Source organism: Anguilla anguilla, chromosome 5, assembly GCF_013347855.1.
Source record: "Anguilla anguilla isolate fAngAng1 chromosome 5, fAngAng1.pri, whole genome shotgun sequence".
Classification (NCBI taxonomy): Eukaryota; Metazoa; Chordata; class Actinopteri; order Anguilliformes; family Anguillidae; genus Anguilla; species Anguilla anguilla.
Window position 1 is genome coordinate 7843236 of NC_049205.1, and position 139032 is coordinate 7982267.

The window sequence follows — 139032 nt, forward strand, 5'->3', positions numbered from 1 at the left end:
TTCAGAGGGCTACAGCAGATACAGTGGATTATGTGCTAATGAACCAGATAGATTTACCTTTATGTCTTTGACATGTGTGGATAGTAGCAGAAACAGAGAGTGCACTAGAAGCAACTGACACAACGCCATGATGTGTTTTTGTCTCGTGTGTTCTCCCATCATATTTAAACATGGTGTGGAACAGAAGCAGAATTTCTTCACATTTCTTTAAGCTCACCTGATTGGGCCCTCAGAAACTGCACGCCCATGACCAAGCAAGCCTGTTTCTTTCTTCCTGTAGTTAAAAAAACCCCCAGAAACAACAAATGTTTTTCACCCGACAGTCAAATGGTAAGAAAATGTGTAGAGATGGATCTCGAGCAGTGTTGGGTGGGCTGGTCCTGTAGGCCAGTGTAGAGAGATGAATCCTGGACAGTGTTGGGTAGGGCGAGCATGTAGACCAGTTTGGGGAGATGAATCCTGGGCAGTGTTGGGTGGGCTGGGCGTGTAGGCCAGTGTGGGGAGATGAATCCTGGGCAGTGTTGGGTGGGCTGGATGTGTAGGCCAGTGTGTAGAGATGAATCCTGGGTAGTGTTGGGTTGGCCAGGTCAGTAGGCCAGTGTGGGGAGATGAATCCTGGGCAGTGTTGGGTAGGGCGAGCGTGAATGCCAGTGTGGAGAGATGAATCCTGGGTAGTGTTGGGTTGGCCAGGTCAGTAGGCCAGTGTAGAGAGATGAATGCTGGGCAGTGTTGGGCAGGGCGAGCGTGTAGGCCAGTGTGGGGAGATGAATCTTGGGTAGCGTTGGGTGGGCCAGGCCTCTAGGCCAGGCCGGATCTGTCCTGGGCCTCCCCATGGCGTTGCCTCATTACTGCTATGTCCTGCATTCTGACTCACGCACAGGGTTTGATAATGGACCAATTGAAACAAATGAATGTAGGGAAAGATAAATGAATGTGTCCTAGATTATGACATCGCTCACATTTGATTTATTGTCGCTCCGGACTCGAGGGTGGGGAGGGGGGGGAAAGGCAGGCCATTCTTTCTGATGTCACAGCACAAGATGCGCCACAGAGCTGACTTGTTGGAGTTTGGCTGCGTGCGCACTTTCGACCCCCACAGCACACGGGCCACTGGCAAGCAGGAAGTCTTTAGCTGACTCAGAAGAAAGCAGACATTAGACCACTGAGATGTGCCCTGGATTTTGTGTTGCGCACAACATAAATGAATCCATACAAGCTATTTGTGCAAGCAGTATTACAAACAAGGCCATGGAGTCACCCAAAAATACTATGGAATGTTATGTATTTTTTCTAATTCCAACCAAATGACAACTCATTTACAAATTTCTGTTGTTTTGCAATGTGTGCATCTGTAACACATTGCAAAAAAAAAAAAAAAAAACTCTTTAAAAACTGTAGAGTACAGGGGCAAATTCTCATGTACAGATGAAACGGGTAATAACCTATGCCAACGTGATGGACAAGAGGAAAGTGTGGATAAAAAAAGATGATCTCATGATCCAAAGCACCCCCCTCATCTGTGAAACATGGTGGAGGTAGTGCTATGGCTTGGGCATGTATGGCTGCCACAGGAACTGGCTCACTTGTCTTCATTGATGATGTGACTGCTGACAGGAGCATGATGAATTCTGAAGTGTACAGAAACATCTTATCTGCTCAGATCTGACCAAATGCCTCAAATCTCACTGGGTGGTGCTTGATTTTACAGCAGGACGATGACCCCAGACATACCGGTAAAGTAAACAAAGTGGAATGTTTTTTTGACTGGCTAAGTCAATCACCTGTCCTGAATCCAATTGTGCGTGAGTTTCACTTGCTGAAGACAAGACTGGCAAAATGCCCCAGAAATAAACAGGAACTGAATATGGCTTCAGTACAGGCCTGGCAGAGCACCACCAGGGAAGATCATCAAATGCAAAGGATTTGTGTCCAAGTAATAAACATGACAACTTCATTTCAGATTATGTTCATTTGTCAAATTACTTTTGTTCCACTAAAATGGGGGAACTCTGTATAAAAAACGTAGAAATTCCTACACGGATCACCCAATATGGATGCAAATACCCTCAAATACTTGAAAGTCTATATTTTATCTGCACATTGACAGTTTTTGTTTGATTATTTGTTTGTTTTTAATGCGATGTGCTGGAATATAGACCCAAAGCAACAAAAATTCTGTCACTCTCCCAATAGTTTTGCATTTAACTTTAGATAAACATAGAATATATTAAATATACCCTAATATATTCCAATTTTACATTTGGACTCAAGCATTATATTCAATAAAAGACCAATGAGTGCGAGCATGTATGATTATTTTAAAGATTATTTATTATTAAATCCTCATATTTCTTATTGATACGATGCTCCATAGTTTTTTGAACAACCATAATTGTTATGGAGGCAATTATTTGATCCTTCTTTCAAAAACGGTGCGTGGGTCCAGCTCACGCTCTTGACGCTCAAAGATGGCTATTAACATTAAAAATCGTTCAATCATTTCTGCCTCCGCTCCCTATGTCAAGATGGTCCTTAATCGCTTCATTCCGTTTAGAACCCACAAGTACACAAAAGCTGGTTTCATTTTAGTCATGCATGTGGCCGTCTCGCTCGCTCTCGACGTCCCGGAGTCCTAAATACAGGAAGATACAAGCCATCGTATCCCGCGGGACTTTATGGCTTCGGGCACTGTGCGTGTCAAAGCACTGAGGCGGAGTGGCTGGTTAATGACACTGACCCTGACTTCAGCTCGGCCGCAATAACAGCCCGGCAGCTGATATATGAGACCGCGGCTAATAATTGTCAATTAGGTACTGGTGCGAAGAATTAATCCGGAACGCTAAATAAAACCTGCCACCCCCTGACAGCAGTAACACCGCAAAACTGAGTTGCAAATGTAGGTATAAGAAAGTAGATTCATTCAGAATAGTAGCCAAGTAGTACAGTCAAGTCCTAGAATGGGCAATCATCGCCGGTAAACAAATACAAACCTTCTATATATACATGTACCCCCATCAAACTGACAAACTGTTTGAACAGAGGTTTCAATAGCATTACGCATCCCACCAATGGTTAGCCTGCTATAGCATCATCGATGCAGACCATAATAGAAGGTCAATGTTAAACTGTACAAGATGAAACGATGACAGGAGACTCCATTAAGAATTTAATTCTTTTTTATTTTGGACAATTTTGTGAATCAGATTCGCGAATACTGGCGAGAGATTTAATGATCGCAATTTTTAAAAATCTTATCCCAGACCGATCGATGGCATTTTTTCTGTTAATGTCGTCTTGGAGCTTGAAGTAATTTAGTAATTGACTCTAAGCAAGGCATTTTGCCAGTAGCAGGCCTGCTTTCTTCAGAGTAATATGTTTGCTAATTTTATCCTCAGGAATGGGATTATTATGTTAATCCTGCTCTCTGTGCCTAACCTCGACCACTTGGGAAGAGTTCGTGGAAAACGGTAACTACACAAACCTTAAAGAGTCCAGCATTCCTTCACTGGCAGGTGCGTTACGGAAGCAAATAGGCTAGCACGTGCCGTGCCGTGCATGGACTGCGTCCGAAGCATTCGTTTGTACGGGTTTGGCTACTTGCGGATATTAATCAACATTTCCTAATTAACTTGCATATATACTTCAATAAATCATCGCCATCACCAACTCCATTTCAGAAACGTTAGACTAGTGCTAGTAGCCTACGCTACTTATGACAAGCCACATAGGACACAAGTTGTATCAGAATCGAATTTTTTTTCTTTTAATTCAATTGAGGAGCAGAATCGGTTCACCGTCCCATTCATCATTAGGTTTTAGTTCAACAATATGCAGGCTAGAATAGGCTAGAATATCAATAATACATGTAATTAAAACGTGATTTTCATCATTAGCAGCTAGTAATAGTAGTCGCAGTAACAGCAGCATCAGCGGTAGTAATAGTAATGGTATTATTATTATTATTTATTAATAATAATAATAATAATAATAATAATAATAATAATCTGCTATATTTGATCTTGCTGTTTGCTGTTTGCTGTTTGCTGTTTATAAAACCAGTATAGTTTCATCATCGGGGTATGATATTATTTACTTGCTAGTTTCGTGCAGCTCTCGGATTTCACCAAGAATGGAAAGGGTTTAGACTAATTCAATTTACTTTCCCTCCTCATCCTCTTCTGGGCAGATGCCACTTCATATCTGCTCGTCTGCTCAAACGCCCTATTTCCAAACCTCGGGCAGATGCTTCCCCCCATAAGGAGCACTACAGGAAAGACCGCGACAACTTTTAAAAAATTAAGTTGCGTGGCAACATGTTGAGTTCCATCATTTCACGTGCATACAATATTGGCCTTAATGACTTACATCCTTAGTGTGTGTGGTAATCTGCCCCAACAAACGCAAATTTACTTAGAACTCTGCGATAAGATACGTGAAATAAAATACAGCACTGGATGGTTAATTTATCCATCTGAATAACCTATAATTTTGAATATTATTCCGCTGTGTTCCCTTCCTTTCTGGGTATACTTTCACACAAATAAATGGGGGTGCCTTCTAATTTATTTCTGCAGCACATTTCACGCAGAAGCTGCAACGCAATACGATTTTCTCCAGTTGAATTACTGCAAATGACTGCGTAATGAAAGAGCTGGAATTTCAACATGTATTGTCATCGGTTGGGTTTTACGCTGTCATTATCTCGCGCAGCTCATCACGTGACAAAGCTGATAACTTAATGACAAAAGCTTACATGTCTATTTCGCCTACAGTGATGGACGCGGTTAGGAATTCTAAACAGGTCATTCAGCGTGACATAACTAAGTTCAAAGCGGAAATATTTGGACATTCTCATTAACAAGGCAGTTCTCTACTTCTTTCACAGCGTGTGTTTATGGGCTGAATTTAATGGGGGACTGAAAATGTGAACACTAAATTGAGAAATCAACCAATAAACGCAAGAACGGGCCCCAAGGAATGTTTGATGGCTGATATTTTATTTATATATTCCCATGTCCTCTATGATTACACCCCCTCCCCATATTATTATTGTTTTGCCTCAGGAACATGTCCTCAGTCAAAGTAAGACATTATGTTTAACTTGACAGCAATTCCTTTCTTTGTCTCTCTTTCTGTACTCTATCGCATTGTGCGCTGATACGTCCACACAATGGCATTTTGTTTTTGTCTTTTTTCACTGCCCTGTCGCATTCTTCCCGTTAGTGGTGTTCACGCTTTCTAAAGCGATCGGTCCCTTTCGTCTTTATTTTTTTTTCCACTATTATTCACCTTGTAAACGGACATATTAGGTTTCGGAAGGCGTGTGTTTCTTGGCTTATTTGAACGAACCATTCTGATTTTATTTGTATTATTAAGTCTCGTTACAAATATCGGCAATGCAGTCAGTTGTTTTCTTAAAAAAAAATGTTAAAAAAAATTAAAACACATATCATTGATAAATGTGTGTATTTTCCATAAAACACTGGCATGCGTGTAATTGTACTAAAAATCTGTATGGAATTTAAAAATATTTTTGTTTGGCTATTTTTGTTTGGCACATACATTTTGCTATCGTACGTTTTGTCCATATTTGGGTGATAGCTGTGTTGAAATTAGCAGAATATTATATTCATGATATGCCATTCTCTGGGATTCTTTCCATTCAAAATGTATCATGTTCAACGTCCAAATGAAAAGATCTAAATTTTTCCAACACTTTGTTTTGCGCAACAGCTCCTTAAAACATTTTAAAACACAAAGAAAGATTTTGGATGTATAAAATGTAGGCGTTTCCATCGTTGGGTGGACTATAGACCTCGAGAAGCGCACAGCAGGGCCGTTTGAATGAGAATAAACGTAGGGGAAAGCTATAATTCTATTTGTCCTAGCAAAATATCAGAAGGGGTTTCTCCGTGCTTTGTGCATTTTATTAGATTAATTCTTAGCGATGGTTTCTTCTCCTTGCCAGACGCGTGTAGGGAAGTCCGTGAGGCAGTTGGTCTTTGGTTTCAATAATCAAATTAACCATTTGGTACAACTTTTAGCCGGGACTCGCGTGTAGAAAGAAAACATTAACATAAAAGGGGCTGTGGTGTGTCAAGAAAGAATAAACTTTTCTGTCAATTCATCTTTCTATCAAGACAGAGAAAAGAAACGCCATAGCAATGCGGAACACCAGCTAGCGTTTATTCAAATCAAGGCACTCATTTAAATAATTAATTTTATTTTTTAAAAAGCATTTCAGCGAGTGAAATATAGAATAATTCGTTGAAAATCTTGATCTGTTTCGGCTACACTGAATATACTTAATTCCACTTTCTCGCAAAATATAACAATAAATGTCTTAAATTATGGAAAAGGTTTTTGTGCAACGACAAATGCATTTAGTTAATTTGTTGGTTGATAATACGATTGCATTTTGTGTCTCTTCGACCAAAAGGCCAAGCAGGCAATTCACGTTCAGAACGTGCGTGGGCGCATTCACGTGCAGGACCAGCAACACAAATTTCCGCAGCTCCATTTTTATTTGTACCTGGAGACCAGGGAAACGAGTTGTTAAGTCGTGGCAATTTATTTTGTACTGTCACACGGTGAACATTTATTTTCATTGTTGCTATGAAAAAAAGCGTTACAAATAGGCCTGCTTGACATTTCTCTATCTGTCAAATCAGCTGTGTAAAACAGCAGAAGCAATAAAGCCAACGGGAAACACAAAATGATTTCAACCAAATGCCGGTATCAACAGAATTTTGTTCCTCGAGACAGCCGAAGGAGGACAGTACGATCTCCACTGCATTGCTTCTTGTAAGATAAATGTGACACGGGTGGATAAATAGTTTTATAGACTGAGTTCTTCCATTTGAAACGTGCTTCAAGTTATACAAGAGAAAGGGGGATGCCACGTGAAATAAGACAGATTCAAATAAATCTCTGTTTTTAATCACGAAGAAGTCTATTGATAGCGAGAATAACACAAACAAAAGATCGCTGTGTTACTATAACAAAATTAGCCACTTAACTCGACTAATACTCCGGGCCTAACCGCACAGTGATGACTTTACGAGTTTGTTACTTTAATTACAGAGTTGTTACTGGGCATATAACGGAATAATGAATGTAATAAAACGAATTACAGGCGAGTTGAAATCATATAAAATATTCCCAATTTGTTTATGGAACGCTCACTATGCAAATAAGATCTAATTCTTCGAAGAAACAAACACAACTTAAATGGAATAGTGCTGCGAAAGCGATTTATCCTCCATTGTCAAGTAGTTTATAAATAGTTTTACCAGCATAATCTTGCTTAACTGCAGTTAATAATGACCTGAACACTGACTAAATCAATAAGGGTAGGTCCATCGGAATTATTATTATTATTCATGTATATTTGTTTTTTGTTGCCAATTTTATTAATAATAGCATGAATTATAATAGTAGATTTAAATGCAAGAATGATTATTATTTTGTTATAGCCAACTAATTATTGTTGACATGTGGTTTATTATTATTATTATTATTATTATTATTATTATTATTATTAATGCTTATTTTTATTATTGTGTTGTTATTTTTATTAGAAATAACTTGAAAAATAATCATAATTTTAAATTAAAATATAACAATTTTGTTATAGCCTAAAAATCATTGTGGTTGTGGTTTATTATTATTATTATTATTATTATTATTATTATTATTATTATTATTATTATTACTGCCGCTACTACCAGGTGTTGCATAAAATAACACTATTGACTCCTTAGAGAGACTGAAAAGGAAGGAAACAGAGAAACACGTCCAGTACTATTGTGACTCATCCCGATCTCTTCACTGTCCCTGTCTTTCAGACGTTTTCACGCGCTTCGGGGGGCGGCTTGTTGTTAAATTGAGCGTGTAACGCTCTTACAAGCAAGCCGCGGAGGCACACCCGGGCCTCCCGAACTTCAAGCCAAGAAAGTAGCTACGGCAGGGGGGAAAAGGGAGAGGGAAAGAGGGGGGGAAATACCATCCAAACTTTGTGCCCAAGGTATATGATCAGTTAAAAGGCTTAAAAGCTCGGGGAAAATTGGATCAGGGAGAATCGTCACCCAACTTTCATTATTTCCAAGTGGTGTGATTGAATTAAAGGGCAAGGAGATGGTTAGAGGAGGGGATGGAGGGACCCGATGCGTAATGGTGTGGTATTAAATTCTAATTAGAGATGCAGGGAATCACTGATAGGGGAGGTTAGACAGCTTGGTCCCCCAGTGCCAGCCCAATAGCCTGATGAGTTATTGTCATGTAAAAAGCGCCAGCAATAAGACCAACCGCTTTGCTATTGTCCAAGTAGAAAGAGCCAAGTTTATTATGAGGACTCTATGCTCTAGAGACCTCGGGCTAGGCGGCTCATAGGAGGCTTTTCATAAAACAAGGCTGTGCTCCTATAAAGGAGGCCAGTTTTGAAGTAGGCTTTGAGCAGTGCACATCTACCCACAGTCAAGCCTCCTTCAAACCAAAAAAAAAAACAGAAAAAAGAAAAAAAATACAACCGCTATCTCTCCCCAACAATTTGAACATTAATTTAAATCCTGCTGTTTTTAAATCCACATCGAAATAGACATACGTATATATTTTGAAACTGCTTTTTTAATCCACCGAGCCTTTGCAAATGTATAAAATGGAATATTCTTACCTCAATTCCTCCGCCTACGAGTCATGTATGGCCGGGATGGACACCTCGAGCTTGGCATCAGCCTATGCGGACTTCAGCTCCTGCAGCCAAGCCAGTGGGTTTCAGTACAATCCGATCAGGACCACGTTTGGAGCCTCCTCCGGGTGTCCCTCCCTCACCCCGGGTTCCTGCAGTCTCGGGACACTGCGGGACCACCAGAGCAGCCCGTACGCCGCAGGTAAGGACAATCGGTTCTATTCCCCGCTCCAGAGCCTCTTCCCCGGTATATAGGAAGCCGTGATTGCATTTGAAAATGGAAATGTGTTTAGTATTTACCAAACGAAATTTGCTTACACAAATGAAAGAATTTATCACGTTAGAAGTGATTGCAGGCAAGCGGTAATTCAGTTACGGGGTTACACTATCCCTGTCACACCCGAACCGCCAACAAAATTATCTTAAGCTGCCAAAATGATAGGCATAATTTATTTACTTTGCGATGAGACGTAAAGCTTAGAAAATAATGAAATAACCACGGAATAAAGCTCATTACTGGAACTGCATTTGTTACCGTACAACGAACGAATAGGGTGACAACACTGCATTTTCAAAATTTTTACTTTTTATATATCACAATGTCTCATCATCATTACACATTATTAATAAATACAAGGTATTGACTTAGTAAATTTGTATTTTACAGTAATTCTGATCTGGTCTAAGTTATACAGTTGCAATATATTAATTCTGATACAGGACATGAATTATTTTCATTTGACAATTTCAACTACTTATTTTAAGATCTTAGAAGTACTGAATCATCAGCTCTAACACCAGCAAGAGATGAGTTTCTGACTGTAAAAATTCTTCATATTCTTCTTCTTCTTATTATTATTATTATTATGTATCCCTATTATTACTACTATTATTATCGACAACAACAACAACAACAACAACAACAACAACAATAATAATAATGATAATAATGCTACTACTACGACTAATAGTAACAACAACAGTAATAATAATAATCACAACAACAACAATGACAACTAAAATAACAACTTCATTTCTTTATGTTCTTCTTCCCTTTATCTTCAGTACCCTACAAATTGTTCACGGATCACGGTGGCTTGAACGAGAAGCGGAAACAGAGGCGCATTCGGACCACTTTCACAAGCGCACAGTTGAAGGAACTGGAGCGCGTTTTCGCAGAGACACACTATCCAGACATTTACACGCGCGAGGAGCTGGCGCTTAAAATAGATCTTACAGAAGCCCGCGTCCAGGTTGGTTTCCCTCAAGAAGTGAAATTTAAATGAAAATACATGTGGATTGAGCATTCTGCAAAACAATTGTGCCAAACTATTTCGCACATTTTGTGTAGTTTCACCCAGACTATCAATCTTCAACTTGACGTCGTATTGTATATACTATATGTATGTATGTGTATATACGGCTATATATGTATAAATGCCTATATGTGTGTGTGTGTGTGTGTGTGTGCGTGCGTATACAAGCAAACAAACACACACCCACACACACACATACGAATGTATAGGTGTATGCTGTCAATGGACATATAACTACGTAAAATTGTGAATGCTGCTGCAAAATTCAAACATCCTTCTGATTGATGATTACACCTTTACAACTACGGGGTGAACGTTACGTATCCAATTTTCCAAGTTCATTTGGTAATTTTTAGAGCAAAGAAATCTGGTGAGAATACAAATTTACAAAAAAACAATCTCCCCTGTGCATTAGGACTTAAATAGTGAACGCAGTATGTGCTTGAAGCCTGAATGTTTTTGTTCGTGTTCTAGGTGTGGTTCCAGAACAGGCGCGCAAAATTTCGCAAGCAGGAGCGCGCGGCAGCCGCTGCAGCCGCTGCTGCCAAGAACGGATCTTCAGGGAAGAAATCAGACGCTAGGGAGGATGAAAGCAAAGAACCGAAAGTTACCGACCCAGACAGTACGGGAGGTCCGGGTCCCAACCCAATTCCCAATCCTAGCTGTGGGGGACCAAGTCCGACAGGGGGACAGGGTAACACCGTAGCCAGCGGGCCAGTGGAACAAGTGAAAACGTCTACATCGGGTGGTCTGGTTGGCACCGCATCGAATCAGGGATGGGCCTCCGCCCCCGGCACCATCACTTCCATTCCGGACTCATTAGGTGGACCATTTGCGAGCGTACTGTCTTCACTACAGAGACAGAACGGAGCCAAAGCCACTTTAGTAAAGACCAGCATGTTCTGAACAGCGAGGAGAGACGCTCGAAAACATAAACGTAATTTAAAAAGCAAACGCTTAAAACTGGCGACTGTACTGCCCCGAGTAAAACGAGAGGGATTTTCCAAATACTGTACATTCACAAGGCCGGTCAAGACGGCGGAGGAGAGAACATTATTGGTCGCAACATCTTTGTGAACGTTCTGGATCCCTCTGACCACCCTTTGATGTTATTAGTTCTCCATCAAGGAACCGGGTAGCACAGTAAATCTCGGTTCTGAGTATTTGCTTGTTTCCACCCATCTGCCTTTTCATGATATATTACGGTGGTTTTGATCGGCACTTGCGTCATTCCATTAAGGAAATTATCTATCGCCGTGTAGGTTTGGCGACTGCCGCCAGATTTGCCTGCTCTTAAAAACTTAAACAGTATTAAAATCTAATACTGTATTCAAATTTTCTCTGACCGTACGTTAATTCATCGCTATTTTTGTTTGCCTAAAATGTATAAGCCCCATGGTCGATTGTCACAACACTAATCGCCATACACATATTTTTAATTGAAGGATTTTAGAACATTTACTTTTTATTTCTTTTAAAATTGTTGCGAGAATTTCAGTTCATATATATTTTTCACCAAAGGCACAAACTACAAATTTCAATGTTATCAAGAATAATTCAGATCTGTGTGTGTCTTTCTACGGCTGTGTTTGTGTGGCTCAATTGTATAGTGTTAATACAAGTGTAAAATTGTCATCTATAGTTGAGCATAGGATATGTTTACCCTTGTACTTTATGGAGTCTTTTTGACGTTTTACAAGGTCACCACGGGTTAATTTCTTTCAGTTACAGAGGAAAGTGTTCCGACATTGTATTTATTAAAATCTTATTTGCATGTTGTCCTTTTCAGTCCAATTTTATGATTATCCATTTCCCTTTTTGTGAGCATAATATGGCAGGTTTTGTTCAGGATTTGAAAGCTATTTATATGTAAGTATAACGGATGCTTATATTTAAGAGGGAAATATTTCTACATGTGCTTAGTTTTCCAGGAGTGTACCATTGACTTGGTTGTTAATAAAATGATGAGCAAAGTTACTCTGGAATTTATATTCCTTCAAAAGGCAACTGGTTGTGGCTGCATTTCACCAAGTGTTATTCAAAAAATTATCTAATTAAAATGAAATATGATCGGCATGCACATTTAATAGAAAGAAATATAGATTAGTTCGCAAGAGGGTGAATAGCCGACTCCGGTAAGGACCCTTGCAGAATCCATTATCACTGTACTGTGTTTTAATGCCCTCTAGCGGTACTTTTCAGAAAATCAAAGTTTCACCATTCTCGACATAAAATTATTCTGTTTTAAATAACTCTGAATACTGTCTATTAAAAAAGTTAAAGAAACACAAGCTGTGTATTAGTTCAGAGGCGGCGTGTCGTTTCGCTATGAAAGTCTGTCCATTGTCCGCTTTCACTGTGCAACACTGTCATTGGCTGATTACACAATTGTTTCAGGACCACGGACAGAGTCACGCAACTTCTCTGTAATGCTTTCTGTTATAGGATGAACGTGCAATAACCAAATGAGTCCATGCATGCATTTTCACGCAAAACGCTAAAACAATAATAAGACGTAAATACACGATACATTGTGAACATTTTATTTACAAACATACAATTGCTATAAAAGCCATTTCATTTCAACATTTATTTAATCTGTTATTTTAATAGCTTTCAAATGAAAATCGTAATAAATACAGAACTTAAACGCATGTGTTATCGTTGCCATTGCTTACATATGCCCCTCTCCCTTGCTCAGAGAAGGCCCCATTATTGCCTTTTTCATTGACCCTCCCCCTAATCAGGTCACAACTTGGATTTCATCAAAATTTTGTCATACGCAAGCAGAATTGAAACACTGACATAATACATATTTACGGAATACTAAAGTATCTAAATGGTCTTTCCACCGCAAACGTAATGAAAGGGGAATATGCTTAAGTTCGAGATCCCTTCCGTTCTAGAATTTCGGGGGATTTTCCAAAGGAAAGAGGAGGGGGCGGGGCGATTCCGCAGCCTCTTATCTCGGGCAACTGGCATATGCAACTACGTCATGAAATGGTTCTACAGGCCATGACGTGGAGGTTCGCTGGAGGTAGAACAGTGGTTCTGGTTCAATTAGAATGTTACCAAAAATAAGAAGAAATTGCCAGCAGCTTAATGTTGTAATATTTTCAACCCGATAGCACCAATGTCCAATCTACATTCAGATATGGGAAATCATAACTGTATTGGCTACACATGGAAAATAGGGTGCTGGTTTGAAAAAAAAGGTAATTTCGAGTGTATTTATCAGAATCTCAAAGCACTAAAGGCAAAGTTTCATTACACTTGGAAACATTTTTGATTTTAGATGTTCCGTGTGGGTAAGTAAAGTTAAAAGAAGCACAAGCAGGATCATTCAAACCCCCGACAACAGCCCTATTCTTCCTCTGGGTGTGACGTGCACATTAATCTCACACTAGAGTAAATTAACCATAAAATAACATAATCTTCGGATTGACTCTCCAGACCCGTCATCCCAGAATATGTGCAATCGTTTGCATTCCTAAGGCACAGGTTTAATATCATCTCGACGGCAACAGAAATAAGATTTAAAATGAAGGTGTCAAGGGAAAACCATCTCTGCAAAATCAACCATGCATTCTCTCTTAAAATAAGTTACAGCAATCATCGGTGATACCACCCAAAACCAAATTTGACATGTAAATAAACTAAAGATGCAACAACCACTCGTTAAATATATGAACCCAAAGCTTCTGACCTGCCTTCGTAAAACCCTTTAAGGCAGGCGGGTCATTGTTGAGCTGGGCTCCACATACAAGGTGTCGCCAGATGAAACGGACTCTACGCCGAGCTCTGGCATTCCAAAAATAAATAATTAAAAAGGTCAGTCAAAAAAAAAAAAAAACTCCTGGCCAAAAATGTTTTTTTTTTTTTAATCGGCCAGTCAAAAGACACACTCAGTGTTCTAAAGCCATTGAAAGCTCCGCATCCTCCATGCACGCTACTGCAGGCAGCCGAATCAGAGCTCTGACTGCAGTACTAGAGTCCAGTTAAAGAATCACAAATATCCGGCTGCTGTGCACACCCATCTCCCATTTTACAGGGAGAAGGATACGAGCGATACTTCGCCATTCACAACAAACAAACAAAAACAAATGACAGAGCCAGAATTATTTGATCCGTTTTGGCTTGGTGTCTCCAGTATATCGAAATACAGACAGATACTGTAAAATTTGGACAACACAACTTGCACTGGACGTCTGAGAGATCCCTACGAGTGTGTTACTTAAGTGCACACGTCTCTACAACATGAGAGAAATTGGCAATGTCATAGTGAATCTAAAAGTAAGGAGCAGTTCCAGTGCGATTGATATTTAAGTCCTTGCTGACCTACCCTAATGCCCACTGGATACAAAGGGAGAAAAAGAACCATTGTATCACACAGCGGGTCTTCATTTTGCGAACGAACGAGAAGCAAAAACCAGCCACTTAACAGAGCATGCACACTGAAAATAAGACAGTATTGTCATATGAGAAAATACATGCACTTCTTTTGCATAATATTTTGTTACAGAAACAAAATTATTGCATTAGCGGACTCCCATATTGCATCATTAATGTTTTATATAGAATTCCAAATGAAACAAGAAGGTACAATAGGATTCAGAGATCAGTTGGGTCGGTATACGGTACATCCAGTGAAGTCCAGTTCTTAGCTTATCAAACCATTTCCCTATTTTTGTGGCGAGACAAAGTTAAGGTCATTCTAACTTCAATTCTCGTGAGTTAGGAAAATGTCAGTGCTCCAACGCTTAAGTCCTGATTGGGGTCCCAGCGGCGATTGTCTCTCTCGAAAAAAAACAAGGTTTCGACAAACCGAAATGTTCTCTGTGCTTCAGCTGTGTGGAGATGAGGCCCAGACGGGTCACAAGGTGGTGGGCTGGCCCGCAGCTACAATCAGGACAGAGGAGAAGCATTGGCAACATGCTAAAGTTCCGTTTAGCTGCTTAGAAAAATCACCTGTGGTGCAGGTAAGAGGCAAAGCCAAAGCTTGCATCCATACCTCTGCTCTCAGGTATTCACAATGGCAGCAGTCAGTTCTAATGGTTGAGGTAAAAGGTGTGATTCTTATGTCCCCTCACAGAATACAAGAGATTCTCAGAGTAATGAGATGAATAACGCTAGTAGGCGGTTTGAAGCAGAACATTTTTTAAAATCCAAGTTGGATGAAAGAACATTAATAAACTGCTTGTATGTGTGTGTGTGTGTGTGTGTGTGTGTGTTGTTGTTGCTTTGTGCTTACCACGTGATCTTTGATAGCACTGCTGGCAGTTGAGGAGGCCATTGCGAATTCTGACATCAGTCCCTGTGCTGGTGTCCCCGATCTGACCTTTACAGACCCCACACTGGAACATAAGGTACATGCACAGTTTCATTCACAGATACATACACAGGTACATGGAAAGGTTACATACACAGGTGCATAAACAGGTACGCACACAGAATAATGCTTTTCTGGTACATAGATATGCCGTTTTATCAAATAAAAGTACAAATGATATCTGATAAATAGCTCTGCACTGACAGTGGTGAACAGTAGGAGGCGCTGTGGCTGTCTGCACTAACTGTGGTAAACAGTACGAAGCGATACGGTTCTATGGACCGACAGTGGTAAACAGTAGGAGGTGCTGTGGCTGTCTGCACTGACTATGGTAAACAGTAGGAGGCGCTGTGGTTCTCAGCACTGACTGTGGTAAACAGTAAGAGGCGCTGTGGTTGTCTGCACTGACCTTGAAACACTGTATGTGGAAGTAGAGACTGAGGCTCTCGATGATCATGGCAGCACCTTTACCCAGAGGGTGGGCACAGCTGGAGCACAGCTTCTTCCCACTCACTGACCTGCAGGGGGCGACATTTCAAAGACAACACTGTGATCTCCCTGCTGCAGACAAAGTGAGCGAGGCCTCACTGTGAGGGCAGGGCTCCACGCGTGGGGAGGGGGGAGGGAGTGGGTGCGGTGATGTGGGTGGGGCTGGGCGTGTGTGGGGGTTATGTGGGCGGGGCTGGGTGCGTGTGTGGGGGTGATGTGGGCGGGGCTGGGCATGTGCAGGAGATCCTACCTGTTTGGGGACTGAGGCTGAATGGAAGATGGGCATGCAGGTGATGAGTTTGCTGCTACACTGTCACAAGATCCAGACCTGTAGACAAGTCAGCGCAACATTGAACACGGAACTGTGCAGTCCTCAGGAGGAGAGTGTGCCCATCATCACAAACAACAACAAACACGCCCTGCATTTCACAAACATCAGAACTACAGCCATCACAAACAGCAACAAACACTCCCTGCATTTGTGTCTGTAGCAGTATGTCTGTAGCATTGGTCTGTGTTGTGTTTCTGGAACAGTGTCTGTCACAGTGAATCGGGAATAGTGTGTCTATAGCTGTGTGTCTGTAGCAGTCTATCTGTAGCAATGGTCTGTAGCAGTGTGTCTGTAGCAGTGGTCTAAATTCCAGTGAGTCTGTGGGGACAGTGTGTGACATGTGAAATATTCCTCTGATCAGCACTTACCACCAATATGAGGACACACAGCTGATGTGTACACAGACACACACACACACACACACACACACACAGACACACTCACACACACACACACACACCTCTTAGCTCCTCTAGGCTGTGTCTGCTCTGGGTTCAGGTTGCGATCCAAAGAGGCAGTCTTCTTCTGCACCCCCTCCACCTCCTGCTGTGGGCTCTGGGTCTGTATACTGCTCCAGGGTGTGTCTGCGGCAGGACCAAACACACACACACACACACACACACACACAACTCTACATTAATGATAGCAGTACCAGTGGCATTTCTACATGCTCAATATCTTTGAGAAACACAACAGCATTGTTCCTGGTATGCGGGGAGTACGACAGGGAAGTGTGTGTGGAGTGTGTACAGCGAGGTGTGTGTACAGTGTGTATAGTGGGGAGTGTGTGTAAAGTGAGGAGTGTGTACAGTGAGGAGTGTCTGCAGTGAGGTGTGTGTACAGTGTGTAAAGTGAGGTGTGTGTAAAGTGAGGAGTGTGTACAGTGAGGTGTGTGTACAGTGAGGAGTGTGTAAAGTGTACAGTGAGGTGTGTGTACAGTGAGGAGTGTGTACAGTGAGGTGTGTGTAAAGTGAGGAGTGTGTACAGTAAGGAGTGTGTAAAGTGAGGAGTGTGTACAGTGAGGAGTGTGTGTACAGTGAGGAGTGTGTGTACAGTGAGGAGTGTGTACAGTGAGGAGTGTGTGTAAAGTGAGGAGTGTGTACAGTGAGGAGTGTGTGTACAGTGAGGTCTGTGTACAGCGAGGAGTGTGTACAGTGAGGTGTGTGTACAGTGAGGAGTGTGTACAGTGAGGAGTGTGTACAGTGAGGTGTGTGTACAGTGAGGTGTGTGTACAGTGAGGAGTGTGTACAGTGAGGAGTGTGTACAGTGAGGTGTGTGTACAGTGAGGAGTGTGTACAGTGAGGAGTGTGTACAGTAAGGAGTGTGTGCAAAGTGAGGTCTGTGTACAGTGAGGAGTGTGTGTAAAGTGAGGTGTGTACAGTGAGGAGTGTGTGTACAGTGAGGTGTGTACAGTGAGGAGTGTGTGTACAGTGAGGTGTGTACAGTGAGGAGTGTGTACAGTGTGGAGTGTGTACAGTGAGGTGTGTGTACAGTGAGGAGTGTGTAAAGTGTGCACTGAGGAGTGTGTCTCACTCGGGCTGAAAGGCCGCTGGGGCGTTGTGGTTCCGGCAGGTTCCACAGGGAGGCTCTGGCCGTTCTGCTGAGGAGCTGCGTTCAGCTCCGTCTGGACTGGAGCCTGGAGGAGCGATCTTCTGGGGGCAGCAGGAGAGAGGAGCGGGGGCATGAAAGGGGGCAATAGTAGGAGAGGGGGCAAAAGAAGGGCACGGAGAGAGGCAGGAGAGGGGGCAGCAGCAGGGTGAGAGGGGTAGAGCTGTGTTAGCTTCTTGACAACACAGGTTGCTATAAACATGCATACAGAGTAATTCTGCCATCATCGATGACAGTGTGTGTTTCCTGCACAGTGCGTGTATTGCATAATGTTAGGATGGTTTGAGACAAAGCCCTGCAAACTGTAGAGTGAAACACTGTAAATCACAGATATTGATGACACCTGGTGGTGAAAACTGGAACAGACAGAAACAGCTCCCCTTGAAATGGAGGCGCCACCTAGTTTGTCTTTTTAAAAAAAATGTATTTAAAATATTGTAACCATATAAAAAAAATGTTCTCACAGACATTGAATGAGCAGCCCTGGCCTGATGCTCAAGTTTCCTTAAAATGAGTCAATAAATAAATTAGTCTTCAGTTTGTGCTGGTATTTTCTGCTGAAAATGGAGGCTGCACATACTGGCCGTGTGGGAGTACCTGTCTGTCCCCTGTACGCTGTGGTCCTTCTGTCCCATAACCACTTCCTCTGGGCGTGTCTGTGGGAGAAAGACACACCAGCATAAATGAGAACAGCGCAAAAGAAATTCAGGTGGGGCTGTGGATCTCCAAAGACATCACGCCTGGCACTCCAGTAGTCAGACCCCTCCCACCCCTGGAAGTCTAGCCCCTCCTACTCCAGTAGTCAGACCACTCCCACCCCTCGAAGTCTAGCCCCTCCTAATCCAGTAGTCAGGCCACTCCTACTCCTGGTAGTCTAGCCCCTTCTACTCCAGTAGTCAGGCCACTCCTACTCCTGGTAGTCTAGCCCCTTCTACTCCAGTAGTCAGGCCACTCCTACTCCTGGTAGTCTAGCCCCTCCTACTCCAGTAGTCAGGCCCCTCCCTCACCGCCTGCTTGTCCAGCAGCTCCTGCATTCGCTCCAGGTTGGCTGGCGATGGGAGGATGGCGTCCTGGGGTTTGCCAGGCGGTGGCACGTCCCCCCGGGTGGGTGAGGACATCCTGGAGGAGCGGGGTGTCAGGGGCGCCACCGTCTCTTCCAAAATCCTTCTCTCCTGCAGGGCCACAATAGCCCCCAAAAACATCACTCAATATATCTTTTTTCATTCATTTAAATTTAAGTTTGTCTTTAAATTTAAGAAATCTGTCTTTCCATGTGAAGGAAAAATTACAAATTAAGTCAGAACACTTTCTTCATGATTAACCCACAGTATCACACGAAAACTCTTTGCCCAGAGCAGATAGAGATCACATAAAATAGAACACACAACAGGGAAGCTAATAATTAAAATGCAGCTAATGCTAACGTCTGAAAACAGTGTCCACTAATGCTGCTTAACTGTGAAACCACCTCACTCACTCACCTCCTCGTGATACTTCCTCTCCTCCTCCGCCACCTCCTTCTGCGCCCTCTCCCACTCCCTCCGCAGCTTCTCCTGCTCCTCCTCATACTGCTCCTGTCCCCCCATCACATGACACAGGTCACATGGGCCAAACAGGGAAACAGGCCAATAAACACACACCTGGGCTGGAGGTTTTGAAAAGGGTGGGGTGGGGTAGAGAAGGGCGGGGTGGGGCACGGCAGGGTAGGTCAGGGCGAGGCAGGGCAGGTGAGAGCGGGGTGGGGCGGGGCATTTGAGGTAACGTACCTGAAGCAAGCGCTCCTGCTTCTGCTGCCATCTCTCTTGACGCTTCCGTTCCTCATCAGGGTCCCAAGACCAGTGATCCACCTGCTGAGCCAAATCCAACCCCACACACACACACACGCACACACAAACATACATGCACGCACACACACACACATACACACAGAGACACACACACACACACACACACACACACACAGGTAATTACATTAATATTATACTGAATTACCGTGATGGTTATGAATATAAATTGCATTATGAATATAAGGCCCATGCTTCCTTCATACAAAATACTTCATAAAAAACCAAATGGGAAAACAAGTTAATTGGTTTAAATTTTTTTCATAATTTCTGCACCATTTCATAATTGTGACGAGAGACAGAGGACTGAATGAAACAGATACTTACAGATGAGCTGTCTTTCTCCACGCCCTCTGTGAAAGACAAACAGCAGAACTAGCATTAATCACACTCTGGATTGTGTAAACTATTTTTCGAATCCATTTAAAGACGTCACACTTGAGCCCTCTTCGTACAAATACGTCACAAGGAAACTATTTATTTGAGGTGCTACTTTGACTGAAACAAATATCACCTATACGGTTGTAAGGGAAATCTGAAGAAGCGTTTAAAGTAAAGAACTATTCTGCAAAAAGTCTGTGAGAAGTGGCAGTTACCTGGCAACGGTGGAGACCAAGGCGAGGGGGCGTTTCCCTCTGTGGGCTCAAATACGCTCTTTTTCGGGGGACTGAGGACCGGTCCATCTCCACTCCGAGCCAGATCCAGGGACCTGTTACTCTGTGAGAGGCACAGGTCAGTGTCCAGCGGATCCCACATGATCCCAGATCCCCAAAGGAATCTTTCATTCTGTTGTGATTTCTTCACCAAGGAAGTAATGTTCCACAAGGTCAGCAACACATCACAGTGTGACACACTGTAAACTTTCAGAAACTGAGCAACAGCAGCATACAAGAGAGGAACAGGCAACACACAGGTGCAGCACAGGTGTGTGTGTGTTTCTGCGTATGTGTGTGAGTGCGTGTATGTGTGTGTGTGTCTGAGCTGTGTGTACGTGTGTATAATCTGCAGTCCTTACTGTGGGCAGGGTCCTGGGGTGTGTGGGCGGGGCTTCCTGCTCAGGGTGACTGGGAGGCGTGTCCTTCCTCTGGGCGGTAGGAGGCTGTACTGGGGAGAGAGACTCCGCCCTAACGCCCTGCACACTGGCCTCCACTCTGCTGCACGGCTCCCCCGTCTCTCCATTAACCCGCACCATCCCGTCAGCCTGCAAACACACACACATCCTGTCAGCATGTCACACACACACACACACACACACACACACACACACACACATCCCATTCAACCTGCAGGACGTACACACACACGCACACACACTCCTGCACACCCACACGCACAGACCACAGGTTGCATATTTTTTTTATTGCCCATTACCACACACTCGGGCTTCACCTTGACTGACTTTACGCTCATCTGTGCGCTTGTGGGCTGGACGTACGGTTTGGGACTCAGAAGAGGCACAGGCTTGCTGTGGGAGGCGCGGGTAGGGGCGTGGCTGGGGGCGTGCTCCAGGGAGTAGGCCTGTACTGCTGGGGCCTTAGTCTGAGTTTGGGGGCCCACTGTTACAGTCTCCAGTGTGGCGCAGAACTTGGGCGTCAGGGCAGTGGTCACGGTGCAGGAGTCTGTGGTCTGGGAAGGGGCGGGGCCAGAAGAGGGGGAGGGGCCAGGCGACGGGGCAAAGCCTGTAGAGGGGGAGGGGCCAGGCGACAGGGTGGGGCCTGGCGCGGGGGAGGGGCCAGTCGACGGGGCAAAGCCTGTAGAGGGGGAGGGGCCAGGCGACAGGGTGGGGCCTGTTGAGGGGGAGGGGCCAGGCGACGGGGCTGGGCCTGATGCGGGGGAGGGGCCAGGTGACGGGGTGGGGCCTGACGCAGGGGAGGGGCCAGTCAACGGGGCGGGGCCTGAAGGGCGGGAGGGGCCAGGTGATGGGGCGGGGCCTGTTGAGGGGGAGGGGCCAGGCGACGGGGCGGAGCCTGACACGGGGGAGGGGCCAGGCGACGGGGCGGGGCCAGTCCCAGCGGGGTCCGTGGCTTTGGGCAGCTGCAGCTTCTCCAGGACGGCCTCGCTGATGGTGTAGCGCAGGGCGTAGCGGTGCAGCACGGACGCGGCCTCCTCGGGGGTGCGAGCGCTACGGTACGCCTCACGCAGCTCCTGCTCTCTGCGCTCCCTGGGGAGAGGAATACGACCACAGTCAGACCACAGCCATGAGCAGACCCAGACTGCATTCACACAGAGACTGGGGTCTGACCGAGACTGCATTTAAACAGAGACTACAGGCCGAATGAGACTACATTTACATAGAGACTAAGGCCTGACTGAGACCGCATTCACACAGAGATTAGGGTCAAACACCCACACACACACACACACACACACACACAGTGAGAGGGGCACTATATGCCGTTTTCTCATACTTTTCCTCCACAATCTCCTTGTAGGTCTTGATGCTCTTTCTCCGCTGGGACGCGCTATCGTCCCCGCCCATCAGCTTCTCCATCTTTTTCCTCTCTTCCTCCTTCTTTATCAGGTCCTGAGCAGCAGTCCTCCTGCGGTTCTTCCAGCGTGCCAGGTCCTGCCATTCCAGAAACACGGACCCCGCCAGTCACACCTGAACATCTCACGTGCCTCTGCTTACACACCCTATCACAGTTAAAGGAACATCTCTCACATTCAATCTGGCATATCTTCTTAATTTCTGCACAGTAAGTCCTAACAGTTCTAATATATATATATATCTGCAAACAGAACATGTATTTGTTACACACTGAAAGTCTTTCAGACCCCACGTCTAATCCCATGTTGTGTGTGTTTCTCTAGGTTATAACACAGTGGCTTTTGGGGCGATGGCGCCCTCTTGTGGCGCACTCACGTCCTGCCACTGGTTCTCGTCCTCCCTGTGCTTGTTGTACTGGTTGTGCATGAGCTCCTGCCGTGTGTCGCCGAGCGGCTGGGCCTCGTCCTCGCAGCGCATGTCGGTCATGCTCACGCTCCTGGAAACAGGAAACGGGACACGGGAAACAGGAAACGGTCACATTCACATACACTCTGAGGTGGGGTGGGGGGCGGGGCACAGTCATCTGGGAAACCACCCATTTGTTGTTGAGAAATGACAATACAGAAATAATACTTAATTCATACATTTCTGCATTTTCAACGGCAGGCGATAGACCAGAATAAAAGAGGAAACCGATAAAATGGAAATGTTGAGCTTAGAGCACAGAGCTTAACAAGGAATAAGACGTTCCAGCCAGGGGCACCTCACTGTTCGTGGATGTTCAATGAATATTACTTAACAAATAAATTATTTTAATAAATGACATAAGTGCCCTCATTTATCTGCAAATGTAAAAATGTTATCTGCACCAAAGAACCAACCAGGAGCCTGAGGAGAATATGCATTTCTGAACTTTCACTGTAATATGAAACTCAGCAGAGCCCAGCCCAGCAAAGAAGTCCTGCCACTCACATAAAATATCTGCATTAGGATCACATTACACGAGTGGGTATTTACATCAGCATATATCCTGCAAAGAAGTCCTGCCACTCACATAAAATATCTGCATTAGGATCATTTTACACGTCCACCAGCATATATCCATAAGTGGACATCATTCATGGGAATTCTGGAGGAGCGGCTGATAAAGATGCTGTGGTATGGAGTAAGGTAGTGCAGCATGGGGGTTAAGGCACATATTACACAACAGAGACGCATGGATGCATTTCGCGCTCCGCAGCAGAGAGAGTAAATAAAGTGAGCGGTTTGTTTACAGGAGAGGTTAGATGCTGGCATAGCTGTGGATGAGACTGCGTGGGGAAGAGGACTCAAACACGGGGTTAAATCTGCAGAGGAGAACTCAGAGACACACAGGTCCTGGGGAAGAGGGTCCAGGTGTAGGGATGACACCTGGGCAGGAGAGCTGTTAGCCTGCTAGGGTAAAAGCTAATGGTCTTCCCAGCATAGATGCTTCCTACAGTAAGCATGGCACATTCAATATACATACAGGCAGATCCAGCAGTAAATAAGACCTAGGGTGAAACAATTCCTGAACAACACAGTGAGACTCACAGAATGAGACTCTCAGAATGAAACTCACAGAATCAGACTCAGAATGCGCTGTACCGTTATCGTTAGTAAGCAAAACACATGAAGTTATACTGCCATTAGACTGGGTTTAAAAGTTGTACAACTGGTCTGTTGCTCTGTATGCATCTAGTTCAACAGGACAAGGAGTCAAACAGTATAAAATAAGTGGGAATACTGATGCCATCCACAATCTATTCTCCAAAAACCAAAATAAGTAAACGCACATGCTGTATATAAATAAGCATTAATACGCAAATCAAGTGCATTTTTAGTATCCGTGCAGAATAAATGGGATGAAAAACTGATTCAGTTTGTTCATTTTTTCATTCTTTCATTCACAGTATGATCCTCCTAACTCCAGGCCTGCCTCACACTGCTGCGTAGAAAAAAAATTCTCTTTTTAGAAATCTAGTCCATATTCCATTACCAGCATAAGAACAAGGTCAGTGAAAGCCAGCTTGGGTGGAAGAGAGATATTAGCATGTAGCATTCGCTGCCTTTAAAAGACTTGGGTTCTGGGCGAGGCTTAAACACGTAGACGCTACCATAAACACCATAGAAATCACAGGGTCTTAGGATGGGGGGTCTCACATTGGGGGGAGGTCATCATCATCATCTAACCAGGAGGGTCTTCGGTACGGCTTGACCGGCTGCACCCCAGCCTGGCCCTGCTGGGTGCTGGAGGGGGGCAGGGGGGGTGCGGAGGTGGCGCCGGTGTGTTTTGGGGAGAGGGTGTGGGGCGCAAGTTTGGGGGTGACGGTGTCAGTGCCTCGGCAGGCCACCAGAGGGCGCTGCTCCCCCCCGGCATCGGGACTCTCCCCGGGCGCGCCGGCCGCAGGGATCGTCATGGTGACGGAGGCTGTCGTGGTAGCCGTTGTCCTGGCAGCAGCTGTGACGGGTGGGCGGTATAGTTCTGCCGAGAAGGTGCTTGAGCTACTGCCAAGAAAATGACTCAGTTACACATGGGTGGGTGGGGGGGGGGCAGTTGGGGGGTTGGGCGTTTGGTGGGAGGAGGGGGTTAGCTAGGGAAGTAGGCTGCACATTTAAGATATACGCAGGAAAAACAAGAAATTAAAAAAATATTCAAATAGCCAACTATAAGAAAACAGCGGATTGCACAAACAAAACAGTCATGTATGTTCATCCGTATGTCCCCCCATAAAAGAAAACAGAAAAAAAAATAATTGACAGAAAATTGAACTAAAATTGGCATTGGCAGCTATGGCATTGGCATTGGCAGCTATGGTTTCATTTGTGAGTGGACCTTCAATTCCACAAAAAATTTCAGGGAAGAGATTACAGCAAAAAAACAGCATTCATTCTTTTAGTTGAATCAGTGTTCAAGAAAACCTAAAGAGCCAATGAGACCTGCATCACAGAAACGACTTGCTTACATCAACAGTCCCATACACACCTCAACATGCACTGCCCCACAAACGAAAACACAGAATTTAAAGAGGAGCCATTTCCTCTGACCTGTGCGTGTCTTGCTCTGGCTTTGCGGGACTGATGGACGGAGACAAGGGGTTGGAGGCGGGCGTAGGTGTAGATTTGAATTTCACAGATCCGGGCACAGGTAAGAAAAGGTTAAAGGTTGACGTAACATTGCCGACTGGCGCTTTCTGGAACTTTCCGGTCCTGCGAGCATGCATGTCATCTTTCTCCAAATCTGGAAGGCCCTCTTCTTTATAATCAGCATCATCATCGCCACGGTCGTCAGGACTGTCCAGGCAGGCAGCGGTCACGTGGACCACCTCTGCTACTCCAGGAACAGGTGCGGCAGAGGCAACCACATATTTCGGGGGGTCCGGGTGATTGCGCTTGATTTTCTGGGTGTCTGAGTGATGATGCTCTGTTTTCCGGGGTCCTGGGAGATGCAGCATTACGTTCTGGGTTTCTGGGTGATGAAACGTTGACGTGGCAACACTATGGAACGACATACCAAGGACAGTGAGCCAAAGACTGGAACACGAGGCACGCCCATCACTCTTTTTCCACCATGCAAAAACACCCCAAAAAAAAAAGGCTTGACAGACCAGTCTCGGGTGTTTATCACGAGATAGTTTACGTTGGAAGTTTAGATCACTCTCACCTTAAGCAAATTCTTTGTATGAGAAGCTTGAAAATGATTACAGTATTATTAAGCAACGCACTTAAGATCACAGTCTAAATGATCAGCTGCTGGAGACCACACAAGGGCAAGGCCGAAATGTGACACCTTCAGCTCAGCGCCTTTATAAAACTCACAGGTTCATTTATGCGACGCACCAGTGACTCGCAACACTGCCGTCCTACCACTAAACTAGCCACATCGAAAAGAGATTCCTCATTTACCTGTACATCAACTGAACATGCTCTCCTCCACAAAGCCAGTCTGATTAATCACTGCACTCCACCACACGCGTTAATGACGAGCACGTGTATGAACGTCGTCTCATCCCACCTGAGCTCCTGTCTGGCTTTGGGTCTCCTGGTGTTCATCTTCCCCCAACTTTTAGAGCTATCCGTGAAAGGCTCTCTCTCTGAGTCATCTGGCAGGGCTTCTGTCCCGGCTTTGTGGGTGTCTGGCAGGGGCTCTGTCTTGGTTTTAGGGGTATCTGGCAGCGCCTCTGTCTTGGTTTTGCGAGTATCTAGTAGGGCCTCTGTCCTGGTTTTGCGAGTATCTAGTAGGGCCTCTGTCCTGGTTTTAGGGGTGCCTGACAGGGCCTCTGTCCTGGTTTTAGGGGTGTCTGACAGGGCCTCAGCCTTGGTTTTAGGGGTGTCTGACAGGGCCTCAGCCCTGGTATTGGGGGAAACTAGCAGGACCCCCCTGTGGGACACCGGCTGTGGAAGGAATCTGCTGAAGGAGGGGCCCCCACTCTGCTTCTGGAAAGCCCCAGTCCTTCGTGCCAGCATGTCATCTTTCTCCAGGTCAGGCTGCTTTCCCTCCCTCTCTCCAGCCTCTTCGTCCTCCTCCTCTTCCTCCTCACGCTCTCTGTAGTGGGCCAGCTTCTGGTCCAGAGCCTCGTTCTCCCGGTAGGCCAGCTCGTAGGGTGAGGTTAGGTCTGGTCCGCCTCCTGCAGCTTGCAGGTAGGCCAGCTCCCTGTCGCTCAGCCCAGCACTGCAGACCACCGTGGGCCACAGCCAGAGAGGGAACACGGACAAAGTGAGAGACTGACCATGCAGACAGACTGAGGGACGGACGTCTGCACACAGCCGTTCGGTCACCATCACAACAAGCATCACCTGCTGCCAACTCACAACGAGCATCACCTGCCACCAATTCATACGAAGCACCATCACAAATTCACTAACTTCAAAAGTAAATCAAGCGATGCAAAATGCAAAAGGCAGAAATAAAATGGTATTACAATGGTATTACCGATGCCAGTACAGTTTTGGTTTTGCATTTTTGGAGTGTGGGGACCAGTTGACCTCAGTGATAACACACATGACATGCTCAATCTAGAGAGAAACAGCACTGGATATGAGAGGGATCTATACGGCACAACAGTCAGGGAAGATGCTGCACATACAACAGAGCAGTCAGATAAGTTGCTGCATGTACAACAGAACAGTCAGGCAAGATGTTGCATGTACCGCAGAGCAGTCAGGTAAGATGCTGCATGTACCGCAGAACAGGCAGGTAAGATGCTGCATGTACCGCAGAAAAGGCAGGTAAGATGCTGCATGTCCAACAGAACAGTCAGGTAAGATGCTGCAATGACCGCAGAACAGGCAGGTAAGATGCTGCATGTACCGCATAACAGGCAGGTAAGATGCTGCATGTACCACAGAACAGGCAGGTAAGATGCCGCATGTACAAGAGAACAGTCAGGTAAGATGCTGCATGTACAGTGCATGTGCAGCAGAACAGTCAGGTAAGATGCTGCATTTACAGCAGAACAGGCAGGTAAGATGCAGCATGTACGGTCAAGTCAAGCACAGCCCATTCTGCCAGGATTGGTCAGTGCAACAGGGAACAGCACAGGCCTACAGAACATGACACAATTGTGCCAGAGAAAGAACGTGTCACAATGCAGAGGATTCACTGCAAATAGAGGACTCGGTTCCAGAGCGCGCACCTATGTGCCTGCGTGCATGTCTGTGTGCATGGATATGTGGGTCTATGTGCATGTGTGCATCATGCATATGAGACTGCATGCATGCATGCATGCATATGTGCATCTGTGTGCATGTATACAGGTGTGTGCATTCATCTACACCAGAGCAGTCAGGTAAGATGCTTTATGCACGTACACACAGTCACAGCTCAGTCTGCCAGGGTTGGTCAGTGCAACTGTTACCAGCACAGGACAGCAGAACATGACACAATTATGCCAATCATGCATTTGTGTATGCATACGTGTCTGTGTGCATGCATGGGTGTGCATGCATATTTGCATTTGTGTGTGCATAAGTGCACCGGTGTGCATGTATATTTGTGTGTGCATGCATGTGTGAATGCCTAAGTGTCTGTGCACGCATGTGTCTGTGTGCATACATACATACTGCTCTGTGTGCATGCATGTGTGCCCAATGGTGTTTGTGTGCATGTTTGCATGCCTGTGACGGTGTATACGTGCATACAGGTCTGTTTTCATGAGTGTGTGCACATCTATATCTATGTGTGTGCATGCATACATGCATGTCTGCATGCATATGTGAATGTGTATGTTTGTGTGCATACAGGTCTGTTTGCATATGCATGCGCACATGCACCATAGCCCAGCACAGCACATGTTGGCCGTACCTGGCCGGCCTCTCAGTCAGCTGGGAGCTCAGGCCAATAGTGGGCGTGGCCACAGCGGCTGAGGCGAGGAGGCGGCGGAGGGTCTGGGCCTCGCTCCCCGGCCCCGCCCACTCCTCCTCCTCCTCCTGCCCCGGCCGCGCAATGCTCAGCCTCTCCCAGCACTTCTGGTCCATCTCGGTCACGGGGCCGAAGTGCACGAAGCGCTGCCGGCCAGCGGGGGCGCTGCTGCGCTGGGCGCGGACCCGACGCGTCGCCAGGTCGTCCTGCTCCGCGGTCTCGGCCCGGATGGCGGGGGGCAGGGTGCCCTTTTCCAGGCAGGCCTGGCAAACAGGGGGCTCCTCGCTGCACCCCCACAGCAGCACAGGGGGAGGGGGGTGGGGCACAGGGCAGGCAAATTCAGCATTAATGCCCACCCAGTGCTTCACCCCGTCAACATAATTTACATTTGACTGAAAACCCTTACAAGGCAGGTTTACGAAATGCTTGGAACTTCCTATCAAAGACTTTCACAGGGTTTCATTTTCCAGCAAAACGCTGTGCAAGAGAAGCATTTTTGTGAAAAAATAAGAGCAATGACTGAATACTGCTGACGGATGGGGCGTCACGGCTGGCCCACTAATATCTCTGGTATGCGGCGCTAGCACATAGCCTTTTGGCCAACAACCAGAACTGCCGGAAACATTCATTCTGCCACATCGAGCAGCCATTGTTAACGGAGACACAGCACAGAAGCATGTCACCTTCCAGCGACATTGGAATCAGTGGTCTCCTTGGCAGCAGTCTCCCTGACAGTGGTCTCCTTGACAGCAGTCTCCTTGGCAGCCAAAGGCTGGGGAAAGGCTGCAGAAATCGCTCTCCGGAGACATCAAAGCCACGGCCGACCAATAATTACGCTTAGCCAAACAAAATCCCACTGCAACACCCAGACTCTGCTCTACTGCAAAATCCCACTGCAACACCCAGACACCGCTCTACTGCAAAATCCCACTGCAACACCCAGACCCTGCTCTACTGCAAAATCCCACTGCAACACCCAGACTCCACTCTACTGCAAAATCCCACTGCAACACCCAGACACTGCTCTACTGCAAAATCCCACTGCAACCCCCAGACTCCGCTCTACTGCAAAATCCCACTGCAACACCCAGACACCGCTCTACCTGCAAAATCCCACTGCAACCCCCAGACACCGCTCTACCTGCAAAATCCCACTGCAACCCCCAGACACTGCTCTACTGCAAAATCCCACTGCAACCCCCAGACTCCGCTCTACTGCAAAATCCCACTGCAACCCCCAGACACTGCTCTACTGCAAAATCCCACTGCAACACCCAGACACTGCTCTACTGCAAAATCCCACTGCAACCCCCAGACTCCGCTCTACTGCAAAATCCCACTGCAACACCCAGACACCGCTCTACTGCAAACTCCCACTGCAACACCCAGACTCCGCTCTACTGCAAAATCCCACTGCAACACCCAGACACCGCTCTACTGCAAACTCCCACTGCAACACCCAGACACTGCTCTACTGCAAAATCCCACTGCAACCCCCAGACACTGCTCTACTGCAAAATCCCACTGCAACCCCCAGACACTGCTCTACTGCAAACTCCCACTGCAACCCCCAGACTCCGCTCTACCTGCATCTGCTGTTTTACCTGTTCCTGCTGCTCTTCCTGTGTCTGCTGTTCTACCTGTGTCTGATGTTCTACCTGTGTCTGCTGCTCTACCTGTGTCTGCTGTTCTACCTGTGTCTGCTGCTCTACCAGTGCTCTACAGTAATTAGGCTGCACAGGCCTGTCTGGGAGTTCTGGGCTGTTGGCAGGGTCAGGGGATTTGGGGAGTTTGGGAGTATTGGCAGGTTTGGAAGTCCTGACGTGTTTTGGGGCACTGGGGGCTTTGGGAGTGCTGGGGGGTTTGGGGTGCTGGGGGGTTTGGGGGCACTAGGTGGTTTGGGGGCTCTGGGGGGTTTGGGGGCACTGGGGGGTTTGGGGTGCTGGGGGGTTTGGGGGCACTGGGGGGTTTGGGGCGCTGGGGGCTTTGGGGCACTGGGGGGTTTGGGGTGCTGGGGGGTTTGGGGGCACTGGGGGGTTTGGGGTGCTGGGGGGTTTGGGGGCACTGGGGGGTTTGGGGTGATGGGGGGTTTAGGGGCACTGGGGGGTTTGGGGCACTGGCGAGTTTGGGGGCATTGGGAGTTTTGGGGCGCTGGTGTGGCAGGGTGGGGTCGCACCTGGGCTCGGTGGTCATCTTGAGGCGCTGCCACTTCTCCAGGTCGGACGGGGTGATGGAGGCCTGCACAAAGGTCTGCAGGGGGTCTCTGAGGGGGAGGGGCCTGCTTTGGATTCTCCTGCGGGACAGATCGTCCTTCTCCACGTTGGGGAGGGCCTGGGGGGCGACCGCCTGCCCCACTTCCTCCTGCTCCTCCTTCTCTTTACGGGGGGCAGCGTGGGACGTCTCAGGGGGAGGGGTCTCACTACGGCACACGTGAGGGCAAACGAGTCCTTCTGCTTAAAACAGTGAGGGGTCACCGTGGCAACCATGCAGGCCACAAGCAAAGCCGATGGCATCAGGAAGCAATATTATATTAAATGATATAATATTTATTATGCTTCAAACAGGTCCTGGTAGCGATATTACAGGACACCGCTATAATATATAAATATATATATATATATATATATATATATAATACAGCCATATTATGCTTGACGCACATATAGAAAGTATATATGTTTCAGAAAAAAAATAAAAATTTACACGGTTCATCTCACCTCCCAGCACCTGGGAGAGAAAGGCAGATTTCTTTCAGGCCTCATCAAGGTGTTAATTGTAATGACTACCCATCGCCAAGGCGTTAAAGCTCAAAAATTTCACTCTCAGTAATCCCTACTTGTGTTGTTTGTGGTTTCTGAATCTAGGCCTTTTTTCCTTCTGTACATATTGTAAGTCACTTCGGAGGACAGCTTCGGCTAAATGCCTAAAACGTAAAATGCAAATGTGATTATGATCTAAAGCAGTGGTAACCGACCCGGTTACTGGAAATCTCCCATCCTCTAGGATTGAACTCTAGACATCTTGTTGAGCTGCTAATTAGTAGAATCAGGGGTGCCAAATTAGGGTTGAAATGAAAGCCTACAGGATGGTAGATCTTCAGAAACAGGGATGGTTATCACTGGTCTAAAGTATTTTGCCACACACCAATATGGGGGTTTTAACAAGCTGACCACTTGAGCAATGGGAGACACTTTCCACAGGAGTACAAGAGTCCAAATGCTGCAACTGCCACTGAGTAATGCATAAAGCACAGCAGGCCAAACCATTCCAGTGTGACCCCCAGAAACCAGGAGAGCTCAGACTCCCTGCAAATAATACAACCCAGTCTTCTCTGCCATACAACCAGATCGCTGGGCTTTCCAAGACATTTACCACGACGAGCCCAAACAGCACAGACGCACGGAAACGGGAAAGAACAAACACCGGCCATTTTAAACCAGAAAAACGCACCTCTTTTTTTTTTACAATTGTCTGGTGTTTCCATTTTCACAGAAGAAGAGGGAAATCTGAACACAGTGCTCCAAACAAAAAGTGATCATTTAACTTAAACAGGTTCTCAGCACGCGTCTTTAGTCTTCATTTCACAATACGACGCGCAGACACGGCACCTTAAGCCAGAAACTTGTTGGGAGTGCGTTTGTCCTCTCTTGCTGTTTTATCACAAGCGCAACACTGGAAAGTGCTCCCCGTGGGAAAGCGTGTGGGTGTGTGTTCACTAGAAGTGCATTATGGGATACAGTCACTGTGGAGCAAGGAGGCACCTGGGCTCGGTGGTCATCTTGAGGCGCTGCCACTTCTCCAGGTCGGACGGGGTGATGGAGGCCTGCACAAAGGTCTGCAGGGGGTCTCTGAGGGGGAGGGGCCTGCTTTGGACTCTCCTGCGGGACAGATCGTCCTTCTCCACGTTGGGGAGGGCCTGGGGGGCGACCCCCAGCCCCACTTCCTCCTGCTCCTCCTTCTCTTTACGGGGGGTGGTGGGGGCCTCACTTTCACTGGGGTGTAGAGCATGCACACACACACATATACACCCACGCATACACACACACACACGTACACACACACACATACATGCACACAAACACACGCGCACACACACACACACGTACGCACACACAAACACACACACACACACACACACATACACGTACACACAGCACAATGCAAGGCAAACAAAGACAGCGGTGGGGAAAACACAAAAGGAGAGAAAGAGCAAAGAAAAATAAAATGCATAAGAACAGACACAGCAGGAGGGAAGAGTTTAACAGGTGAAACAGGACGAAAGCAGTGAGAGCAGGGCGAAAGCAAGCAACGACCAATCAGGGAGTCCCTTCCACACGCGAGCACCGCCCACGAGCTGTCCATCACAGGCAAACCCAGGCCGCAGCTGGACCCCACCTCACAGAGCCACTGGTACAGAACGGGTGTGGTTCATTCGGTGTCCCCCAGGTTAAAGCACAGCACAGAAACCCTGGTGCAGTATGGGTGAGCTTCATTCACTGTCGTCCATGTTAAAGCACAGCACAGAAACCCTGGTGCAGTATGGGTGAGCTTCAATCACTGTCCTCCATGTTAAAGCACAGCAGAAATGCATCCAACACCTGAGTCAGGGCTGCAGGCTCGAGCAGACAGGAGGTCTCAGGGGTGTTTAGTGGTGTTTAGAGTCAGTTCCCGCACACGCCGTTCCGTTAGAAAACGCATGCCATGCGGTCCGCGCGCGTGAGAGAGCCGCCGCCCCCACGCCGCGCCGCGCCGGTGGCTGACCTGTGCGCCGCCTGCTGCCACGCCCGCCGGATCCCCTCCCACTCCTCCCGGTCCCGCCCGCTGCAGGCCGAGGGCAGGAAGTGTTGCACCCTGGGAGCGTTCCGGCTCGCCCTGGCCCTGCGGGAGGCCAGGTCGTCCTTCTGCACGTCCGGCAGCCGGCGCCCTTCCTCCCCCTCCTCTTCCTCGGAGTCCCAGGCGTGCTCCGGCTGCAGCTTCAGGAACTCGTTGTCCTTGCGCAGGACGATGCTGGGGACGGGGGGCGGGGCTTCCTCCCTTGGCTCCTCCCCCGCAACGTGTCTCAGGCTGGAGCGTTAAAACAAGCTGCTTTAACATCGCCATGACAACCGGCTCCAGAGAACGCGCCTCCAGCATTACTGCAACTCACATACAGTCTCTCTCACATCTCTCTCTCTCGCTCACACACACACAAACACACACACACATACAGAAATGGAGCATCGCTAGACAAGCCCTTTCTTAGAGATTACGAGAATCATTACTGCCCACATTCAAACCACAGTTATTACTATCCACATTGAAATCATACTCATTACTGCCCACATTCACACCACAATCGTTACTATCCACATTCAAGCTCAAATCATTACTACCCACATTCAAACCACAAATCATTACTGTCCACATTCAAACAGAGCAATAAGCACCTACACAATCTCTAATGTGATACTAAGCCAAGTCTGGATTAGAAAAGGCACCGCCTGAGATGCATCTTATAATGATGTGGTATTTTAGGCAGACATATTTATGTTAAACTACAGCACATGCACCTCAAGCACGTGAATATCCATCAACTCAGGGCTGAGCGATAAGCCATATCGATGATTATTGAGAGGTTTCCTAAGCATATTAACAATCATCGCCATTATTCAGTATATCAGCTTTCTATAGTCTTTTTCTCTTTAATTATACCTGATACGACAGTAAACATCCAAACTTCAGAGGCCACCTGAAAAGCTTCCAGGATAAAAACATCACCACTGATATCTATCAGATGTTGATAAGGAGCAGGTGGTACAGCCTCCATGTGATCACGTGATGTGTTTTTGTCACAAGCTGCAAGGCCTGTACCATTGCCAGTGTCACATGGCGCACTCAAACTCACGCTCAAGCAGAAAACACGCTTTTAGCAAGCTGGAGTAAAAGCTACACGTGACCTGCAGACACGGATGGCGTGAGGGGGGTTAAGGGGGTGTGGGTTTGGGGGGGTTCAGACGTGGGCTCTCGCGTGGGGTTAGCAAAGCCAGTTTAACTCCAGTGTCAGCTGACCTGCTGTAGCGGACGGTAGCAGGAAGTACGCGGATCCCCGCCTTCTCCAGCTTCTGCATCCTGCGCACTTCCTGCTCCTCTTGCCCCTCCCACGGGCCTGGCTCTGCCCGGCTCTCCCCGCCCCAGGTGACCGTTTTCTGCCGGACGTGTCCCGCCTCTATCTTTGGCCCCACCAGCCTCTTAAACGGGACCTGACCCTCCTTCAACACAGAACCCTCCTCCAGGATGGTCTCAGGGTGGCTGGGGAGGTCACATGATGCAGATCACATGGTGCACATGGTACACAGCAGAGACAGAGACAGGGCCTCCCTGACTAAAACAGCAGAGGGAGAGGCAGGGCCTCCATGACTAAAACAGCAGTGACAGCGACAGGGCCTCCCTGACTAAAACAGCAGAGACAGAGGCAGGGCCTCCCTGACTAAAACAGCAGAGACAGAGACAGGGCTTCCCTGACCAAAACAGCGGGGACAGAGACAGGGCCTCACTGACTAAAACAGTGGAGACAGAGATAGGGCCTCCTCGACTAAAACAGCAGAGACACAGAAAGGGCCTCCCTGACTAAAACTGCAGAGACAGAGACGGGGCCTCCTTGACTGAAACAGGTAGAGACAGCGACAGGGCCTCACTGACTAAAACAGCAGACACAGCAACAGGGCCTCACTGACTAAAACAGCAGAGACAGGGCCTCCCTGACTAAAACAGCAGAGACAAAGACAGGGTCTCCGTGACTAAAACAGCAGAGACAGAGACAGGGCCTCTCTGACTAAAACAGCAGAGGGAGAGACAGGGCCTCCCCGATTAAAACAGCAGGAGAGACAGGCACATAATGGCAACCTTGTTTATACCTCCAATATATTTACACAGCTAACACAGGCCACGTGAGTGCAGTACTTGCCACACAGCCATGATACCAGTGCCACACTGGCATATGAACACATCCCACCCCACCCCACCCCCCACCAGCGCCACACTGTGGTGTGATCACACACCCCACTCCCCGCCCCCCCAGCTTCACACTGGTGTATAATCACGTATAATCGCACCCGCCCCGACAATGCCTCACCATAACTCAATAGAGGAGACAGGTGGGGGAACAGCTGTGTGTACAGAGATGGGGTGTCTTGTTCCGCGTCTTTTTCCTTACAGACTTCACACACAACCTTTCCCAATTTCCAACAATCAAGGATGCAATTGGACAAATTAAACAGTTGGTTGACATGATAAGAAGTATTTTTGTATTTATTTAGTATGTGTGTTTGTAAGAAGCAAGAAGTCACCTGAAAGTGCATGGTTTGATCAAGATAAATGCAGATGAGCCTTCTGATTTAATCATTAACTTTTACAGCTGAGAAATATGAATACCAGCAAATCAGTGGCAATTGTGTGTGTGTGTGTGAGCGCAGGCATGTGTGCATGTACGTGTGTGTGTGTATGTGTGTCTGACTTTATGTGTGTATGTGCGGCCAGGGGGGGGGTTGTTACCTGAACGGTCTCTCTCCCCCAGTAGGGGAGGTGGCCGTGCTTCCTCCGGCCCGCCCCTCCTCCCGCTCCGCCCTCTTCTTGCGCAGGGGGGTGGGGATGTAGGCGCCGGGGTTGCTCTTATTGGGCAGGTACTGGTTGAAGGGCACGGTGGAGCGCGGCTCGTTGCTGGAGGTGCGGCGGGTGAGCATGTCGTCCTTCCGCACGTCCGGAAGCTTCCGGGGGGGCGCGTCGGACTCCGAGTCGCTGCCGCGGCCTGGGGGGGTTTGGGGGGGCGGGGCGGTGGGAGCAGGAGAGCGACACTGCCGATAAACATGTATCACATAACCCTGCATCTGCAAGCACTGCAACTTCCTGTTCTGCTTAGGCAGACACCGGTACAGGCACAGGGGCAAGCGTACAGTAAAAAAAACACTACACTCCAGCAGCACTCCATCCCAGGCCCTGGAAACACACGCCTTCCTGCCTTTATACCGTGGATGTTGGCAAGATTATTGGTGGCGAAAATAGCGCCAACAAACGGGCAATCGTCTCCTGAAAAATGACAGTGTGTTGTAGTTCCATGTTCATCCAGCAGAGGGCACACAGTGCACTGACAGAGGGACTTGGTGAGTGAAATGGGCCTCTTATCAAGGCTGTGCTACCTGTGTGTTTACGACACTGGTTCCCTTAAGAGAGATGGTGTTCTCACGCAAAGCATCAGTGTGCGTTTGAGAGGAAGAACTTTAAGGCCCTCAAGAATCTACAAAGTCTCAGACCCAGCGACCATACTGCTCTCAGGGGAGGGGGGTGTATGCATGTGAGTGAGAGAGTGCGTGTATAGGATACTCCTTAGGGGGCAGTACATACCATTGCTGAAGTATGCGTATGCATGTGCGTGCGCACGTGTGTATGTGTGCGTGTACATGTGTGCATGTGTGTGAGTGTGTGTGTGTGTGAGGATGCTCTCGAGGGGGCAGTACATACCATTACTGCAGTATGCGTATGCGTATGCATGTGTGTGAGAGAGTGTGCGCGTGTGTGTGTGCGCATGTTTGGGATGCTCCCTAGGGGGCAGTACATACCCTCGCTGCAGGCCCGGATCACCACGTCGGGGGAGGGGGTCTGCCGTGAGCGCGAGCCGAGCGAGTCCAGGCTGTCGAAGGAGTCGTCGCGCCCGTGGCGAGGGGGCGAGAGCGAATCACTGCGCTCCGCGTCACAACCGTCTATGTAACCGCTGTCCCCAATGTTCCTCTTCGGGTTCTCAGTGTCCTCAGACTCCTAACACACACACACACACACGCACGCACACGCACGCACGTGGACACACACATACACACACACACACACACACGCACACGCACGCACATGGACACACACACACACACACGCACACACACGCACGCACGTGGACACACACACATACACACACACACACACGCATGCACACAAATACACACGTACACAAATACACACACACACACGCACACACAAGCACACACACATACATACACGTGCGCACACAAATATGCATGTACACACACACACACAAACGCACACACGTGCACAGACACACACACACAATGGAGTATGGAACAGAAATATGCAGTCATCAGATCTCCTGCTTAATTCTGGAATCATTTTAGCTCACAGAAATCTCACGCTACATCCGACAGCCCAGGTACACACACACATACTCTCTCTCTCAGTCTCTCTCTCGAAACACAATCTACTACCTTTTTCATCTGGGACAGCAGCCCTTCGAACACCTTCAGGTCCAGTGTGGGCCCGCTGTACTCTGTGCTGTTCTGAGCCGCCTTCCCCAGCCAGTATATCGTGATTAAAACCTGCGTACCAGTAAACATCACTCAGTATTTCTATTTAGTGCTCTCCCCTCCAATGGGTCACTCACGTAAAACTACATTACAGAACTGATACAACAGCACGTCTAAAACCATGATACATGTGTGTCTGTGCCATTGAAAAAAAACTTCACTTTCTGCACCTTTCTTCAAAAGCTGAAATGGGGAAAACAGAAACATTCACATTTAAGGCTCCAGTAGCAGGGCACAATGATGTATTCTGATGAGAACACATCATGTTTCAGCTGTGTGCTCATGGACAACATACACTAGGAGGGAGGAAGGGAGAAAGCAGGAGGGAGTAAGAGAAGGAGGGAGAGAGAGAGAGAGCAGGAGGGAGTAAGAGGGAGGGAGGGAGGGAGTGAGAGAAAGCTGGAGGGAGTAAGAGAAGGAGGGAGGGAGTGAGAGAGAGAGGGAAAGGGAGAATTCACTTACATTCTTCAGCTTTCTGCTGCAGTCTGAGCCCCTAAGTAGGAGACAGAGAATGTGTTATCGGTTAGACAGACACAGAGCCTGCCAGAGGTAAACTACAAAAAACAACAGCACTAAGAGGTATATGAGATACATAAACACATCTGTCTGTCTGTCTGTAAAATACGGACAATAAACCAGAGAAAACAAAAGTCTCTGGAGCCTACTGACACAGAGCAGACTTCAGCAGCAGCCACTCTGCTCTGCTGACCCTGGCTGATCCAGAGGGGCAGATGTCTGTGTGGGCTGTTCCTGAGGGGCAGATCTTTGTGTGGCTGATTATGAGAGGCAGATATCTGTGTGGGCTGATCCTGCTGCTGTACTGTACGTTTATAGCCTACAGCAGGGGTGGATCACCTTGACCAAGGAGAGTCACAAGGTGACTTGTGGCTTTCAATCAGGCGAAAGCCACAGAACCAGAAGAGGTGAGTAAACAGAGCAGCTGCCTTAATGGACGATGAGGTGCTGAGTATCAATGGAACCAGCAGCCACTGTGGGTCTCCAGGACCAAGGCTGGCCACCCCTGGCCAAGAGGTGAAATCAGACAGACAGACAGACAGACACACAGACCGGCAGGCAGACAGATAGACAGACAGACAGACAGACGGATGGACAGACAGCAGACTTACAGACTGACCTGAGGTTGGCTCGCACGGACGTGTCCTGCAGGTCTCCAGGATCAAACAGCTGAGTGCCCTTCAGACCCAGGCTCTCACATCCCCGCAGAAACAGAGACAGGTTATCCTGCACCGAGGGGAACAGGCTTTACACAGCGACTCGCACACACACACGCATACATGAACACACACACGCGCACGCATACATGAACACACACGCTCGCTCGCTCGCTCGCTCGCTCGCTCGCTCGCTCGCTCGCTCACTCACTCACTCACTCACTCACTCACTCACTCACTCACTCACTCACTCACTCACTCACTCACTCACTCACTCACTCACTCACTCACTCACTCACTCACTCACTCACTCACTCACTCACTCACTCACTCACTCACTCACTCACTCACTCACTCACTCACTCACTCACTCACTCACTCACTCACTCACTCACTCACTCACTCACTCACTCACTCACTCACTCACTCACCAGTCCAGCGATGGGAGTGGGAAGCCGGTTTATCTTTTTCACCAGTCCTGGTTTAATAGAGCTGAGGAGCCTGTTGACAGAAAAGGAAGGTGTCTTTACCCCTGAATCCACTGGGTCCCTCCTACTCTGTACAAAGATGCAGCTCAGCACTAACCTCCACTGGGACCGCTCTGTACAGAGATGTAGCTCAGCGCTAACCTCCACTGGGACCGCTCTGTACAGAGATGCAGCTCAGCGCTAACCTCCACTGGGACCACTCTGTACAGAGATGTAGCTCAGCGCTAACCTCCACTGGGACCGCTCTACAGAGATGTAGCTCAGCGCTAACCTTCACTGGGACCGCTCTGTACAAAGATGCAGCTCAGCGCTAACCTCCACTGGGACCACTCTGTACAGAGATGCAGCTCAGCGCTAACCTCCACTGGGACCGCTCTGTACAGAGATGTAGCTCAGCGCTAACCTCCACTGGGACCGCTCTGTACAGAGATGTAGCTCAACGCTAACCTCCACTGGGACCACTCTGTACAGAGATGGAGCTCAGCACTAACCTACACTGGGACCACTCTGTACAGAGATGTAGCTCAGCGCTAACCTCCACTGGGACTGCTCTACACAGAGATGGAGCTCAGCGCTAACCTCCACTGGGACTGCTCTACACAGAGATGGAGCTCAGCGCTAACCTTCACTGGGACCGCTCTTTACAGAGATGTAGCTCAGCGCTAACCTCCACTGGATCAAGCTCAAGTACAATTGTTTCATCCCCAACACCCTCTACACTGGCCCCTGAAGCATAACATCACTAAAGTAATTAATAGAGGTTGCCAGAACACAACATTCAATCTGGACAAATTAGTTAGAGACATAAATGTGTCAAGCCGTGAGAATTTTATGTTTCCCTGAACAAGGTCAATCTTCTAAGGAAATCAATGAAAGACAATCAATCAAATGTGGTTTGACTGATTCGGCAGTAATGAGCAAGCTTCACACTCAAATTCACACAAAATTGATCCTGTAGCCAAAGAACACATGTGGTCACATCACCATTCTGAAAACAAAGGTTTCCTTTAGTATTTTACATTTCTTTCACAGTACACTTTAGCAGCCATAATGGAAAATTGCAAAAGTAATAATACAAGTCCTCGTGTTTTAAATACTCTCATATCGATGAGAAAAAATGAACTTCAGTGTTCATATCTCTAGAAGAATGTTCTACGTAGATCTTAAACGGGAGATGTAAATTTCATTAATACGATAATATGACTACGCAGTCAGGTCTGAGCAGCTCGCACTCACTCGCACAGCAGAATCCCGTTCTCCAGGCTGCTCCTAAAATCCCTTTCACCAAAGCACCGGCCGGTCACCCCCTGTAATTCAAACACAAAAACATCAGTTATAGCTTCTTATCGTTTCATTATTGAGAATCATGTTTTTTTTTTTAAATATATATTTATCAGAATGATGACACTAGGACAAGGAGCGCTATAAGTTTGGGACAGCAGAGACCAGTGGACCATGCGAGGTGCCACGAGATGGATTCTCTGCCAGTTCCTCTGGCGCAACTGCCATACTGAGTGAAATTAGATCGACTTTATTTTATAGTTTTCTGCATCTGTGGAACATACCAGGTGCAATTTGGGGTGCGTGACAGGTGAGGAATTAGGGCACTGTTGCGGCACACACTACTCTTTGACGTAAATAAGTGGAAGACATTGTGTAATAATTTAAAACAGAAGCAAAGTGAAGCACAAACATTCCTCAGGAAAGGTGTTAGTTTTAAAATGAATGATTCCTAAAACAGACTCCAAATGAATTTCAAAGAGAGGAAAAAAGGTGTTGAAGGTTGAATGTTCGATTCATCCAGAATCCTCACTCTTTCATGTGCTCAATGAAAGTGCATTTGAGAAAATTCAATACTGCATTTTTCCATAATCTAAAATATTTCGCAGATCAAACTTTCTGAGAAACAGTCTACGATATTTCATAACTTCTTCCGCAAGTCCAGCAGTGTGTCATTTCCAATGAGCATAGAGCCATGCATGAGCACACTGGACTATACCAACATCATTCTAAGCTGGACTGTACCAACACCATTCTAAACTGGACTGTACCACTATTATAAGCTGGACTGTACCAACACCACTCTAAGCTGCTATTAGGGAAAGGGGAAACTCAGGAGATCTAAGATAAGGAGTTGTGAAACACACAAGGGCATTTTACAAACCTGCAGGTGAGCCAATGGCGTATTTTATATCCACGAACATGAACGTATCTCTCGTGAACTATAACGCTTACTGTATGAAATACACACTAGGTTACTAGGGTATCTGACCGAAGATGGCATAAACGGGACGGCTCGTGTAAGGCTGCCTGGTTCAGTAACGTGTCCACTTCTACAGCGTAAGCCCATAATCCGGATCATTTACTTTGGTGGCCGCTGATCCTTTTCACATATGCTGTGAGCGGAGGCAGCGGGGGAGACGGGGGGAAGATGATCTGAGCGGGGAAGGGAGGGGGGGAGGGGGGGAGGGGGGGCCGCTAACAGAAACAAAAAATCATCATGCCACTAATTTCTTTTTTAATTGCTGTCCTTGTGTCTGCAAATGTGTGTGTGTGTGTGTGTGTGTGTGCGTGCATGTGCGTGCGTATGTGTGTGTGTTTGCGTGTACTTGTGAATGTGTGTGTGTGCCCATGTCTGAGAGGGTAACATGTCTCTCCTCAACTCATCCATCCAAGACACTGTATACACGTGTGTGCACAAGTGATCCCTCACACACACACACACACACACACTTACACATGGGTACACAACCCATGGACACATGGACACCCACCCAAAGTAAAAACATATGTATACACTTGCACACACACATTTTGCAGAAACACATGCATACCCACAACCAGCACACACACACACACACACACACTCCCAAAACACACACACACACGCACACACAGAAGCAGAAAGAAGCCCACATGTTTCAGTCCAGTCCCTGCTTGCAAGGATGCTGCAGAGAGACGAGAGGAGGCAAGGAATTTTCTGGAATGTTCCTTGGATGTTCTAGAACTGCCGTCTCAAAGATGCAAACAGGAGACATTCTAAAATTAAACAGTTTTCTGATAAAAATGTTACCTTTCTGTCTTGTCTCACTCTCGTTGCATCTTTGATCTGAACATAATAAATACAGCAGGCCTCATCCTACAGGGCAGAGAGCTAAAGGAAAACCATTTCTTGGCACAATTTCAGGGATCAGAGATTATCCCTCTACACGAATAGGGGGCTCAGAGGCTCAGACCCCACCCCCAACTGCTACTAGGCCTGCCTCACACAGATGTGGTACTAGGTAGGCCACATCACGTAGTTGTGGTACTAGGTAGACCTCACACAACTTTGGTACTAGGTAGATCTTCCTCACACAGCTGTGGTACTAGGTAGACCTCCTCACACAGCTACGGTACTAGGCCTGCTGTGGTACTAGGCCTGCCTCACACAGCTGTGGTACTAGGCCTGCCTCACACAGCTGCGGTACTAGGCCTGCCTCACACAGCTGTGGTACTAGGCCTGCCGCACTCAGCTACAGTATCAGGACATGCTGGGTCAGGCTGACAAATGATCACAGATGCCCGCTCCTCACGGGGGAGGGGAGCACTGGGAGACCAGGCCATGACAGAAGTGCCGCTCACTAAACACACTGGGCTTTCTGCCTCCAGAGCACACCGCCATCTCAGCAGAAGGTCAGACACGGGTGAGCTAAAAGGTCACATTCACACACCCAGCTACACACACGTGCGCACGCGTACACACACACACACACAGATACCCACATGCTTTTACACAAACACACAATGTTCCTCCAACACATTGTCACCCAGAATACCACCATCTCTCTCACACACCCCCCCCCCACACACACAAGCACACAATCTCACATAAACAGACACACAGTCTTACTCCCCACAAAATCTACCATCACCCCCCCTCACCTGCCAAGTGAAAATCGAACTGTGAATTCAATCTTTGATTTCAACATGAGAGCTTTACAATGTTGGGAATGGCATCAAAAACCACTGTAAAAATGACACACAAGTTGGAGATGTCAAATTTGAAACCCCTGTTGCAATTACTTGTTCCTTGGCAACCAGCTATAAATGGAACATTTCCTTTTGGCAGGCCCAAAGAGAGACCTCACACAAACCCACCTGAGTTTTCCAACACAAAAACAGGCTTTTCCACTTCACAAATATCACCAATATTGATTCTGAGAAGTCGATATATATATGTATTCATAACAAGCAGATTTTAACAAAATCACTGCCTGTCTGACTAGTCTTCCAGAAAAGTACTGATAGATGGCATCATATTCATGCGGCTGAAGGAATATAAACCAGGACAGAAAAAAAAGAGTACAGATCTCCCCTTTCCTCTCAAACCTGCCACTGTCTTTTACAGTTCATTTTAAATTATTTAACTCGATACTAAAGCACATGTTTTGTACAACTTTTTTGATATGTTTGAGGTCATTTGGAAAGTGTGTCCAAGAGCGGACCATGTGCGTGTGAGACAGGATGAGTAACACGAATACTTCACGGAACAGCCACATCCCCCCCCCCCCCCACCCCCCCTCTGATTTTAGCTATGCCTGGAACCTTACCCTTGCAAACCCACATTCCCCGCTCTCTCCCTACCCCCCACACTTCAACTCTGGCCACACTGGAACATTCTGGGTGCCTGGGCCCCAGCACTGAACCAAAAGCTTGCCCGTGAAGACTCTTTTAAGAGTCTTAAAAGAGCTTAAAAGATCCTTTGACTGTTGTCATAGCCATTTTCGGTGGGGCCACTGGTTGGCCTGTGAGGTCACCTGAGGACCTGAGTTTTGCACCTTATCGAACCCGTGTTTTGTAGCTGTTCCAATGACCTGCGGTATGCACTTATTGTACGTCGCTTTGGATAAAAGCGTCTGCCAAGTAAATGCAATGTAATGTAATGCTACCTAGGGATCCTTACCCCAGAAGGGTAGAAAAAAGACTGAATTTCACAGGCTGGCCAATCACACGACAGAAACTTGGCATGACAGCACACGGAGACACTGCTTTTTCAAAAACCGCTGTGGCAGAGATAAAATCCAACAGACACATCACTGCATCTGAGCATCAGCTCCAACGAGGGTGTCTCTCAGTGACGACCGTCGACAAATTAATCATTTTCCTCAACCAGGAAACCATTTTCTTTAGTGTTAGCATTGCATTTTAGCGTTTAGCCTTAGTATTAGTAATACATTATCATTTAACATTACTATTAGCAATGCATTGTTGTTTAGCATTAGCACTAGCATTGCACTTTTGTTCAGTGTCATTAGTGTCAGCAATGCACTGTAGTTCAGCATTGCTATTAGCAATGCATTGTTGTTTAGCATCAGTATTAGCATTGTGACCCAACTGGACTTCTGGGGGGGGGGGGGTGGGGGCGGGGGGACTTCAGCAGTGAAGGGGCTCTCACAGTCAGAAGCATGTAACCGTCCCACCCCCATCAAAGGGGCCTTTCAGGGTCCCGGGACAGCACCGTCATTCCACCACTGTGTGGATGACACCGTCAGGAGTTGCTAGAATCATCCGTTTCTCTTGTTTTTTGGGTGCGTGCCATCGTTGGTATGCCATTGAAACACACATTCCAGGCAGGCACAACGCCATCAGCACAAAAAGAACAGGTCTTTCACAGACAGCAGAGATAATTATTAATGAAAAACACAACATAAAAAACTAATCTAGAAAAAAACGACATATAAACCAACATAAAAACTAATCTAGAAACTAATCTAGAATCTAGAAACTAGTCATCAACACACAAATCCAATATAGAAACTGATCTAGAATCTAGAGACTAGTCATCAACATCTGTGTAGGCAGCTTCTGCTAAAGCCAGTACCCAGACTGCTGCTGTCAGTTTAAAAGTGGTAATAATAGTACAGACATGCCTGCAGTAAAATCGCCCTGCATGCTGTCATTGCCAAAAGGCTGAAGCCATGCAGGGCTGGGCTTGGTTAGATAAGAGACCGGCTGCAAGCGCTGCTGGGTAGAGGCAGCTCTTTAAACTGAACAAAGTAGGGACTAACGCCCCATCAGACTTTTGAGTAGACTGTGTAGCAGGACAACCATCCGTCCTGATACTGTCTTGATCTTGAACATTCACAAACTAAAATAAGCATTTTGTCTTTTTTTTTGTACAAGGAAAATAATAAAAGCACCAAACATAAATTTTAGGGAGAAAAAAAATGTCCAGTGAAAGTGTAAAAGCCCAAAGGGGCGTGTTCAAAACACTTTCCCGTAAAAAAATATCAAAACAATACAAACAAACATATCAACAAAAGAAAACTAACATAAATAAGAAAAAAAGAAAAGTACAAAAGGGGTGACATTAAAAAAGTGGATGAAATGAGGGAGAGAACTGATTAAAGTGAGAGGTTTGGAGGTTACTGTAAAAGGAAATGGATTTTGGCCAATTTTTTGAAGGTGACCCGTACAATTGACTTTTAAATAATTCATTTGTATAGGTTCTTTTATCAACTCCTTTGGTCTAATTTGCATGTCTTTTTAAAAATTTACTTAGGTTGTTTTTATTTGTTCTAATGTGTGCAACAGTTCTAGTAAATGTTTGATATAAATAAGCATAAGTAAAGTAAGTAAAATTGATAAATACTAAATACAACAGAGACCAACAGAGATTATTATTATTATTATTATTATAATAGTGGAGGCAGTTCTCACACCTTTACATTCAGGAAGAGGATTCAGTGTTTTTTTTTCTCTTTTCAGACGAGAAGCTGGGGTAAAGGGGCTTTCAGATGCCACTTGAGTGACAGGAGCGCTGTGCAAGCACACGGCCTGTGACTCACACCTGCTTCCCCGCTGCCAGGCAACCACTCCCTAAAGCCAGGGAGCGACGCGACGGCCCATTTCCCATTCAAATGTTTCTCAAACAGAGCCGCGCTGACGCTGGACGCGGGTTTGAATGCGAGTGAGCCCGCATGAGCGCACGCATGCAAGCGCAGGAGCTGTAACACTCTCCGGTGAGGTAAGAAGCAAATGCACCCACATCGCACCCCCTCGCTCATTATGCAGGCTCTGCTAAGAGCCAGGGAAGCAGGGAAACAGGAAACAGGAACTAGGAAACAGGAAGTGGAATGTCATTGCTATGAGGGTGGATCCCTCAGGTGCTGAATCTATAGAGACAGAGGCCTGGGTCCGCACAGCACCTTCCTGGGCTTAACATGCCCCCCCCCCCCCCCCTTGTACCAGACAGCACTCATTTTGACCCAGGGGTCTCAAACTCCAGTCCCAGAGGGCCGCAGTCTCTGCTGGTTTTCATGATTTCCTTTCAATCAGCAGCCAATCACGGCCTTGGGAACAAGGTGTGCAGACTCTTCAGCCAATCAATGGCTTAAACTAAGCGCTTAGGTGCAGGAACACATCAAAAACCAGCAGACACAGCAGCGGCCCTCCAGAATTTGAGTTTGAGATCCCTGTTTTGACCATTTAGAGAAGCTCTGGAGCGGTCGGAACCCCACCATAGCCCCGTTCTCTGCTACGGCCTATTCTCTATACGTTACCCTCGTTAGCTTTCTACCCATCTGAACAAAGCGAAAGTACGAAAAGTAGGCTGGACTGTCCCGCTGTCCTTAAAAGCAGGCCGTCAATGGCAGGCCCCGTGTAACCGAATATCGGCAAGAGACGCCATGTTAATGCTACACAGCCATTTCCCCGGACAGTTCACTGGGCTATATTTATGCTCAGCTATACTGGTGGGTATATTTACTGCAGTCAAACACAGGTGCACAGCCTTTATATACAGTATATATATAGTGTATATTTATACACTAAATTTCAGCTCAGACAAACAGCCAGTTCAAACACAGAGAACAGCGCATTTCCAGTCAAGCCCAGTAGAGGTCAGTGTACTCACTCTGAACAGGCGACATTTCTGATTGGATGCCAATCTGAACTCGTTAAACCCGCTCATGCATGAGAAAGGAATGAATTTTGCCACTGTAGTCAGGCTGTGCCCATAAACATTCTAACGAATAACTACACGCTTTGTTCCTGACAGGACATGATGGACAGGACACTGTCCATCAACTCAAATGGAAAAAGTAGAGCAGGAGTGGATGGACGGATGGACAGAACTACTATCAAATTTTTAAAACTCCTTAACTACCAAACTGCAACATACAGTCAAAACAAAATGTCACTTTTGTGCAGTTTCCTTTCGTGTTTCCGCTGTATGGCCTCTTTGTGATGCTTTACAGTGAAAAAGCCCTGTCGATGTCTCATTTGCACAGAATGGTGCAAATCAGTGTCCGTAGCGTGCAGATGTGGAAAACCCTGGATCAGAAAGTAAAAATCCTACCCAGCATTTTGTTCAAACCACCTGGATTTGCAAATTAGCACAATTCTCCAGCCAGGAGGTAGAACTGCTTAGTGAAATCAGTTGTTCATGGCTGGAAGAAACACATGAAAGGATTTTTACTTTCTGACCCCTGGACTTTACACCTCTGGTAGCCAGAATAGCCATCCAATCTAGAACGATCATCAAGCAACTTTCTGTGGATTTTAATTCATTGTTGTTTGTTTTTATATAGTGCTTGTAAAATAAAAAGTAGAGAATGTGTGAGAGAATTGTGAAACAGAAACTATGACCTATGTTTACCAATGTTATTTTCTTGATAAAGGGTATTGCTGTCCAGATCTACCCAAACCCCCTACCCTGCTCCTCTCTCATTACAACTGGGCTCACAGACAGGGACACAGAAAGGGAGACAGACGGGAACACAGAGAGGGACTACCCCTAAATCATTCCCATAATTTGCCAGTCCTTTTCTCTCCCATGGCCCTCTTGCATATTTACCTGGGGCAGTCTCGTCCAGTAAAGTTAAAGTAATGGTGATCACAATGTTCCAATGTCAGCCAAAACAGACTTCCATTTTGTCTCAAACTAAACGCAGTCAAGCGTGTGTATTAAATATGCCCTCAGGGATGACCTTTCACAGAACTGATTCTCAAAATGTACAGTGACTCTGAGAAAACTGGGGGGAAATGCTCCAACATTTCCCTCTGTAGGAAACTATTCAGGCTGCTCAAAACCCTAGAACATCAATATTTGTCCCCGACTTGTAAAACCAGACAAACTGCGATACTTTTTCCTGATGGGGGTCACCACCCATTTCAGGATTAGTAGCATGGTGAAAACTGAACACATTACAAACATACCTGTCATCCTAAGGTACTGGAAGCTCTGGCAGCCCAGCTTAAAGGACTCAGATGTTAAGCAGCTACAGATGTGGACACAATGAATGAGGGAACGTAAAGATGAATGAATGAACAAATGGGTGAATGAATGTAAGGAGAGGTGAATGAATCAACGTAAGTGTGGACAGATGAATTAATGCAAGGGAGAATGAATGTGAGGATGGATGACAGGGTTAAGGAGAATCTCTAAAAACACACAACCCACGTGATACGCAGATGTCTTGAGAAGCCACACCAGGCACAGATAACAGATAGTGAAAATTATAGCACGATACAAAGCAAGTGCCCTTATACACTGTGGCATTTCCGTTGGTATGCCAACGGAGGCCTGCATTCGAACCAAACAATATGTGACCCGGTAGCACGGCACTTGGCAGCACTCCTGCATGTCATTTCAGAGTGACCTCAACGCCTCCCTTCACACAGCAGGCAGTCATCAGTACAGGTTTCCATTTAAATTTATTCTAGTGTAATGCGAGAAAAAAGCAGATAATTCCTTACAGCCACTCGATTTATTGTACATTTTTAAAAATCATTTGACCATTCTAACTAGTGCATTCTAACTTGTTTTTAGTTGTATTGTTACACTCGTTACAATTTAGAAGCGAACTATGGGAGCCAAGCTGAATGGTTTAAAAAAACTAGTCAGGCAGAGGAAGGCATATTTACATTTTTGAAGGATCAAATTAGAAAATTGCGTTATGAAATATGAAATATGAAACACCAATATCACTTCAGTTTTTGGGGGGAGTTTATAATCAGTGGTGAATATTCTACACTGGCCTCGATGTGCCATTATACGAAATCTCTGCAGAACGCCATCAATTCTATGTCGCGACCATGGGTCACCCTTTAATGATATTAGGCTATTACTATAAGGCAATGATCATTAGTATTATTTGGGAGATAATATACCATTAGGTCAGTGGGCAGCGTTATGTCAATGGGGGACCCACGGCACATGCGTGATGTTTCAGTAATTTATAGCAATCATCCTTTCTAAAAAGAGAAAGCCTGCACTGGGAGAACAACAGACGCGGTTATCAATCAAATAATACGTCTTTTCGCAGGTCTGCTGCGCGGATCTAACCTCTCTCATCGCACCCCCTCTTCACAGTTCAAACGGGAATTGCGTGTCTTTTTCCAACACCAGGAGCGTGAAATACGGCTGGATTAAGAGAGTAACTATAGTAACCAGAATCGTCTCAATTTGCGGTGGGGGTGGGAGAGTGAAGTTCAACATTACCGACGAAGATGAAACATTTGTAATACCCTTGAAGTAGGCAAAGCCATTATTGCACAACGCCAAAGACAACACAACACAACTATTAGGTTCAAAAAAGGAAATGTGTTAAGAACGACGGGGTTGTTAAAAACACAACCATCTGAGTTTCTATTGGAGGTGTTGCTGGACTAATAAAATATCATTCAAATGACATTTGGCCAAAGTCAGTTGTACGACTATAATACTGGTCAACGAATGGCACATAATCGAACCCCCTCAAAACAACAAAACCTCGATTCTCCGATCATTGTTGTTGCCACGGTGCTACATAATGCATCCCATAACACCCTCATTGTTTTCGGCCAAGCGCGAATGTAACCCAATACTCGAAGCCAATGACAACTGTCACCCAACAGGTGACCGTGCAATATTTATAACCAGCGCCTCTCTGAATAGCCAGCAACATAGCCAACTTGCCTGGCTACTAAATCCGAAATACTTCTAGGGTGAGTTGATATTTCAAAGGAAGTACTGCGATTGTGTTTCTATCTTTCACGATATTTTGTAGCATAGCCTAGTCATTAAATGTTACATCGCTAAGTGATTATACACTGCACGGAAAATAATTCGAACTCACCTCGATCCATTTTTGCGCCTCTTGAAAAGCTGGTTCGGGAGCCGATTCAGACTGCTGATGCTGATGTTGTTGGTGTGAATTTCGCCCAATATCAAAACCGGGACTGGCCATTTGCAGAACCTTGCGAGTCGGCTATTGGGCGCAGTGTTGTTCAAACTTGAAATGTCCTGCGTCTCGGGGGGAAAGAGCTCCGCAAACAAAAGGGTTTGTTAAACCTCCGGATGATGTATTTTCGACTTCAGGTCCGGAGTCTCGCCGTAACGCATGAACGCCTTGTGTTGCTTGACGCAGACCTGCACTGGTTTGGTTTTTTCTCTCAGTATGTCACTGCTGGGACTGTGAGGGAGGCTTCTCGACTAGAGAACTGCAGTGTGAACCAATAGCTAAATATAACCGCAAAAACCGAGTCCGCCATCAGCCAATGCAAAGCAAGCAACCACCACCTCCAGCCAGTCGCTGTCACATGCCCACGTTTGACACAACAGGGGTACAGCCTCGCACAGACGCGTCGACAAGAATGTTTAGGGGGGCAACGGTGTGTTCCATTTGCGGGGAAAGGCTATACGGACCAGACCGATTCCTATTTTTTTTTTTTATTCCAACGAAGCGCACCCAGTGATGAGTTTACATCACGGTTATCGTTAATACGCGTTTTTTACTGGAGAAATCATTCCGTTATTTGACACTGGAGCAATGGTCCTTTTACGGTAGATTTTAAATGTTTGATATGTATAGCCATGGGTGGATTTGTTCATTCAAATCGATGTTATGGTTAGACTAAAATCATACTTGTGCATTTTTTTAAAAATAAGGGCAATACGAGAAGTTTTCAAACATTGCAATTCTGGATGAACTGGGTTTAAAAAAAAATATTTTACGTTTTGTTCGGTCATTAATTTTAATGGTGCTGCAGAACTATTTAGCATTTATAAAAGATCATACACCAGACAAAACCATGGCAGCGTCACACAATTTAAACTAGCATAGGTTGCAATTTGGCATATTCCAACTGTTGAGTATTATTATTTCAAAGTTTTAATGGTTAAAAAGCCAAGTAGTTTCCAAATGAATCCTTTGCAAGTGCTTCTATATTTTTACTGGCATTCTTAAGAGAGAATTTAAAGTGGAAGCTTAACTAGATTTTCCTGGTCTAGACTTCCATTTGTTTTAAAATGTGTGTAAAGTCTTTGATGAGCCAATAAAATAATGTTTTAAAAACACACCAAGGCCATCACTGCCACAGGTTGACATTTCTCAAAATTAAATAAACGGCTCAATTTGAGGGTGATTATCTCGTGGTGTGTTACCGAACTGGACAATGAACCATTAACCATTACAGCTGGAAAGTCAGATCCATTAACACTGTAAACCACAGAGAGGGAGAAGTGTGGAAGGAAAAAGGCATTTATTACATTTCCAAACAGCTGCATAGCACTAAACAGAAAACATGATCTTACACTGTGCAAAAGCTCTGACCAGCAGTGCACACTAAATTAGCTGCTAAATGCCATGGCCATGATTAGCTAACCACATTTTTTGGTATTCTTCCATTTTGATTGGGGGGGGGGGGGAGAATGACAGCACGGGAACTCCAGCTCACTTCAGTTAAACAACTGTCAAAAGGCAGGTTGTGACTCAAAGAGCTCAGTGCGCCTCTTCTGCCACACGGACATCACAACAGTGAAACGAAAGGAGAAAGAATATAACCTCGGAAAGGGTTCATCAACATTTTACTGCCAACACAAAAAAAGAACGCAACCTCACACACTCATGCACACGGTTCTAGGCTCTGTTCTATGAGTGGTGTATAGCGTGTGCCCGTTTGATGATGGTCCCCCGTTCTCCGGTGGAATTAGGTCTTGCACAAGGCCACAGCAGAGAACCGCACCTCGTCCTTCTCGCGGGCTGTAAACTGACGACAGATCTTTGCTGCATCCTGTAGAGAAAAATAAATAAAGGCATTTTTACAGTTCTGTGTTTTAACACCAGCATGCGCACCCATTTAACCATCTTAGAGCAACCCAAAACACCAATGTAACCATCCTGGAGCAAAAGGACACCAGTATCCTACCCATTTAATATAATTTTAGAGCAACTGATCCATTAGACATCAACCACCATTTTTGACACTGTGAGAAATGAAAGTAACCTCCTAAAATTGCCTTAAATACGATCGCTCAGATGATGTTGGACATTACCATTAAGAAGGTGTTCTCGTTCGTAGCACCATGTTTCACTGGGGACTTCACTCGTCCATCTATGGAGAAAACAGGCATGGGGACACAGAAGATTTAAATTTCACAGCCAGGTTAATGCAGCATAAAGCAAAAAATAAATGAATAAATGCATTATGTCTCACCCAGCTCGTACAGATGTCCGTCCATGTTCACAAAAGTGATGAAATGGAAGTTCACTTTGTCTGCCTCAACCTGAGGAAAGCAGCAGTGTGGTCAAACTAAATCGCACACAGCTATTTTTTTTTTTTTTTTGCATTTAATACACAATACATGCTAATGCCCAAAATGATTTGAAAAGCTGGTAGCACAAAAATCTGAAATGCAAAAGGATGGAGAAGAAAATAAATTTTTAAAAAGTAACTGTAGAAATTGCGAGTACCCGGCACTGCCCCTCAGCCGCGACCTCGTCATGGACGGAACGGATGTCCTGGGGAGAGAAGGGGGGGGGCGGGGGGTTCTGGTCACTAGGAGAAGCAGGCAAACAGAGAAACGCAGGCCCAAATTCACAAAGCGTCCGTGTAAAAGCACTAATCTAGGATCAGTTTAGCCTATTGGTTCAAAATGGATAAGGGACGTGCATGCGGCAAAGGGACAACTGATCCTAGATTAGCACTCCTACCCAGAGGCACAAGAGACAGTGCATTTCAACATCAGACCGGGAAAGTTAATTGAGCGCTGATTTTCTAGGCTTTGGCTCCCCCTAGTGGAATATGTGGGGTTCATTCAAGTCAACATTGAATTTCCAAAACTCAAAAGCACCTTAACAGCATAAAGTAGTAAAATATTAAACAGCATGCAAGTGAAAAAATGTACTTTGACTAATCCACACTTCACTATGTCTAAGCGATATAATTAATGAGGGACACACAGCATAAAGTTTTGTGAAATATTTGCTTTGCGAGTTCTTCCATAAGATATTACTTATTTGAAAACAGTGCAGGTTTGGCTCATTGCCATTTGTGGTGTCTTTGAAGTCTTAATTTTCTACATGTAGTTTCAGTGACAAAGCCACATGTCTAATCAGTATACACTTTAATAAATTACAATTTAAGAGTCACTTACCAGCTATTATCATTTAACAGCACACAATAGATACCAGAAGCAGTTAATCTAATATTAACCTCAAACACAATCTTCATGGCATGCATAGACATTTGACGCAATATGGCCTAAAGTTAATTCATCATCATTCATATTCATTGCACATAATTAGACAGCCGACAAGTTGTTATATAATTCTTAATTATGCTGGAATGAAATCTAAAACTCAGTAACCATGACAGAGGGAGAAACACCAAACAAAGAATTGATATGAAGTAAAAATGTAGTATCCATGCCAAAACAGAAATGTTTCAAAAACTTGCATTCCTTGATGCAAGAAACCGGCATGTAAGTTTTAAACTGACAAATAGGGATGGGTGCTTTACCATCAGTCAGGATACACCTGGGCAGGATGTGCTCCACACCTGTACGGCAACTGGGCGGGGCATAGCCAGTACCTGTACGGCAACTGGGCGGGGCATAGCCAGTACCTGTACGGCAACTGGGCGGGGCATGCCCAGTAACTGTATGGCAACTGGGCGGGGCATGCCCAGTAACTGCATGGCAGCTGGGCGGGGCACACCCCGTACCTGTACGGCAACTGGGTGAGCCATGCCTCGTACCTGTGCGGCAACTGAGCGGTGCAGGCCCCGTACCTGTACAGATATGACTACCCGCTTGTTATAGTTGAGGAACTGAAATTCTGGTTGGAGACCAGCATACATGGGGGTGAGGGGTATGCCACAATTGAGGCTGGGACCACCTCGTTTTCTGACTCATTAGAATCATTAAACATTTATTACAAAGTAATATTGAATCATTGGGGGAAACACTTTTTCCAGCACATGTCAATGCATTTGTTGATTTTCCTTTCAACAGCAATTAGTTACATAAGCTGCTTCACTTTTTCAGGCCAACTTTATGGTTTCACAAAACCAAACATGCACACAACTAGAGCTCACAGGAAGTCGATATCCTGAAACCAAATCTGCCATTAAAGAGTTTCCCTGCATTACTGAATTCTATTATTTAAAAGCCCATACGAGTTTCTTACTGTACCTCTCCGGCACATTTATCTTTGTTCTACATGCATTTTCCTTCAGTTTAACATGTTTTTGATTGCATTTTTGCCTATGTGCAAATCTGAATACCCAGAAAAATGCTGGAAGGAGCAGAAATGTGTCTACTGCTTGCATTCCATCCCGTATTTACAGTTACAATAACCAAACTGTAATAACAGGAGTTACTGGGAATTGCTTTCACCCCCCCTTCCTCACAAACTCTACCTTATTATTCTCCAGGCATTTGGCCCTCTCATCCGCCGCCATTTTGGCCGTTTTGTCCAGGAACTTCTTCAGTGCTGAGTCACTGTCTGCCATAACAGGAGAGCAACGTGAGAACAGACTGTCATCACCCAACCCTATGATCATCCACAGACGCGAAAAAGGACCCTACTTTTCACACCGTTTCATCTACTCACTGGATTTTTCTTTTAATACAAACCCCGTACAGCAGTCTATGGCATGGCCCATCCTTTTTGGATTTCATTCAGTCTAGTCCCACCCTGATAGCAGTTTAACAGAAGTTTGTGTACTACTCGGTTCCGGCACCCACGTCAGCTCACCAAACTCCATCTTGTCCTGGTTGTTGGCCACAGCATGCAGCAGGCCCACAGTGCCACAGGAGTTGACCACAGTCTGCTTAAGGAAGTACACCTTGGGGTCCTCCGAGCACCCCCCATCTGCCATCTGCTTCTTCCTGAACGCCTCGTGCTGACAGGAAATGGAACAATTACAGCAGCCGCGAATCACAAATCCTTCACTCTGCAGCCTCGTTCGCCATTTCCCCTACTCGCTGAAATCATGTCACATGGCCACAGTTTCTGCCTAGAGGTGGTAACGTCTGGGGCGAGAACAGACTTGCACACCTATTCATGCTGGAGATACTCTGTACAGGTTTCTCAAATTCAAAGCTGTGCACAATAAATTAATTGCCCCGCATGTCCCAAATTGTGCAATTTTATTCTCCCTACTCGTTTCATATTAAAGTTGTGTGCAACTATGGGAGATGCCATTTATAAACCTCTATCAGTCTCAACAGAATGCAGAGATGGGATATGGCACGGAAAATTAATAGTTGTATAAAGAGCTGTATTCATACAGAATGTTTATCATAAATTGATCCCCCATTAGTCAAATTATGCAGTCAATGCATCCAATTCACTACCTTCAACTCCAGAAAAACGATTTGGTGAACTTACACTTTCTAAATATAACCCATGCAACTTTAGAACCAGTGTGGGAATGAATGTATTGCGTAGCTGTTATCCAGTCATGCAAACTAAAGACCGGTGACAGAGCAGGAAAAAAATGGATTCCAGGCATTTGGACGCAGGAGAAGCTTTGTCGCGATTCCAGAACGTTCCCCTCGGCTGAACGAGTCCCATTGCGCTCACTCCCGCGGTCGGTGCGTAGCCAGCGCCCTACCTGTTGCGTTAGCGGAAACAGCAGCATTACTGCACATGACGGAGCGGGTACTGACGACAGCGACTCGTCCTCCAGCCCCAGCACATCCACGAAATGCCAGGACCCCCGGACCCCCAACTTGGACAGCACCTGAAACCCGAAGCAGGGGACAAAAGGAGATCCGCGCATCGTTGTCCAAAATATTGACCGTGGTTTTATGTACAGAAGTAACATTAAGCCATTATACTGCATGTATGAGGGGAAATGCACAATATTTAGCAAAGGAGCACGCAAGACTGCCAATTACGAAATTAAGCGCATAATACCACATTTCGTTTCCAAAATACCGACATTTCGTCCCCCCCCCCCCGTAGAAGATGCTTGACCACGCCCTTACTGATGACAATAGCGTAACCAGTTAACATTAACAATCAGTGAAATACTTTAAAGCAAAAGGTTTATGCAAGCAAATAAAGGTAATAAATTCTCGCAAACTCCAATTCCGTGCCGAGAGGTGACTCAGCGTCTACGTACTTTGTTCAGCATCTGAAAAGAAAATGACAAACATACAGGCTATTAGTTTAAAATGTCACATGCATCAACGATATTTCGCTACTGAGCAAGAAGCCATGTCCATCAAAACTTAAAAAAAGATATACAGCACCTCGGGATTAATTTCCATAGGCTTCCACTCCATGGCTAGCAGGTGGGTGTGGGCGTCTCTCGGAGGTACCAACAAAACACGAAGAACCGCACGGTTATACTAACGGCGTTTTGTATTTGTCCACAAGCCCAAGCACGCCATTCATATACGAGCGGTCCTATCCCATTTCTGCAGCCGATGGGGGTGTAAACGGATAATAATAACTACGAGACGGTAACATTTCTGTTTAACCCGCACACAACAACGGTGTGGTAGACCTATTATTATTATAAATTAATATATTTCCCTCCATCTTTACTGGTTGGAAGCACGCATAACAATAAGGTCGTTCTGGTCTCGCGCAAATAATAGCACGTTCCATGATCGTACGATTGACTTGTAAACTGCAACGGGTTAGCCAATGTCGAACGTGGAAATAAATTGTGAACCTGTTCATTATACAAACATAAATGTTTTAAAAACAGTGTAATTGGTTTTCATAACTGCCATCGTTAATAAAATATAGTTTCGGTTACATTTGTCCTTTAATATGCCTGATTTTTTTCTACCCTGGGACATTATACTCGTCGCACAGAACTTGATATTTGTTCTTATGTTCCAGTTTATCCTGGAATATTCCATGTCTGGCATTAATTCAATTTGTTGTTTTCAACAAGACCAGAGGATTATTTTATGAATATAGTCAGGAGAAGCCAAGTCAGGAGACAAGCATGACTGAGCAAAGTAGAAATACTGGATCTATCATGGAATAGTCGACCGAACATTGACCGTGTATGCAATTAAATAAAATAAAGGATTAGTGATAGGTTCGTGTTCCCAATATCATAATTTTTTTAACATAGCAAAGGTATGTTACATAACAAAGTATATTTTCTTCTGATGAATTGCAGTTGAAAGTTTCATTTATTTGAACAATTTCTGTTTATCAATACATGTGCATGCAATATACACCGTTCGTTTAAAAAAATAAAATAAAAACCTTAAACCCGAACCTATTTTCAATATATCGCTTAAAATATAAAATGATTAAAAAAATAACTATAAAAGATAGAACAAAATAAAAAAATCAAATGATAAATTAAAGGTTAATTAAGGTTAATTTCAAAAGTAGTTCAGGATAAGATAAGATAAAATAATCCTTTATTAGTCCCACGGTGGGGAAATTTGCTGTGTTACAGCAGCAAAGGGGATAGTGCAATAGCAAGGAGAGTAAAAAATGTAATAGATATAATATATACAGACAATATACAAGCAATAAACAAACAATGCACAGATGAGGGTTGCAGTGTGTTGCTATGCTACCGGAGACTGGGGGTGGACGCAGTTACAGGGCGCACAGTGTCCATCACCGCTGCCTTCAACATCACTGTAGGCTGTGACTAAGCAGAGGCCCTATGATGAAATCTATGGTGCTGCAGCCGCCCACACGAACCGTCACAGATGGCTTCACAGAAGCCATCACTGCAGTCAGGGATGGAGAGGAGGCCGATGCTGGAAGGACTGGACAGATCTGGTACCCAGGCAAGAGTGACTCTCAAGCCCAGGACTCTGAGGATGCTGGTTACTGAAGTAGGGCGACAGCGGGGTGCAGGATGACGCTTGGCCCAATGGGGCCGGAGAGCGGATTCCAGCTTCAACAACAGAGCAGCCAATTAGAAGCCCTGGGGAAGTGGTTGGCTGGCTCACTCTGTGACACGATGAGTGTGAAGAGGACAACAGACCCTGCACATGACTGGGAGCGGAGGGTTGAGAAGGGTGGTGTCCCTGTGTAATGCAAGGCCTGGTGCTGTCAGTTCATGGTCCTTGCCAAGCTTCCCTAAGCCTTTTGACTTCAGAGCTGCTTGTTTCAGGTCTTGTACTGCATGTCTATTGTGTGCATGCGCTGGTACTTTGACTTATTATCTTACTGTGGCCTAATGGAAAGGGAACCTGTGTGACGAGATATTTACAGGCTAGAAGGACAGACCGTAGGGCGGCTTAAGAAGGTTTCCTTCAGACAGCACAAAAGGAATTTATACAGAATTTTTAACTGAGACACTGTCACAAAAACACTTCACAGAAAAATAGGAAAACAGAGAAATTAGGGAAATGGTGAAAAACGGGCCTGAGTGTAAAAGCAATACCAAAAATGTAGTACTTTACATGCCCCTTGATTCATAATCAGTAAACAAAAGTACTTCTAGACGCAACAACACTTTGCACTAATGCAATATGTTAAAAATGTCACAGTTCATATGTGCACAAGATCATCTGCATTTATCCTTCACTGGGATCAAGTATAAGTTGATAATCAAGATTTCATCAGGACTGAATTATGCAGTAAAATCAACAAAATGGACGGATGATTCTAATTGCCTCCAGATGTCATGTCTTGTATATGTTTTCCTTACTGCAGCATCTCTCCTTTCTTCCTCATACATGAGGTATAAGAGAGCCACGCAAATACAATGGGGTAATCTCCAAAAAAAATAAAGAAATAAATGAACACTTGTGTGATACCGAAGTGAAGTATCGCTTTTAGTGTGTCTGCAAGAACATGAGAACAGAACACAAATATAAAGTTTGAAACACAGCCATAGTTTGTGATTCCATTTGTCATTCATAGGCATTCTTAAGTGGTTATTTTTTAAGATTTTGTGATGTCATAACATAGTAACAAATGTATTTAATGGCAAAGACAGGGGGCACTGTTTCCCTTTTTACATTTGGATAACCATTTTGCCACCTTCATAGTGTTGTATTGTCTTTGATAATGAAATGTATGAATGCCTTGTGAGTGCAAGTGCATATACGTAAGGTCAAGGACAGAGCATTAAAATTATCATTTGACCCCATTATTGTATAATTGCATGAAACACATCCATGTAGTTCTGGGAATAAATTTTAATTTTCCAGTTTGCATTATCATTTCAATAAAAGTATTCATAAAGCTTACAAATCACTGTTTAAATGAAATGGCAGTACTAGCATCCAATATTAAATGGCAAATTCAAATGACATTTTTTAATTTTAACTTTGAGACAAATTGTGCATATACGTGTGGAAAATTTAAATTCAGCTGTATGATTACATTGCCATTTTACATATTACATTTTCATTTCATTTTGGCTGCAACACGCTTCCATAAGTAGGCCTACATATAGATACAGGGTAATACCAATAGAATAACTTAGACTTCTGACTCAATGGACAGAATAGATACTAGGTAAGTACTGTATAATGTTAGGGTAACAAGTATGACAACAGTTGGCAGTACAGTTCCCAAGTTTTTATCTAGTACCTTCATAGGTAGATACAGGGTAATGTCATTAGAATAACTTCATCAGACCCAATGGACAGAATAAATCCCAGGTAAGTACTTTACAGTGATAGAACAAAAAGGCTGACTCCAGTTGGCAGTACTGTTCCCATGAAGTTTCTACTACTACTTCATGTGTAAGTACAGAGAAAGTGAGAGAAGGAAGACTAACAAAATATTCACAAAGGATAAAGCTGTAACTGGGGGGAAAACAGTACAAAATAACCAATAACACATGGTTTTGCTTCAACCATTATGTAATAAATCTGTGGCACAATGTCCAAAGCAATGTTGTTTTTTTAAAAAAGTGCACAAAAATGTACTCATATCCAATGACTCTGTCGTGTTATTTTTAAATAACTTTTTCTTCAATACGATCATTGCTCGTACTAAAATTTAATATATTATGATATTATCCCTAAATACCTAGTTATTACAGTTATTGCTGATTATTAAAATGGTGCTAGCAGTTAAGTCACACATTTAGTACCACACATGCCACTCTTCAAATGTGAGTTAAAATGAATTTACAAAAAAATATATCATATTTGCCTCTCAGATGTCTTAATTATGTATTTACCTCTTTGGAATTAGGGATCTTTACAGAATTAGGGTCTCTGCTAAATAAATGAGCATCAGTGAGAAAGAGAGAGAAGTCAGGTGGTATTTCTTCAGTGTAGAAGGTCCAGAGGCTGATGTTGTTGGAACTTCGGGTATGGTTGTTGCGGTTGATTCTACTGTAACAGAAGGAAAATCTATGAACAACCCTTGAATAATTGTGGACTTAACGTGAAAATAATTTCAGTTTGGGCATTTTTCAGGAATATATTATTGCGGAGATTTAATCAAGCAATGCCTTCAGTAGGGTTGTACTCAGTCCGAAAGAGCCGTTCAAGACGGCTGTACTCAACCCATAAGAGGCCTTCAATAGGGCTGTACTCAACCCAAACAAGGCCTTCAATAGGGCTGTACTCAACCCAAGCAAGGCCTCAATTTGGGCTGTACTCATCCCAAACAAGGCCTCAATTTGGGCTGTACTCATCCAAATCAAGGCCTTCAATAGGGCTGTACTCAACCCAAACAAGGCCTTCAATAGGGCTGTACTCAACCCAAACAAGGCCTTCAATAGGGCTGTACTCAACCCAAACAAGGACTTCAATAGGACTGTACTCAACCCAAACAAGGCCTTCAATTCGAGCTGTACTCAACCAAACAAGGCCTTCAATAGGGCTGTACTCAACCCAAAAGAGGCCTTCAATAGGGCTGTACTCAACCCAAATAAGGCCTTCAATTCGGGCTGTACTCAACCCAAACAAGGCCTTCAATAGGGCTGTACTCAACCCAAACAAGGCCTTCAGTGGGAGTTAATCCCAAGAGCATAAGCAACACAACTGAAGTTTGCAATTCAAGCTTATTTCCAACTAGACGATAAAAACAGCAGTCCAGCCGAAGGGATAACCCAGAGCTGATAATACCATAACCACCCTAAAACTGCAAACAGAACACTTGTCCCTCCTAAGGTGTGGGCCAGCAGTGGTTATACAGTAGACTACTACAGCCTTTAGGGAGAGGTAAAATTGTGCATTTTTGTAAGCTTTCCTAAATCCTAAATTCTCTCTTAAAAATGAGAGAGAGAGAGAGAGAGAGAATACAAAAATAAAAATGGATTGTTTTATCGAAGTCCTTGTACTCACGTGCAATGATACTCCCAGGAATAATATTCAGGGAAATTTGCCCAGTACTCAGCGCTTGGCTTAGCGCACTCTCTGCAGAGGAGGTGCTGGGAACTGCTGACTGGTTCTTAAAAATCAGGGTCATGTCAACACCCACTGACCCATTCCTGTAAGTAGAGGAAAAGCTTTGTATCATCACCCCTTTTGCTATCATCACAACTATTACACTCAGTGTCACATTTCCCTTATTGCCATACTTTTTAGACAGATAGATAGATACTTACTATAAACTCCACCACCACCATCATCATCTTCACTAGCACCACCAATAGCTTAATTACTATTTTTTTACCAGAATTTGTTTAATCGGGATCAATACCTTCTCCATGATGCCATAATTTATTGTCATGGCCACTAGTTTCATTGCAGCCAAGAAAAATTTAATCGCAGTACAGAGAAAGTACAATTTATATCAGACAACCAAACAGATATGTGGAGCTGTAAGTGGTGAAAAATACTCACCAAAACCTATTAACAATGGACCGTCTGTATGTTGAAGAAAAACTTGACTGGTACACAGTATGTATCTGAATGAAAAGAAAAAACACAACAATATAAAACCAATATTATAAATATATACTTTGTGTGTGTGTGTGTGTTAGTGCATACGGATATTACCTAACAGTTACCAAAATCAAAATGTGTAACCATTCAAATATTAACATGAGAAATTGAATGCTAATTTAATAAAGCTTTATGACATTGACATAACAGAGAGATCTTACCGTGTTAGTAACATTTGTTGCCAGATTCTTGAACTCCTGTGAGTTTTGGTCAGACAGCTCCTGAGTAAATTTCTGATTCAGTCTGAACTGAAGCTCCAGGGTCCCCTCCCCATTGCTGGGTGGACCAGTGGGAACAGCCACATTGGGAACAGTCGCGGCTGCAGTCAGACCACTGGATCCCGCTGTTGTTGCTGCAGGCTGACCTGTGGGTCCTGCAGTCACTGGAGCAGTCAGACCACCAGAACCTGCAGTCACTGGAGCAGTCAGACCACCAGAACCTGCCGTCACTGGTGCAGTCTGTCCTGCAGTTGCTGGTGCAGTCTGGACTGCGGGTCCTGCAGTTGTTGCTGCAGGCTGACCTGTGGGTCCTGCAGTCACTGGAGCAGTCAGACCACCAGAACCTGCAGTCACTGGTGCAGTCTTTCCTGCAGTCACTGGTGCAGTCTGTCCTGCAGTTGCTGGTGCAGTCTGGACTGCGGGTCCTGCAGTTGTTGCTGCAGGCTGACCTGTGGGTCCTGCAGTCACTGGAGCAGTCAGACCACCAGAACCTGCAGTCACTGGTGCAGTCTTTCCTGCAGTCACTGGTGCAGTCTGTCCTGCAGTTGCTGGTGCAGTCTGGACTGCGGGTCCTGCTGTTGTTGCTGAAGGCTGACCTGTGGGTCCTGCAGTCACTGGAGCAGTCAGACCACCGGAATCTGCAGTCACTGGTGCAGTCTGTCCTGCAGTCACTGGTGCAGTCTGTCCTGCAGTTGCTGGTGCAGTCTGGACTGCGGGTCCTGCAGTTGTTGCTGCAGGCTGACCTGTGGGTCCTGCAGTCACTGGAGCAGACAGACCACCAGAACCTGCAGTCACTGGTGCAGTCTGTCCTGCAGTCACTGGTGCAGTCTGTCCTGCAGTTGCTGGTGCAGTCTGGACTGCGGGTCCTGCAGTTGTTGCTGCAGGCTGACCTGTGGGTCCTGCAGTCACTGGGGCAGTCAGACCACCAGAACCTGCAGTCACTGGTGCAGTCTGTCCTGCAGTCACTGGAGCAGTCAGACCACCGGAACCTGCAGTCACTGGTGCAGTCTGGACTGCGGGTCCTGCAGTCACTGGTGCAGTCTGTCCTGTGGGTCCTGCAGATGCTGGTGCAGTTTGACCAGTAGGTGCTGCGGTTGCTGGTGCAGTTTGTTGTGCAGATCCTGCAGTTGCTGGTGCTGTCTGACCTGTGGGTCCAGCTGTTACTGTTGCAGCCTGGTGTCCACGTGCTGCAGTTACTGCAGGTGTTGCAGCTTCTCCAGCGGACTGAGCAGCCACTGCAAGTAACCAGATGTTGTAATACAGCACAATTGAGTGTTGCACAATTGAATGTTTATATTGTACTTTCTTACCTGAAACCACTATGCTAGTGGTGCTGATAGGGAGGGTTAAGCCCGAGGAGTTGGAGGAAACAGCTGTTATTAAGGTCTTTGCCACATCGCTGGTTTCAGGGACAGTGTTTAAGTTATTGAACACCAGCACAGCGTCCACAATCACTGATCCTTGCCTAAAACACCAAAGCATACAGTGTACTGATTAATTATCACTGGAGGACAATAAACCATCACCTGGATAATGAGGAGGAGAAAAAAAAAATTCCAGCTCCAAATACTAGTTATTCACAAAAATATAGAATAATCTGTCTCAAGATTGAGCCGACAGGGTGAAAAAGTTAAAGTTTCTGATCCAGTAGGCTTCTCTTGATAAGTGGAACCTCTATATGAACTATGGAAATCTTGTAGACGTTTTAATCATTTGCAAACCAAAGTAAAAGAGAACGTCTATGCCGGAACAAGGCCTCCACACGGTTGCCAGGTTCAGGTCAGTTTCGAGATAAAATTTCAGGAGAAACATGAGATTTTGCCATATGCTCTCTTTGTGACCACTAAACAGTAAAAGTAATATATGTACTGTGTGTGTGTGTGTGTGTGTGTGTGTGTGTGCGTGTGTATGTATGTGTAATAGTAATGTTTACTGGAAAAGACCAGGAAGAAGAAGGTTAACATAAGAGGCAGAGTTTTCTCTAGCTAAAGTTATAAAAAAACATGTGGTCTGATACTTTTTTACTGTATGTACATGTATATTGTATGTATATATGATTTCATCATAAGAACATGGTTCGTATTTACCTACCTGAATCCCTGAACCTCAGTGTGATTAAATGTGTCCCCATACTGCTCTATATAGATGGTATCCAGCTAGAAATATAAGGGAAGAAGATATGTGAATCTTTAAGGCAGACAAGTCTATATTCCACATATGTATAATTTGATGAATATGTTCAGGAAAAATAAACTGGTTAAATACAGTGGAGAATTACGCACAACACAGCAAATAAGAAGAAAAGAGTAAAACAGAACAGAAGTACAGACAGGCAGAAGAATGTAGGCAAGTGAAGCTATACTCTTGCCAAATAAGTAGAGCTACTGGTAACCATGCTAATGCTCATAGCACCCACGCTAACTTCACTGCAGAAAAAAAATAAACATCACCTGCTCTTCGACTTGATTTTTCAAATTTGTGTACTCTGGTGAGGAGGAATTTGTGAGGACCGCCTCAAACTCCTGCTCCAGTCTAAATTCCAGCAATACCTCAGGTATCCCTGCAGGGTCCTGTGTCAATGTTGCAAGGATTGTGGTGGACATTTTATGGCTTTTGGAGGTCATTACAAGGCTTGTGGTCAGTGTAGGATTTATGGCTAATGGAGCATCACTGATGGTTGGCGCTAAAGAGTCTGTGGTTGCTTTAACAGGTATTGTCATTGGTGTTATGGGGTTTGCTGAGACAGTGTTTGGTATTGTAGGGCTCATCATTAATGTTACAGGTTGTGTGATCATTCTTGAAATGTCTGGGATCGCAATTTCAGTTATTAGCACTGATGTTACAGGTACAGTGGTTGATGTTACAGGGGAACTTGTGGATGTTGAAGGGGTTGTGGTTGATGATGCAGAAGATGATGCAGATGTCAATGTGGCAGTTTTTATGATCAATGATAAAAGACCTGTGATTGGTGTTGGTTTCATGGTTGGTTTTTCATGGCTTTGGGTCAGTGTTGCAGGACTTGTGGTTGATGTTTCAGGGATTGCAGTCACTGTTACAAGATTTGTCTTGACAATTGCAGTGTTTCTGGGTGATGTTGCAGACCTTCTAGTTGAGGATACAGAGTCTGCTGTCAATGTGACAGTTTTTATGATCAATGATAAAAGACTTGTTATTGATGTTGCAGGTTGAGAAGTTATTGCTGTAGGTCTTATTCTCTGTGTTCCAAGGTTTGTACCTGATGTACCAGATTTTGAAGTGAATTTTGCCATTTTTATGGTTGATGTTACAGGAAGTGATGTTGATGTAGTTCCTCCAGGGGTTGATTCTAGAGGGCGTACATTAGATGTTTCGGGGTTTGTGGTTGATGCTGTCAGCTTTGTGGATGATGTTACATGACTTGTTATAGATAATCTAGAGTCTGTGGTTAATATTTCAGGTTCTGTTATTGGTGTCGTAGGGTTTGTGGAAGATATTTTGGGGATTACAGTCACCATTGCAGGCTTCATACTGGATGTTGCAATTTTGAAAGTAGATGTTACAAGACTCAAAAGAGATATGATGGAGTCAGAGGTTGGTGGAACTGGACTCATCTTCGATGTCACAGGGCTTCGGGTCAAAGTTGAAGGGTTTGCACTGGGCGTGGTCAACGTTTCAAGCTTTGTCGTTGATGTTACAGGGCTTGTTATTGATGATACAGAGGCTGTGGTTGATATTTTAGGAAGTGTCACTGTGGTCATGGGGTTTGTGGCCGATGATTCAGGATTTGCAGTTCCTGTTGCAAAGCTTGTCGTGAACATTCCAGTTGTTTTAGTTGATTTTACAGAACTTGATTCAGATGTCATAGCAACAGAGACTGCTACAGTTGGGCTCTCTGCCAGTGTGGTAGAGCTTAGGGTCAGTGTTGCAGGGTTTGTGGTTGATGTCTGAGGGATATCGGTCGATGTGGGTTGGTAGATACTGAGCAATCCAGTGATTGTGGTTGATGTTACAAGTCTTGTGTTTGATGATGCAGAGTCCGTCATCAATGTTGTACTCTTTGTCATCAATGGAAAAGGGCTTGTGGTTTCTGTTGCAGGTTGAGAAGTTCTTGTGGGGTTTGTCCTCAATGTTCCATGTTTTGTAGTTGTTTCAGGTTGTGTAGTGACCTTTGCTGTTTCCTTAGTTGAGGTTACAAGAATCGATGGTGATGTGGTAGAGTCAGAGGTCAATGTTAAAGGGCTTATATTTGACGTTGCAGGTTCTGTGCTCAAGGTAGTAGTGTTTGTGATTAATGCTGAAGACATTCTGGCTGAGGTTACAGGACTTGTTGTTGATACTGCTAAGTCTTGGGTTGATATTTTAGTTTCTGCTGTTTGTGTTTGGAAGATTGTTGTTGATATTTCAGGGATTGAAGTCACTATATCAGAGTTTGTAGTTGATGATGGAAAATTGATAGTTGATGTTGCAAGACTTGATTGAGATGTCACGTCATCAGAGACTAATACAGTTTGGCTTATGGTAGGTGTTGTCGGCCTTTGGGTCAGTGTTGCTGGGTTCCTAGTCTGTGTTGTAGGGATTTCAGTCACTGTTGCAATGTTTGTAGAGAAAGTAGGAGTGTTCTTGAGAGATGTTGACATACGGTTTGTGGTCACCATTTCAGTGTTGGTACTCAATGTTGCAGACTTTGTCATGAACGTTGTAGATGATGTTACAGGACTTAATATGGATGTGTCTGGGAGAGAGGTTGGTGTTACAGGGTTTATAGTCAGTGTTGCAGAATTTGTGGTCAATGTTTCAAGCTTTGTCGTTGATGTTACAGGGCTTGTTATTGATGATACAGAGGCTGTGGTTGATATTTTAGGTAGTGTCACTGTGGTCATGGGGTTTGTGGCCGATGATTCAGGATTTGCAGTTCCTGTTGCAAAGCTTGTCGTGAACATTCCAGTTGTTTTAGTTGATTTTACAGAACTTGATTCAGATGTCATAGCATCAGAGACTGCTACAGTTGGGCTCTCTGCCAGTGTGGTAGAGCTTAGGGTCAGTGTTGTAGGGTTTGTGGTTGATGTCTGAGGGATATCGGTCGATGTGGGTTGGTAGATACTGAGCAATCCAGTGATTGTGGTTGATGTTCCAAGTCTTGTGTTTGATGATGCAGAGTCTGTCATCAATGTTGTACTCTTTGTCATCAATGGAAAAGGGCTTGTGGTTTCTGTTGCAGGTTGAGAAGTTCTTGTGGGGTTTGTCCTCAATGTTCCATGTTTTGTAGTTGTTTCAGGTTGTGTAGTGACCTTTGCTGTTTCCTTAGTTGAGGTTACAAGAATCGATGGTGATGTGGTAGAGTCAGAGGTCAATGATAAAGGGCTTATATTTGACGTTGCAGGTTCTGTGCTCAAGGTAGCAGTGTTTGTGATTAATGCTGAAGACATTCTGGCTGAGGTTACAGGACTTGTTGTTGATGCTGCTAAGTCTTGAGTTGATATTTTAGTTTCTGCTGTTTGTGTTTGGAAGTTTGTTGTTGATATTTCAGGAATTGAAGTCACTATATCAGAGTTTGTAGTTGATGATGGAAATTTGATAGTTGATGTTGCAAGACTTGATTGGGATGTCACGTCATCAGAGATTAATACAGTTTGACTTATGGTAGGTGTTGTCGGTCTTTGGGTCAGTGTTGCTGGGTTCCTAGTCTGTGTTGTCGGGATTTCAGTCACTGTTGCAATGTTTGTAGAGAAAGTAGGAGTGCTCTTGAGAGATGTTGACATACGGTTTGTGGTCACCATTTCAGTGTTGGTACTCAATGTTGCAGACTTTGTCATGGACGTTGTAAATGATGTTGCAGGACGTAATATGGATGTGTCTGGGAGAGAGGTTAGTGTTACAGGGTTTATAGTCAGTGTTGCAGAATTTGTGGTCAATGTTTCAAGCTTTGTCGTTGATGTTACAGGGCTTGTTATTGATGATACAGAGGCTGTGGTTGATATTTTAGGTAGTGTCACTGTGGTCATGGGGTTTGTGGCCGATGATTCAGGATTTGCAGTTCCTGTTGCAAAGCTCATTGTGAACATTCCAGTTGTTTTAGTTGATTTTACAGAACTTGATTCAGATGTCATAGCATCAGAGACTGCTACAGTTGGGCTCTCTGCCAGTGTGGTAGAGCTTAGGGTCAGTGTTGTAGGGTTTGTGGTTGATGTCTGAGGGATATCGGTCGATGTGAGTTGGTAGATACTGAGCAATCCAGTGATTGTGGTTGATGTTCCAAGTCTTGTGTTTGATGATGCAGAGTCCGTCATCAATGTTGTACTCTTTGTCATTAATGGAAAAGGGCTTGTGGTTTCTGTTGCAGGTTGAGAAGTTCTTGTGGGGTTTGTCCTCAATGTTCCATGTTTTGTAGTTGTTTCAGGTTGTGTAGTGACCTTTGCTGTTTCCTTAGTTGAGGTTACAAGAATCGATGGTGATGTGGTAGAGTCAGAGGTCAACATTAAAGGGCTTATATTTGACGTTGCAGGTTCTGTGCTCAAGGTAGCAGTGTTTGTGATTAATGCTGAAGACATTCTGGCTGAGGTTACAGGACTTGTTGTTGATACTGCTAAGTCTTGGGTTGATATTTTAGTTTCTGCTGTTTGTGTTTGGAAGTTTGTTGTTGATATTTCAGGGATTGAAGTCACTATATCAGAGTTTGTAGTTGATGATGGAAATTTGATAGTTGATGTTGCAAGACTTGATTGGGATGTCACGTCATCAGAGACTAATACAGTTTGGCTTATGGTAGGTGTTGTCGGCCTTTGGGTCAGTGTTGCTGGGTTCCTAGTCTGTGTTGTCGGGATTTCAGTCACTGTTGCAATGTTTGTAGAGAAAGTAGGAGTGTTCTTGAGAGATGTTGACATACGGTTTGTGGTCACCATTTCAGTGTTGGTACTCAATGTTGCAGACTTTGTCATGAACGTTGTAGATGATGTTACAGGACTTAATATGGATGTGTCTGGGAGAGAGGTTGGTGTTACAGGGTTTATAGTCAGTGTTGCAGAATTTGTGGTCAATGTTTCAAGCTTTGTCGTTGATGTTACAGGGCTTGTTATTGATGATACAGAGGCTGTGGTTGATATTTTAGGTAGTGTCACTGTGGTCATGGGGTTTGTGGCCGATGATTCAGGATTTGCAGTTCCTGTTGCAAAGCTTGTCGTGAACATTCCAGTTGTTTTAGTTGATTTTACAGAACTTGATTCAGATGTCATAGCATCAGAGACTGCTACAGTTGGGCTCTCTGCCAGTGTGGTAGAGCTTAGGGTCAGTGTTGTAGGGTTTGTGGTTGATGTCTGAGGGATATCGGTCGATGTGGGTTGGTAGATACTGAGCAATCCAGTGATTGTGGTTGATGTTCCAAGTCTTGTGTTTGATGATGCAGAGTCCGTCATCAATGTTGTACTCTTTGTCATCAATGGAAAAGGGCTTGTGGTTTCTGTTGCAGGTTGAGAAGTTCTTGTGGGGTTTGTCCTCAATGTTCCATGTTTTGTAGTTGTTTCAGGTTGTGTAGTGACCTTTGCTGTTTCCTTAGTTGAGGTTACAAGAATCGATGGTGATGTGGTAGAGTCAGAGGTCAACGTTAAAGGGCTTATATTTGACATTGTAGTGGCTCCTGCAGTTGCTGATGCAGTCTGACCAGCTTGTCCCACTGTTGTTTGCGCAGTCTGACTTGAGTGTTCTGTAGTCTGGAGTCCATGTTCTGTAGTTACCGTAGGTGTTGTACCTTCTGCAGTAGTCTGAGTAGCCACTGCAAGTAACCAGATGTTATAGTACAGCAGAATCAAATGTTGCATTCAATTGAAATTCATTGTAAATGTTTAATTGTAATGTCTTACCTGAAACCACTATGCTAGCGGGGTCTATAGGGAGAGTTAAGCCAGAAGAGTCTGAGGAGGCAGCGTTTTTTAAGGTCGTTGCCACATCGCTGGTTCCAGGGACAGTGTTTATGTTATTGAACACCAGCACAGCGTCCACAATCACTGATCCTTGCCTAAAACACCAAAGCATACAGTGTATTAATTAATTATCACTGAAGGAAAATGAAACATCACTTGGACAGTGAGGAGGAGAAAAAAATAATTCCAGCTCTAAATACTAGTTTTTCACAAAAATATAGAATAATCCTTCTCAAGATTGAGCCGACAGGGTGTATAATTTTCTGATCCAATAGGCTTCCCGTTATAAGTGGAATCTCTTGATGAACTAAGAAAATCTTGTTGGGGTTTTAATTATTTGCAAACCAAAGTTCAATAGATTGTCTATGCTGGAAAAAGGTTCTTTTATGTGCATATAAAGGCCTCCACAAGGTTCCCCAGGTTCAGGACAGGTTTGAGATAAAACTTTCGGAAAAACTCTAGTGTATGTCATATGCTCTCATTGTGGCCACTTGGCAGTAAAGATAACATATATGTACTGTTTGTGTGTGTGTGTGTGTGTGTGTGTGTATATGTATGTATGTATGTGTAGGAAGAAGGTTAACGTGAGAGTCAGGAAACCTGGTTTCTCACTAGTTGCAGTGAATTCATACTGTGGTTGTGTTGCAGTTTTACAGCAGTTTCCTTTGCTAGACAACACAAGATATTTTTCTTCTGCCTTTTGATCTTGCGGGTCTTCTCCTGTTAACATTACTGCCCATCAGCTAGGACCGTCTGGTCTGATCAAGTACTGAACATTTCACTTGGAAATCTTAAGCCTCTTTGCAATTTCTCACTGGGAATAACCTTCTTGTCACAAAATATGTTTATTTAGCCCCACACATCTAAGCGTCACTCCCTCTTTTTTGCCATTTTTCTAAAAACTACAGTGGTGCTTATTTTACTTGCATTACTGACTAAAATTATTAAACTACCTGTGTTTTTTAAAAAACTTAAGAAGATAAGATTTCTCTGAATTTCATTACCCCTCCTCCTCTCTACCTCCCCTCTACCTCTTACTTTGAAAAATGACTGGATAGACTTGAAATAATTTTTTTAAGTTGAATTAAAGCCGAAGGAAGCTATTTCGAGGAAAGTCACGTTATTTCTAAAGTAAAACTCATCATTTTGAGTTATTGTAGGTAGAAAACAATGTTTATTCTTTGGTGAGTTGTTCAATAAATGCACATATATTAACTGATTTTTTATTTAGCTAAAGTAAAAAAATAAAATAAACAACTTATAAAATAAAAAATAAAAAACCCACAGGTGTTTGATACCTTCGGTCTGTACTATATGATTTCATCACAAGAACATGGTTCGTATTGACTTACCTAAAACGCTGGACCTCAGTGTGATCAAATGTGTCCCCATACTGCTTTTTATAGATGGAATCCAGCTAGAAATATAAAAGGGGAGATATTTGAGTCTTTAAGGAACACAAGACCATATTCCACATATTTCATTTTTTTGGTTGAAGAATACATATGTTCAGTAAATATAACATGCACTGGACAACAATGGATAATACAGGAAAGAAGAAGAAAAGAGTAAAAAAGAACAAAAGTAAAGACAGGTGGAAGAATGTAGGCAAGTGAAATTGAAGCTACACTCTCGCCAAATAAGTTTAACTACTGGTAACCATGCTGATACTTATAGCACCCATGGTAACTTTATAGAAGATAAAAAATGAACATCACCTGCTCTTCAACTTGATTTTTCAAATGTATGTACTGTGTTGAGGAGGAATCTGTGAGGACCGTTGCAAACTCCAGATCCAGTCTAAATTCCAGCAATAACTGTGGTCCCTCTGCTGGGGTCTGGGTCACTGTTGCAAGCATTGTGGTGGACATTTTATGGCTTTTGGAAGTCATTGCAAGGCTTGAAGTCAATGTAGGACTTATGTATAATGGAGCATCACTGATGGTTTGTGCTGAAGAGTCTGTGGTTGCTGTAACAGGTATTGTCATTGGTGTAATGGGGTTCGCTGAGGATGCTGACATTGTAGGTTCTGTGCTCAAGGTAGCAGTTTTTGAAGTCAATGCTGAAGACATTCTGGCTGAGGTTACAGGACTTGTTGTTGATACTGCTAAGTCTTGGGTTGATATTTTAGTTTCTGCTGTTTGTGTTTGGAAGTTTGTTGTTGATATTTCAGGGATTGAAGTCACTATATCAGAGTTTGTAGTTGATGATGGAAATTTGATAGTTGATGTTGCAAGACTTGATTGGGATGTCACGTCATCAGAGACTAATACAGTTTGGCTTATGGTAGGTGTTGTCGGCCTTTGGGTCAGTGTTGCTGGGTTCCTAGTCTGTGTTGTCGGGATTTCAGTCACTGTTGCAATGTTTGTAGAGAAAGTAGCAGTGTTCTTGAGAGATGTTGACATACGGTTTTTGATCACCATTTCAGTGTTGGTACTCAATGTTGCAGACTTTGTCATGGACGTTGTAGATGATGTTGCAGGACTTAATATGGATGTGTCTGGGAGAGAGGTTGGTGTTCGAGGGTTTACAGTCAATGTTGCAGAATTTGTGGTCAATGTTTCAAGCTTTGTCGTTGATGTTACAGGGCTTGTTATTGATGATACAGAGGCTGTGGTTGATATTTTAGGTAGTGTCACTGTGGTCATGGGGTTTGTGGCCGATGATTCAGGATTTGCAGTTCCTGTTGCAAAGCTTGTCGTGAACATTCCAGTTGTTTTAGTTGATTTTACAGAACTTGTTTCAGATGTCATAGCATCAGAGACTGCTACAGTTGGGCTCTCTGCCAGTGTGGTAGAGCTTAGGGTCAGTGTTGTAGGGTTTGTGGTTGATGTCTGAGGGATATCGGTCGATGTGGGTTGGTAGATACTGAGCAATCCAGTGATTGTGGTTGATGTTCCAAGTCTTGTGTTTGATGATGCAGAGTCCGTCATCAATGTTGTACTCTTTGTCATCAATGGAAAAGGGCTTGTGGTTTCTGTTGCAGGTTGAGAAGTTCTTGTGGGGTTTGTCCTCAATGTTCCATGTTTTGTAGTTGTTTCAGGTTGTGTAGTGACCTTTGCTGTTTCCTTAGTTGAGGTTACAAGAATCGATGGTGATGTGGTAGAGTCAGAGGTCAATGTTAAAGGGCTTATATTTGACGTTGCAGGTTCTGTGCTCAAGGTAGCAGTGTTTGTGATTAATGCTGAAGACATTCTGGCTGAGGTTACAGGACTTGTTGTTGATACTGCTAAGTCTTGGGTTGATATTTTAGTTTCTGCTGTTTGTGTTTGGAAGTTTGTTGTTGACATTTCAGGGATTGAAGTCACTATATCAGAGTTTGTAGTTGATGATGGAAATTTGGTAGTTGATGTTGCAAGACTTGATTGGGATGTCACGTCATCAGAGATGAATACAGTTTGGCTTATGGTAGGTGTTGTCGGTCTTTGGGTCAGTATTGCTGGGTTCCTAGTCTGTGTTGTCGAGATTTCGGTCACTGTTGCAATGTTTGTAGAGAAAGTAGGAGTGCTTCTGAGAGATGTTGACATACGGTTTGTGGTCACCATTTCAGTGTTGGTACTTAATTTTGCAGATTTTGTCATGGACGTTGTAGATGATCTTGCAGGAATTAATATGGATGTGTCTGGGAGAGAGGTTGGTGTTACAGGGTTTATAGTCAGTGTTGCAGAATTTGTGGTCAATGTTTCAAGCTTTGTCGTTGATGTTACAGGGCTTGTTATTGATGATACAGAGGCTGTGGTTGATATTTTAGGTAGTGTCACTGTGGTCATGGGGTTTGTGGCCGATGATTCAGGATTTGCAGTTGCTGTTGCAAAGCTTGTCGTGAACATTCCAGTTGTTTTAGTTGATTTTACAGAACTTGATTCAGATGTCATAGCATCAGAGACTGCTACAGTTGGGCTCTCTGCCAGTGTGGTAGAGCTTAGGGTCAGTGTTGTAGGGTTTGTGGTTGATGTCTGAGGGATATCGGTCGATGTGGGTTGGTAGATACTGAGCAATCCAGTGATTGTGGTTGATGTTCCAAGTCTTGTGTTTGATGATGCAGAGTCCGTCATCAATGTTGTACTCTTTGTCATCAATGGAAAAAGGTTTGTGGTTGCTGTTGCAGGTTGAGAAGTTCTTGTGGGGTTTGTCCTCAATGTTCCATGTTTTGTAGTTGTTTCAGGTTGTGTAGTGACCTTTGCTGTTTCCTTAGTTGAGGTTACAAGAATCGATGGTGATGTGGTAGAGTCAGAGGTCAATGTTAAAGGGCTTATATTTGACATTGCAGGTTCTGTGGTCAAGGTAGCAGTTTTTGAAGTCAATGCTGAAGACATTCTGGCTGAGGTTACAGGACTTGTTATTGATACTGCTAAGTCTCGGGTTGATATTTTAGTTTCTGCTGTTTGCGTTTGGAAGTTTGTTGTTGATATTTCAGGGATTGAAGTCACTATATCAGAGTTTGTAGTTGATGATGGAAATTTGATAGTTGATGTTGCAAGACTTGATTGGGATGTCACGTCATCAGAGACTAATACAGTTTGGCTTATGGTAGGTGTTGTCGGCCTTTGGGTCAGTGTTGCTGGGTTCCTAGTCTGTGTTGTCGGGATTTCAGTCACTGTTGCAATGTTTGTAGAGAAAGTAGGAGTGTTCTTGAGAGATGTTGACATACGGTTTGTGGTCACCATTTCAGTGTTGGTACTCAATGTTGCAGACTTTGTCATGAACGTTGTAGATGATGTTACAGGACTTAATATGGATGTGTCTGGGAGAGAGGTTGGTGTTACAGGGTTTATAGTCAGTGTTGCAGAATTTGTGGTCAATGTTTCAAGCTTTGTCGTTGATGTTACAGGGCTTGTTATTGATGATACAGAGGCTGTGGTTGATATTTTAGGTAGTGTCACTGTGGTCATGGGGTTTGTGGCCGATGATTCAGGATTTGCAGTTCCTGTTGCAAAGCTTGTCGTGAACATTCCAGTTGTTTTAGTTGATTTTACAGAACTTGATTCAGATGTCATAGCATCAGAGACTGCTACAGTTGGGCTCTCTGCCAGTGTGGTAGAGCTTAGGGTCAGTGTTGTAGGGTTTGTGGTTGATGTCTGAGGGATATCGGTCGATGTGGGTTGGTAGATACTGAGCAATCCAGTGATTGTGGTTGATGTTCCAAGTCTTGTGTTTGATGATGCAGATTCCGTCGTCAATGTTGTACTCTTTGTCATCAATGGAAAAAGGCTTGTGGTTGCTGTTGCAGGTTGAGAAGTTCTTGTGGGGTTTGTCCTCAATGTTCCATGTTTTGTAGTTGTTTCAGGTTGTGTAGTGACCTTTGCTGTTTCCTTGGTTGAGGTTACAAGAATCGATGGTGATGTGGTAGAGTCAGAGGTCAATGTTAAAGGGCTTATATTTGACGTTGCAGGTTCTGTGCTCAAGGTAGCAGTTTTTGAAGTCAATGCTGAAGACATTCTGGCTGAGGTTACAGGACTTGTTGTTGATACTGCTAAGTCTTGGGTTGATATTTTAGTTTCTGCTGTTTGTGTTTGGAAGTTTGTTGTTGATATTTCAGGGATTGAAGTCACTATATCAGAGTTTGTAGTTGATGATGGAAATTTGATAGTTGATGTTGCAAGACTTGATTGGGATGTCACGTCATCAGAGACTAATACAGTTTGGCTTATGGTAGGTGTTGTCGGCCTTTGGGTCAGTGTTGCTGGGTTCCTAGTCTGTGTTGTCGGGATTTCAGTCACTGTTGCAATGTTTGTAGAGAAAGTAGCAGTGTTCTTGAGAGATGTTGACATACGGTTTGTGGTCACCATTTCAGTGTTGGTACTCAATGTTGCAGACTTTGTCATGAACGTTGTAGATGATGTTACAGGACTTAATATGGATGTGTCTGGGAGAGAGGTTGGTGTTACAGGGTTTATAGTCAGTGTTGCAGAATTTGTGGTCAATGTTTCAAGCTTTGTCATTGATGTTACAGGGCTTGTTATTGATGATACAGAGGCTGTGGTTGATATTTTAGGTAGTGTCACTGTGGTCATGGGGTTTGTGGTCGATGATTCAGGATTTGCAGTTGCTGTTGCAAAGCTTGTCGTGAACATTCCAGTTGTTTTAGTTGATTTTACAGAACTTGATTCAGATGTCATAGCATCAGAGACTGCTACAGTTGGGCTCTCTGCCAGTGTGGTAGAGCTTAGGGTCAGTGTTGTAGGGTTTGTGGTTGATGTCTGAGGGATATCGGTCGATGTGGGTTGGTAGATACTGAGCAATCCAGTGATTGTGGTTGATGTTCCAAGTCTTGTGTTTGATGATGCAGATTCCGTCGTCAATGTTGTACTCTTTGTCATCAATGGAAAAAGGCTTGTGGTTGCTGTTGCAGGTTGAGAAGTTCTTGTGGGGTTTGTCCTCAATGTTCCATGTTTTGTAGTTGTTTCAGGTTGTGTAGTGACCTTTGCTGTTTCCTTGGTTGAGGTTACAAGAATCGATGGTGATGTGGTAGAGTCAGAGGTCAATGTTAAAGGGCTTATATTTGACGTTGCAGGTTCTGTGCTCAAGGTAGCAGTTTTTGAAGTCAATGCTGAAGACATTCTGGCTGAGGTTACAGGACTTGTTGATGATACTGCTAAGTCTTGGGTTGATATTTTAGTTTCTGCTGTTTGTGTTTGGAAGTTTGTTGTTGATATTTCAGGGATTGAAGTCACTATATCAGAGTTTGTAGTTGATGATGGAAATTTGATAGTTGATGTTGCAAGACTTGATTGGGATGTCACGTCATCAGAGACTAATACAGTTTGGCTTATGGTAGGTGTTGTCGGCCTTTGGGTCAGTGTTGCTGGGTTCCTAGTCTGTGTTGTCGGGATTTCAGTCACTGTTGCAATGTTTGTAGAGAAAGTAGCAGTGTTCTTGAGAGATGTTGACATACGGTTTGTGGTCACCATTTCAGTGTTGGTACTCAATATTGCAGACTTTGTCATGGACGTTGTAGATGATGTTGCAGGACTTAATATGGATGTGTCTGGGAGAGAGGTTGGTGTTCGAGGGTTTACAGTCAATGTTGCAGAATTTGTGGTCAATGTTTCAAGCTTTGTCGTTGATGTTACAGGGCTTGTTATTGATGATACAGAGGCTGTGGTTGATATTTTAGGTAGTGTCACTGTGGTCATGGGGTTTGTGGTCGATGATTCAGGATTTGCAGTTCCTGTTGCAAAGCTTGTCGTGAACATTCCAGTTGTTTTAGTTGATTTTACAGAACTTGATTCAGATGTCATAGCATCAGAGACTGCTACAGTTGGGCTCTCTGCCAGTGTGGTAGAGCTTAGGGTCAGTGTTGTAGGGTTTGTGGTTGATGTCTGAGGGATATCGGTCGATGTGGGTTGGTAGATACTGAGCAATCCAGTGATTGTGGTTGATGTTCCAAGTCTTGTGTTTGATGATGCAGAGTCCGTCATCAATGTTGTACTCTTTGTCATCAATGGAAAAGGGCTTGTGGTTTCTGTTGCAGGTGGAGAAGTTCTTGTGGGGTTTGTCCTCAATGTTCCATGTTTTGTAGTTGTTTCAGGTTGTGTAGTGACCTTTGCTGTTTCCTTAGTTGAGGTTACAAGAATCGATGGTGATGTGGTAGAGTCAGAGGTCAATGTTAAAGGGCTTATATTTGACGTTGCAGGTTCTGTGCTCAAGGTAGCAGTGTTTGTGATTAATGCTGAAGACATTCTGGCTGAGGTTACAGGACTTGTTGTTGATACTGCTAAGTCTTGGGTTGATATTTTAGTTTCTGCTGTTTGTGTTTGGAAGTTTGTTGTTGACATTTCAGGGATTGAAGTCACTATATCAGAGTTTGTAGTTGATGATGGAAATTTGGTAGTTGATGTTGCAAGACTTGATTGGGATGTCACGTCATCAGAGATGAATACAGTTTGGCTTATGGTAGGTGTTGTCGGTCTTTGGGTCAGTATTGCTGGGTTCCTAGTCTGTGTTGTCGGGATTTCGGTCACTGTTGCAATGTTTGTAGAGAAAGTAGGAGTGCTTCTGAGAGATGTTGACATACGGTTTGTGGTCACCATTTCAGTGTTGGTACTCAATGTTGCAGATTTTGTCATGGACGTTATAGATGATCTTGCAGGACTTAATATGGATGTGTCTGGGAGAGAGGTTGGTGTTACAGGGTTTATAGTCAGTGTTGCAGAATTTGTGGTCAATGTTTCAAGCTTTGTCGTTGATGTTACAGGGCTTGTTATTGATGATACAGAGGCTGTGGTTGATATTTTAGGTAGTGTCACTGTGGTCATGGGGTTTGTGGCCGATGATTCAGGATTTGCAGTTCCTGTTGCAAAGCTTGTTGTGAACATTCCAGTTGTTTTAGTTGATTTTACAGAACTTGATTCAGATGTCATAGCATCAGAGACTGCTACAGTTGGGCTCTCTGCCAGTGTGGTAGAGCTTAGGGTCAGTGTTGTAGGGTTTGTGGTTGATGTCTGAGGGATATCGGTCGATGTGGGTTGGTAGATACTGAGCAATCCAGTGATTGTGGTTGATGTTCCAAGTCTTGTGTTTGATGATGCAGAGTCCGTCATCAATGTTGTACTCTTTGTCATCAATGGAAAAAGGTTTGTGGTTGCTGTTGCAGGATGAGAAGTTCTTGTGGGGTTTGTCCTCAATGTTCCATGTTTTGTAGTTGTTTCAGGTTGTGTAGTGACCTTTGCTGTTTCCTTAGTTGAGGTTACAAGAATCGATGGTGATGTGGTAGAGTCAGAGGTCAATGTTAAAGGGCTTATATTTGACATTGCAGGTTCTGTGGTCAAGGTAGCAGTTTTTGAAGTCAATGCTGAAGACATTCTGGCTGAGGTTACAGGACTTGTTATTGATACTGCTAAGTCTCGGGTTGATATTTTAGTTTCTGCTGTTTGCGTTTGGAAGTTTGTTGTTGATATTTCAGGGATTGAAGTCACTATATCAGAGTTTGTAGTTGATGATGGAAATTTGATAGTTGATGTTGCAAGACTTGATTGGGATGTCACGTCATCAGAGACTAATACAGTTTGGCTTATGGTAGGTGTTGTCGGCCTTTGGGTCAGTGTTGCTGGGTTCCTAGTCTGTGTTGTCGGGATTTCAGTCACTGTTGCAATGTTTGTAGAGAAAGTAGGAGTGTTCTTGAGAGATGTTGACATACGGTTTGTGGTCACCATTTCAGTGTTGGTACTCAATGTTGCAGACTTTGTCATGAACGTTGTAAATGATGTTACAGGACTTAATATGGATGTGTCTGGGAGAGAGGTTGGTGTTCGAGGGTTTACAGTCAATGTTGCAGAATTTGTGGTCAATGTTTCAAGCTTTGTCGTTGATGTTACAGGGCTTGTTATTGATGATACAGAGGCTGTGGTTGATATTTTAGGTAGTGTCACTGTGGTCATGGGGTTTGTGGTCGATGATTCAGGATTTGCAGTTCCTGTTGCAAAGCTTGTCGTGAACATTCCAGTTGTTTTAGTTGATTTTACAGAACTTGATTCAGATGTCATAGCATCAGAGACTGCTACAGTTGGGCTCTCTGCCAGTGTGGTAGAGCTTAGGGTCAGTGTTGTAGGGTTTGTGGTTGATGTCTGAGGGATATCGGTCGATGTGGGTTGGTAGATACTGAGCAATCCAGTGATTGTGGTTGATGTTCCAAGTCTTGTGTTTGATGATGCAGAGTCCGTCATCAATGTTGTACTCTTTGTCATCAATGGAAAAGGGCTTGTGGTTTCTGTTGCAGGTTGAGAAGTTCTTGTGGGGTTTGTCCTCAATGTTCCATGTTTTGTAGTTGTTTCAGGTTGTGTAGTGACCTTTGCTGTTTCCTTAGTTGAGGTTACAAGAATCGATGGTGATGTGGTAGAGTCAGAGGTCAATGTTAAAGGGCTTATATTTGACGTTGCAGGTTCTGTGCTCAAGGTAGCAGTGTTTGTGATTAATGCTGAAGACATTCTGGCTGAGGTTACAGGACTTGTTGTTGATACTGCTAAGTCTTGGGTTGATATTTTAGTTTCTGCTGTTTGTGTTTGGAAGTTTGTTGTTGACATTTCAGGGATTGAAGTCACTATATCAGAGTTTGTAGTTGATGATGGAAATTTGGTAGTTGATGTTGCAAGACTTGATTGGGATGTCACGTCATCAGAGATGAATACAGTTTGGCTTATGGTAGGTGTTGTCGGTCTTTGGGTCAGTATTGCTGGGTTCCTAGTCTGTGTTGTCGGGATTTCGGTCACTGTTGCAATGTTTGTAGAGAAAGTAGGAGTGCTTCTGAGAGATGTTGACATACGGTTTGTGGTCACCATTTCAGTGTTGGTACTCAATGTTGCAGATTTTGTCATGGACGTTATAGATGATCTTGCAGGACTTAATATGGATGTGTCTGGGAGAGAGGTTGGTGTTACAGGGTTTATAGTCAGTGTTGCAGAATTTGTGGTCAATGTTTCAAGCTTTGTCGTTGATGTTACAGGGCTTGTTATTGATGATACAGAGGCTGTGGTTGATATTTTAGGTAGTGTCACTGTGGTCATGGGGTTTGTGGCCGATGATTCAGGATTTGCAGTTCCTGTTGCAAAGCTTGTCGTGAACATTCCAGTTGTTTTAGTTGATTTTACAGAACTTGATTCAGATGTCATAGCATCAGAGACTGCTACAGTTGGGCTCTCTGCCAGTGTGGTAGAGCTTAGGGTCAGTGTTGTAGGGTTTGTGGTTGATGTCTGAGGGATATCGGTCGATGTGGGTTGGTAGATACTGAGCAATCCAGTGATTGTGGTTGATGTTCCAAGTCTTGTGTTTGATGATGCAGAGTCCGTCATCAATGTTGTACTCTTTGTCATTAATGGAAAAAGGTTTGTGGTTGCTGTTGCAGGATGAGAAGTTCTTGTGGGGTTTGTCCTCAATGTTCCATGTTTTGTAGTTGTTTCAGGTTGTGTAGTGACCTTTGCTGTTTCCTTAGTTGAGGTTACAAGAATCGATGGTGATGTGGTAGAGTCAGAGGTCAATGTTAAAGGGCTTATATTTGACATTGCAGGTTCTGTGGTCAAGGTAGCAGTTTTTGAAGTCAATGCTGAAGACATTCTGGCTGAGGTTACAGGACTTGTTATTGATACTGCTAAGTCTCGGGTTGATATTTTAGTTTCTGCTGTTTGCGTTTGGAAGTTTGTTGTTGATATTTCAGGGATTGAAGTCACTATATCAGAGTTTGTAGTTGATGATGGAAATTTGATAGTTGATGTTGCAAGACTTGATTGGGAAGTCACGTCATCAGAGACTAATACAGTTTGGCTTATGGTAGGTGTTGTCGGCCTTTGGGTCAGTGTTGCTGGGTTCCTAGTCTGTGTTGTCGGGATTTCAGTCACTGTTGCAATGTTTGTAGAGAAAGTAGGAGTGTTCTTGAGAGATGTTGACATACGGTTTGTGGTCACCATTTCAGTGTTGGTACTCAATGTTGCAGACTTTGTCATGAACGTTGTAGATGATGTTACAGGACTTAATATGGATGTGTCTGGGAGAGAGGTTGGTGTTACAGGGTTTATAGTCAGTGTTGCAGAATTTGTGGTCAATGTTTCAAGCTTTGTCGTTGATGTTACAGGGCTTGTTATTGATGATACAGAGGCTGTGGTTGATATTTTAGGTAGTGTCACTGTGGTCATGGGGTTTGTGGTCGATGATTCAGGATTTGCAGTTCCTGTTGCAAAGCTTGTCGTGAACATTCCAGTTGTTTTAGTTGATTTTACAGAACTTGATTCAGATGTCATAGCATCAGAGACTGCTACAGTTGGGCTCTCTGCCAGTGTGGTAGAGCTTAGGGTCAGTGTTGTAGGGTTTGTGGTTGATGTCTGAGGGATATCGGTCGATGTGGGTTGGTAGATACTGAGCAATCCAGTGATTGTGGTTGATTTTCCAAGTCTTGTGTTTGATGATGCAGAGTCCGTCATCAATGTTGTACTTTTTGTAATCAATGGAAAAGGGCTTGTGGTTTCTGTTGCAGGTTGAGAAGTTCTTGTGGGGTTTGTCCTCAATGTTCCATGTTTTGTAGTTGTTTCAGGTTGTGTAGTGACCTTTGCTGTTTCCTTGGTTGAGGTTACAAGAATCGATGGTGATGTGGTAGAGTCAGAGGTCAATGTTAAAGGGCTTATATTTGACATTGCAGGTTCTGTGGTCAAGGTAGCAGTTTTTGAAGTCAATGCTGAAGACATTCTGGCTGAGGTTACAGGACTTGTTATTGATACTGCTAAGTCTCGGGTTGATATTTTAGTTTCTGCTGTTTGCGTTTGGAAGTTTGTTGTTGATATTTCAGGGATTGAAGTCACTATATCAGAGTTTGTAGTTGATGATGGAAATTTGATAGTTGATGTTGCAAGACTTGATTGGGATGTCACGTCATCAGAGACTAATACAGTTTGGCTTATGGTAGGTGTTGTCGGCCTTTGGGTCAGTGTTGCTGGGTCCCTAGTCTGTGTTGTCGGGATTTCAGTCACTGTTGCAATGTTTGTAGAGAAAGTAGGAGTGTTCTTGAGAGATGTTGACATACGGTTTGTGGTCACAATATCAGTGTTGGTACTCAATGTTGCAGACTTTGTCATGAACGTTGTAGATGATGTTACAGGACTTAATATGGATGTGTCTGGGAGAGAGGTTGGTGTTACAGGGTTTATAGTCAGTGTTGCAGAATTTGTGGTCAATGTTTCAAGCTTTGCCGTTGATGTTACAGGGCTTGTTATTGATGATACAGAGGCTGTGGTTGATATTTTAGGTAGTGTCACTGTGGTCATGGGGTTTGCGGCCGATGATTCAGGATTTGCAGTTCCTGTTGCAAAGCTTGTCGTGAACATTCCAGTTGTTTTAGTTGATTTTACAGAACTTGATTCAGATGTCATAGCATCAGAGACTGCTACATTTGGGCTCTCTGCCAGTGTGGTAGAGCTTAGGGTCAGTGTTGTAGGGTTTCTGGTTGATGTCTGAGGGATATCGGTCGATGTGGGTTGGTAGATACTGAGCAATCCAGTGATTGTGGTTGATGTTCCAAGTCTTGTGTTTGATGATGCAGATTCCGTCATCAATGTTGTACTCTTTGTCATCAATGGAAAAAGGTTTGTGGTTGCTGTTGCAGGTTGAGAAGTTCTTGTGGGGTTTGTCTTCAACGTTCCATGTTTTGTAGTTGTTTCAGGTTGTGTAGTGACCTTTGCTGTTTCCTTGGTTGAGGTTACAAGAATCGATGGTGATGTGGTAGAGTCAGAGGTCAATGTTAAAGGGCTTATATTTGACGTTGTAGTGGCTCCTGCAGTTGCTGATGCAGTCTGACCAGCTTGTCCCACAGTTGTTTGCGCAGTCTGACTTGAGTGTTCCGTAGTCTGGAGGCCATGTTCTGTAGTTACCGTAGGTGTTGTAGCTTCTGCAGTAGTCTGAGTAGCCACTGCAAGTAACCAGATGTTATAGTACAGCAGAATCAAATGTTGCATTCAATTGAAATTCATTGTAAATGTTTAATTGTAATGTCTTACCTGAAACCACTATGCTAGCGGGGTCTATAGGGAGATTTAAGCCAGAGTCTGAGGAGGCAGCGTTTTTTAAGGTCGTTGCCACATCGCTGGTTCCAGGGACAGTGTTTATGTTATTGAACACCAGCACAGCGTCCACAATCACTGATCCTTGCCTAAAACAGCAAAGCATACAGTGTATTAATTAATTATCACTGAAGGAAAATGAAACATCACTTGGACAGTGAGGAGGAGAAAAAAATAATTCCAGCTCTAAATACTAGTTTTTCACACAAATATAGAATAATCCTTCTCAAGATTGAGCCGACAGGGTGTATAAGTTTCTGATCCAATAGGCTTCCCGTTATAAGTGGAATCTCTTGATGAACTAAGAAAATCTTGTTGGGGTTTTAATTATTTGCAAACCAAAGTTCAATAGATTGTCTATGCTGGAAAAAGGTTCTTTTATGTGCATATAAAGGCCTCCACAAGGTTCCCCAGGTTCAGGACAGGTTTGAGATAAAATTTTCGGAAAAACTCTAGTGTATGTCATATGCTCTCATTGTGGCCACTTGGCAGTAAAGATAACATATATGTACTGTTTGTGTGTGTGTGTGTGTGTGTGTGTGTATATGTATGTATGTATGTGTAGGAAGAAGGTTAACGTGAGAGTCAGGAAACCTGGTTTCTCACTAGTTGCAGTGAATTCATACTGTGGTTGTGTTGCAGTTTTACAGCAGTTTCCTTTGCTAGACAACACAAGATATTTTTCTTCTGCCTTTTGATCTTGCGGGTCTTCTCCTTTTAACATTACTGCCCATCAGCTAGGACCGTCTGGTCTGATCAAGTACTGAACATTTCACTTAGAAATCTTAAGCCTCTTTGCAATTTCTCACTGGGAATAACCTTCTTGTCACAAAATATGTTTATTTAGCCCCGCACATCTAAGCGTCACTCCCTCTTTTTTACCATTTTTCTAAAAACTATAGTGCTTATTTTACTTGCACTACTGACTAAAATTATTAAACTACCTGTGTTTTTTAAAAAACTTAAGAAGATGAGATTTCTCTGAATTTCATTACCCCTCCTCCTCTCTACCTCTTACTTTGAAAAATGACTGTATAGACTAGAAATAATTTTTTTAAGTTGAATTAAAGCCGAAGGAAGCTATTTCGAGGAAAGTCACGTTATTTCTGAAGTAAAACTCATCATTTTGAGTTATTGTAGGTAGAAAACAATGTTTATTCTTTGGTGAGTTGTTCAATAAATGCACATATATTAACTGATTTTTTATTTAGCTAAAGTAAAAAACTAAAATAAACAACTTATAAAATAAAAAAATAAAAAACCCACAGGTGTTTGATACCTTCGGTCTGTGCTATATGATTTCATCACAAGAACATAGTTCGTATCGACTTACCTAAAACGCTGGACCTCAGTGTGATCAAATGTGTCCCCATACTGCTTTTTATAGATGGAATCCAGCTAGAAATATAAAAGGGGAGATATTTGAGTCTTTAAGGAACACAAGACCATATTCCACATATTTCATTTTTTTGGTTGAAGAATACATATGTTCAGTAAATATAACATACACTGGACAACAATGGATAATACAGGAAAGAAGAAGAAAAGAGTAAAAAAGAACAAAAGTAAAGACAGGTGGAAGAATGTAGGCAAGTGAAAGTGAAGCTACACTCTCGCCAAATAAGTTTAACTACTGGTAACCATGCTGATACTTATAGCGCCCATGGTAACTTTATAGAAGATAAAAAATGAACATCACCTGCTCTTCAACTTGATTTTTCAAATGTATGTACTGTGTTGAGGAGGAATCTGTGAGGACCGTTGCAAACTCCAGATCCAGTCTAAATTCCAGCAATAACTGTGGTCCCTCTGCTGGGGTCTGGGTCACTGTTGCAAGCATTGTGGTGGACATTTTATGGCTTTTGGAAGTCATTGCAAGGCTTGTAGTCAATGTAGGACTTATGTATAATGGAGCATCACTGATGGTTTGTGCTGAAGAGTCTGTGGTTGCTGTAACAGGTATTGTCATTGGTGTAATGGGGTTCGCTGAGGATGCTGACATTGTAGGTTCTGTGCTCAAGGTAGCAGTGTTTGTGATTAATGCTGAAGACATTCTGGCTGAGGTTACAGGACTTGTTGTTGATACTGCTAAGTCTCGGGTTGATATTTTAGTTTCTGCTGTTTGTGTTTGCAAGTTTGTTGTTGATATTTCAGGGATTGAAGTCACTATATCAGAGTTTGTAGTTGATGATGGAAATTTGATAGTTGATGTTGCAAGACTTGATTGGGATGTCACGTCATCAGAGACTAATACAGTTTGGCTTATGGTAGGTGTTGTCGGCCTTTGGGTCAGTGTTGCTGGTTTCCTAGTCTGTGTTGTCGGGATTTCAGTCACTGTTGCAATGTTTGTAGAGAAAGTAGGAGTGTTTCTGAGAGATGTTGACATACGGTTTGTGGTCACCATTTCAGTGTTGGTACTCAATGTTGCAGACTTTGTCATGGACGTTGTAGATGATGTTGCAGGACTTAATATGGATGTGTCTGGGAGAGAGGTTGGTGCTCGAGTGTTCACAGTCAATGCTGCAGAATTTGTGGTCAATGTTTCAAGCTTTGTCGTTGAGGTTACAGGGCTTGTTATTGATGATACAGAGGCTGTGGTTGATATTTTAGGTAGTGTCACTGTGGTCATGGGGTTTGTGGCCGATGATTCAGGATTTGCAGTTCCTGTTGCAAAGCTTGTCGTGAACATTCCAGTTGTTTTAGTTGATTTTACAGAACTTGATTCAGATGTCATAGCATCAGAGACTGCTACAGTTGGGCTCTCTGCCAGTGTGGTAGAGCTTAGGGTCAGTGTTGTAGGGTTTGTGGTTGATGTCTGAGGGATATCGGTCGATGTGGGTTGGTAGATACTGAGCAATCCAGTGATTGTGGTTGATGTTCCAAGTCTTGTGTTTGATGATGCAGAGTCCGTCATCAATGTTGTACTCTTTGTCATCAATGGAAAAGGGCTTGTGGTTTCTGTTGCAGGTTGAGAAGTTCTTGTGGGGTTTGTCCTCAATGTTCCATGTTTTGTAGTTGTTTCAGGTTGTGTAGTGACCTTTGCTGTTTCCTTGGTTGAGGTTACAAGAATCGATGGTGATGTGGTAGAGTCAGAGGTCAATGTTAAAGGGCTTATATTTGACATTGCAGGTTCTGTGGTCAAGGTATCAGTTTTTGAAGTCAATGCTGAAGACATTCTGGCTGAGGTTACAGGACTTGTTATTGATACTGCTAAGTCTCGGGTTGATATTTTAGTTTCTGCTGTTTGTGTTTGGAAGTTTGTTGTTGATATTTCAGGGATTGAAGTCACTATATCAGAGTTTGTAGTTGATGATGGAAATTTGATATTTGATGATGCAAGACTTGATTGGGATGTCACGTCATCAGAGACTAATACAGTTTGGCTTATGGTAGGTGTTGTCGGCCTTTGGGTCAGTGTTGCTGGGTTCCTAGTCTGTGTTGTCGGGATTTCAGTCACTGTTGCAATGTTTGTAGAGAAAGTAGCAGTGTTCTTGAGAGATGTTGACATACGGTTTTTGGTCACCATTTCAGTGTTGGTACTCAATGTTGCAGACTTTGTCATGGACGTTGTAGATGATGTTACAGGACTTAATATGGATGTGTCTGGGAGAGAGGTTGGTGTTACAGGGTTTATAGTCAGTGTTGCAGAATTTGTGGTCAATGTTTCAAGCTTTGTCGTTGATGTTACAGGGCTTGTTATTGATGATACAGAGGCTGTGGTTGATATTTTAGGTAGTGTCTTTGTGGTCATGGGGTTTGTGGCCGATGATTCAGGATTTGCAGTTCCTGTTGCAAAGCTTGTTGTGAACATTCCAGTTGTTTTAGTTGATTTTACAGAACTTGATTCAGATGTCATAGCATCAGAGACTGCTACAGTTGGGCTCTCTGCCAGTGTGGTAGAGCTTAGGGTCAGTGTTGTAGGGTTTGTGGTTGATGTCTGAGGGATATCGGTCGATGTGGGTTGGTAGATACTGAGCAATCCAGTGATTGTGGTTGATGTTCCAAGTCTTGTGTTTGATGATGCAGAGTCCGTCATCAATGTTGTACTCTTTGTCATCAATGGAAAAAGGCTTGTGGTTTCTGTTGCAGGTTGAGAAGTTCTTGTGGGGTTTGTCCTCAATGTTCCATGTTTTGTAGTTGTTTCAGGTTGTGTAGTGACCTTTGCTGTTTCCTTGGTTGAGGTTACAAGAATCGATGGTGATGTGGTAGAGTCAGATATCAATGTTAAAGGGTTTATATTTGACGTTGCAGGTTCTGTGGTCAAGGTAGCAGTTTTTGAAGTCAATGCTGAAGACATTCTGGCTGAGGTTACAGGACTTGTTGTTGATACTGCTAAGTCTTGGGTTGATATTTTAGTTTCTGCTGTTTGCGTTTGGAAGTTTGTTGTTGATATTTCAGGGACTGAAGTCACTATATCAGAGTTTGTAGTTGATGATGGAAATTTGATAGTTGATGGTGCAAGACTTGATTGGGATGTCACGTCATCAGAGACTAATACAGTTTGGCTTATGGTAGGTGTTGTCGGCCTTTGGGTCAGTGTTGCTGTGTTCCTAGTCTGTGTTGTCGGGATTTCAGTCACTGTTGCCATGTTTGTAGAGATAGTAGCAGTGTTTCTGAGAGATGTTGACATACGGTTTGTGGTCACCATTTCAGTGTTGGTACTCAATGTTGCAGACTTTGTCATGAACGTTGTAGATGATGTTACAGGACTTAATATGGATGTGTCTGGGAGAGAGGTTGGTGTTACAGGGTTTATAGTCAGTGTTGCAGAATTTGTGGTCAATGTTTCAAGCTTTGTCGTTGATGTTACAGGGCTTGTTATTGATGATACAGAGGCTGTGGTTGATATTTTAGGTAGTGTCACTGTGGTCATGGGGTTTGTGGCCGATGATTCAGGATTTGCAGTTCCTGTTGCAAAGCTTGTCGTGAACATTCCATTTGTTTTAGTTGATTTTACAGAACTTGATTCAGATGTCATAGCATCAGAGACTGCTACAGTTGGGCTCTCTGCCAGTGTGGTAGAGCTTAGGGTCAGTGTTGTAGGGTTTGTGGTTGATGTCTGAGGGATATCGGTCGATGTGGGTTGGTAGATACTGAGCAATCCAGTGATTGTGGTTGATGTTCCAAGTCTTGTGTTTGATGATGCAGAGTCCGTCATCAATGTTGTACTCTTTGTAATCAATGGAAAAGGGCTTGTGGTTTCTGTTGCAGGTTGAGAAGTTCTTGTGGGGTTTGTCCTCAATGTTCCATGTTTTGTAGTTGTTTCAGGTTGTGTAGTGACCTTTGCTGTTTCCTTGGTTGAGGTTACAAGAATCGATGGTGATGTGGTAGAGTCAGAGGTCAATGTTAAAGGGCTTATATTTGACATTGCAGGTTCTGTGGTCAAGGTATCAGTTTTTGAAGTCAATGCTGAAGACATTCTGGCTGAGGTTACAGGACTTGTTATTGATACTGCTAAGTCTTGGGTTGATATTTTAGTTTCTGCTGTTTGCGTTTGGAAGTTTGTTGTTGATATTTCAGGGATTGAAGTCACTATATCAGAGTTTGTAGTTGATGATGGAAATTTGATAGTTGATGTTGCAAGACTTGATTGGGATGTCACGTCATCAGAGACTAATACAGTTTGGCTTATTGTAGGTGTTGTCGGCCTTTGGGTCAGTGTTGCTGGGTTCCTAGTCTGTGTTGTCGGGATTTCAGTCACTGTTGCAATGTTTGTAGAGAAAGTAGGAGTGTTCTTGAGAGATGTTGACATACGGTTTGTGGTCACCATTTCAGTGTTGGTACTCAATGTTGCAGACTTTGTCATGAACGTTGTAGATGATGTTACAGGACTTAATATGGATGTGTCTGGGAGAGAGGTAGGTGTTACAGGGTTTATAGTCAGTGTTGCAGAATTTGTGGTCAATGTTTCAAGCTTTGCCGTTGATGTTACAGGGCTTGTTATTGATGATACAGAGGCTGTGGTTGATATTTTAGGTAGTGTCACTGTGGTCATGGGGTTTGTGGCCGATGATTCAGGATTTGCAGTTCCTGTTGCAAAGCTTGTCGTGAACATTCCAGTTGTTTTAGTTGATTTTACAGAACTTGATTCAGATGTCATAGCATCAGAGACTGCTACAGTTGGGCTCTCTGCCAGTGTGGTAGAGCTTAGGGTCAGTGTTGTAGGGTTTGTGGTTGATGTCTGAGGGATATCGGTCGATGTGGGTTGGTAGATACTGAGCAATCCAGTGATTGTGGTTGATGTTCCAAGTCTTGTGTTTGATGATGCAGAGTCCGTCATCAATGTTGTACTTTTTGTAATCAATGGAAAAGGGCTTGTGGTTTCTGTTGCAGGTTGAGAAGTTCTTGTGGGGTTTGTCCTCAATGTTGCATGTTTTGTAGTTGTTTCAGGTTGTGTAGTGACCTTTGCTGTTTCCTTGGTTGAGGTTACAAGAATCGATGGTGATGTGGTAGAGTCAGAGGTCAATGTTAAAGGGCTTATATTTGACATTGCAGGTTCTGTGGTCAAGGTAGCAGTTTTTGAAGTCAATGCTGAAGACATTCTGGCTGAGGTTACAGGACTTGTTATTGATACTGCTAAGTCTCGGGTTGATATTTTAGTTTCTGCTGTTTGCGTTTGGAAGTTTGTTGTTGATATTTCAGGGATTGAAGTCACTATATCAGAGTTTGTAGTTGATGATGGAAATTTGATAGTTGATGTTGCAAGACTTGATTGGGATGTCACGTCATCAGAGACTAATACAGTTTGGCTTATGGTAGGTGTTGTCGGCCTTTGGGTCAGTGTTGCTGGGTTCCTAGTCTGTGTTGTCGGGATTTCAGTCACTGTTGCAATGTTTGTAGAGAAAGTAGGAGTGTTCTTGAGAGATGTTGACATACGGTTTGTGGTCACGATTTCAGTGTTGGTACTCAATGTTGCAGACTTTGTCATGAACGTTGTAGATGATGTTACAGGACTTAATATGGATGTGTCTGGGAGAGAGGTTGGTGTTACAGGGTTTATAGTCAGTGTTGCAGAATTTGTGGTCAATGTTTCAAGCTTTGCCGTTGATGTTACAGGGCTTGTTATTGATGATACAGAGGCTGTGGTTGATATTTTAGGTAGTGTCACTGTGGTCATGGGGTTTGTCCTCAATGTTCCATGTTTTGTACTTGTTTCAGGTTGTGTAGTGACCTTTGCTGTTTCCTTGGTTGAGGTTACAAGAATCGATGGTGATGTGGTAGAGTCAGAGGTCAATGTTAAAGGGCTTATATTTGACGTTGTAGTGGCTCCTGCAGTTGCTGATGCAGTCTGACCAGCTTGTCCCACAGTTGTTTGCGCAGTCTGACTTGAGTGTTCCGTAGTCTGGAGGCCATGTTCTGTAGTTACCGTAGGTGTTGTAGCTTCTGCAGTAGTCTGAGTAGCCACTGCAAGTAACCAGATGTTATAGTACAGCAGAATCAAATGTTGCATTCAATTGAAATTCATTGTAAATGTTTAATTGTAATGTCTTACCTGAAACCACTATGCTAGCCGGGTCTATAGGGAGATTTAAGCCAGAGTCTGAGGAGGCAGCGTTTTTTAAGGTCGTTGCCACATCGCTGGTTCCAGGGACAGTGTTTATGTTATTGAACACCAGCACAGCGTCCACAATCACTGATCCTTGCCTAAAACAGCAAAGCATACAGTGTATTAATTAATTATCACTGAAGGAAAATGAAACATCACTTGGACAGTGAGGAGGAGAAAAAAATAATTCCAGCTCTAAATACTAGTTTTTCACACAAATATAGAATAATCCTTCTCAAGATTGAGCCGACAGGGTGTATAAGTTTCTGATCCAATAGGCTTCCCGTTATAAGTGGAATCTCTTGATGAACTAAGAAAATCTTGTTGGGGTTTTAATTATTTGCAAACCAAAGTTCAATAGATTGTCTATGCTGGAAAAAGGTTCTTTTATGTGCATATAAAGGCCTCCACAAGGTTCCCCAGGTTCAGGACAGGTTTGAGATAAAATTTTCGGAAAAACTCTAGTGTATGTCATATGCTCTCATTGTGGCCACTTGGCAGTAAAGATAACATATATGTACTGTTTGTGTGTGTGTGTGTGTATATGTATGTATGTATGTGTAGGAAGAAGGTTAACGTGAGAGTCAGGAAACCTGGTTTCTCACTAGTTGCAGTGAATTCATACTGTGGTTGTGTTGCAGTTTTACAGCAGTTTCCTTTGCTAGACAACACAAGATATTTTTCTTCTGCCTTTTGATCTTGCGGGTCTTCTCCTTTTAACATTACTGCCCATCAGCTAGGACCGTCTGGTCTGATCAAGTACTGAACATTTCACTTAGAAATCTTAAGCCTCTTTGCAATTTCTCACTGGGAATAACCTTCTTGTCACAAAATATGTTTATTTAGCCCCGCACATCTAAGCGTCACTCCCCCTTTTTTTACCATTTTTCTAAAAACTATAGTGCTTATTTTACTTGCACTACTGACTAAAATTATTAAACTACCTGTGTTTTTTTAAAAACTTAAAAAGATAAGATTTCTCTGAATTTCATTACCCCTCCTCCTCTCTAGCTCTTACTTTGAAAAATGACTGTATAGACTTGAAATAATTTTTTTAAGTTGAATTAAAGCCGAAGGAAGCTATTTCGAGGAAAGTCACGTTATTTCTGAAGTAAAACTCATCATTTTGAGTTATTGTAGGTAGAAAACAATGTTTATTCTTTGGTGAGTTGTTCAATAAATGCACATATATTAACTGATTTTTTATTTAGCTAAAGTAAAAAACTAAAATAAACAACTTATAAAATAAAAAATAAAAAACCCACAGGTGTTTGATACCTTCGGTCTGTGCTATATGATTTCATCACAAGAACATAGTTTGTATCGACTTACCTAAAACGCTGGACCTCAGTGTGATCAAATGTGTCCCCATACTGCTTTTTATAGATGGAATCCAGCTAGAAATATAAAAGGGGAGATATTTGAGTCTTTAAGGAACACAAGACCATATTCCACATATTTCATTTTTTTGGTTGAAGAATACATATGTTCAGTAAATATAACATACACTGGACAACAATGGATAATACAGGAAAGAAGAAGAAAAGAGTAAAAAAGAACAAAAGTAAAGATAGGTGGAAGAATGTAGGCAAGTGAAAGTGAAGCTACACTCTCGCCAAATAAGTTTAACTACTGGTAACCATGCTGATACTTATAGCACCCATGGTAACTTTATAGAAGATAAAAAATGAACATCACCTGCTCTTCAACTTGATTTTTCAAATGTATGTACTGTGTTGAGGAGGAATCTGTGAGGACCGTTGCAAACTCCAGATCCAGTCTAAATTCCAGCAATAACTGTGGTCCCTCTGCTGGGGTCTGGGTCACTGTTGCAAGCATTGTGGTGGACATTTTATGGCTTTTGGAAGTCATTGCAAGGCTTGTAGTCAATGTAGGACTTATGTATAATGGAGCATCGCTGATGGTTTGTGCTGAAGAGTCTGTGGTTGCTGTAACAGGTATTGTCATTGGTGTAATGGGGTTCGCTGAGGATGCTGACATTGTAGGGTCTGTGCTCAAGGTAGCAGTGTTTGTGATTGATGCTGAAGACATTCTGGCTGAGGTTACAGGACTTGTTGATACTGCTAAGTCTCGGGTTGATATTTTAGTTTCTGCTGTTTGTGTTTGCAAGTTTGTTGTTGATATTTCAGGGATTGAAGTCACTATATCAGAGTTTGTAGTTGATGATGGAAATTTGATATTTGATGTTGCAAGACTTGATTGGGATGTCACGTCATCAGAGACTAATACAGTTTGGCTTATGGTAGGTGTTGTTGGCCTTTGGGTCAGTGTTGCTGGGTTCCTAGTCTGTGTTGTCGGGATTTCAGTCACTGTTGCCATGTTTGTAGAGATAGTAGCAGTGTTTCTGAGAGATGTTGACATACGGTTTGTGGTCACCATTTCAGTGTTGGTACTCAATGTTGCAGACTTTGTCATGGACGTTGTAGATGATGTTACAGGACTTAACATGGATGTGTCTGGGGGAGAGATTGCTGTTACAGGGTTTATAGTCAATGTTGCAGAATTTGTGGTCAATGTTTCAAGCTTTGTCATTGATGTTACAGGGCTTCTTATTGATGATACAGAGGCTGTGGTTGATATTTTAGGTAGTGTCTTTGTGGTCATGGGGTTTGTGGCCGATGATTCAGGATTTGCAGTTCCTGTTGCAAAGCTTGTTGTGAACATTCCAGTTGTTTTAGTTGATTTTACAGAACTTGATTCAGATGTCATAGCATCAGAGACTGCTACAGTTGGGCTCTCTGCCAGTGTGGTAGAGCTTAGGGTCAGTGTTGTAGGGTTTGTGGTTGATGTCTGAGGGATATCGGTCGATGTGGGTTGGTAGATACTGAGCAATCCAGTGATTGTGGTTGATGTTCCAAGTCTTGTGTTTGATGATGCAGAGTCCGTCATCAATGTTGTACTCTTTGTCATCAATGGAAAAAGGCTTGTGGTTTCTGTTGCAGGTTGAGAAGTTCTTGTGGGGTTTGTCCTCAATGTTCCATGTTTTGTAGTTGTTTCAGGTTGTGTAGTGACCTTTGCTGTTTCCTTGGTTGAGGTTACAAGAATCGATGGTGATGTGGTAGAGTCAGATATCAATGTTAAAGGGTTTATATTTGACGTTGCAGGTTCTGTGGTCAAGGTAGCAGTTTTTGAAGTCAAAGCTGAAGACATTCTGGCTGAGGTTACAGGACTTGTTATTGATACTGCTAAGTCTCGGGTTGATATTTTAGTTTCTGCTGTTTGTGTTTGGAAGTTTTTTGTTGATATTTCAGGGACTGAAGTCACTATATCAGAGTTTGTAGTTGATGATGGAAATTTGATAGTTGATGTTGCAAGACTTGATTGGGATGTCACGTCATCAGAGACTAATACAGTTTTGCTTATGGTAGGTGTTGTCGGCCTTTGGGTCAGTGTTGCTGGGTTCCTAGTCTGTGTTGTCGGGATTTCAGTCACTGTTGCCATGTTTGTAGAGATAGTAGCAGTGTTTCTGAGAGATGTTGACATACGGTTTGTGGTCACCATTTCAGTGTTGGTACTCAATGTTGCAGACTTTGTCATGAACGTTGTAGATGATGTTACAGGACTTAATATGGATGTGTCTGGGAGAGAGGTTGGTGTTACAGGGTTTATAGTCAGTGTTGCAGAATTTGTGGTCAATGTTTCAAGCTTTGTCGTTGATGTTACAGGGCTTGTTATTGATGATACAGAGGCTGTGGTTGATATTTTAGGTAGTGTCACTGTGGTCATGGGGTTTGTGGCCGATGATTCAGGATTTGCAGTTCCTGTTGCAAAGCTTGTCGTGAACATTCCAGTTGTTTTAGTTGATTTTACAGAACTTGATTCAGATGTCATAGCATCAGAGACTGCTACAGTTGGGCTCTCTGCCAGTGTGGTAGAGCTTAGGGTCAGTGTTGTAGGGTTTGTGGTTGATGTCTGAGGGATATCGGTCGATGTGGGTTGGTAGATACTGAGCAATCCAGTGATTGTGGTTGATGTTCCAAGTCTTGTGTTTGATGATGCAGAGTCCGTCATCAATGTTGTACTCTTTGTCATCAATGGAAAAGGGCTTGTGGTTTCTGTTGCCGGTTGAGAAGTTCTTGTGGGGTTTGTCCTCAATGTTCCATGTTTTGTAGTTGTTTCAGGTTGTGTAGTGACCTTTGCTGTTTCCTTGGTTGAGGTTACAAGAATCGATGGTGATGTGGTAGAGTCAGAGGTCAATGTTAAAGGGCTTATATTTGACATTGCAGGTTCTGTGGTCAAGGTATCAGTTTTTGAAGTCAATGCTGAAGACATTCTGGCTGAGGTTACAGGACTTGTTATTGGTACTGCTAAGTCTCGGGTTGATATTTTAGTTTCTGCTGTTTGCGTTTGGAAGTTTGTTGTTGATATTTCAGGGATTGAAGTCACTATATCAGAGTTTGTAGTTGATGATGGAAATTTGATAGTTGATGTTGCAAGACTTGATTGGGATGTCACGTCATCAGAGACTAATACAGTTTGGCTTATGGTAGGTGTTGTCGGCCTTTGGGTCAGTGTTGCTGGGTTCCTAGTCTGTGTTGTCGGGATTTCAGTCACTGTTGCAATGTTTGTAGAGAAAGTAGGAGTGTTCTTGAGAGATGTTGACATACGGTTTGTGGTCACCATTTCAGTGTTGGTACTCAATGTTGCAGACTTTGTCATGAACGTTGTAGATGATGTTACAGGACTTAATATGGATGTGTCTGGGAGAGAGGTTGGTGTTACAGGGTTTATAGTCAGTGTTGCAGAATTTGTGGTCAATGTTTCAAGCTTTGTCGTTGATGTTACAGGGCTTGTTATTGATGATACAGAGGCTGTGGTTGATATTTTAGGTAGTGTCACTGTGGTCATGGGGTTTGTGGCCGATGATTCAGGATTTGCAGTTCCTGTTGCAAAGCTTGTCGTGAACATTCCAGTTGTTTTAGTTGATTTTACAGAACTTGATTCAGATGTCATAGCATCAGAGACTGCTACAGTTGGGCTCTCTGCCAGTGTGGTAGAGCTTAGGGTCAGTGTTGTAGGGTTTGTGGTTGATGTCTGAGGGATATCGGTCGATGTGGGTTGGTAGATACTGAGCAATCCAGTGATTGTGGTTGATGTTCCAAGTCTTGTGTTTGATGATGCAGAGTCCGTCATCAATGTTGTACTCTTTGTCATCAATGGAAAAAGGTTTGTGGTTGCTGTTGCAGGTTGAGAAGTTCTTGTGGGGTTTGTCCTCAATGTTCCATGTTTTGTAGTTGTTTCAGGTTGTGTAGTGACCTTTGCTGTTTCCTTGGTTGAGGTTACAAGAATCGATGGTGATGTGGTAGAGTCAGAGGTCAATGTTAAAGGGCTTATATTTGACGTTGTAGTGGCTCCTGCAGTTGCTGATGCAGTCTGACCAGCTTGTCCCACAGTTGTTTGCGCAGTCTGACTTGAGTGTTCCGTAGTCTGGAGGCCATGTTCTGTAGTTACCGTAGGTGTTGTAGCTTCTGCAGTAGTCTGAGTAGCCACTGCAAGTAACCAGATGTTATAGTACAGCAGAATCAAATGTTGCATTCAATTGAAATTCATTGTAAATGTTTAATTGTAATGTCTTACCTGAAACCACTATGCTAGCGGGGTCTATAGGGAGATTTAAGCCAGAGTCTGAGGAGGCAGCGTTTTTTAAGGTCGTTGCCACATCACTGGTTCCAGGGACAGTGTTTATGTTATTGAACACCAGCACAGCGTCCACAATCACTGATCCTTGCCTAAAACAGCAAAGCATACAGTGTATTAATTAATTATCACTGAAGGAAAATGAAACATCACTTGGACAGTGAGGAGGAGACAAAAATAATTCCAGCTCTAAATACTAGTTTTTCACCCAAATATAGAATAATCCTTCTCAAGATTGAGCCGACAGGGTGTATAAGTTTCTGATCCAATAGGCTTCCCGTTATAAGTGGAATCTCTTGATGAACTAAGAAAATCTTGTTGGGGATTTAATTATTTGCAAACCAAAGTTCAATAGATTGTCTATGCTGGAAAAAGGTTCTTTTATGTGCATATAAAGGCCTCCACAAGGTTCCCCAGGTTCAGGACAGGTTTGAGATAAAATTTTCGGAAAAACTCTAGTGTATGTCATATGCTCTCATTGTGGCCACTTGGCAGTAAAGATAACATATATGTACTGTTTGTGTGTGTGTGTGTGTGTGTGTGTATATGTATGTATGTATGTGTAGGAAGAAGGTTAACGTGAGAGTCAGGAAACCTGGTTTCTCACTAGTTGCAGTGAATTCATACTGTGGTTGTGTTGCAGTTTTACAGCAGTTTCCTTTGCTAGACAACACAAGATATTTTTCTTCTGCCTTTTGATCTTGCGGGTCTTCTCCTGTTAACATTACTGCCCATCAGCTAGGACCGTCTGGTCTGATCAAGTACTGAACATTTCACTTAGAAATCTTAAGCCTCTTTGCAATTTCTCACTGGGAATAACCTTCTTGTCACAAAATATGTTTATTTAGCCCCGCACATCTAAGCGTCACTCCCTCTTTTTTTACCATTTTTCTAAAAACTATAGTGCTTATTTTACTTGCACTACTGACTAAAATTATTAAACTACCTGTGTTTTTTAAAAAACTTAAAAAGATAAGATTTCTCTGAATTTCATTACCCCTCCTCCTCTCTACCTCATACTTTGAAAAATGACTGTATAGACTTGAAATAATTTTTTTAAGTTGAATTAAAGCCGAAGGAAGCTATTTCGAGGAAAGTCACGTTATTTCTGAAGTAAAACTCATCATTTTGAGTTATTGTAGGTAGAAAACAATGTTTATTCTTTGGTGAGTTGTTCAATAAATGCACATATATTAACTGATTTTTTATTTAGCTAAAGTAAAAAACTAAAATAAACAACTTATAAAATAAAAAATAAAAAACCCACAGGTGTTTGATACCTTCGGTCTGTGCTATATGATTTCATCACAAGAACATAGTTCGTATCGACTTACCTAAAACGCTGGACCTCAGTGTGATCAAATGTGTCCCCATACTGCTTTTTATAGATGGAATCCAGCTAGAAATATAAAAGGGGAGATATTTGAGTCTTTAAGGAACACAAGACCATATTCCACATATTTTATTTTTTTGGTTGAAGAATACATATGTTCAGTAAATATAACATACACTGGACAACAATGGATAATACAGGAAAGAAGAAGAAAAGAGTAAAAAAGAACAAAAGTAAAGACAGGTGGAAGAATGTAGGCAAGTGAAAGTGAAGCTACACTCTCGCCAAATAAGTTTAACTACTGGTAACCATGCTGATACTTATAGCACCCATGGTAACTTTATAGAAGATAAAAAATGAACATCACCTGCTCTTCAACTTGATTTTTCAAATGTATGTACTGTGTTGAGGAGGAATCTGTGAGGACCGTTGCAAACTCCAGATCCAGTCTAAATTCCAGCAATAACTGTGGTCCCTCTGCTGGGGTCTGGGTCACTGTTGCAAGCATTGTGGTGGACATTTTATGGCTTTTGGAAGTCATTGCAAGGCTTGTAGTCAATGTAGGACTTATGTATAATGGAGCATCGCTGATGGTTTGTGCTGAAGAGTCTGTGGTTGCTGTAACAGGTATTGTCATTGGTGTAATGGGGTTCGCTGAGGATGCTGACATTGTAGGGTCTGTGCTCAAGGTAGCAGTGTTTGTGATTGATGCTGAAGACATTCTGGCTGAGGTTACAGGACTTGTTGATACTGCTAAGTCTCGGGTTGATATTTTAGTTTCTGCTGTTTGTGTTTGCAAGTTTGTTGTTGATATTTCAGGGATTGAAGTCACTATATCAGAGTTTGTAGTTGATGATGGAAATTTGATATTTGATGTTGCAAGACTTGATTGGGATGTCACGTCATCAGAGACTAATACAGTTTGGCTTATGGTAGGTGTTGTCGGCCTTTGGGTCAGTGTTGCTGGGTTCCTAGTCTGTGTTGTCGGGATTTCAGTCACTGTTGCAATGTTTGTAGAGAAAGTAGCAGTGTTCTTGAGAGATGGTGACATACGGTTTTTGGTCACCATTTCAGTGTTGGTACTCAATGTTGCAGACTTTGTCATGGACGTTGTAGATGATGTTACAGGACTTAACATGGATGTGTCTGGGGGAGAGATTGCTGTTACAGGGTTTATAGTCAATGTTGCAGAATTTGTGGTCAATGTTTCAAGCTTTGTCATTGATGTTACAGGGCTTCTTATTGATGATACAGAGGCTGTGGTTGATATTTTAGGTAGTGTCTTTGTGGTCATGGGGTTTGTGGCCGATGATTCAGGATTTGCAGTTCCTGTTGCAAAGCTTGTTGTGAACATTCCAGTTGTTTTAGTTGATTTTACAGAACTTGATTCAGATGTCATAGCATCAGAGACTGCTACAGTTGGGCTCTCTGCCAGTGTGGTAGAGCTTAGGGTCAGTGTTGTAGGCTTTGTGGTTGATGTCTGAGGGATATCGGTCGATGTGGGTTGGTAGATACTGAGCAATCCAGTGATTGTGGTTGATGTTCCAAGTCTTGTGTTTGATGATGCAGAGTCCGTCATCAATGTTGTACTCTTTGTCATCAATGGAAAAAGGCTTGTGGTTTCTGTTGCAGGTTGAGAAGTTCTTGTGGGGTTTGTCCTCAATGTTCCATGTTTTGTAGTTGTTTCAGGTTGTGTAGTGACCTTTGCTGTTTCCTTGGTTGAGGTTACAAGAATCGATGGTGATGTGGTAGAGTCAGATATCAATGTTAAAGGGTTTATATTTGACGTTGCAGGTTCTGTGGTCAAGGTAGCAGTTTTTGAAGTCAAAGCTGAAGACATTCTGGCTGAGGTTATAGGACTTGTTGTTGATACTGCTAAGTCTCGGGTTGATATTTTAGTTTCTGCTGTTTGTGTTTGGAAGTTTGTTGTTGATATTTCAGGGACTGAAGTCACTATATCAGAGTTTGTAGTTGATGATGGAAATTTGATAGTTGATGTTGCAAGACTTGATTGGGATGTCACGTCATCAGAGACTAATACAGTTTGGCTTATGGTAGGTGTTGTCGGCCTTTGGGTCAGTGTTGCTGGGTTCCTAGTCTGTGTTGTCGGGATTTCAGTCACTGTTGCCATGTTTGTAGAGATAGTAGCAGTGTTTCTGAGAGATGTTGACATACGGTTTGTGGTCACCATTTCAGTGTTGGTACTCAATGTTGCAGACTTTGTCATGAACGTTGTAGATGATGTTACAGGACTTAATATGGATGTGTCTGGGAGAGAGGTTGGTGTTACAGGGTTTATAGTCAGTGTTGCAGAATTTGTGGTCAATGTTTCAAGCTTTGTCGTTGATGTTACAGGGCTTGTTATTGATGATACAGAGGCTGTGGTTGATATTTTAGGTAGTGTCACTGTGGTCATGGGGTTTGTGGCCGATGATTCAGGATTTGCAGTTCCTGTTGCAAAGCTTGTCGTGAACATTCCAGTTGTTTTAGTTGATTTTACAGAACTTGATTCAGATGTCATAGCATCAGAGACTTCTACAGTTGGGCTCTCTGCCAGTGTGGTAGAGCTTAGAGTCAGTGTTGTAGGGTTTGTGGTTGATGTCTGAGGGATATCGGTCGATGTGGGTTGGTTGATACTGAGCAATCCAGTGATTGTGGTTGATGTTCCAAGTCTTGTGTTTGATGATGCAGAGTCCGTCATCAATGTTGTACTCTTTGTCATCAATGGAAAAGGGCTTGTGGTTTCTGTTGCAGGTTGAGAAGTTCTTGTGGGGTTTGTCCTCAATGTTCCATGTTTTGTAGTTGTTTCAGGTTGTGTAGTGACCTTTGCTGTTTCCTTGGTTGAGGTTACAAGAATCGATGGTGATGTGGTAGAGTCAGAGGTCAATGTTAAAGGGCTTATATTTGACATTGCAGGTTCTGTGGTCAAGGTATCAGTTTTTGAAGTCAATGCTGAAGACATTCTGGCTGAGGTTACAGGACTTGTTATTGATACTGCTAAGTCTCGGGTTGATATTTTAGTTTCTGCTGTTTGCGTTTGGAAGTTTGTTGTTGATATTTCAGGGATTGAAGTCACTATATCAGAGTTTGTAGTTGATGATGGAAATTTGATAGTTGATGTTGCAAGACTTGATTGGGATGTCACGTCATCAGAGACTAATACAGTTTGGCTTATGGTAGGTGTTGTCGGCCTTTGGGTCAGTGTTGCTGGGTTCCTAGTCTGTGTTGTCGGGATTTCAGTCACTGTTGCAATGTTTGTAGAGAAAGTAGGAGTGTTCTTGAGAGATGTTGACATACGGTTTGTGGTCACCATTTCAGTGTTGGTACTCAATGTTGCAGACTTTGTCATGAACGTTGTAGATGATGTTACAGGACTTAATATGGATGTGTCTGGGAGAGAGGTTGGTGTTACAGGGTTTATAGTCAGTGTTGCAGAATTTGTGGTCAATGTTTCAAGCTTTGCCGTTGATGTTACAGGGCTTGTTATTGATGATACAGAGGCTGTGGTTGATATTTTAGGTAGTGTCACTGTGGTCATGGGGTTTGTGGCCGATGATTCAGGATTTGCAGTTCCTGTTGCAAAGCTTGTCGTGAACATTCCAGTTGTTTTAGTTGATTTTACAGAACTTGATTCAGATGTCATAGCATCAGAGACTGCTACAGTTGGGCTCTCTGCCAGTGTGGTAGAGCTTAGGGTCAGTGTTGTAGGGTTTGTGGTTGATGTCTGAGGGATATCGGTCGATGTGGGTTGGTAGATACTGAGCAATCCAGTGATTGTGGTTGATGTTCCAAGTCTTGTGTTTGATGATGCAGAGTCCGTCATCAATGTTGTACTCTTTGTCATCAATGGAAAAAGGTTTGTGGTTGCTGTTGCAGGTTGAGAGGTTCTTGTGGGGTTTGTCCTCAATGTTCCATGTTTTGTAGTTGTTTCAGGTTGTGTAGTGACCTTTGCTGTTTCCTTGGTTGAGGTTACAAGAATCGATGGTGATGTGGTAGAGTCAGAGGTCAATGTTAAAGGGCTTATATTTGACGTTGTAGTGGCTCCTGCAGTTGCTGATGCAGTCTGACCAGCTTGTCCCACAGTTGTTTGCGCAGTCTGACTTGAGTGTTCCGTAGTCTGGAGGCCATGTTCTGTAGTTACCGTAGGTGTTGTAGCTTCTGCAGTAGTCTGAGTAGCCACTGCAAGTAACCAGATGTTATAGTACAGCAGAATCAAATGTTGCATTCAATTGAAATTCATTGTAAATGTTTAATTGTAATGTCTTACCTGAAACCACTATGCTAGCGGGGTCTATAGGGAGATTTAAGCCAGAGTCTGAGGAGGCAGCGTTTTTTAAGGTCGTTGCCACATCGCTGGTTCCAGGGACAGTGTTTATGTTATTGAACACCAGCACAGCGTCCACAATCACTGATCCTTGCCTAAAACAGCAAAGCATACAGTGTATTAATTAATTATCACTGAAGGAAAATGAAACATCACTTGGACAGTGAGGAGGAGACAAAAATAATTCCAGCTCTAAATACTAGTTTTTCACCCAAATATAGAATAATCCTTCTCAAGATTGAGCCGACAGGGTGTATAAGTTTCTGATCCAATAGGCTTCCCGTTATAAGTGGAATCTCTTGATGAACTAAGAAAATCTTGTTGGGGATTTAATTATTTGCAAACCAAAGTTCAATAGATTGTCAATGCTGGAAAAAGGTTCTTTTATGTGCATATAAAGGCCTCCACAAGGTTCCCCAGGTTCAGGACAGGTTTGAGATAAAATTTTTGGAAAAACTCTAGTGTATGTCATATGCTCTCATTGTGGCCACTTGGCAGTAAAGATAACATATATGTACTGTTTGTGTGTGTGTGTGTGTGTGTGTGTGTGTATGTATGTATGTATGTGTAGGAAGAAGGTTAACGTGAGAGTCAGGAAACCTGGTTTCTCACTAGTTGCAGTGAATTCATACTGTGGTTGTGTTGCAGTTTTACAGCAGTTTCCTTTGCTAGACAACACAAGATATTTTTCTTCTGCCTTTTGATCTTGCGGGTCTTCTCCTTTTAACATTACTGCCCATCAGCTAGGACCGTCTGGTCTGATCAAGTACTGAACATTTCACTTAGAAATCTTAAGCCTCTTTGCAATTTCTCACTGGGAATAACCTTCTTGTCACAAAATATGTTTATTTAGCCCCGCACATCTAAGCGTCACTCCCTCTTTTTTTACCATTTTTCTAAAAACTATAGTGCTTATTTTACTTGCACTACTGACTAAAATTATTAAACTACCTGTGTTTTTTAAAAAACTTAAAAAGATAAGATTTCTCTGAATTTCATTACCCCTCCTCCTCTCTACCTCATACTTTGAAAAATGACTGTATAGACTTGAAATAATTTTTTTAAGTTGAATTAAAGCCGAAGGAAGCTATTTCGAGGAAAGTCACGTTATTTCTGAAGTAAAACTCATCATTTTGAGTTATTGTAGGTAGAAAACAATGTTTATTCTTTGGTGAGTTGTTCAATAAATGCACATATATTAACTGATTTTTTATTTAGCTAAAGTAAAAAACTAAAATAAACAACTTATAAAATAAAAAATAAAAAACCCACAGGTGTTTGATACCTTCGGTCTGTGCTATATGATTTCATCACAAGAACATAGTTCGTATCGACTTACCTAAAACGCTGGACCTCAGTGTGATCAAATGTGTCCCCATACTGCTTTTTATAGATGGAATCCAGCTAGAAATATAAAAGGGGAGATATTTGAGTCTTTAAGGAACACAAGACCATATTCCACATATTTTATTTTTTTGGTTGAAGAATACATATGTTCAGTAAATATAACATACACTGGACAACAATGGATAATACAGGAAAGAAGAAGAAAAGAGTAAAAAAGAACAAAAGTAAAGACAGGTGGAAGAATGTAGGCAAGTGAAAGTGAAGCTACACTCTCGCCAAATAAGTTTAACTACTGGTAACCATGCTGATACTTATAGCACCCATGGTAACTTTATAGAAGATAAAAAATGAACATCACCTGCTCTTCAACTTGATTTTTCAAATGTATGTACTGTGTTGAGGAGGAATCTGTGAGGACCGTTGCAAACTCCAGATCCAGTCTAAATTCCAGCAATAACTGTGGTCCCTCTGCTGGGGTCTGGGTCACTGTTGCAAGCATTGTGGTGGACATTTTATGGCTTTTGGAAGTCATTGCAAGGCTTGTAGTCAATGTAGGACTTATGTATAATGGAGCATCACTGATGGTTTGTGCTGAAGAGTCTGTGGTTGCTGTAACAGGTATTGTCATTGGTGTAATGGGGTTCGCTGAGGATGCTGACATTGTAGGTTCTGTGCTCAAGGTAGCAGTGTTTGTGATTAATGCTGAAGACATTCTGGCTGAGGTTACAGGACTTGTTGTTGATACTGCTAAGTCTCGGGTTGATATTTTAGTTTCTGCTGTTTGCGTTTGGAAGTTTGTTGTTGATATTTCAGGGATTGAAGTCACTATATCAGAGTTTGTAGTTGATGATGGAAATTTGATAGTTGATGTTGCAAGACTTGATTGGGATGTCACGTCATCAGAGACTAATACAGTTTGGCTTATGGTAGGTGTTGTCGGCCTTTGGGTCAGTGTTGCTGGGTTCCTAGTCTGTGTTGTCGGGATTTCAGTCACTGTTGCAATGTTTGTAGAGAAAGTAGGAGTGTTCTTGAGAGATGTTGACATACGGTTTGTGGTCACCATTTCAGTGTTGGTACTCAATGTTGCAGACTTTGTCATGAACATTGTAGATGATGTTACAGGACTTAATATGGATGTGTCTGGGAGAGAGGTTGGTGTTACAGGGTTTATAGTCAGTGTTGCAGAATTTGTGGTCAATGTTTCAAGCTTTGCCGTTGATGTTACAGGGCTTGTTATTGATGATACAGAGGCTGTGGTTGATATTTTAGGTAGTGTCACTGTGGTCATGGGGTTTGTGGCTGATGATTCAGGATTTGTAGTTCCTGTTGCAAAGCTTGTCGTGAACATTCCAGTTGTTTTAGTTGATTTTACAGAACTTGATTCAGATGTCATAGCATCAGAGACTGCTACAGTTGGGCTCTCTGCCAGTGTGGTAGAGCTTAGGGTCAGTGTTGTAGGGTTTGTGGTTGATGTCTGAGGGATATCGGTCGATGTGGGTTGGTAGATACTGAGCAATCCAGTGATTGTGGTTGATGTTCCAAGTCTTGTGTTTGATGATGCAGAGTCCGTCATCAATGTTGTACTCTTTGTCATCAATGGAAAAAGGTTTGTGGTTGCTGTTGCAGGTTGAGAAGTTCTTGTGGGGTTTGTCCTCAATGTTCCATGTTTTGTAGTTGTTTCAGGTTGTGTAGTGACCTTTGCTGTTTCCTTGGTTGAGGTTACAAGAATCGATGGTGATGTGGTAGAGTCAGAGGTCAATGTTAAAGGGCTTATATTTGACGTTGCAGGTTCTGTGGTCAAGGTAGCAGTTTTTGAAGTCAATGCTGAAGACATTCTGGCTGAGGTTACAGGACTTGTTATTGTTACTGCTAAGTCTCGGGTTGATATTTTAGTTTCTGCTGTTTGCGTTTGGAAGTTTGTTGTTGATATTTCAGGGATTGAAGTCACTATATCAGAGTTTGTAGTTGATGATGGAAATTTGATAGTTGATGTTGCAAGACTTGATTGGGATGTCACGTCATCAGAGACTAATACAGTTTGGCTTATGGTAGGTGTTGTCGGCCTTTGGGTCAGTGTTGCTGGGTTCCTAGTCTGTGTTGTCGGGATTTCAGTCACTGTTGCAATGTTTGTAGAGAAAGTAGCAGTGTTCTTGAGAGATGTTGACTTACGGTTTTTGGTCACCATTTCAGTGTTGGTACTCAATGTTGCAGACTTTGTCATGGACGTTGTAGATGATGTTACAGGACTTAACATGGATGTGTCTGGTGGAGAGATTGCTGTTACAGGGTTTATAGTCAATGTTGCAGAATTTGTGGTCAATGTTTCAAGCTTTGTCATTGATGTTACAGGGCTTCTTATTGATGATACAGAGGCTGTGGTTGATATTTTAGGTAGTGTCTTTGTGGTCATGGGGTTTGTGGTCGATGATTCAGGATCTGCAGTTCCTGTTGCAAAGCTTGTTGTGAACATTCCAGTTGTTTTAGTTGATTTTACAGAACTTGATTCAGATGTCATAGCATCAGAGACTGCTACAGTTGGGCTCTCTGCCAGTGTGGTAGAGCTTAGGGTCAGTGTTGTAGGCTTTGTGGTTGATGTCTGAGGGATATCGGTCGATGTGGGTTGGTAGATACTGAGCAATCCAGTGATTGTGGTTGATGTTCCAAGTCTTGTGTTTGATGATGCAGAGTCCGTCATCAATGTTGTACTCTTTGTCATCAATGGAAAAAGGTTTGTGGTTTCTGTTGCAGGTTGAGAAGTTCTTGTGGGGTTTGTCCTCAATGTTCCATGTTTTGTAGTTGTTTCAGGTTGTGTAGTGACCTTTGCTGTTTCCTTGGTTGAGGTTACAAGAATCGATAGTGATGTGGTAGAGTCAGATATCAATGTTAAAGGGTTTATATTTGACGTTGCAGGTTCTGTGGTCAAGGTAGCAGTTTTTGAAGTCAATGCTGAAGACATTCTGGCTGAGGTTATAGGACTTGTTATTGATACTGCTAAGTCTTGGGTTGATATTTTAGTTTCTGCTGTTTGTGTTTGGAAGTTTGTTGTTGATATTTCAGGGATTGAAGTCACTATATCAGAGTTTGTAGTTGATGATGGAAATTTGATAGTTGATGTTGCAAGACTTGATTGGGATGTCACGTCATCAGAGACTAATACAGTTTGGCTTATGGTAGGTGTTGTCGGCCTTTGGGTCAGTGTTGCTGGGTTCCTAGTCTGTGTTGTCGGGATTTCAGTCACTGTTGCAATGTTTGTAGAGAAAGTAGCAGTGTTCTTGAGAGATGTTGACATACGGTTTTTGGTCACCATTTCAGTGTTGGTACTCAATGTTGCAGACTTTGTCATGGACGTTGTAGATGATGTTACAGGACTTAACATGGATGTGTCTGGGAGAGAGATTGCTGTTAGAGGGTTTATAGTCAATGTTGCAGAATTTGTGGTCAATGTTTCAAGCTTTGTCGTTGATGTTACAGGGCTTCTTATTGATGATACAGAGGCTGTGGTTGATATTTTAGGTAGTGTCTCTGTGGTCATGGGGTTTGTGGCCGATGATTCAGGATTTGCAGTTCCTGTTGCAAAGCTTGTCGTGAACATTCCAGTTGTTTTAGTTGATTTTACAGAACTTGATTCAGATGTCATAGCATCAGAGACTGCTACAGTTGGGCTTTCTGCCAGTGTGGTAGAGCTTAGGGTCAGTGTTGTAGGCTTTGTGGTTGATGTCTGAGGGATATCGGTCGATGTGGGTTGGTAGATACTGAGCAATCCAGTGATTGTGGTTGATGTTCCAAGTCTTGTGTTTGATGATGCAGAGTCCGTCATCAATGTTGTACTCTTTGTCATCAATGGAAAAAGGCTTGTGGTTTCTGTTGCAGGTTGAGAAGTTCTTGTGGGGTTTGTCCTCAATGTTCCATGTTTTGTTGTTGTTTCAGGTTGTGTAGTGACCTTTGCTGTTTCCTTGGTTGAGGTTACAAGAATCGATGGTGATGTGGTAGAGTCAGATATCAATGTTAATGGGTTTATATTTGACGTTGCAGGTTCTGTGGTCAAGGTAGCAGTTTTTGAAGTCAATGCTGAAGACATTCTGGCTGAGGTTATAGGACTTGTTATTGATACTGCTAAGTCTCGGGTTGATATTTTAGTTTCTGCTGTTTGTGTTTGGAAGTTTGTTGTTGATATTTCAGGGACTGAAGTCACTATATCAGAGTTTGTAGTTGATGATGGAAATTTGATAGTTGATGTTGCAAGACTTGATTGGGATGTCACGTCATCAGAGACTAATACAGTTTGGCTTATGGTAGGTGTTGTCGGCCTTTGGATCAGTGTTGCTGGGTTCCTAGTCTGTGTTGTCGGGATTTCAGTCACTGTTGCCATGTTTGTAGAGATAGTAGCAGTGTTTCTGAGAGATGTTGACATACGGTTTGTGGTCACCATTTCAGTGTTGGTACTCAATGTTGCAGACTTTTTCATGGAAGTTGTAGATGATGTTACAGGACTTAATATGGATGTGTCTGGGAGTGAGGTTGGTGTTATAGGGTTTATAGTCAGTGTTGCAGAATTTGTGGTCAATGTTTCAAGCTTTGTCGTTGATGTTACAGGGCTTGTTATTGATGATACAGAGGCTGTGGTTGATATTTTAGGTAGTGTCACTGTGGTCATGGGGTTTGTGGCCGATGATTCAGGATTTTCAGTTCCTGTTGCAAAGCTTGTCGTGAACATTCCAGTTGTTTTAGTTGATTTTACAGAACTTGATTCAGATGTCATAGCATCAGAGACTGCTACAGTTGGGCTCTCTGCCAGTGTGGTAGAGCTTAGGGTCAGTGTTGTAGGGTTTGTGGTTGATGTCTGAGGGATATCGGTCGATGTGGGTTGGTAGATACTGAGAAATCCAGTGATTGTGGTTGATGTTCCAAGTCTTGTGTTTGATGATGCAGAGTCCATCATCAATGTTGTACTCTTTGTCATCAATGGTAAAAGGCTTGTGGTTGCTGTTGCATGTTGAGAAGTTCTTGTGGGGTTTGTCTTCAATGTTCCCAATTTTGTAGTTGTTTCATGTTGTGTAGTGACCTTTGCTGTTTCCTTGGTTGAGGTTACAAGAATCGATGGTGATGTGGTAGAGTCAGAGGTCAATGTTAAAGGGCTTATATTTGACGTTGCAGGTTCTGTGCTCAAGGTAGCAGTTTTTGAAGTCAATGCTGAAGACATTCTGGCTGAGGTTACAGGACTTGTTGTTGATACTGCTAAGTCTTGGGTTGATATTTTAGTTTCTGCTGTTTGTGTTTGGAAGTTTGTTGTTGATATTTTAGGGATTGTAGTTGTTGGGTTCCTGGTTGATGATGGAATGTGTTTGTCCCAGGTTGACAGGATTGCAGTGTATGTTATGGGTGTTGTATTTGATGTTACTGGGTCTGTAATAAAACAATTTTTAAAAATTCAAATATTATTAAAAAATTGTTATTAAAAAATTTGTATAGCAGAGCAGATCAGGTTCTTCACAAATTATAATTAACTCATGACATTTTACTATAGTACATTAGATTTTAAATGAAGTAATGAGTATGACCTTAAAGTGCAGACAGTCCACCTTAATTTGAGAGTATTTACATCCATATCGCGTTATCCCTGTAGGAATAATGGCCCTTTTTATACATAGTCCCCCTTTTTAGGGCTGCAAATTTTTTGGACGGATTAATATAATCTGAAATAAATTCTTCATATTTTGTACTTTGTTACAAATTCTTTGTATTCGATGACTGCCTGATGTCTGCAATATATAGACATCACTAGATGCTGGATATCTTCTCTGGTGATGTTCTGCCAGGCCTGTACTGCAGCCGTCTTTCGTTCCTTTTTGTTTTTGTGACATTTTACCTTCGGTCTTGTTTTCAGCAAGTGAAACGTATCTTCAGTTGCACTCTGGATGAATTAATTTAGCCAATCAAGAACATTCCACTTTTTCATCCTGAAAAACTCCTTATTTGCTTTAGCAGTATGTTAGGGATTATTATTCTGCTGCAAGGTGAAGTTCTGTCCAGTAACTTTCAGGAATTTGGTTGCATCTGAGCAGAGGTTTCTGTACACTTCAGAATTAATCTTGCTGCTGCCATCAGAAGTAGCACCATCCATGAAGTCAAGTGAACCAGTGTCAGTGGCAGGTGTACATGCCCAAGCCATAACACTCCACCATGTTTCACACATGGCGGGCTGCTTTGGATCACGAGCAGTTCCTTTCTTTGTCCACACATTCCTCTTTCCATCACTTTGGTACTAGTAATTATTTGTCTCATCTGTCCATAACTCCAGAACTCCACAGTTTAGAGCAAACTCTATCCCTGACCTTTCTATTCTCTAGGCTTACCAGTGATTTGCATCTGTTACAATATGAATATGAACCCTCTGAGGTTATGCTGGTATGCTGGTCTTTTCTTTATGATAGTCGCTTACACATCTATGCCAACATCTTTGAGAGTGTGCTTGATAATTTCAATATTTCAATAATTTCAAAAATTCTTTCTCCTTATTGTATCAAACAGTTGACCTTTACACAGCCAATGTTTGAGTATGTCTCTGAACATTTTAAGCTGAATCCTTAGCCTCATGATGAACTGCTTTACTGGTATTTAGACTTAATTTATCCTCTTGTTGTGAGACAACAGCAACAGATTTCAAATGGAAATTCCACATCTAGAGCCAACTCTAGACTTTTTGTCAGCTTTCTTGTGAATGATGTAAAGACACACCGTTGGCCAAGAAACTGCTGAGCAGCCAATTGTCCGTTACTTTTTTCCCCTAAAATGGGGGGTTTATGTATAAAAACAGCTGTAATTATATGGATCACCCAATATGGATTTAAATACTCTCAACTTAAAGCTGACAGTCTCATTGTTTTATTTCAAATCCAATGTACAGAGCCAAAACAACAAATAATGAAACACTTCACTGTATATCTATATTCAAATATTTTTGTCCACAAAACAGATATGATTTCAAAATATTTTAAACAAATCTCAAATAGAAAAAAATAATTCTGAAGACAGTGATGCAACAGTCATGCAAATGTTTAGAGCGGCAGGCTACCATAGGGATCGTGTGTCCAAATTAAGGATTATAAAACAAACCATAATTGCTAAGGCCCCTGTTTTGTTGACAACATAAGCCCAAATGTGCCTGAGCACAAATGAAATTGCCAAACAAGTACCAAACAAGAAACAGTTGACAAAGATTACATTTGAGACAAAGCTACCAATTCCACTTGTTCCCAAGTGCCAAAAATAGGATGTTTTAGATTTCACTAGAAAAGGCCCTTTATGTTTACACTAATTTAAGCCTTAAACAATAACAAGAATGGAAAAAAATACATCTGTAGCACAGATACTTGTGTGGTGTTTTTGCAACAACTCTGGCTTTCTAGCTAATAGCTATTCGCTTGGAAAACACTGTTGCATTTACATTACATTACATTGCAGGCATGTAGCACAATTTTATTACTGTACTATACACAGATTATTACATTACCGTCACTCACCAGTTAGCAGTAAGAGGAGGAGGAGGATTGCCATCTTCAGCCTCATCCCCCTTCTTTATTCCCTGCATATTAGAATCAGTTCAGGCCATTAGGCTATAATATTCCATAATATTCACACACACACACACACACACGTACATGTACACACATGTGCATGCACACATACATTCACACACGCACGCATGCCTATTTCCCTGTCTCTCAGCCAGAAAAATGGATTCTAACCCTGATCAGGATATTGCATTGATTTTCTCCCATCTCAGCCATTTTACTTTTCAAGTGTTTTTGCTGGTGGCCTCAAAATGGCTTCCCTAGCCAGTTTCCTCCTTGGCTGGAAGCTAATTTTTTTAGTCACAGGCTTATCTAGGGAGGGCCTGGGTGGAATGAACCACTTGACACAATATCTAGTTGCTTTTTATACCGTTTTCCTGATTTGTGCCTGATTCCTGATTTGTCTGTTTTATTTGATAAAAAATGTAAATAAATAAATAAATAAAAACAAGTTAAAATTTAGCTTGAATTTCACAACCTAACTCAGTGACCATATCTGTACCTAAAATAATGAAAGTATCCCTTAGCATATAGGCAAAATACTTGTATAATCAAGGTAGCTCTTTATTTATCCATTCTATTCAATTACATACAATAACAATTTTTTGTAAGAGCTGGTGAGGTTCAAAAATACTGCTAGCTGTGAGACAACACAATGCAAGAATCCTTTAAGGAGGTGATCACATCTGCAGCAGAGCTCTCTTTTCCGAATGTACACATGCCTGGTATTTGAAATGTCCTGCCACCCCCAGAACTGTGTTCACAACAGCAACAGGTACAGGAAGAGTTCATCTAATCATTAATTTTTTTTTGCCATTGGTACCTGGCAAATCCAAAGGTTTTTAAAAAGGTGTTGTCCAGTAAAAATAGTTTAATTGAACGCTTTTGTGGCTCATTGCTGCCATCTGCTGTACATTGTGGTGATAAAATAAAAAATAAAAAATAAAAAAATATATATCTATTATATTTGAATTTTAATCTTGATATTTGAATGCAGAATAAAACAGAATAGTCCACTCTCTCGCTCTCTCTCTCCTCTCTCTCTTTCCCTTTCCCGTGCAAGATGAAGAGGGTCAGATCTGTGCTCCCATTTTATCTGGCAGGTGCATTCCACATATTTTGCAGTCATATCTGTGGAATTTCAGAGCATTTCAAAAACAGCTCGGAAACTTGTTTTGAGTAAATTGAACAGACCCCTGAGTCATGCCATAAGGCATATGACAGGTAGCCACAATACTGCTGCCCTCCTCCTTCCCAAATCACTGCATAATTAAACATTGTATAATATATGATTCAGTAGCACATAAACCTCTTTGAAATGTTGTTTGTTTTGTTTTAAGTAATTATTATTATTATTATTATTATTATTATTATTATTATTACTACATTTTGTGTTCATCATTTATGAATGAGAAATTTATCATCACATTTTCATTGTGATTAGGGTTGTTTTCTATTTGTGATTTTGGCAAATGGAGTGCATTTATTTAGCACATTTTCCAGTAACTACTGCACAAAGCGCTTTACAGTGAATGCCTCTCACGCACACAGATCTACGGTTCGGTGTCTTGCTCAAGGACACTTCGACACACCCAGAAGTCCGGGGATCAAGCCAACTACTCTCCAGTTGAGCTAATGCCGCCCCCATCCTCACTTGTTTCTGAATTCTACAAATAGGAAACTATGTATAAAAATGAACTGTAAATTCTACAAAACAAGTTCTAGTGATAACAAAAAAAATTTGTATAATACAAATTCAATACAGTTCAATACAGTTTATATGTTTAAGAACACAATCGAGGTCAGACAATGGGTAAAAGTTCAATATGAAAAAATACATAATTGCATTTCATTGGCACTTACCACACTTTGTTATCCACTTCAGATTGTTGTTCCAACCAATAATGATGAATATAACTTGCAGAAATATAACGAGTCAACAAGGGACATGCAAAGATTAAGCTATCCTCTGTAATGCCCCTCTGTGTTCTGTTTCAAAGGACTAATGGTCTTGTCTTTTGGGCGTGGATGTAGCGGAGGCAGTTCATGTACATTTCAGATATTTCGGATTTTTGCTGAGTTTTAAAGCCATAAGATTTGGGCGGTCTTGGGTGAGTTTTTCTTGTCAAAGTGCTGGTTATTTGTCATTGTGCCTGAGGTGGAGGAGCCCTTCATCTCACGCTTAACATTGCCACCTGTCACTTGCCAGATTCCTTTCTGGGCTGGTTAGTGCTCTGTAATAATGAAACTTATTATGATTATTATTAATTTCTTTTTTTCTTTTTCTTTTTGCAGTGGTGGGACTATTGGTATCAATGTGACCCATATAAATAGCTGACATTATTGGTTGTTTTAAAGGGAGTAATGTATGAAAATTTTATTAATTTTACAAATGAAAATGTTTATCGTTTATTTTTTTTATGACAATATTTTGTCCATGATGGTCATATTTTTGAAAGAACTTTATACACCAAATTTTAAACAGATTGATGCGGTGTGTATTGATCAAATAGAATTATGAATTAATTAAATATTTGAAAGCCACCAAAAGCCATCATATTTGCTGGCCCAATGCAAATTAATTGTCATAGGCCTCTGTATTTATTGAACATCCCCCATTTCTATCCAGTTTTGAATCACACTTTTCAGTGTTCATTGTCTGAACCTGTGAGTGCACAGCTCCGAGGCATGTTCTGTTCTCCGAAGCATATGATGTCAGCGGCCTTTTAACATGTTTTAAAATTATTTCACCTCAGTTGTCAAATTGTGCCTTTGCAGACACGAGCTGGGGGAAGACACTTTTTGTGCAGCTAAACAGGCGGACCTGTGGGCGATCGCTGGTCTGGTGCACGATGAGAATGAGGCGTCGCCCCTTCGGAACCCCGGGGTGATGTAACAGCCAACTGCCAACTGCCAACTGCCAACTGCCCTGCGAGGCTGCCGGCCCCAGTTGGGACTGGCACCATCTGAATTTGAAACCAAACCATGGATTAGCCATGTCTGAAACGAGGCGACTTAAGTAGATTGATGTCAAAAACAAGGTCTTCAACAACCAATACAAAAACCTCCAGCAGAAGGCAGCGTAAGATTTTTTCTTTTTATTTTTTTAATTTTTTTAGTAGATTAAAAGCAAAAACCTCAAATTCCGCAAACATTCTGACCTAAAGGATGAAGTTTACTAACACAAGAAACTCATTCTTGGTGTAATGGAACAAAACTTGAAAAACAGGTGTTTCAAAAGAGTGATTGCTGTTGAAGGCTAAATTATTTCCCCAATTTGCGGTGATTTCATGGCTTCAAAGCGAGTTGCTGCTTTGTCTTTTTTTTTTTTTTTTTTACAAATTCCAGAATGCTTTGCACAGTTTTCATTCCTTGGTAATTTGTTCAGCCTTGCGTTTGAGACCGGTTCCTACAGACATTTTGATTCAGTTTTAAAGAATCCCTATTCAATAGGTACACACAAGTCTAGGATGAGGCAGGAAATCTTTGTGAGTTTTGCCCAGTGATTGAGATGAGAATTCCGTAGGCAATATGGAATTTCATTCCCCCGTACATAGGGAATCACATCTTGTGGTCCATCTAAGGAATTCATTATTGCTACTGCTAGGACACAGTCCCAACCTCTGTTTCTTTCTCTCTCTCTCTGTCTCTCACTCTCTCTGTCCCTGTTTTTCTCTTTGTCTCTCTCTCTCTCTCTGTCTGTCTCTCTTTGTCTCTCTCTCTGTCCCTCTGTGTTTTTCTCTCTTTGTCTCTCTCTCTCTCCCTAGTGCTGTTTCTATGTCAGTGATTTTGTTGCTCTGCTGTTTCAACATTCATCTGCACAGTTCAGCCCAATTTCAGTGACACTTCATTCCCTAAATGTCACCAGATGTCGGAATGTCGTTCTGTGACATTGGGTTAAAAAAAACCCTTTAAGCAGAGCCTGAGGATAAGCGCATTTTTGACAACTATCTTTTTTTCTCACGGCAATTTTCATTGCTCTTTTTTTTCCCCCCCAAGACCAGTTTCTCCTACACTCCATTGGTGTTTTGTTAGATCAATTGCTGGCACGATGATAGTGGTGATAGTGATTCGGCAGTGACACAAACTGTCCCTGATTCGCCCACAAAATATGTCAATCTTGTCCAAAGAACACAATAACTTAACAAATCAGCATATGGGGAAACATTAGACAAAGAAAAAAATACTTATTGCGACTACGTCTCTGAACAAGACGAGAAAGTGAGATTCAAAAACGGTCTTTTGGCCACCACGGTCTCATTCATCTTCTGAATGTAAGACGAGGCAAAAACTTTTCTATTGATATTTCCGTCAAGATTTTTAAGACAGTCAAAAAAACACCTGCTTTTCTTACACTGTCAGACTGTATGACATATCCAGTCCAGCTAGGAACAATTTTTTTAATGCTTTACTCCCCCCTTTTCTCCTATTTTGGAGTGCCCTGTGATGGTCAATTCAGAAGGGCCAAAGGGCTTTTTTTCATTCCAGTCTACAAGTGAGTCTCCAAAATACGAGCAAGTAAGAAATTAAGACATGGAAACCAACAGAGTACATTTACAGACACCTGCACTGGAACAATCACCACTCAGCTCAGACCAATTGGAGAACGGCTCTTCTTTGAACGTGTTAACACTGACATCTAGTGGTCATCCAGTGCACTTGTAAAACTACCCAGCAAACAGCCCAGGTGGGCTGTTTATGGAATATTTAGGTTTGACAAGCGATGAAATTTAATTCTACCACCAATGTAAGAGGAGCAGCAGTATAGTTTCCTTTTTCTGGACTGCTCATAAAGCATAAAACCCGGGTTCAAGGAAAAGCTGTTCCATGCCAAGTGGGTGGGCAATCAGACTAATAGTGAAAAAATGCCATAAGCAGCACTGGGGAGCAAAGGATTGCACTTAACACTGTCCATGTCCATTACTATAAACACAGAGGCCCTGAATCCCCTTGGTGTTTGTCAGTTTGACACTACCGAATGTGAAGGATTTTTCTTTTATAAGAATTATAAAATTATAATTTAAGGTAAATATTCATCCACAAAAGGGACATAAAATTGACTAAAAACTTGGTATTAATAGAGCATCTGCTGATGGCCAGATATGCAATCAACTGGCTGATTCAGATCTTAAGTCGATCAAGCAGTAGCACTTCTAGTAAGCAACACACAAAATGACAGTCTTATTAGCCAAACACTAGCTTGTAATGTGTAATTCTAATAATGAATAATAGATAAAATAGAATTTGTCTTGTCTCCTCGAACAACCCCATACAAAACAGCACAGTGCTCTCACTCATTTTTTATTGGAAAATAAATTCACCATCTGGAAAAAAAAAAGTAAAATAATTCGAGAGCATAAAGTACTCCCGTCCGAGTTATGTGAACAACTCATTGTTCTTATTTCCGTACAACAGATGTGAACGCCAAAAAACTGTTTTAAAATCATGTTAGAACTAGCATAGATGTTATATAATCGAATGCTACGATACGGAAGTTGCAGAGTTTGATACCCGCGGAGAGATCCCCATTTTTATAAGCTCTCAAATTAGAGGTGAGGGGTACAGGGGGAAAACCATGGTGTCCAAGAGTCACGTGAGGCATGCTGATCCATGAGGTTGAGTTAGCTGACACACCTATGAAGTGCACTGCCCCACCCACCAGTGTATGCACTGCACCAGGTGGAGTGCTCATGCATATTATATGCACAGTGGTCAAGTCACAGTGCATATGACTTGATTTTAGGAATCACAATGGAAAGCATAAGTCTGTCCACTCAGGAGTTCTTAAATGTCAAACGTCTACGTACGGTGTTGATATAATCTTTGGAGAATAGCCTGTAGAACCTACAGTGAACAACATGTAATTATCTGGGACATTTTGTACAGAATTTTATTGTCACTTTGTCAACTTTTGACTTCAGGCTGACAAGATTATCCTAATGAGCATGTGTGTGCCTGAACATAAATGGCAGAAACTCAATGAAATCAGGTTACAGGCCTGGGTTCCTGTATCTGAAATTACCCCATATACATTCATGGGGTGTTGATATAATCTTTGGAGAATAGCCTGTAGAACCTACAGTGAACAACATGTAATTATCTGGGACATTTTGTACAGAATTTTATTGTCACTTTGTCAACTTTTGACTTCAGGCTGACAAGATTATCCTAATGAGCATGTGTGTGCCTGAACATAAATGGCAGAAACTCAATGAAATCAGGTTACAGGCCTGGGTTCCTGTATCTGAAATTACCCCATATACATTCATGGGGTAATAACATAGTTCTGAGGTTTCCCTCAGTTGCCACCGGAAAGCTGAAGATAATCGGGGCCAACTGTAAAGATCTTAGAAGCTTTTAATACTTGGGCTTTAGGCTACAGAGCCGAACGGGATAAGGAACAGCCATTGCAGGGTTAAATACAGTTCAGCAGCCGCTGAACATGCTAATGTCTCTGACTCCGACTTCACGTCTTTGAGGACATACCACGGCCTACACTCAGACAGGTCAAGTGTGTGTACGCTGCACCGTGAACCCAGGACAGCAGCACAAGAGGTGAATGCAAAAAATGCACTACAAATGGAATCTCCCGCTTAGCACTTCTCCCACCGCCGGGAGGCATAAAGTCTCTCGTTTCTGGGTCTACTCCCCCTCCCACCTGACCTCTCTCTGCTTTAGCCATGTCTTCTGCACAAGCCTTAGGGCCCTTCAGAAGCGTGCTTTTGTGAGCTCAAATGACCCCGTTTCAGGGTCTCTACTGAATACATGCTTGTGGGTTTCCTGAGAAAAATACATTAAATATTATGTTTAACTCCGACATACAGTGTTTCTCAGGAGGGAGTGACTCTTTCCCTCTCTCTCTGTGTGGCGTACTGTTTCAGCGCCCGTTTCGGGGGGACGAGGGTGTTGCTCAGTCCCACCCTCCTCTTCCTCCCCGGCCCCCCCTCGGGGTCAGTATCCTGATCCGGATGGGGTTGGGAGGGGAAGGGCGCGTTGCGGTCACGGCGACGGTCTGGGGTCGCGTGTGAGGCGGCCGGGTCGCCGCGCTGGTTGCCGCCACCGCCGCCACCGCCAGCGATGTCGTGGTGGTGGTCCGCGCCGGGGCCCCGCCCCTCGGCGACGGGGGGGGCGGCGGTCTGCAGGTCGCTGTCGTGGGCGAACTTGCAGCCGATCCCGAAGCGGCAGCGCCCGTCCCGCCGGTAGGAGATGCACATCTTGCGGCCGCCGATCTGGGAGGGGCGCGGCTCCAGGGTGAGCGGGACGTGCTTCCGCAGCACGTTCAGGTGCTCCTCCGCCCGCTGGCGGAAGGGGTTGGCGAACACGCTGCTGCCGGACGGGAGCCCGGCGGCGGGCAGCCCCGGGGCGCCGAGCGGAGGCGGGGGCAGCTTGAGGGTACGGGGGTCGGGGGGCGCGGCGGCGGGCGCCGTGGCGGCGACGCGAGGCGCGGGTTCTGCCGCTGGAGTCCTCGGGACGTCTTGTTCTCCTTGCTCGGGCTCGGAGTCCGACTCACTCGACCCAGATGCCGACTCCAGCAACAAATTCCTGCCCTTGCTCTCCTCTGCTCCTCCCCTTCCGCTCCCATCTCCAGCTCCATCCTCTGACCTGGATGGAGTACAGAGAACATGAGCTGGTAAGAATGAATGCTTCACACATTCCCATGATAATTGGTATCTATGCATCTGAACACATTTATGCTGTCCTGACTGTAAAAAATCATCGCATATAAGGACTTTTAATTCTACCCCAGAATCCAGTCCTGGAAGGCTGCAGTGTCTGCTGGGTTTTGGTGCAATTCAGCAATTGAGCGCTTAATTTAAGTCATTAATTGGATAAAGAATTAGAATACCATGTTTTGAATGCCAGAACTGGCTGCTGGTTCAAAGGAAACGACGAAAGTCTGCACACACTCCCAGCCGTCCTCCAGGACTTAAGTTTTAGATCCATATAGTGAATAATTTTGGCACGTAACTAGGCTCAGAAGTCAGTGTGAGGTCCCATAACGCGACGGTTCTCAAACTCGATCCAGGGACCTCGTCCTGTGCACAGAAAGATTCATCCTCTTAAGTTGTCATACCTGGCTAGTTTACCTGCTGGTGTTTTACATCTCGATAGCCAAAGACCTCTTGAGCAGTTAGCTACCTTGTTAGCCAAGTCTTGTTATGACAGAGAGCAAGCAATACGGCAAACTTAGACGTTTACCCACTGAGCTCGTTTTACTTACTAAGTTGGAGTTGGGGTGACGTTAGTAGCCTACTTTTAAATCCATCTTTTTATAACTGAATTAAATATAGCTTTCTAGCTATGCAGCTTGCAGTGTCACTTACATTTCTTTAATGTTGGCTTCGTCTCCCTCTGCATCGCTGTCGGAATCGGAAGAGAGACCATATCCAACCAGAGAACTTCTGTTAGCCGACATCATGAAAAGGAGACGGTTGGCTCTTATCCTTCTCCTTGACGCTTGTTGTGTGCAATAGGTACAAATGTTTTAAAGGGACCCTAAATGGCACGGGGAAAACTGTCCGGCTACTGTTGGTCATATGGTAAAATACGCTTAATTTGCTCTGCACGGATACAATTTTGGAGCCAAAATGGCGCATATGACGCTTGACATCAGATGCGATTCACTGTATTGTGTGAGGTGATGCCACTCCTTGTTTCGGAGTGGTATTGCAACTTGAATGAAAGGTCACAGCACAGACCAAAGATAGAAAAGGTCACTGATAATTCTGTATCTAATAGAATGAACAGCTTGTACGGACACATCAGTCCTGCACAAAAGAGAAATGCAGTTTGTGAGTTCAGTCTCAAACCCTGGAAATACTGCCATGTCTGTCTGTGATGTGAAATTTAACATTTTCGGTTTCCTGGTGTTAGTCTAAAAAAAAAAGTACCTGTCCGAAATCTCGTCATTTTGAATTGCATCAGCAGTTTACAAGGATTCACACATGCACACACAATCTGCTGGATATGCTTTCATTCTCCATGGCTTCATCATGGTCAATAACAACAGCATGTGATATGTAGGCTATACATATTTATGCATATATATATATATGTGTGTGTGTGCACACACACTCACCTACATACACACACATATATGTATGTGTGTGTGTATATATATATATATATATATATATATATATATATATATTCACCGATTTAAAAAAAACAAAAACAATTCATAGTTGTTTTGACATCCTTGTTTTCCTTGTACAATTCTGACAGAAAACATAATTTCCTGGTTATTCTTAACCAGTTGTCAATATGTCCTTTGCTGTAACCTGACTGACTGGCCTGGTCGGACTGGTAATTGGAATGGCAGGTATGCCATCGGCCCAATTATGCCTTGGCAGGGCGTACTAAATACCTTGTGCCCAGCGGAGCGTTGATTGAGCACAATTCATTTGCATGTCAGCGGGGAAATAAAATAAGACATAAATATGTACAATAAAAATAATGAGTGAATGCAATGTGACAGCACAGGAATATCCTCCATACCTATTATGGGCTTTTGCATATTTCCAAGTTTAGGATACTTTAGAACAGCCAACCAAAAATATCCCAGACAGGATTTCATTTTACCATTTTAACGTCATTGAGTTTGCATTTTTTAGAGCATACAGTGTCAGAATATGATCTACATAACTCCTTCACGTTTGCATTGCATTTAGGTATATCACATTTAAGTATTTTAAACGTATCATCACTTGTAATTATAGATTAATGATCCCTTTTACCATAGAATTGAATGGACATATTAAGGTCAACCAAGGCAAATGTAAACGTGAAATTTGAACACCTTTTCCCCTAGCAATTTGGAGATCACTTCCTTCTTACACCGTCAGCTTTACTTGTATATCAGTATCTCAGCCTCAGAGATCAGTGACAGTAAGTTAACCAGTGACTACCGCCCTGTTAACGGAAGGCCCACAAAACAGTCTGACATTCCAGCTTCGTCAGGTTTTTAGCATACTGACGACGTTGACAGTTGTGTACAGGTTTAAATTATCGGCAGTCATCACATTCCTGTAGCGGAATAAAGTCCCGGGACAGAGAGGGAGAATTGGCTCTTTTAACGCGCGCACACATTCCGCTATACGTGACTCATCTGTAGCCAATGGGTTACGTTGTGATGTAACAGATTCGTCTAATCCATCTGTTGTGAGCCTGTTACACGCGCTGCACGAATCCACTGTCTAAAATAACTAATGGTGATGTATGCTCGTAAATAATGGTACAGTTGAAGTACATTTTTGTTATTCAAGGAACACATTTCCCAAATGTACACCGAAAGTGCAATAATCTTATATTTGGGCACTAATAAGTAGGCTACCTTTTACAAGCATTGCTCCCTAGTGGTACAATTGTATGTACCTATTGGGTACCACTCCATTGACAAGTGTTTTAAAGCACCTTTTCGTATCTTTTTTTTCAGACAGTGTAACGGCAAGACCTGTAATAAGAATAAATATTCGTTTATTACAAATTGTTATTATCTAAAATTATTTACTATTTGGTTGCCTGGATAGTCATTTACCTTTGATAGTTCAAACATTCTGTCATTTAAAAGAACGTTCGCCCAAGTTAGGTTTTCTCGAAGGCAAATGAATTGCGGTCACATGTAGTCCCTCCCCTTGGTCCGCCCTCTGTTTCCCGTTACGTTCCAGTAGCCAGGAATTCTCTCTGTTAAAGGGGGAGGAGAGGGAGAGAAATTCTATATCGTCATTTAATATCGAAGAGGGCAAAGCGCGTGAAAGTTAAAACGCCACTTTTTAAGCCGAAACATACAGACGCAGCAGTGCGCCCATTGAGTTTTTTGGCGAACCACCGCTTCCTTTTTAAATACGCAAAAACTGAAGAAGGGGAAACATAACAGGAGAAACATAGAGAAACTTTTTAATTGATTGGTTTAATCTACTTTTCCATTCCATCTGTTGCCATCAGCTGGTCGGGCTTCCCACAGCACCTCTTGCTTCAACTCTTCCTACCACGGGCCTTAGTGCACCATGGCCGGAGCTGGTGCGGGTGCCAGGCCGGGCTCTGTGCGCTCCAGGATGGGTAAAGCTGCCGCGCTGGCCCGGTTGCTGAACCGGGATTGCACTCGCCTGCTGGAACTATATGTGAGTAATGTCTCATGGATACTAGCCTCTGTTAGGAAGTACCTTCTAAAAACAGATGTTTCGGCAAAAAAATAATAGCCTTTCATGTCAGTACACAGTACCGTGAATACATATTGTACGGACAGGATTCCCCGTACTTTTCGCTCAAACCACGGATCTAGGATCAGTAACCTAACACAAACCCGTATCAAAACCATCAGGATGGAACCGACGCAGAGTTAGTACATTGGTCCTGAATTTCTTGGCAACACACCTGGCTAAGTTATCATTAATGAAAAAAGATCAGGTATGACAAGGCACATACTCATGCTTTATCCTATGTATTTATTTATTTATGTATGTGTGTATTTATTTATTTGTTTATTTAATTTATATTTACTTATGTATTTACTTATTTCGGCGTTCTGAGGCATATTACCAAAAATATTTAAAACATCTGTGTGTGTGTGTTTCTTGTGTTCGTGCGCTTGTGTGTTTGTTGTTTAAGAATATTGAACAATCTAATACTTTCATGTTGCAACATGCTAATAGAGCAACATGAATTGAATGAGAGGGAACAGTTGGTGGAAAAAAGTGCCTAGAGGGCAGCAGGGGAGAGGAATGTGGAAGCTTTCCGGGGGGCGGGAGGTGGGTGTGTAGGAATGAAAGGGGAGGGGCCTATCACTTGCGTCAGTTTCAGAAGGGGCAGCAGCGCTCACCTCTGACGACTGGCAGCGAAGCATTGCCAAACTGGCTGGCTTCATAAAACTTTCAGACCGCTCCCCCTGATCACTTGTCCCAGCAAGCTCTAACAGCACTATCCTCATTGTCCACTTTTGAATAAAAGAAGACTTTGCGTCAACACTAATCCACGCCACAATCAGCTTTTGTGTATTTCAGGCCTATCCCCTTTCTTTTTGCGGGGGGGGGGGGGGGCAGACCCCCCTCCCCACTCTGACTGTTGCTACCTCACTGCAGTATCCCTGTAAAGACATCTTCAGGCTTTTGTGAGCCTTTTGTGATCCAGGGACCCCCACTCGGGCTCAAAGGTATTCAGGATAAGTTTAAAAGAGTTATATAAAAAAAAAAAAAAAAAAGGTTTTCTGTTTATAAACAGTGCATATCAAGTCTGGTGAGGGACACCCTGCAGTACCTTCAAAGACCCCCAGGGGTTAGTGGACTCTCCATTGAAAACCCAGGCTGTAATAGACAACTAATTAGTTTAGTTTACAGGCATTTAGCAGACGCTCTTAACCAGAGCGACTTACATTTTTATGCAGTTATACCGCTAGATATATACTGGAGCAATTACCCTGGCACAGACTTGCAATGTGAAGGACATATGGCTCAGCCTGCCCAAGTGTCTTCACCAGCTGAGCCACCCTGGAGCTCAGAAACAGCTCTTTTTCACGTCTCTTTCTCAAGGTTGTGAAGCACGCTGCTTTTGAAAATGGCGTTCCCCGATTGATCTAACAGTCGCTTCACCGAGTAATTTACTGTATGTATTGACAGGCTGGTAGGATGTTTGCTGTATCAAATTGTGAATGGCAACTGGTTTCTACAGAGTGCAACACTTTTGAATGATGATAAAGTGTTAAGTGCACCGTGGCAATATGTAATGGCATTGACCCCCTGCTATTTGTCTGACCTCTGTTAAAAACTGAATTTTTCAATTTAGATTTCTTTACTATATACTCTATTTCTATTATTCCCCTTATCCTCTGTCTGTCCAAATTCGCCCAGGTATTTTTCCTAAGGCACCATGAAAACCACCTATAATTAAGTCTGAGAACACAGGGCATGGCAGGCTTTTATAAAAAAGGTGAAAACCCCTTCTTTCTCTCTCTCTCTCTCTCTCTCTCTCTCTCTCCCTCTCTCCCCCCGTCTCTCCCCCTCTCTTTCCTCTTCCCTACCCCAGAGAGAGAGAGAAGGCTTCTCGCCTGACCTGTCCCTGGAGAAGGGTCGCATTGTGGCCCTCGTGCTGTCCGCCCCCCACCTCTCCGCCAACGAGAGGGTGTGGCTCCTGCACTCCGCCCTGCACCAGTGCCTCAGGCTCTTTGAGCGCGTGATTGGCTGGGAGATAGAGCAGGGCTTCGGGGGCGAGGGCGAGTACGAGAGGGTGCGGAGCACGGTGAAGGACAGACTGGGCCACCTGCTCCAGAGCACCAAGAACCTCCTGGCGGAGACAGAGGGAATTACACCACTGACCCCTGACCCAAACAACCCAGAGGTAAAGAAAAACAGTGGCTGAGCTTTTACAGCACAGGGCATGAGATTGTAATGTGATAACCTTGCATCTTAATGTTTCAGCTACCTGGGTCTGCCCACAGTCTGTGGATTGTAACCAAAACAAAGAGTATTTTACCATATTAATAAAAATGATAAGGGCACACTTTAAAGACTTAAGGTTCGGGTTTTAAAAATAATGACTTGGAATTTTAGCTGTGTAAAGCTTAGAAGTGAACCATCAACCGAAGTGCTGAATTTTTAAATAAAAAGCAGACCATTACAAGTTGATTCCATAATTTTTAGCCGTTATAGTGGCCCCAGTGGCCTCCGCTTGATGGGATCAGGATTTTGGAGTGATGTCACTGCTGCCAACAGTTGTTGTCTTTGATATAAATTTCAATTTTTTTTTACCTGTCTCCCCCATCCCCTTCTGTCTTCCACTTTCCCTTCCAACCTTGCCCTCTCCCTCTCCTTCCTCTTTGTTTTGTCTCCACTCTACCTCTTCTTCCTTTTCTATTTCTGTCTCATGTGCTCTCTCTGCTGTTTCTCTCCTCTTTTTTAATTCTTATTATTCTGTCTTTCTCTCTTGGTCATGCCCCTCTTTCCCACTGGCTCTCTTTCCCTCTCTCTACATCCCTTTCTTCTCTCCCCCCCCCCCCCCCCCAGGAGACAGATGGGTTGGAAAAAGGTGGCATATTTGAGGCGAAGCTCTGGACTTTCCGGGTCCTACAGGAGCTGATCCACTGGACCCAGTCCGCCGCCCAGACTCTGCACTCAGTGCAGTCAGAGAGAGAGAAGGAAAGAGGGAGAACTACTGTGAGAAAGGGAAAGAGGGACAAAGGAGAAGTGCAGAGCTGAGAGAAAATAAGGGCAGAGAAAAGGAGAGAGAGAAAGGTAGATGATATGCAGGTGAAGGGAAGGAGTGCAGAGCTGAGAAAGAGAGGGAGAGGGAGAGAAGAGGAGGGCGAACGAAAAGTTGGATTATAGGATGTGCAGAAAGGGAACGAGTGAACCAGAGTAGTGTAACTATATGCAGATAACAATTCATTTAGAAATAGTCTCGAAAGTAACACAGGAAGTGTGAAGAGTTCTTTCTTTAAAAAGTAACAGGGTTTATTACCCTTTTTCATTAGCAAGTGTGATTTATGATGATTGTATGGGCTGCTAACCTGCTGAATTGAAAGACTGGTGCCCTGGTAAACACCATGACCCATCCAGTTCTCATCTTTGCAAACACTTTCATGATTTTTTTTTCAGGTGAATTGTAATTTAATCCAAGATCTGAACTATAATTATGTTGCCTTTTTAGCTCTAACCCACTCAAGTACAAAAACTAACTTTATTTTGAGGTGATGACGTGTCACATTGTTGTGTTAGAATAGTGCTGGCTATAAAAAGAAATGAAAACAGGGAATAACAATGACAAACGGTTTCCATTCTGTAGTCCATTCTGTACTTTTGCGAAGATCCTGCAAAGACTTGAGTGTTGTGGCTAAAACGTTATTGGTTCCAACGCTCCTTTATTCTTTCAACAGGGGGGAAAGGATGTAATAAATGTTAAAATGGTGGAACGGTTTGAGGGATTGGGGAAAAAATACATGCGATTGGAGGATTTGAGGGGAAAAACACTTTTGATTTTTGTTTGTATTTTTATCGCATTGGTGTGCGATGGAGTTAGGGTATTTAATGTAAGTTTGTATGAGGGCAAATTTGAAATGAAAATTTATTTTTGTGTGTGTGTGTGTGTGTGCGCGCACACGCATGTGTATGTGTGTGTGTGAGAGAGAGAGAAGGAGAGAAAAAGAGAGAAACTTGCTTGGTTGTGTATGATATGAGGGTGTGAGATATGTGGAAAGATGGTTGTCGGGGGTAAAGCCTGATGTTAATATTAGGAAATGGGGAAAGAGATGTGTGGATATGTGCAGCAGGACCAAACCGTATGCATGCATGAAATGGAGGACAGAGCCTGTAAGACTGCATGTTTGTGCTGTGTCAAGAGTGACAGAGGGAGTAAGAAGGGTTAAGGGAGGGACGAGTGTGAGAGAGAGAGAAAGAGAGAGAGAGTGCATGTGTGTGTGTGTCTGCTGGTGTATGTGCATATGTGTGTGTGTGCATTTGTGACAGGTAAACAGGATGTAGGTATGTGTGTGAGTGTGCATGTGCATATGTGATGTGTAAGCAGGGGGCGTGTGTGCACGTGCATATATGATGGGTAAGCAGGGTGTGTGTGTGTGTGTGTGTGTTCACGCATATGTGATGGCTAAGCAGGATGTGTGTGTGCGCGCATATGTGATGGGTAAGTAGGGTGTGTGTGTGTCTGTGTGCGCATGAATATGTGATGGGTAAGCAGGAAATGTGTGTGTGTGTGGGTGTGTGTGTGCGCATATGTGTTTGGTAAGCAGGATGTGTGTGTGCGTGTGAGTGCACATTTGTGTTTGGTAAGCAGGATATGTGTGTGTGTGTGCATGCGTGTGTGTACGCGCATATGTGTTGGGCATGCGGGATGTGTGTGTGTGTGTGTACGTGCATATGTGTTGAGCAAGCAGAATGTGTGTGTGTGTGTGTGTGTGTGCGCGCGCGCGCGCGCGCGTGCATGCACATACGAGGAGGTGTGAAGGATGGTGAGGGAAAGTGTGTGTATGCCTGTGAGAGAGAACGAGGAGGAGGGTGGGTGTGTGTGTGAGACAGTAGGAGAGGTAGTACGTGTCTGTGTGCATAAGAGAGAGAGGGAGGGGGAGGGAAGGAGACAGTGTGTCTAAGCATATGTGTGTGTGCGTGCGTATGTGTGAGGGGGGAGGGTGTGTGTGTGTGTGTGTGCGCGTGTGCGTGTGCGTGTGTGTGCGTGTGTGTGAGTGTGTGTGTGTGAGGGAGGGAGGGAGGAGAGGAAGTCTGTGCTGCATGAGAGGTTTTGTGTGTGTGTTTGTGAGACAGAAACCACTGAATACTGTGTGGGTAGTCTGATGCATCTATGGTTGCATGCATGCATGCAGTCATATGACTAGCCACTGCTGTTGGTATTTTATTATATACTTCCAACATTAAATGTATTACTGTATTAGTACAATATTACTGTGTTTAATAACAAAAATGTAATAAATTATTGTTTTTGTCACTCAAAATGCTGTGTCCGTGACCACCTATTTAATCATTCTAGCCTTTTTGGACCTACTTAGAGGATGAAAAGGATGAAATCTTTGTTTAGATCGACGTATATATTCTCCACGTCGACCCCGTGTGGTTATTTACTGTAAGTACATGTGAACACTGCACAGAATATGCAGCAGAGGGCAGTGGTAAGAACGCTACTCAAACTTATTTGCACAGTATTTAATACGCCTTACGCCTATATATGACAAATTGCAGCGACTATAAATGCGAATGCATTTCACATAATCTTAATGCTGCTAAGTAGTTCTGTTGAAATTTAGATGCCCTATGTAACTCCATAACGCGAATATCATCCCTTTCTCAACTATGCCGAGAAACAGTTTTTCCTCTCCCTTCAGACGATACCATACGCTCACAAAATAGGGGGTTACAACATCAAACATTATATAAAACACCATTATTTAACCCCAAACTCACACAAACATATGATCATAATGCTATAATGATCTTTTAATTTATTATTATTGCATATCTGGTTCGTTTGTGGCTGATGCCCTGTCTTTTTTTAGAGCTTTTGGATCTCTTTTCGCCCTTGCTCTGGGGGAATAGTAGCAGCTAGAATAACCTCTGTTAAAGCTAGCAGAGTGAGCGGAGTGCGACAGTGCACGGTAGAAGCAGCGATTGCTATCCGGAACATGGCGGAGACCGTGCGCTCGCTGTTTGACTATCGGGAGCCTCCGACGCTGGACAGCGATGGAGAAGGAAGCAAACCGCCACCGCCGCGCGGGTGAGGGGCCAGGCATTTCGGGCTACGGACATGACTGTGTGTGCTTGTGTTTGATAGCAAGTAGGAAAGTGTGAGTGCGTGTGTGTCCCGTCATCCGAAATGTGGACACAGATTGCTCGCAAAATATCTGTTTATTGCTTGATTTCCAAATGTATACATGCAAACTTCTCTTTTTGTGGCAGTGCGTGTACAGGTAGTTATAGGTAGACCCTACGCATGGGTACCTGCCAAAGTAGCTAAATTATGTTTTACTAGCTCTGTTTTGTCGCCACAGCTGGCTGTGCTTGCTAGTTTGCGAGATAGTCAGTACTTTTTGACTGCAGGTGGTGAAGTAGAGATGGCAAAGATTGCCAGCCAACAAACTAAAGTCATGAATTTATGTACTGTAATTAGCTGTACACTGTCTCTTCTATACTGTGCGTGATGAGGGATTGTGTGTGCGATAGAGGGGGAGAGAGCGTGAGAGAAAAAAACGGGTTAAGAGTGTGTGCGAAGGGGGAGGGAGAGAACGAGCGTATGCGTGACAGAGACAGACACAGTGTGTGTGTGTGTGTATGTGTGTGTGACAAAGAGGGAACAGGAGTGTGTGAGAGGAAAGGGGAGGGTGTGTGTGCGTGCATGTGAGAGAAGCAGGGAGTGTGTATGAGAGAGAGAAGGGGAGGGGGACTGTGTGTGTGTGCGCATGAGAGAGGTGTGTGTGTGACAGAAAGAGAGAGAGAGGGCGGGGAGAGAGTGTGTGCATACGTGTGTGGCAGAGAGGGGAGGGTGTGTGTGTGTGTGTTTGAGAGAAGGGAGGGGAGTGTGTTTGGAAAGGACAAATATGTGTGTGTGTGTGTGTGTGTGTGCGTGTGTATATGTGCGCGCGCGCGTGCATGTGTGCCTGTCAGAGAGTAGGAGGTGTGTGTGTGTGTGTCTGTGTGTTAGTGTGTATGTGCGTGCGTGCCTGCCTGTGACAAAGAGCAGACAGGCAGTGTGTGTATATGCATGTATGTGCTTGTTTGTTAAAAAAAGCAGGAAGAGTGTGTGTGTGTGTTTGTGTCTGTGTGTGTGTGTGTGCGCGCGCGTGTGCCTGTGCATGCATCCGCACATGTGTGTGCGCAAAGGAAAAAAGGGAGGGGAGAGTGTGTTTTAGAAGGAGAATGTGTGTGTATGTATGTGTGTGTGCTTGTGTGTGTGTGTGTGTGTGGGGAGGGAGGGGGGTGGGTGGGTGGGTGAGGGTGTGTCTGTGTGTGTGCTTGTGTGTGTGTGTGTGTGTGTGAGAGAGAGAGAGAGAGAGAGAGAGAGAGAGAGAGACAGGGTGTGTGTGCTTGTGTGTGTGTGTGTGTGTGTGTGAGAGAGAGAGGGTGTGTGTGTGTTTGCAAGAGACATGGAAAGGTGGGTGTGTGTGTGTGTGTGTGTGTTTGCAAGAGACATGGAAAGGTGGGTGTGTGTGTGTGTGTGTGTGTTTGCAAGAGACAGTGAGAGAGCAAAATAGTGTGTTCGAGATTAGAGAGAGGAAGAGTGTGTGTTTTTGAGGGACAGAGATTGTGTGCGTGTGTGTGTGTGTGTGTATGTGTGTGTTTACCTACGTGCACAAGGAAGGAAGGCAGGTGGTGCATATGATTATCAGGATGCATACACATTACTAGTGGAGAAAAATGTGTGTTTGAGTGCGAAAGTGTGTGTGTTCATGCATGTATGTAAGTACGTGAGTGTCTGTGTTTGAGAGAGAAAGAAGGGGAGGAGTGTGTGTGTGTGTGTGTGTGCGCGTGCGTGGGCATGTGTGTATGTGTGCGCGTGTGTGTGTGCGTGCGTGCGTGCGTGTATGTGTGTGTGTCCTGGGTGTGTGTGTGAGAGAGAGAGAGAGAGAGGCGGGAGTTGTGTGTGAGGGAGAGAGAAGGGGAGGGAGCTGTGTGTGTGTGTGTGTGTGTGTGTGTGTGTGCGCGCGTGTGTGTGAGTGAGAGAGAAAGAGAGAGAGAGAGAGGCGGGAGTTGTGTGTGAGGGGGAGAGAAGGGGAAGGAGCTGTGTGTATGTGTGTGTGTGTGTGTGTGTCTGCGCGCGTGCCCGTATCTGTGAGGCAGAGAGAAGGGGAGGGAGAGAGTGTGTATGGTTGAGACAGAGAGAAGAGATGTGTGTTTGAGAGAGCGAGAGAGGGGGAGGAGTGTGTGTGTGTGCGTGCGTGTGTGAGTGAGTGAGAGGGGGAGGGAGTGTTTGTGCATCTACTTTGTTTATGAAAAAGGGAGGAAGGGAAAGTGTGTGTGTGGTGTACGTGTGTGTGTGTGTGTGTGTGTGTGTGTGTGGAGGGGGGTTTATATGTGGGAGGGGGAGGATGTGTGTGTGTGTGTGTGTGCTTGAGAGAAAGAGAGTGCTTGCGTGTGTTACTGAGACTGACTGGTTTGTGTGTGTCTGTGTCTGAGTGCATGTGAAAGAGAGAGAGAGCACTTGCGTGTGTGTTGCATTGCTGAGACTGACTGGTTTGTGTGTGAGTGAGAGAGAAAGAAAGAGCGCTTGCGTGTGTGTTGGGTTACTGAGAGTGACGTGTGTGTGCGTGAGAGAGAGAGAGAGAGAGAGAGAGAGAGAGAGAGCACTTGTGTGTGTGTGTGTGTGTTTGGTTACTGAGTCTGACTGGTTTGTGTGTGTGTGTGTGTGTGTTGAGTTACTGAGACTGACTGGTTTGTGTGTGTATGTGAGTGTGTGAGAGAGAGAAGGAGAGCGATCGTGTGTGTGTGTGTGTGTGTGTGTGTGTGTTGGCTTACTGAGACTGACTGGTTTGTGTGTGTGTGTGAGAGAGAGGGAGAGAGAGAGAGAGCGCTTATGTGTGTTGGGTAACAGACTGGTTTGTGTGTGTGTGAGAGAGAGGGAGAGAAAGAGAGAGAGAGAGAGAGTGTGTGCTTGTGTGTGTTGGGTAACAGAGACTGACTGGTTTGTGTGTGTGTATGTTGTGTGTGTGAATGAGAGAGAGAGAGAGAGTGCTTGTGTGTGTTGGGTAACTGAGATTGACTTGTTTGTGTGTGTGTGTGTGGGAGAGAAAGAGAGAGAGAGAGAGCGCTTGTGTGTGTTGGGTAACAGACTGGTTTGTGTGTGTGTGAGAGAGAGAGGGAGAGAAAGAGAGAGAGAGAGAGAGCTTGTGTGTGTTGGGTAACAGACTGGTTTGTGTGTGTGTGTGAGAGAGAGGGAGAGAGAGAGAGAGTGTGTGCTTGTGTGTGCTGGCTGACTGAGACTGACTGGTGTGTGTGTGTGTGTGAGAGAGGCAGGGAGACTAAGATAGCTTGTCTGAGAGGGAGAGCATGTATGTGGGACTGAGATGACTTGTGTGTGAGAGAGAGAATGCATTTGTGTGCGAAACTGGAAAAGTATGCATATTTGCGTGTATGTGGAAGTGTGTTTACATGTGTATGGTTGAGAACAGGACCCTGTGTTTGACAAGGAGGGCTTGTGTGTGCGCGCTTGTGTGTGTGTGTGTTTGTGTGTGTGTGAGTGAGTGAGAGAGAGAGAGAGAGAGAGAAAATTGAGGGGAGGTCTGTGGAGGAAGGAGCGAGAGAGGCAGTGTGAAGCTGATAGCGTGTGAGTGAGAGAGTGCATGTGTGCTTTATTTTTGAGACTGTGTGTGTGTGTGTGTGTGTGTGGGTGGGGGGGGGTGGTAGTGGGGGATGGTTTGGTTATTTGAGACAGAGTGTGTGTGCGTGCCTGTGTGGGCCTGAGAGAGGGTGCATGCGTGCGTGTGCGTGTGTGTGTGCATGTGTACGTGTTTGTATGCGCCGCTTACGTGCGTGCGTTTCAGCATGAGAGAAGCCGTGCGTGTGAGCGTCTCTAGGAGTGGATGTCCATAGCGGAGCTGAGAAAAGATTAACTCTTGAGTCTTTTCAAAATAATCTTCTTCAGCTCACGGGAGTAGTGTGAACCGCAACATGGTTTCATGCAAGTTTCTCAGTTTTTAGCAGCAGTGTCCTTTGGCCGCCGTAGAAATGCTCAGGAGAAAAAACATACAAAAAATTAAATGAAAGCCGTTCAGCATTGCCTCAGAGATGCGGACTTTGAAAAGGGAAGGAGCTCTGATGTGCACTAAGTGGCCTGCAATCCCATCATTGGCATAGTTATGGGTAGATGGTCACTTTGAATAGGCTATCAAATAATGGCTTGGCACAGGAACAAAACCCAGGAATGGTGTTCGGTTGTGCGGTTGAAGAATCATTCAATCACAAATATATATAGGCCTAGGCTATATATATATAGATATATGCTCGGTACATCCAAACTAAATATTTAGTTTGAATGTTGTTGAATTAACCAGTACGTGTGCAGCAGTGGGAAATCATTGAAATAACATGTGCAACTGTATTAACAGTAGCCTAACAAGTGCTTGAAGTTTCAGAAAAATAGGTGGGCAGTTGTCGCTAGTAGCAAACACGAGTAAAATGCATTAATAGGCTGGTGCATTTAATCAATTCGGTCCATCGTGGAAAGAGCATTTTATGTAGTTTCTACATGCAAATCATACCCCTTGCTTGTCTATCTACAGACAAACAAAAAAATGGCAGGTGTGTCCTACGTCATTCACCTGAACTGAATTTTGGGTAATTTCCTCTGTCTTACTCCGCAATGATGCGGACTTAACGAGATGGTTGAAAAAGGGCGCAAAAAGTCAGCGAAAAGACCCCTTGCGAAAAATCTGATTTCAAACCATCATGGACTTGACAGGAGTGCGCCTTTGGGTCCACGAGTCCGTGAGTCCACGAGTCCACAAGTCCAGAGAATGAGATGTAGCCATGGAGACGGCACCCCCAGCGCCCCGGTCGGGGTTCCCCCAGAATCGGGTTGGCGCACTGAGTGGAGTCCACCAGCAGGGGGCCTCTACTCTGGGTGTTCCTCTGCCTTTTGGGGAAAAAACCTGAAACGTATCAAACGGCTATGTGTCGGGTGCGCTTTCTCCATGTCTGGCACTGTTTCACAGCAGGGGGTGCTAATGATGTCCCTGAGGCTGAAACCGCTCCACGTGGAGAACAGGGACCGTAATTGGGGGGGGGGGGGGGTTGTGTGACCCAGGGCCGTCCAACCCCGTTCCCGGAAACCTACCGTCCTGTCGGTTTTCATTTCAAACCAAATTTGGCACACCTGGTGCCACTAATTGGCAACTGAACAGGACCTCTAGCTGTTGAATGACATGCTGTTTGTTATGGTTGGACTGGAAGCCTACAGGACAGTTGGTAGTCCTCCAGAACGGTTGGAACACGGTTGGGAACCACTATGCTAATTTAATTTATCCTATCGTTTGTCCTCGGTAACAAGAGGGTACGGCGTTTGGTGTCAGGGCATTAGGGCACCCTTCTTCAGGGCCCGAGAGATGGTTTGGTGGCAGAGAAGATTGCGGATGCAGGGGCTGTCCGAAATTATTTGTGCTAGTTTTTTTCGGGCTGTTGAGGCGTGGTCGTTGATTGGCCGTGTTTTTTTTTCTTCTTTTCTTTCGTTCGGCTTCATTGCTTCGGTTGGCGTGCGCTCCAGGCGAGGCTGTGGCCGTAAGAGGAAGGGAACGCCCGTGAAGGTGTGCGACCGGGTCTTCGTCACCGAGGATGAGGAGGAGAGCCTGTCTGAACACAGCTACTGTCCGGGTGAGAGACTCTCTGCGCTTCTGTCCTCTCCCTGTGCACCTTCGTCTGTCCGAGGGTGCACTTTGCATAGCTATTTTCCACAGGTGTACTCGCTGCAGAAACCAAACAATGAGTCAATCAAAGAATTTTAGTCATATATAGAGTCAAAATCTAGAGTTACTTTTTTGCTAAATAAGACAAAAAGATTGCCCGTGAGGTGAGTTATTTTGACACTTTTCAAGATTTGCCAGTGGGGTAAGACAATTTCACTTGTCAAGCAAAAAGTAGTTTAAAACAAGCTAACATTTTCTAATGAGACATAAAATAAGATTACAGGAGTAAAGCGCTTGTTAGGGCTGGCTTTTTGCCGTACTCTCAGTACTTGTGGAGTTCTTTAACAATTATTAGGTTTTTCTCTGTGCATGACGTTCTTTACGTATGTGTAGTTTCTGTGTGGGGGTTGTATGTTTTTTTCTGCACAGTGTTTTGTAAAGGTGTGCTAAATCCACTCTGCTCAGGTGACGGTCAGTACCAGGAAGGAGAGGAGGACAGACTTCCCCCGCCCGATGGCCCCTACTACCTCGCCGACCCCGCCCAGCTATGGTGAGAGGCGGGGGGGGGTCGCGGTCGCAGGGCGTGCGTTGCGGGGTGTGACTGGGGGTGTGACTGGGCGTGTCCGGGCGTGGCGCTGACTCTGCTCGCTCTCTCCCTCCCCCCCCCCCGCAGCGTCTCGGAGCTCGGAGAGGAAGGGGGCAGCGGGGCCAGGACCGCCGTGCTCTACCCGCCGCCGCCAAACTGCCGCATCAGAGAGGTGCACTGTGGGAGCCAGGTGCGGCTGGTCGTCATAGCGATCAGAGACATCGCCAAGGGGGAGGAGATAACCGTGGACTACAGCCTGACCGAGTGGGGGGAGAACGCCATGGTGAGCGGTCAATTCTGAACACCGTTGAATGTCCCAGAAACACGGGGCGCTACTTTCTCTGCGATGCGAGTGAACGTAGCGTGTTTGAGAATCGGGTGGCAGTGATTGTGAATGTGGTTTCTCCTGTCCATTTATGGGCGTCAAGCAGGATGATTGACGGGCCGATGGGCTGATGAAGATTATTTGTGCTCCGCAGGGTTTCCACAGCTCTGTGTCTCCAGGAGGGTTCGAATGCAGCTCTGATGCCGAGAACAATGTAAAGAAGGTAAAAAGGTCACCTGATTTTTCGTCGTTTCCATTCCCGTCTCACTCTCTGCTGTTCCAGTTACCTGACTCATATACCACTGACTGCTCATTTTCCTCACAAGTCTCTAATGTTCAGAGCAGGCATACTCAGTAGTACTGCTGGGATACATTCTTACCTCCTAACCAGGAGTGATTTTTAACCTGGGGCACCAGGTGAGTTAAATCTCTTGCCAGTCACGGGCATTAATCAATCCCTGGTTCAGGGTCTGGAGAAAAACACAAAGCTACAACACATGAAGGTTTAGCAGTGACTGGCAGGAAAGGACAAAGGTCACAGGTTAAAGGTCAGGATCATCTTTACGTTTTCCCCTGTGTGACGTCTGAGTTTGTGTTCTTCACAGTTCCTCTTTTCTTCTCCCTTTCTTTCTCTCTCTGTCATTTTCTCTCTCTCTCTCTCGCAGGAGGAGGAGTCTGGCCCTGTCTCCCTCTCTCTCTCCGTCTCTGACTACCTCACGCCCTCCTGGTCCCTCTCCCCTTCATCTTCCCCGCTCTCTCACTCCGAGCCCAGCGACTCGGACCGCGAGGAAGAGGAGGACGAGGAGGACGAGGACGCGCAGGAGCACAGGGGCCGCATGCTGCGCAGGCGCAAGAAGCGGAAGGGCGCGCCCGGTGCCAAAAAGAAGGCGGGGCCCCGGACTCCCGGCCGCCCCGCCCTCTTCTCCCGCGCCCCGCCCCAGCCCGCCCCCGCGCGGCCCCTCTTCAAATCACCGCCCACCGTGGCCCCCACCGCCACCACCACCAACATCAACAACAACATCAACATCAACATTGGGCGGGACGGGCCGGCGGGCGTGGTGGAGGGCGTGGGCGTGGTCGGGGGTGGGCAGAGGCAGAGCTGCCCGTACTGCGGCCGCCAGTTCCGCTTGCTCGCCCGCCACCTGGAGAAGCACCACGCCCAGCAGCCCGAGATCAGGGCGGCCATGGAGCGCGCCCAGACCCACCCCCACGCCGCCCTGCCGCAGCTGCGTCCCCCCGCCCACCCGCACTCCGCCCTGCCCGTCCCCTCCTCCTCCTCCTGCTCCTCGGCCCCGCCCACGCTCTCCTTCTCCAGGGAAAGAGAGGCCCAGGTTCACGGCGGAAACAACGGCGTCTCCCTCTCTCTGTCCCTCTCCCCCGCCTCCCTCAGCCACGCCTCCCCCAGGAAGAGCCCCGCCCTCTCCACCCCGCCCAGGAAGAGCCCGGCCCCGCCCCTCTCCACTCCGCCCAGGAAGAGCCCCGCCCCGCCCCTCTCCGCCACGCCCAGGAAGAGCCCGGCTCTGCCCTTTTCAACCCCGCCCAGGAGGGGTGTGTCCACAATGACCACGCCCAGGAAGGGTGGCCGCAGGTTGAAGAAGGAGAAGGAGGAGGAGCAGCCGGAGGAGAGGCAGGTGACTAAAGAAGAGGAGGTCTCTCCTCCCGTCTTTCAGGAGGTGGTGAAGGAGGGCATGCAAGAAGAGAACGGAGTGAGGGAGGAGGAGAGTGGAGGAGAGGAGAAGAAAGGAGCAATGTCGAGGTAGGTGTATAGTGTGTCAGCAAAACAAGAGCCTGTATGTTTTTACAGTGAGTGTGTGTTGGATTATTTTACGTTTTGTGTATATGCTATAGTGTAAAAAATCAACATTATGCATTCATTAATATTTAAATTTGAATTTGAACGTATGTGGTTTTCAGAACTTTTTTTGTAAATGAAACCATTTCCACCGATAATTAAGAGTTTTGCACATTGTCAGTTATTTTTGGAATAACAAAAAAATGCCTTTTGTATTTGTTTTACCCGTTTATTTGCATAGTTACTTCGTTTGTGTGTATGTGCGTGCATTTTAATGCAACTGATATGCCTGAGTTAATAATAAGGTGTTTAAATAAAAAAAGTGTGATTACAAACTCCTAAAAAGGGTATTTTAAACGTAAAATGGATCTCTCAACTCCATCCCTCTGTCCCTCTCTGTGCCCCCCCCCGCCGCCCCCCCCAGCTCCCGCAGGCCCCACATGATGCCGCTGCTGTCCTCGCTCTCGTCGCTGGTGATGTACCTGCGGCGGCTGCAGCACTCGGCCTTCCTGTCGCTGTCGCGCTCGCCGCAGTCGGCCGAGGCGTGGCGGCTGCTCTGCCACGCCAGCCTGGCGCTGCTCATCCTGTACAACCGGCGGCGCGAGTGCGAGGCGTCCAAGCTCACCATCCAGGAGTACCGCAGCCGCGTCACGCCGCAGTGCCCCATCCCCGTGCCGCCCGGCGCCCCGCCCGCCCTCACCCCGCTGGAGGCCTCGCTCTCGCCCTTCGAGCGCCAGGTGCTGCCCCACCTGCCCCGGGCCGGCGTGCAGGGCAAGCGGGGGCGGGTGCAGCCCCTCATCCTGCCCCCCCACAGCGAGCCCTGCCTGGAGCTGCTGCTGCAGACCCGGCCCGGCGTGGGGGTGGACCCGCAGAACCCCTACGTCTTCGCCCGGCCCTACCACTCGCCGGCCACGCCCCTGCGGGGCACGGACCTGCTGCGGAGCCTGGCGCGCTCCAGCGGGACCCGAAACCCGCGCGCCCTCACCCAGACCCGCCTGCGGCGCCAGGTGGCCATCTTCACCCAGCTGCTGCTGCTGGGCGAGGGCGAGGGGCAAGGGGCGGGCAGCACCAGCGCCAGCCAGCGCCTGGAGAGCTTCCTGCAGAAGGAGTACCACGTGACCCAGAGCTGCGCCAGGATTGGCCAGGACCCGGGCCTGATGGGCCGCGTGGGCAGGGTGGTGCTCTGCGGAGAGAGGGACGGGGTGCTGTTTCGGGGGATGAGCCTGCACCACATCTGCCTGGAGCTGGACGGTGAGCGATGGGGGGGCGGCGTGGGGGAAAGGGGGGTGTCTGGATGCTAAAACGTTTCAGTGCTTTGGCAGGGCTCGATCAACACCTGGGGCCAATTAAATACATTTTTCGGCCGTAAACACTTTTTTTTGTAGATAATTAAAAACCGTCGCTCTCTTCCCCTCCCCTTTTCCCCTATCTCCCTCCCTCTGTTTCTGTCCTTCTCTTTCTTTCTCCCTCCTCTCCTCCCCCTTCCT

The 139032-nt window shown here is 44.1% G+C and overlaps 12 protein-coding genes across 13 annotated transcripts in view; 3 read left to right on the top strand and 9 right to left on the bottom strand.

Annotated features, from left to right (window-relative positions):
- Positions 1-8175: 8175 nt before the first annotated feature.
- On the top strand, positions 8176-11979 carry phox2ba (paired like homeobox 2Ba). The gene is made up of 3 exons (XM_035417450.1): positions 8176-8888; positions 9752-9939; positions 10477-11979. Exons 1-3 carry the CDS (start codon positions 8648-8650, stop codon positions 10906-10908), a joined length of 861 nt encoding a protein of 286 aa, XP_035273341.1. The 5' UTR covers positions 8176-8647; the 3' UTR covers positions 10909-11979.
- Positions 11980-12529: 550 nt separating this feature from the next.
- On the bottom strand, positions 12530-51816 carry LOC118227492. Its single transcript, XM_035418012.1, has 33 exons — positions 50574-51816; positions 40708-40778; positions 39415-39484; positions 38947-39053; positions 38274-38304; positions 37713-37823; positions 37062-37257; positions 36001-36253; positions 34519-34758; positions 33232-33534; positions 32232-32462; positions 30647-30889; positions 28414-28755; positions 26068-26781; positions 25950-25978; positions 25158-25773; positions 24273-24617; positions 22467-22587; positions 22012-22169; positions 20993-21764; positions 20619-20804; positions 20200-20320; positions 19931-19956; positions 19526-19609; positions 19241-19333; positions 18767-18931; positions 18357-18415; positions 17685-17803; positions 16612-16735; positions 16071-16148; positions 15741-15849; positions 15254-15356; positions 12530-14901 (listed from the first exon to the last, which is right to left on the bottom strand). The coding sequence occupies exons 1-33, from the start codon at positions 50682-50684 to the stop codon at positions 14876-14878; spliced, it is 6357 nt and encodes a 2118-aa protein (XP_035273903.1). The 5' UTR covers positions 50685-51816; the 3' UTR covers positions 12530-14875.
- Positions 51817-51963: 147 nt separating this feature from the next.
- On the bottom strand, positions 51964-57129 carry LOC118227775 (ubiquitin carboxyl-terminal hydrolase isozyme L1-like). The gene is made up of 9 exons (XM_035418650.1): positions 56981-57129; positions 56851-56862; positions 56338-56466; positions 55476-55623; positions 55138-55223; positions 53190-53237; positions 52933-53002; positions 52772-52830; positions 51964-52509 (listed from the first exon to the last, which is right to left on the bottom strand). The coding sequence occupies exons 1-9, from the start codon at positions 57011-57013 to the stop codon at positions 52426-52428; spliced, it is 669 nt and encodes a 222-aa protein (XP_035274541.1). The 5' UTR covers positions 57014-57129; the 3' UTR covers positions 51964-52425.
- A 2764-nt stretch (positions 57130-59893) lies between these two features.
- On the bottom strand, positions 59894-66454 carry LOC118227493 (mucin-5AC-like). Its single transcript, XM_035418013.1, has 8 exons — positions 65244-66454; positions 64885-64949; positions 64104-64258; positions 63015-64028; positions 62737-62981; positions 62474-62538; positions 61973-62118; positions 59894-61015 (listed from the first exon to the last, which is right to left on the bottom strand). Exons 1-8 carry the CDS (start codon positions 66381-66383, stop codon positions 60879-60881), a joined length of 2967 nt encoding a protein of 988 aa, XP_035273904.1. The 5' UTR covers positions 66384-66454; the 3' UTR covers positions 59894-60878.
- Positions 66455-68883: 2429 nt separating this feature from the next.
- Positions 68884-72561, bottom strand: LOC118227495 (mucin-5AC-like). The gene is made up of 5 exons (XM_035418026.1): positions 72404-72561; positions 72038-72102; positions 70626-70780; positions 69071-70537; positions 68884-68960 (listed from the first exon to the last, which is right to left on the bottom strand). The coding sequence occupies exons 1-5, from the start codon at positions 72554-72556 to the stop codon at positions 68884-68886; spliced, it is 1917 nt and encodes a 638-aa protein (XP_035273917.1). The 5' UTR covers positions 72557-72561.
- Positions 72562-73109: 548 nt separating this feature from the next.
- On the bottom strand, positions 73110-76617 carry LOC118227496 (mucin-5AC-like). Its single transcript, XM_035418027.1, has 2 exons — positions 74271-76617; positions 73110-73185 (listed from the first exon to the last, which is right to left on the bottom strand). The coding sequence occupies exons 1-2, from the start codon at positions 76508-76510 to the stop codon at positions 73110-73112; spliced, it is 2316 nt and encodes a 771-aa protein (XP_035273918.1). The 5' UTR covers positions 76511-76617.
- Positions 76618-78780: 2163 nt separating this feature from the next.
- Positions 78781-80697, bottom strand: LOC118227497 (mucin-5AC-like). Its single transcript, XM_035418028.1, has 2 exons — positions 79274-80697; positions 78781-78795 (listed from the first exon to the last, which is right to left on the bottom strand). The coding sequence occupies exons 1-2, from the start codon at positions 80609-80611 to the stop codon at positions 78781-78783; spliced, it is 1353 nt and encodes a 450-aa protein (XP_035273919.1). The 5' UTR covers positions 80612-80697.
- Positions 80698-83268: 2571 nt separating this feature from the next.
- Positions 83269-88433, bottom strand: LOC118227498 (mucin-5AC-like). Its single transcript, XM_035418029.1, has 5 exons — positions 85923-88433; positions 85557-85621; positions 84161-84312; positions 83867-84072; positions 83269-83283 (listed from the first exon to the last, which is right to left on the bottom strand). Exons 1-5 carry the CDS (start codon positions 88278-88280, stop codon positions 83269-83271), a joined length of 2796 nt encoding a protein of 931 aa, XP_035273920.1. The 5' UTR covers positions 88281-88433.
- Positions 88434-102608: 14175 nt separating this feature from the next.
- LOC118227227 (mucin-5AC-like) lies at positions 102609-106217 on the bottom strand. 2 transcript variants are annotated; one of them, XM_035417439.1, is made up of 3 exons: positions 104790-106217; positions 104424-104488; positions 102609-103179 (listed from the first exon to the last, which is right to left on the bottom strand). In XM_035417439.1, exons 1-3 carry the CDS (start codon positions 106023-106025, stop codon positions 102957-102959), a joined length of 1524 nt encoding a protein of 507 aa, XP_035273330.1. In that variant the 5' UTR covers positions 106026-106217; the 3' UTR covers positions 102609-102956. The 2 variants fall into 2 exon arrangements, with proteins under 2 accessions (XP_035273330.1, XP_035273331.1); XM_035417440.1 differs by lacking the exon at positions 102609-103179 and having other exon boundaries at positions 104345-104488.
- An 11158-nt stretch (positions 106218-117375) lies between these two features.
- si:ch211-113e8.11 (translation initiation factor IF-2) lies at positions 117376-120600 on the bottom strand. The gene is made up of 2 exons (XM_035416726.1): positions 120327-120600; positions 117376-119604 (listed from the first exon to the last, which is right to left on the bottom strand). Exons 1-2 carry the CDS (start codon positions 120419-120421, stop codon positions 118833-118835), a joined length of 867 nt encoding a protein of 288 aa, XP_035272617.1. The 5' UTR covers positions 120422-120600; the 3' UTR covers positions 117376-118832.
- Positions 120601-122647: 2047 nt separating this feature from the next.
- cntf (ciliary neurotrophic factor) lies at positions 122648-126959 on the top strand. Its single transcript, XM_035417214.1, has 3 exons — positions 122648-123122; positions 125020-125331; positions 125997-126959. The coding sequence occupies exons 1-3, from the start codon at positions 123009-123011 to the stop codon at positions 126186-126188; spliced, it is 618 nt and encodes a 205-aa protein (XP_035273105.1). The 5' UTR covers positions 122648-123008; the 3' UTR covers positions 126189-126959.
- Positions 126960-128978: 2019 nt separating this feature from the next.
- Positions 128979-139032, top strand: part of si:dkey-117m1.4 — a 12150-nt gene continuing 2096 nt past the window's right edge. Inside the window, exons 1-7 of the mRNA XM_035416746.1 lie at positions 128979-129225; positions 134704-134810; positions 135308-135392; positions 135516-135711; positions 135908-135976; positions 136419-137509; positions 137970-138796. Coding sequence (XP_035272637.1) covers positions 129134-129225; positions 134704-134810; positions 135308-135392; positions 135516-135711; positions 135908-135976; positions 136419-137509; positions 137970-138796 — 2467 coding nt within the window. The 5' untranslated portion in view covers positions 128979-129133. The remainder of the gene's footprint in view (positions 129226-134703; positions 134811-135307; positions 135393-135515; positions 135712-135907; positions 135977-136418; positions 137510-137969; positions 138797-139032) is intronic.

Bases quoted from the DNA above. Each gene is read 5' to 3' on its own strand.
- LOC118227498 (XM_035418029.1), bottom strand. From the start codon at position 88,280: ATGACAAAGAGTACAACATTGATGACGGACTCTGCATCATCAAACACA. The intron at 85,622-85,922 runs GTGATGTTCATT...TTATATTTCTAG, and splicing joins AAAATCAAGTTGAAGAGCAG to CTGGATTCCATCTATAAAAA. The intron at 84,073-84,160 runs GTAAGACATTAC...GGTTACTTGCAG, and splicing joins CGCTAGCATAGTGGTTTCAG to TGGCTACTCAGACTACTGCA.
- LOC118227492 (XM_035418012.1), bottom strand. From the start codon at position 50,684: ATGGCCAGTCCCGGTTTTGATATTGGGCGAAATTCACACCAACAACAT. The intron at 39,054-39,414 runs GTGAGTGAGTGA...CCCTCGGTGCAG, and splicing joins CCACTCCCATCGCTGGACTG to GATAACCTGTCTCTGTTTCT. The intron at 26,782-28,413 runs GTACGGCCAACA...GGTGGTCTGCAG, and splicing joins CTGACTGAGAGGCCGGCCAG to TGCTGGGCTGAGCGACAGGG.
- LOC118227775 (XM_035418650.1), bottom strand. From the start codon at position 57,013: ATGGAGTGGAAGCCTATGGAAATTAATCCCGAG. The intron at 53,003-53,189 runs GTACTCGCAATT...TGCTTTCCTCAG, and splicing joins CGGCTGAGGGGCAGTGCCGG to GTTGAGGCAGACAAAGTGAA. The intron at 52,510-52,771 runs GTAATGTCCAAC...TTTTCTCTACAG, and splicing joins ACGAGAACACCTTCTTAATG to GATGCAGCAAAGATCTGTCG.
- LOC118227496 (XM_035418027.1), bottom strand. From the start codon at position 76,510: ATGACAAAGTCTGCAACATTGAGTACCAACACTGAAATGGTGACCACA. The intron at 73,186-74,270 runs GTCCATGACAAA...CCTCTCTCCCAG, and splicing joins CCTGCAAGATCATCTACAAC to ACACATCCATATTAAGTCCT.
- phox2ba (XM_035417450.1), top strand. From the start codon at position 8,648: ATGTATAAAATGGAATATTCTTACCTCAATTCCTCCGCCTACGAGTCA. The intron at 8,889-9,751 runs GTAAGGACAATC...CTTTATCTTCAG, and splicing joins GAGCAGCCCGTACGCCGCAG to TACCCTACAAATTGTTCACG. The intron at 9,940-10,476 runs GTTGGTTTCCCT...TTCGTGTTCTAG, and splicing joins TTACAGAAGCCCGCGTCCAG to GTGTGGTTCCAGAACAGGCG.
- si:ch211-113e8.11 (XM_035416726.1), bottom strand. From the start codon at position 120,421: ATGATGTCGGCTAACAGAAGTTCTCTGGTTGGATATGGTCTCTCTTCC. The intron at 119,605-120,326 runs GTAAGTGACACT...TACTCCATCCAG, and splicing joins GAAGCCAACATTAAAGAAAT to GTCAGAGGATGGAGCTGGAG.
- LOC118227493 (XM_035418013.1), bottom strand. From the start codon at position 66,383: ATGAGTCCAGTTCCACCAACCTCTGACTCCATCATATCTCTTTTGAGT. The intron at 62,982-63,014 runs GTTCTGGTGGTC...CAGTGACTGCAG, and splicing joins GACTGCACCAGTGACGGCAG to GTTCTGGTGGTCTGACTGCT. The intron at 61,016-61,972 runs GTGAGTACAAGG...CTTCTGTTACAG, and splicing joins TCCTGGGAGTATCATTGCAC to TAGAATCAACCGCAACAACC.
- LOC118227495 (XM_035418026.1), bottom strand. From the start codon at position 72,556: ATGTCCACCACAATGCTTGCAACAGTGACCCAGACCCCAGCAGAGGGA. The intron at 72,103-72,403 runs GTGATGTTCATT...TTATATTTCTAG, and splicing joins AAAATCAAGTTGAAGAGCAG to CTGGATTCCATCTATAAAAA. The intron at 70,538-70,625 runs GTAAGACATTAC...GGTTACTTGCAG, and splicing joins CGCTAGCATAGTGGTTTCAG to TGGCTACTCAGACTACTGCA.
- LOC118227227 (XM_035417439.1), bottom strand. From the start codon at position 106,025: ATGACAAAGAGTACAACATTGATGACGGACTCTGCATCATCAAACACA. The intron at 104,489-104,789 runs GTGATGTTCATT...TTATATTTCTAG, and splicing joins AAAATCAAGTTGAAGAGCAG to CTGGATTCCATCTATAAAAA. The intron at 103,180-104,423 runs GTAAGTCGATAC...TTGCTGTTTTAG, and splicing joins ACTGAGGTCCAGCGTTTTAG to GCAAGGATCAGTGATTGTGG.
- cntf (XM_035417214.1), top strand. From the start codon at position 123,009: ATGGCCGGAGCTGGTGCGGGTGCCAGGCCGGGCTCTGTGCGCTCCAGG. The intron at 123,123-125,019 runs GTGAGTAATGTC...TCCCTACCCCAG, and splicing joins CTCGCCTGCTGGAACTATAT to AGAGAGAGAGAAGGCTTCTC. The intron at 125,332-125,996 runs GTAAAGAAAAAC...CCCCCCCCCCAG, and splicing joins CTGACCCAAACAACCCAGAG to GAGACAGATGGGTTGGAAAA.
- LOC118227497 (XM_035418028.1), bottom strand. From the start codon at position 80,611: ATGTCTTCAGCATTAATCACAAACACTGCTACCTTGAGCACAGAACCT.